This window comes from Oncorhynchus nerka, linkage group LG12, assembly GCF_034236695.1.
Source record: "Oncorhynchus nerka isolate Pitt River linkage group LG12, Oner_Uvic_2.0, whole genome shotgun sequence".
NCBI classification, from domain to species: Eukaryota; Metazoa; Chordata; class Actinopteri; order Salmoniformes; family Salmonidae; genus Oncorhynchus; species Oncorhynchus nerka.
In genome coordinates, this window is record NC_088407.1 from 90,139,246 (window position 1) to 90,283,424 (window position 144,179).

A 144,179-nucleotide genomic window follows, 5' to 3' on the forward strand; every position below is an offset into this window, starting at 1 on the left:
TTCATTATTTCTCTTCATATGACAAGGATTGAATAGGATTTGCCAGTAGATTGTCGACTTAATTCACGATGACGTCTAGCTAGCTAGCTAAGATTTTGAAAGTACGATGTTGACATGATCAGTCCAATCAAAGCTAGATATCTTGTGATTTGTAGATATAATGTGATGACTACCCTCAGAGATGTAACCATGACTACCCTCAGAGATGTAACAATGACTACCCTCAGAGATGTAACCATGACTACCCTCAGAGATGTAACCCTTACTACCCTCAGAGATGTAACCATGACTACCCTCAGAGATGTAACCATCACTACCCTCAGAGATGTAACCACCACTACCCTCAGAGATGTAACCCTTACTACCCTCAGAGATGTAACCCTTACTACTACCCTCAGAGATGTAACCATCACTACCCTCAGAGATGTAACCATCACTACCCTCAGAGATGTAACCATCACTACCCTCAGAGATGTAACCATCACTACCCTCAGAGATGTAACCATGACTACCCTCAGAGATGTAACCCTTACTACCCTCAGAGATGTAACCATCACTACCCTCAGAGATGTAACCATCACTACCCTCAGAGATGTAACCATCACTACCCTCAGAGATGTAACCAACACTTCCCTCAGAGATGTAACCATCACTACCCTCAGAGATGTAACCCTTACTACCCTCAGAGATGTAACCCTTACTACCCTCAGAGATGTAACCATCACTACCCTCAGAGATGTAACCAACACTTCCCTCAGAGATGTAACCATCACTACCCTCAGAGATGTAACCCTTACTACCCTCAGAGATGTAACCCTTACTACCCTCAGAGATGTAACCATTACTACCCTCAGAGATGTAACCAACACTTCCCTCAGAGATGTAACCCTTACTACCCTCAGAGATGTAACCATCACTACCCTCAGAGATGTAACCATCACTACCCTCAGAGATGTAACCATGACTACCCTCAGAGATGCAACCATGACTACCCTCAGAGATGTAACCATCACTACCCTCAGAGATGTAACCATCACTACCCTCAGAGATGTAACCATCACTACCCTCAGAGATGTAACCATGACTACCCTCAGAGATGTAACCATCACTACCGTCAGAGATGTAACCATGACTACCCTCAGAGATGTAACCAACACTACTCGCAGAGATGTAACCCTTACTACCCTCAGAGATGTAACCATGACTACCCTCAGAGATGTAACCATCACTACCCTCAGAGATGTAACCATCACTACCCTCAGAGATGTAACCATCACTACCCTCAGAGATGTAACCCTTACTACCCTCAGAGATGTAACCCTTACTACTACCCTCAGATATGTAACCATCACTACCCTCAGAGATGTAACCATCACTACCCTCAGAGATGTAACCATCACTACCCTCAGAGATGTAACCATCACTACCCTCAGAGATGTAACCATGACTACCCTCAGAGATGTAACCCTTACTACCCTCAGAGATGTAACCATCACTACCCTCAGAGATGTAACCATCACTACCCTCAGAGATGTAACCATCACTACCCTCAGAGATGTAACCATCACTACCCTCAGAGATGTAACCAACACTTCCCTCAGAGATGTAACCATCACTACCCTCAGAGATGTAACCCTTACTACCCTCAGAGATGTAACTCTTACTACCCTCAGAGACGTAACCATCACTACCCTCAGAGATGTAACCATCACTACCCTCAGAGATGTAACCAACACTTCCCTCAGAGATGTAACCATCACTACCCTCAGAGATGTAACCCTTACTACCCTCAGAGATGTAACCATCACTACCCTCAGAGATGTAACCATCACTACCCTCAGAGATGTAACCATGACTACCCTCGGAGATGCAACCATGACTACCCTCAGAGATGTAACCCTTACTACCCTCAGAGATGTAACCATCACTTCCCTCAGATATGTAACCATCACTACCCTCAGAGATGTAACCATTACTACCCTCAGAGATGTAACCCTTACTACCCTCAGAGATGTAACCCTTACTACCCTCAGAGATGTAACCCTTACTACCCTCAGAGATGTAACCATCACTACCCTCAGAGATGTAACCATCACTACCCTCAGAGATGTAACCATCACTACCCTCAGAGATGTAACCATCACTACCCTCAGAGATGTAACCCTTACTACCCTCAGAGATGTAACCATCACTACCCTCAGAGATATATACTGACACTGAGAGACCCTATCCTGTACCCTGTCTGTACCCTGTCTGTGCCCTGTGGTCTATGCCCTGTATAGTGTTCTGCTTTTGACCAGAGCCCCACAGGTCTTGGTTGGAGCCCCACTGGTCTTGGTTGGTCTTGGTTGGAGCCCCACAGGTCTTGGTTGGTCTTGGTTGGAGCCCCACAGGTCTTGGTTGGAGCCCCACAGGTCTTGGTTGGTCTTGGTTGGAGCCCCACGGGTCTTGGTTGGTCTTGGTTGGAGCCCCATGGGTCTTGGTTGGTCTTGGTTGGAGCCCCACAGGTCTTGGTTGGTCTTGGTTGGAGCCCCACGGGTCTTGGTTGGTGCCCCACGGGTCTTGGTTGGAGCCCCACGGGTCTTGGTTGGAGCCCCACAGGGTCTTGGTTGGAGCCCCACAGGTCATGGTTGGAGCCCCACGGGTCTTGGTTGGAGCCCCACGGGTCTTGGTTGGTGTTGGTTGGAGCCCCACGGGTCTTGGTTGGAGCCCCACGGGTCTTGGTTGGAGCCCCACGGGTCTTGGTTGGAGCCCCAAGGGTCTTGGTTGGTGTTGGTTGGGGCCCCACGGGTCTTGGTTGGAGCGCCATTGGTCTTGGTTGGAGCCTCACGGGTCTTGGTTGGAGCCCCACAGGTCTTGATTGGTATTGGTTGGAGCCCCACGGGTCTTGGTTGGAGCCTCACAGGTCGTGGTTGGAGCCCCACAGGTCTTGGTTGGTCTTGGTTGGAGCCCCACAGGTCTTGGTTGGAGCCCCACAGGTCTTGGTTGGTCTTGGTTGGAGGCTCACGGGTCTTAGTTGGATCCCCACAGGTCTTGGTTGGTCTTGGTTGGAGCCTCGCGGGTCTTGGTTGGTCTTGCTTGGAGCCCCACTGGTCTTGGTTGGAGCCCCACAGGTCTTGGTTGGTCTTGGTTGGAGCCCCACGGGTCTTGGTTGAAGCCCCACGGGTCTTGGTTGGTCTTGGTTGGAGCCCCACGGGTCTTGGTTGGAGCCCCACAGGGTCTTGGTTGGAGCCCCACAGGTCATGGTTGGAGCCCCACAGGTCTTGGTTGGAGCCCCACGGGTCTTGGTTGGTGTTGGTTGGAGCCCCACAGGTCTTGGTTGGAGCCCCACAGGTCTTGGTTGGAGCCCCAAGGGTCTTGGTTGGTGTTGGTTGGGGCCCCACGGGTCTTGGTTGGAGCGCCACTGGTCTTGGTTGGAGCCCCACAGGTCTTGATTGGTCTTGGTTGGAGCCCCACAGGTCTTGGTTGGTCTTGGTTGGAGCCTCGCGGGTCTTGGTTGGTCTTGCTTGGAGCCCCACTGGTCTTGGTTGGAGCCCCACAGGTCTTGGTTGGTCTTGGTTGGAGCCCCACGGGTCTTGGTTGAAGCCCCACGGGTCTTGGTTGGTCTTGGTTGGAGCCCCACGGGTCTTGGTTGGAGCCCCACAGGGTCTTGGTTGGAGCCCCACAGGTCATTGTTGGAGCCCCACAGGTCTTGGTTGGAGCCCCACAGGTCTTGGTTGGAGCCCCACAGGTCTTGGTTGGAGCCCCAAGGGTCTTGGTTGGTGTTGGTTGGGGCCCCACGGGTCTTGGTTGGAGCGCCACTGGTCTTGGTTGGAGCCCCACAGGTCTTGATTGGTATTGGTTGGAGCCCCACGGGTCTTGGTTGGAGCCCCACAGGTCTTGGTTGGAGCCCTACGGGTCTTGGTTGGTCTTGGTTGGAGCCCCACGGGTCTTGGTTGGAGCCCCACGGGTCTTGGTTGGTCTTGGTTGGAGCCTCACGGGTCTTGGTTGGTCTTGCTTGGAGCCCCACGGGTCTTGGTTGGAGCCCCACGGGTCTTGGTTGGAGCCCCACGGGTCTTGGTTGAAGCCCCACGGGTCTTGGTTGGAGCCCCACGGGTCTTGGTTGGAGCCCCACAGGTCTTGGTTGGAGCCCCACGGGTCTTGGTTGGAGCCCCACAGGTCTTGGTTGGAGCCCCACGGGTCTTGGTTGGTCTTGGTTGGAGCCCCATGGGCCCTGGTCAAAAGGTGTGCACTATATAGGGATTGGGTGCCATTTCGGACATACTTACTGATCCTCTACCCAATACCCAACAGCTAAACCCTCTCTATCACCTCTTTGAGAGATGTATACTGATCCCCTACAGTACCCAGTACATCCAGAAATTCCTAAACTAAAATAATACTGCGATATACTTTATCTTGGAAGTTTAACACTCCTACTCAGGTATGTGGATGAACAATGTTGTTTGTGAGATTCAATGTAAATAAGGAATTTGCAATAATAGTAAATGTAGATACATTTTAGATTTGTATTTCAGACTAGATTAGTAGTTCAGACTAGATTAGTAGTTCAGACAAGATTAGTAGTTCAGACTAGATTAGTAGTTCAGATTAGATTAGTCTATTTTAAACTAGATTAGTCTATTTCAGATTAGATTAGTCTATTTCAGACTAGATTAGTAGTTCAGATTAGATTAGTCTATTTCAGACTAGATTAGTAGTTTAGATTAGTCTATTTCAGATTAGATTAGTCTATTTTAAACTAGATTAGTCTATTTCAGATTAGATTAGTCTATTTCAGACTAGATTAGTATTTCAGATTAGATTTGTCTATTTCAGACTAGATTAGTATTTCAGATTAGATTAGTCTATTTCCGATTAGATTAGTCTATTTCAGATTAGATTAGTCTATTTCAGACTAGATTAGTCTATTTCCGATTAGATTAGTCTATTTCAGATTAGATTAGTCTATTTCAGACTAGATTAGTCTATTTCAGATTAGATTAGTCTATTTCAGACTAGATTAGTCTATTTCAGATTAGATTAGTCTATTTCAGACTAGATTAGTGTATTTTAGATTAGTCTATTTCAGACTAGATTAGTCTATTTCAGGTTAGATTAGTCTATTTCAGATTAGATTCATCTATTTCAGACTAGATTAGTCTATTTCAGATTAGATTAGTCTATTTCAGATTAGATTAGTCTATTTCAGACTAGATTAGTCTATTTCAGATTAGATTAGTCTATTTCAGACTAGATTAGTCTATTTCAGATTAGATTAGTCTATTTCAGACTAGATTAGTCTATTTCAGATTAGATTAGTCTATTTCAGACTAGATTAGTCTATTTTAGATTAGTCTATTTCAGACTAGATTAGTCTATTTCAGGTTAGATTAGTCTATTTCAGATTAGATTCATCTATTTCAGACTAGATTAGTCTATTTCAGATTAGATTGGTCTATTTCAGACTAGATTAGTCTATTTCAGATTAGATTAGTCTATTTCAGACTAGATGATTAGTCTATTTCAGACTAGATAAGTCTATTTCCGATTAGATTAGTCTATTTCAGACTAGATTAGTCTATTTCAGACTAGATTAGTCTATTTCAGATTAGATTAGTCTATTTCAGATTAGATTAGTCTATTTCAGACTAGATTAGTCTATTTCCGATTAGATTAGTCTATTTCAGATTAGATTAGTCTATTTCAGACTAGATTAGTCTATTTCAGATTAGATTAGTCTATTTCAGATTAGATTAGTCTATTTCAGACTAGATTAGTCTATTTCAGATTAGATTAGTCTATTTCAGACTAGATTAGTCTATTTCAGATTAGATTAGTCTATTTCAGACTAGATTAGTCTATTTCAGATTAGATCAGTCTATTTCAGATTAGATTAGTCTATTTCAGACTAGATTAGTCTATTTTAGATTAGTCTATTTCAGACTAGATTAGTCTATTTCAGGTTAGATTAGTCTATTTCAGATTAGATTCATCTATTTCAGACTAGATTAGTCTATTTCAGATTAGATTAGTCTATTTCAGATTAGATTAGTCTATTTCAGACTAGATTAGTCTATTTCAGATTAGATTAGTCTATTTCAGACTAGATTAGTCTATTTTAGATTAGTCTATTTCAGACTAGATTAGTCTATTTCAGGTTAGATTAGTCTATTTCAGATTAGATTCATCTATTTCAGACTAGATTAGTCTATTTCAGATTAGATTAGTCTATTTCAGATTAGATTAGTCTATTTCAGACTAGATTAGACAGATTAGATTAGTCTATTTCAGACTAGATTAGATTTTAGATTAGTCTATTTCAGACTAGATTAGTCTATTTCAGGTTAGATTAGTCTATTTCAGATTAGATTCATCTATTTCAGACTAGATTAGTCTATTTCAGATTAGATTAGTCTATTTCAGACTAGATGAGTCTATTTCAGACTAGATGATTAGTCTATTTCAGACTAGATTAGTCTATTTCGGATTAGATTAGTCTATTTCAGATTAGATTAGTCTATTTCAGACTAGATTAGTCTATTTCAGACTAGATTAGTCTATTTCAGACTAGATTAGTCTATTTTAGATTAGTCTATTTCAGACTAGATTAGTCTATTTCAGGTTAGATTCATCTATTTCAGATTAGATTAGTCTATTTCAGATTAGATTAGTCTATTTCAGACTAGATTAGTCTATTTCAGATTAGATTAGTCTATTTCAGACTAGATTAGTCTATTTCAGATTAGATTAGTCTATTTCCGAATAGATTAGTCTATTTCAGATTATATTAGTCTATTTCAGAATAAATTAGTCTATTTCAGACTAGAATATAATGCCAATGTTCTGGGTGAGGCTTTTAGTACCGTTACTGTGTCATTGGGTGAAGTGATATCCACTTTCCACAATGAGGCAGTAAGAACCTTACCTAAGAAGTTCCCTTTATATTTCACAAGGGTTTCAGTGTCCCAGCTCCACAAACTACACATGTTAACACACGGATTGAAGCAACAGTCCATTTTACCATTAGGAATTTGGCACTCCCTGTTACATGTGCGTTTTTCTCACAGGGGGCTCTCAATTTATCCCCATTTAACCCGCCGTTTTAATGTTGTAATACGGTAATTCAGTGAACACGTTGGCAAGTAAGTGAAAAAGTCACAAAGAACCCATTGAAACAGCCCCCCCTGTGCCACTAAATGTCGTAGAAACAGTCACCTCAATATTCGCCTTCCAACCGGCTCATGCCGAGGTGATCTTTGAACCGCTGGATCGCTTTCTAATCTCTGCAACTACTGATAGCATAGCCCTGCTAGGATTCATTCAGTGAACATCCCAGAACGAACGGAGTCGAATGTGCAACAGGACCTGTCTTTATCATTGCAGTCCTTATTATAATGACATGTAACGGAAAGTTAAAGGAAATAGCTTTGGATCGATGAACACTTTGCCTCGCTGAAAAGCGTTCCTTCCGTTTTTTCTGTAGGATTGTAAAGCATATTTATTTCAATGAAAACTCCATGCAGTATTTACACGTTTTCTCTTTAGAGCAAGCGACGCATCAAAACTTTCTCCAGCGCGACTCCAGGTTCAGTCCTCGCCAGATATAATGTATCACTTCGGATCTTTAGTGACGTGCGCGCTTCTTTTTATTTCATTATCGAATTGTGTACAAGTGGACAGTAAGAAAGGACAAGGCTTTCTTGAGGACATATTGCGGTTTTACGGTGAAAATGGCTCTATTTCAACAGCAAACCTCGAACACTTTCTGCTGCTAATATCAACCAGAAGACCAGCTTTTATTGTGGATGAGGAAAACCCACTTATCAATTCTGAGGTACAGTGCGCCATATATTTAAGGCCATTTAACAACTTTCCTCCCCAAACAGTGTTTCCCCCACCATGGATATTGTATTGATCTTCTTATTCACTACTATTCTGCTAGCAGTCCTGACGATGACGTCACTGTCATATGGTTAATGAGGAAACCGTGGAAATTAAAACCTTGCGTTCCAGAAAATGTCAAGGTGGATAACTCATTCAACGATATTACATTTTAATCCGTTTCTACGGTGCTTATAAGCAAATGCAAGAAGGTATCAATTTGGTTTTTTTAAGACCACTGTTGAAAAATACAATGTTCAGTAATTACTTACTCAGCACAATGTAATGCAATTAACGGTCTTATTTTTATGGAAGCCTATTGAGATATTAAGTCATAATAATGACAAAGTAAGTCATAATCATGAGATAGCACGTTTTTATTATGCAATAGTAACCCAGCTAGCTCATTTGATTCCTTGGAAGTTGTTGGAACGTACAATGTTTGGTTTCCCATTGGTTCTGGGAACGAAGCCATAAGTTTCTTGACCGGTAAAACTGAACTTTTTTTCCCCAATGTTCTGAGAACTGAAGCGAAAATGCCTTTCTGGAAACATTTATTGGTAGGTTACAGGGATGTTCTGAGAACGTTTTACTCTGGTTCTTTGAAAGTTCAGTTTTTCCTTGAAATTAAAATGATGAAAACTGAAATTATCTTAAAAAATTTCACCGAATGTTCCAATTAGATTTTTATTAACACTGCTAGCTTCTTTTGGGTAAACTTTTTTTAAAATAATTCCAAGCACAAATAGGACACTTGGAAATTCATTACCTTAGGCATTAATCATGCAAACACACATTTCTTTATTGTGACACGGCATCAGTGAGATTTGAACCTATAATCCTCTATTCTCTGTCAATGGAATGAATCCACTGGGCAACCAAGATGGAGCGAACATTTTAATCTATTCGAACCACTGAAACTAAAACTAAAAATAATCATTAAAAAACTATTTAGTCATCTAAAATAATTAACAAACCCGTTTGAAAAAATAAACAATCTTTGACTCTAAAATAAAAATATAAACATAATTAATTATGTTCAATTAGTTTCTCTCTAAATAGTGGGTGAAACATTTATCGGGTTTTCAAGCTTTTTTTCTAATGGGGTTTTCAAGTTTCAGAATCTGCGGGTCCCAATGAGATTGACTTTAATTTAAAGGTAGACTCAGCAAGTGTGACGTTGCAAGGAGCAGCACCACAGATATTGGTTGCATTCTACTGCTCGGACGTTGCATGCATCAACCAATGGTTGCGTGCCACATCATCGACTGTGCAGTCGGGTACCAGCTTGCAATAGCATGCTGATGCATGTCATAGTATGCATTCTGAGAACCCTGTGTTTCTTAGAGCTTGGTCAAAGCGTGGTTGTCCTATGGTTGTTCTGCATACAACCTTCCCACAACGTTCTGGGAATGGTGCAGGATAGATAGTTGCTTGGCTTTGGAGCATTCTCACCACATTTAAGGAACTTGGCAACAAAAAAAAATGTTATTTTCATGATATTTCATTACTTTAACAGAACGTTTCCTAAAAGTTACATTTAATTTAAAGTTTGGTAACGTTCTAGGAATGTTCTCCAACTGGTTTGACATTGGGAATGTTTTCAAATTTGAGAATGTTAAGAAACAACTTGATTCTGTAGGAATTTAAATACTTCCGCAGAACATTTCCTACAGGTTTCCTCGTTGGTTCTGTTTTAAGGTCATGTTCTCAGAACATTAAGAAAACGTTCCATTAAAAAAAAAAAACACATGAAAACATTTAGTAACGTTCAAAGAAGGTTCTAAGAATGTTATTTAAAAAAAAAAACTTATACGGAACATTCCTTTCTCAGCTTAAAAATAAAAATAAAATATTCTATCTTGTTAAGTGTGTTCAGGTGTATTGGCTAATTGGCAACACCTGATCTGAGTGCTTGTTTTCTTTGAAATGTGGTCTGTTTGAATGGACTAAAATAAAAACAGCTTTTTAATGAGTAAAAAAAACAAAAACATGTTTATGTTGTCTTTATGGGAAGGAGCCATCCAATCCAGTGCAACCTTACAAATAACGACACTATTATCAATGTGGAACCAGACACCCAGCTCAATTTACAGCCTTGTTACTACAAATATAAAAGGTAAGATGAGAAGATGTCTTCAAGGTATGTTATGGGTAATTTACGTGGTAATAAATGATACATGACCATGTATATGTCTATTCATTCATATTCAGATGTTTCTTAGGTATTACTTTGAAACAGCCTTCCAGGACTGTATTACCAGTAACAAAATAGTCCTTACTTGTACTTACCTTTGGGACTAAAATGTGTTACCATATAATTACATTTTGTGAGTATTTTCCTTGGTATTTCATATATATATTACATTGAAATAGTGGTGTGACTTGGTTTTATCTGGTACTAGTGGTTTGACTAGGTATTATCTGGTACTAGTGGTGTGACTAGATAGTGGTGTGACTAGGTATTATCTGGTACTAGTGGTGTGACTAGGTAGTGGTGTGACTAGGTAGTATCTGGTACTAGTGGTGTGACTAGGTATTATATGGTAGTAGTGGTGTGACTAGGTATTATATGGTAGTAGTGGTGTGACTAGGTATTATATGGTACTAGTGGTGTGACTAGGTAGTGGTGTGACTAGGTATTATCTGGTACTAGTGGTGTGACTAGCTAGTGGTGTGACTAGGTAGTGGTGTGACTAGGTATTATATGGTAGTGGTGTGACTAGGTATTATATGGTACTAGTGGTGTGACTAGGTAGTGGTGTGACTAGGTAGTATCTGGTACTAGTGGTGTGACTAGGTATTATATGGTAGTAGTGGTGTGACTAGGTATTATATGGTAGTAGTGGTGTGACTAGGTATTATATGGTACTAGTGGTGTGACTAGGTAGTGGTGTGACTAGGTAGTATCTGGTACTAGTGGTGTGACTAGGTATTATCTGGTACTAGTGGTGTGACTAGGTAGTATCTGGTACTAGTGGTGTGACTAGGTAGTGGTGTGACTAGGTATTATATGGTACTAGTGGTGTGACTAGGTAGTATCTGGTACTAGTGGTGTGACTAGGTAGTGGTGTGACTAGGTATTATCTGGTACTAGTGGTGTGACTAGGTAGTGGTGTGACTAGGTATTATCTGGTACTAGTGGTGTGACTAGGTAGTGGTGTGACTAGGTATTATATGGTACTAGTGGTGTGACTAGGTAGTGGTGTGACTAGGTATTATCTGGTACTAATGGTGTGACTAGGTATTATATGGTACTAGTGGTGTGACTAGGTAGTGGTGTGACTAGGTATTATCTGGTACTAGTGGTGTGACTAGGTAGTGGTGTGACTAGGTATTATCTGGTACTAGTGGTGTGACTAGGTAGTGGTGTGACTAGGTATTATATGGTACTAGTGGTGTGACTAGGTAGTGGTGTGACTAGGTATTATCTGGTACTAGTGGTGTGACTAGGTAGTGGTTTGACTAGGTATTATATGGTACTAGTGGTGTGACTAGGTAGTGGTGTGACTAGGTATTATCTGGTACTAGTGGTGTGACTAGGTAGTGGTGTGACTAGGTATTATCTGATACTAGTGGTGTGACTAGGTAGTGGTGTGACTAGGTAGTTATATGGTACTAGGTAGTATGACTTAGGTACATTTCATTACATTTCATTATAGTACTACGGGTATTATCTGGCAATTTCTTCTTAGCTAGCTACCTGGCCCCCAATGGTGGAACAAACTGACTAGGACAGCGGAGTCAATCACCACCTTCCGGAGACACCTACCTCTTTAAGGTACTAGGATAGTGGATGTGATCCTTCTCCCCCCCTAAAAGATTTAGATAGTGTAAAGTGTGACTAGGTATTTTAATCTGGATACTATGACTTAAATGTAAATGTGTGACTAGGTATTATCTGGTACTAGTGGTGTGACTAGGTATTATATGGTACTAGTGGTGTGACTAGGTAGTATCTGGTACTAGTGGTGTGACTAGGTAGTGGTGTGACTAGGTATTATATGGTACTAGTGGTGTGACTAGGTAGTGGTGTGACTAGGTATTACTAGGTAGTGGTGTGACTAGGTAGTGGTGTGACTAGTGGTGTGACTGGTACTAGTGGTGTGACTAGGTAGTGGTGTGACTAGGTATTATATGGTACTAGTGGTGTGACTAGGTAGTGGTGTGACTAGGTATTATCTAGGTACTAGTGTGTGTGACTAGGTAGTGGTGTGACTAGGTAGTGGTGTGACTAGGTATTATATGGTACTAGTGGTGTGACTAGGTAGTGGTGTGACTAGGTATTATATGGTACTAGTGGTGTGACTAGGTATTATCTGGTACTAGTGGTGTGACTAGGTAGTGGTGTGACTAGGTATTATCTGGTACTAGTGGTGTGACTAGGTATTATCTGGTACTAGTGGTGTGACTAGGTAGTGGTGTGACTAGGTATTATATGGTACTAGTGGTGTGACTAGGTAGTGGTGTGACTAGGTATTATATGGTACTAGTGGTGTGACTAGGTAGTGGTGTGACTAGGTAGTGGTGTGACTAGGTAGTGGTGTGACTAGGTAGTGGTGTGACTAGGTATTATATGGTACTAGTGGTGTGACTAGGTAGTGGTGTGACTAGGTAGTGGTGTGACTAGGTATTATATGGTACTAGTGGTGTGACTAGGTAGTGGTGTGACTAGGTATTATATGGTACTAGTGGTGTGACTAGGTAGTGGTGTGACTAGGTAGTGGTGTGACTAGGTATTATCTGGTACTAGTGGTGTGACTAGGTAGTGGTGTGACTAGGTATTATATGGTACTAGTGGTGTGACTAGGTATTATCTGGTACTAGTGGTGTGACTAGGTATTATATGGTACTAGTGGTGTGACTAGGTAGTGGTGTGACTAGGTATTATATGGTACTAGTGGTGTGACTAGGTAGTGGTGTGACTAGGTATTATCTGGTACTAGTGGTGTGACTAGGTAGTGGTGTGACTAGGTATTATCTGGTACTAGTGGTGTGACTATGTATTGGTGTGACTAGGTAGTGGTGTGACTAGGTATTATATGGTACTAGTGGTGTGACTAGGTAGTGGTGTGACTAGGTATTATATGGTACTAGTGGTGTGACTAGGTAGTGGTGTGACTAGGTAGTGGTGTGACTAGGTATTATATGTTACTAGTGGTGTGACTAGGTAGTGGTGTGACTAGGTATTATATGGTACTAGTGGTGTGACTAGGTAGTGGTGTGACTAGGTATTATATGTTACTAGTGGTGTGACTAGGTATTATCTGGTACTAGTGGTGTGACTAGGTAGTGGTGTGACTAGGTATTATCTGGTACTAGTGGTGTGACTAGGTAGTGGTGTGACTAGGTAGTGGTGTGACTAGGTAGTGGTGTGACTAGGTAGTGGTGTGACTAGGTAGTGGTGTGACTAGGTATTATATGTTACTAGTGGTGTGACTAGGTAGTGGTGTGACTAGGTAGTGGTGTGACTAGGTAGTGGTGTGACTAGGTAATATATGGTACTAGTGGTGTGACTAGGTAGTGGTGTGACTAGGTATTATATGGTACTAGTGGTGTGACTAGGTAGTGGTGTGACTAGGTATTATATGGTACTAGTGGTGTGACTAGGTAGTATCTGGTACTAGTGGTGTGACTAGGTAGTGGTGTGACTAGGTATTGTATGGTACTAGTGGTGTGACTAGGTAGTATCTGGTACTAGTGGTGTGACTAGGTATTATATGGTACTAGTGGTGTGACTAGGTAGTGGTGTGACTAGGTATTATATGGTACTAGTGGTGTGACTAGGTAGTATCTGGTACTAGTGGTGTGACTAGGTAGTGGTGTGACTAGGTATTATATGGTACTAGTGGTGTGACTAGGTAGTATCTGGTACTAGTGGTGTGACTAGGTAGTGGTGTGACTAGGTAGTATCTGGTACTAGTGGTGTGACTAGGTATTATATGGTACTAGTGGTGTGACTAGGTAGTGGTGTGACTAGTGGTTAGAGTGTAGAGGTGGCAGGTAGTCTAGTGGTTAGAGTGTAGAGGAGGCAGGTAGCCTCGTGGTTAGAGTTTAGGTGCGGTAGGTAGCTTAGTGGTTAGAGTGTTGGGCCTGTAACCAAAAGGTTTTAAATCGAATCCTCAAGCTGACAAGGTAAAAATCTGTCGTTCTTCCCCTGATCAAGGCAGTTAATCCACTGTTCCTAGGCTGTCAGAGTAAATAAGAATTTGTTCTTAAAACTTCTCTAGGATAGGGGGCAGCATTTGGAATTTTGGATGAAAAGCAAGCCCAAATTCAACTGCCTGCTACTCATTCCCAGAATATAAGATATGCAGGTTATTAGTAGATTTGGATAGAAAACACTGTGAAGTTTCTAAAACTGTTTAAATCATGTCTGTGAGTATAACAGAACTTATGTAGCAGGCGAAACTCCGAGGACAAACCATTCAGATTCTTTTTTTTTTAGGTCACCCTCTTTTCATCGAGATTTCATTGGGAATCCAGATTTCTAAGGGTCTTGCTTGCAGTTCCTACCGCTTCCACTGGATGTCACCAGTCTTTAGAAATTGGTTGAGGTTATTCCTTTGTGTAATGAAGAAGTACGGCCATCTTAAACGAGGGTCACTTTATGTGTTCTGTTAGATAGAGGCGCGTGACCAGAAAGCATGCTTGAGTTTGTTTTCTTCCTGTATTGAACACAGATCATCCCGTCTTCAATTGTATCGATTATTTACTTTCAAAAATACCTAAAGTTGTATTACAAAAGTAGTTTGAAATGTTTTGGCAAAGTTTACAGGTAACTTTTGAGATATTTTGTAGTCACGTTGAGCAAGTTGGAACCGGTGTTTTTCTGGATCAAACGCACCAAATAAATGGACATTTTGGATATATATCGACGGAATTAATCGAACAAAAGGACCATTTGTGATGTTTATGGGAGATATTGGAGTGCCAACAGAAGAAGCTCATCAAAGGTAAAGCATGATTTATATTTTAATTTCTGCGTTTTGTGTCACGGCTGCAGGGTTGAAATATGCTTTCTCTCTTTTGGTTTTAGAGGTGCTCTCCTCAGATAATAGTAATAATAATATAATCGCATCGTTTGTTTTCGCCGAAAAGCCTTTTTCGAAATCTGACATGTTGGCTGGATTCACAACACGTGTAGCTTTAATTTGGTATCTTATGTCATGAAAGTTTTGATTTTTATAGTAATTTATTTGAATTTGGAGCTCTGCATTTTCTCTGGCTTTTGGCCAAGTGGGACCCTACCGTCCCACATATTCCAGAGAGGTTTTAACTGAGTTGCCTAGTTAAATAAAGGTTAAATAAATAAAAAATGTGTCTCATCATTATGACTTACTATCTCATATCTCATCATTACTATCTCATATCTCATCATTATGACTTACTATCTCATATCTCAAACTTACTATCTCATATCTCATCATTATGACTTACTACCTCATATCTCATCATTATGACTTACTATCTCATATCTCATCATTATGACTTACTATCTCATATCTCATCATTATGACTTACTATCTCATATCTCAAACTTACTATCTCATATCTCAAACTTACTATCTCATCATTATGACTTACTATCTCATATCTCAAACTTACTATCTCATATCTCATCATTATGACTTACTATCTCATATCTCAAACTTACTATCTCATATCTCAAACTTACTATCTCATATCTCATCATTATGACTTACTATCTCGTATCTCAAACTTAGTCTCATATCTCAAATATGACTCACTATCTCATAATTCTAACTAACTTTCTTATTACTTGTAGTCAGATCTTGGGGGGGGTTGGTGGTGGGAATGGGGCGTCCATATATTTTGATCAGCCAGGAAAATAAATATATATAAATAAATATATATAAATATATGTATAATGTATATAAATAAATATAAATAAATATATATATAAATAAATATATATAAATAAATATATATAAATATAAATATAAATAAAAATATAAATAAAAATATAAATAAATATATATAAATAAATAAATATATAAATATATATATAAATATATATATAAATATGTATAAATAAATATATAAATATAAATAAATATATAAATAAATATATAAATATATATATAAATAAATATATAAATATATATATAAATAAATATATATAAATAAATATATATATATATAAATATATATATATAAATATATAAATAAATAAATATATATATAAATAAAAATATAAATAAAAATATAAATAAATATATATAAATAAATAAATATATAAATATATATATAAATATGTATAAATAAATATATATACATAAATAAATATATAAATAAATATATAAATATATATATAAATATGTATAAATAAATATATAAATGTATAAATAAATATATAAATAAATATATAAATATATATATAAATATGTATAAATAAATATATAAATGTATAAATATATATATAAATAAATATATAAATATATATATAAATAAATATATATAAATAAATATATATATAAATAAAAATAAAAATAAAAATATAAATAAATATATATAAATAAATAAATATATAAATATATATATAAATAAATATATAAATATATATATAAATAAATATATATATAAATAAAATATATAAATAAAAATATAAATAAATATAAATAAATAAATAAATATATAAATATATATATAAATAAATATATAAATATATATATAAATAAATATATATAAATAAATATATATACATATATATATATATATATATAAATATATAAATAAATAAATATATATATAAATAAAAATATAAATAAAAATATAAATAAATATATATAAATAAATAAATATATAAATATATATATAAATATGTATAAATAAATATATATACATAAATAAATATATAAATAAATATATAAATATATATATAAATATGTATAAATAAATATATATACATAAATAAATATATAAATATATTACATGAATATGTTGGATCGTATTAATGTCTTATTCAATCACCATCACTGCTGCATCTGGAATGATCCCTTATTGTTCCATTATATCACAGTTATAAACATAACACATGGCTAAATGGCAACACGCTGTGTTATATCCTAATGTTGACAGTAATGTGAACCCCTTCTCTCTGTCCCCTGCAGTGTCCCTCTGTGGGCCAGATCTTGTCCCACTACGAGTTGACTAACGCCAGTCAGCTGACAGTGGAGCATCTGGAGAGGATCTGTCCTGCTGTGTTGACTCAGGTGCTGCTGCCCTCCTGCCCATATAAAAACCCCACGGCCCTGCATCCTGTTACCTACCACGGTGAGTACCATATTAACCCACGGTACTGAAACCTGTTACCTACCACGGTGAGTACCATATTAACCCACGGCCCTGCATCCTGTTACCTACCATGGTGAGTACCATATTAACCCACGGCCCTGCATCCTGTTACCTACCACGGTGAGTACCATATTAACCCACGGTACTGAAACCTGTTACCTACCACGGTGAGTACCATATTAACCCACGGCCCTGCATCCTGTTACCTACCACGGTGAGTACCATATTAACCCACGGTACTGAAACCTGTTACCTACCACGGTGAGTACGGTACTGAAACCTGTTACCTACCACGGTGAGTACCATATTAACCCACGGCCCTGCATCCTGTTACCTACCACGGTGAGTACCATATTAACCCACGGTACTGAAACCTGTTACCTACCACGGTGAGTACCATATTAACCCTCGGTACTGAAACCTGTTACCTACCACGGTGAGTACCATATTAACCCACGGCCCTGCATCCTGTTACCTACCACGGTGAGTACCATATTAACCCACGGCCCTGCATCCTGTTACCTACCACGGTGAGTACCATATTAACCCACGGCCCTGCATCCTGTTACCTACCACGGTGAGTACCATATTAACCCACGGTACTGAAACCTGTTACCTACCACGGTGAGTACCATATTAACCCTTGGTACTGAAACCTGTTACCTACCACGGTGAGTACCATATTAACCCACGGTACTGAAACCTGTTACCTACCAACGCGTGGCCATTGCCGTGGTGAGAGAGAGAAGCAAATAGAAAATGTACCTGAATTAACGCTTGATGCCCCTGTGCTATACGAACCACGAGTTAAAGCTTGATACACCTGTTCTGGTCCATATGGACCTGAGACTCAGCTTTATAATCAACCTCATTGTTCTTGGGGACAGAGGGAGCATGAAGGAATGAGATGATTATCTGGGCTGTTGAGAACACACACACACACACACATACACACACACACACACGCTCACTGATAGCTAGCTGATGATAGCAGCAATGTTTCAGATGCACATTCCTGCAGGGAGCAATTCCTGTGTGTGATCAAAGAAAACCCAATGTGCCCTAATACTGTCATAAGATATCCTTACTACCCCAAAGTACCCTATAACCTAATACTGTCATAAGATATCCTTACTACCCCGAAGTACCCTACCTATAACCTAATACTGTCATAAGATATCCTTACTACCCCAAAGTACCCTACCTATAACCTAATACTGTCATAAGATATCCTTACTACCCCAAAGTACCCTATAACCTAATACTGTCATAAGATATCCTTACTACCCCAAAGTACCCTACCCATAACCTAATACTGTCATAAGATATCCTTATTACCCCAAAGTACCCTATAACCTAATACTGTCATAAGATATCCTTACTATCCCAAAGTACCCATAACCTAATACTGTCATAAGATATCCTTACTACCCCAAAGTACCCTATAACCTAATACTGTCATAAGATATCCTTACTATCCCAAAGTACCCTATAACCTAATACTGTCATAAGATATCCTTACTACCCCAAAGTACCCTATAACCTAATACTGTCATAAGATATCCTTACTACCCCGAAGTACCCCATAACCTAATACTGTCATAAGATATCCTTATTACCCCAAAGTACCCATAACCTAATACTGTCATAAGATATCCTTATTACCCCAAAGTACCCTATAACCTAATACTGTCATAAGATATCCTTACTACCCCGAAGTACCCCATAACCTAATACTGTCATAAGATATCCTTATTACCCCAAAGTACCCATAACCTAATACTGTCATAAGATATCCTTACTACCCCAAAGTACCCTATAACCTAATACTGTCATAAGATATCCTTACTACCCCAAAGTACCCTACCCATAACCTAATACTGTCATAAGATATCCTTACTACCCCAAAGTACCCTATAACCTAATACTGTCATAAGATATCCTTACTACCCCAAAGTACCCTATAACCTAATACTGTCATAAGATATCCTTACTACCCCAAAGTACCCTATAACCTAATACTGTCATAAGATATCCTTACTACCCCAAAGTACCCTATAACCTAATACTGTCATAAGATATCCTTACTACCCCAAAGTACCCTATAACCTAATACTGTTATAAGATATCCTTACTACCCCAAAGTACCCATAACCTAATACTGTCATAAGATATCCTTACTACCCCAAAGTACCCCATAACCTAATACTGTCATAAGATATCCTTATTACCCCAAAGTACCCATAACCTAATACTGTCATAAGATATCCTTACTACCCCAAAGTACCCTATAACCTAATACTGTTATAAGATATCCTTACTACCCCAAAGTACCCATAACCTAATACTGTCATAAGATATCCTTACTACCCCAAAGTACCCTATAACCTAATACTGTCATAAGATATCCTTACTACCCCAAAGTACCCTATAACCTAATACTGTCATAACATATCCTTACTACCCCAAAGTACCCTATAACCTAATACTGTCATAAGATATCCTTACTACCCCAAAGTACCCTATAACCTAATACTGTCATAAGATATCCTTACTACCCCAAAGTACCCTATAACCTAATACTGTTATAAGATATCCTTACTACCCCAAAGTACCCATAACCTAATACTGTCATAAGATATCCTTACTACCCCAAAGTACCCTATAACCTAATACTGTTATAAGATATCCTTACTATCCCAAAGTACCCTATAACCTAATACTGTCATAAGATATCCTTACTACCCCAAAGTACCCATAACCTAATACTGTTATAAGATATCCTTAAGCTTTCATCTAATACTGTCATAAGATATCTTAGGTACCCCAAAGTACCCATATAACCTAATACTGTCATAAGATGATCCTTACTACCCCAAAGTACCCTATTGATACTGTGATAAGTATTGATGCTGTGATGGGTATTGATGCCCAAAGTATTGATGCTGTGATAGTATTGATACTGTGATAAGATATCCTGATGCAAAGTGATGGTATAACCTAATACTGTTATAAGATGATCCTTACTCAAAGTATTAATGCTGTCATAAGATATTTATGCCCCAAAGTATTGATAACCTAATACTGTCATATTGATGCTTGACAGTATTGATGCCCAAAGTACCCTATAACCTAATACTGTTATAAGATATCCTTACTACCCCAAAGTACCCTATTGATACTAAGATATCCTTCTATCCCAAAGTACAGTATTGATACTGTCATAAGATATTGATGCTGTGATACCCTATATGGTATTGATGCTGTTATATTGATGCTTGATCAGTCTGCTGCTGTCTGATGGTATAGATGCTGTGATGGTATTGATGCTGTGATGGTATTGATGCTGTGATGGTATTGATGCTGTGATGGTATTGATGCTGTGATGGTATTGATGCTGTGATCAGTATTGATGCTGTGATGGTATTGATGCTGTGATCAGTATTGATGCTGTGATGGTATAGATGCTGTGATGGTATTGATGCTGTGATCAGTATTGATGCTGTGATGGTATTGATGCTGCGATCGGTATTGATGCTGTGATGGTATTGATGCTGTGATCAGTATTGATGTTGTGATGGGTATTGATGCTGTGATCAGTATTGATGCTGTGATGGTATTGATGCTGTGATGGTATTGATGCTGTGATCAGTATTGATGCTGTGATGGTATTGATGCTGTGATGGTATTGATGCTGTGATCGGTATTGATGCTGCGATCGGTATTGATGCTGTGATGGTATTGATGCTGTGATCAGTATTGATGCTGTGATGGTATTGATGCTGTGATGGTATTGATGCTGTGATCAGTATTGATGCTGTGATCAGTATTGATGCTGTGATCAGTATTGATGCTGTGATGGTATTGATGCTGTGATGGTATTGATGCTGTGATCAGTATTGATGCTGTGATCAGTATTGATGCTGTGATGGTATTGATGCTGTGATGGTATTGATGCTGTGATGGTATTGATGCTGTGATGGTATTGATGCTGTGATCAGTATTGATGCCGTGATGGTATTGATGCTGTGATGGTATTGATGCTGTGATCAGTATTGATGCTGTGATGGTATTGATGCTGTGATGGTATTGATGCTGTGATCAGTATTGATGCTGACGTGAACAGTTTTAAATGATTAGGACACTAGGCCTGTTTTAAATGATTAGGACACTAGGCCTGTTTTAAATGATTAGGACACTAGGCCTGTTTTAAATGATTAGGACACTAGGCCAGTTTTAAATGATTAGGACACTAGGCCTGTTTTAAATGATTAGGACACTAGGCCTGTTTTAAATGATTAGGACACTAGGCCTGTTTTAAATGATTAGGACACTAGGCCTGTTTTAAATTATTAGGACACTAGGCCTGTTTTAAATGATTAGGACACTAGGCCAGTTTTAAATGATTAGGACACTAGGCCTGTTTTAAATGATTAGGACACTAGGCCTGTTTTAAATGATTAGGACACTAGGCCTGTTTTAAATGATTAGGACACTAGGCCTGTTTTAAATGATTAGGACACTAGGCCAGTTTTAAATGATTAGGACACTAGGCCAGTTTTAAATGATTAGGACACTAGGCCTGTTTTAAATGATTAGGACACTAGGCCAGTTTTAAATGATTAGGACACTAGGCCTGTTTTAAATGATTAGGACACTAGGCCTGTTTTAAATGATTAGGACACTAGGCCTGTTTTAAATGATTAGGACACTAGGCCAGTTTTAAATGATTAGGACACTAGGCCAGTTTTAAATGATTAGGACACTAGGCCAGTTTTAAATGATTAGGACACTAGGCCTGTTTTAAATGATTAGGACACTAGGCCTGTTTTAAATGATTAGGACACTAGGCCTGTTTTAAATGATTAGGACACTAGGCCTGTTTTAAATGATTAGGACACTAGGCCTGTTTTAAATGATTAGGACACTAGGCCTGTTTTAAATGATTAGGACACTAGGCCTGTTTTAAATGATTAGGACATGTGAACTGTTTTAAATGATTAGGACACTAGGCCTGTTTTAAATGATTAGGACACTAGGCCTGTTTTAAATTATTAGGACACTAGGCCTGTTTTAAATTATTAGGACACTAGGCCAGTTTTAAATGATTAGGACACTAGCCCTGTTTTAAATGATTAGGACACTAGGCCTGTTTTAAATGATTAGGACACTAGGCCAGTTTTAAATGATTAGGACACTAGGCCTGTTTTAAATGATTAGGACACTAGGCCTGTTTTAAATGATTAGGACACTAGGCCTGTTTTAAATGATTAGGACACTAGGCCTGTTTTAAATGATTAGGACACTAGGCCAGTTTTAAATGATTAGGACACTAGGCCTGTTTTAAATGATTAGGACACTAGGCCTGTTTTAAATGATGAGAACACTAGGCCTATTTTAAATGATTAGGACATGTGAACAGTTTTAAATGATTAGGACACTAGGCCTGTTTTAAATGATTAGGACACCAGGCCTGTTTTAAATGATTAGGACACTAGGCCTGTTTTAAATGATTAGGACACTAGGCCTGTTTTAAATGATTAGGACACTAGGCCTGTTTTAAATGATTAGGACACTAGGCCTGTTTTAAATGATTAGGACACTAGGCCTGTTTTAAATGATTAGGACACTAGGCCTGTTTTAAATGATTAGGACACTAGGCCTGTTTTAAATGATTAGGACACTAGCCCTGTTTTAAATGATTAGGACACTAGGCCAGTTTTAAATGATTAGGACACTAGGCCTGTTTTAAATGATTAGGACACTAGGCCTGTTTTAAATGATTAGGACACTAGGCCTGTTTTAAATTATTAGGACACTAGGCCAGTTTTAAATGATTAGGACACTAGGCCTGTTTTAAATGATTAGGACACTAGGCCTGTTTTAAATGATTAGGACACTAGGCCTGTTTTAAATTATTAGGACACTAGGCCTGTTTTAAATGATTAGGACACTAGGCCTGTTTTAAATGATTAGGACACTAGGCCAGTTTTAAATGATTAGGACATGTGAACAGTTTTAAATTATTAGGACACTAGGCCTGTTTTAAATGATTAGGACACTAGGCCTGTTTTAAATGATTAGGACACTAGGCCTGTTTTAAATGATTAGGACACTAGGCCTGTTTTAAATGATTAGGACACTAGGCCAGTTTTAAATGATTAGGACACTAGGCCTGTTTTAAATGATTAGGACACTAGGCCAGTTTTAAATGATTAGGACACTAGGCCTGTTTTAAATGATTAGGACACTAGGCCTGTTTTAAATGATTAGGACACTAGGCCTGTTTTAAATGATTAGGACACTAGGCCTGTTTTAAATGATTAGGACACTAGGCCTGTTTTAAATGATTAGGACACTAGGCCTGTTTTAAATTATTAGGACACTAGGCCTGTTTTAAATGATTAGGACATGTGAACAGTTTTAAATGATTAGGACACTAGGCCTGTTTTAAATGATTAGGACATGTGAACAGTTTTAAATGATTAGGACACTAGGCCTGTTTTAAATGATTAGGACACTGGGCCTGTTTTAAATGATTAGGACACTAGGCCTGTTTTAAATGATTAGGACACTAGGCCTGTTTTAAATGATTAGGACACTAGGCCTGTTTTAAATGATTAGGACACTAGGCCAGTTTTAAATGATTAGGACATGTGAACAGTTTTAAATGATTAGGACACTAGGCCTGTTTTAAATGATTAGGACACTAGGCCTGTTTTAAATGATTAGGACACCAGGCCTGTTTTAAATGATTAGGACACTAGGCCTGTTTTAAATGATTAGGACACTAGGCCAGTTTTAAATGATTAGGACATGTGAACAGTTTTAAATGATTAGGACACTAGGCCTGTTTTAAATGATTAGGACACTAGGCCTGTTTTAAATGATTAGGACATGTGAACAGTTTTAAATGATTAGGACACTAGGCCTGTTTTAAATGATTAGGACACTAGGCCTGTTTTAAATGATTAGGACACTAGGCCTGTTTTAAATGATTAGGACACTAGGCCAGTTTTAAATGATTAGGACACTAGGCCTGTTTTAAATTATTAGGACACTAGGCCTGTTTTAAATGATTAGGACACTAGGCCTATTTTAAATGATTAGGACACTAGGCCTGTTTTAAATGATTAGGACACTAGGCCAGTTTTAAATGATTAGGACACTAGGCCTGTTTTAAATGATTAGGACACTAAGCCTGTTTTAAATGATTAGGACACTAGGCCTGTTTTAAATGATTAGGACACTAGGCCTGTTTTAAATGATTAGGACACTAGGCCTGTTTTAAATGATTAGGACACTAGGCCTGTTTTAAATGATTAGGACACTAGGCCTGTTTTAAATTATTAGGACACTAGGCCTGTTTTAAATGATTAGGACATGTGAACAGTTTTAAATGATTAGGACACTAGGCCTGTTTTAAATGATTAGGACATGTGAACAGTTTTAAATGATTAGGACACTAGGCCTGTTTTAAATGATTAGGACACTAGGCCTGTTTTAAATGATTAGGACACTAGGCCTGTTTTAAATGATTAGGACACTAGGCCAGTTTTAAATGATTAGGACATGTGAACAGTTTTAAATGATTAGGACACTAGGCCTGTTTTAAATGATTAGGACACTAGGCCTGTTTTAAATGATTAGGACACTAGGCCTGTTTTAAATGATTAGGACACTAGGCCAGTTTTAAATGATTAGGACATGTGAACAGTTTTAAATGATTAGGACACTAGGCCTGTTTTAAATGATTAGGACACTAGGCCTGTTTTAAATGATTAGGACACTAGGCCTGTTTTAAATGATTAGGACACTAGGCCTGTTTTAAATGATTAGGACACTAGGCCAGTTTTAAATGATTAGGACACTAGGCCTGTTTTAAATGATTAGGACACTAGGCCTGTTTTAAATGATTAGGACACTAGGCCTGTTTTAAATGATTAGGACACTAGGCCTGTTTTAAATGATTAGGACACTAGGCCTGTTTTAAATTATTAGGACACTAGGCCTGTTTTAAATGATTAGGACATGTGAACAGTTTTAAATGATTAGGACACTAGGCCTGTTTTAAATGATTAGGACACTAGGCCTGTTTTAAATGATTAGGACATGTGAACAGTTTTAAACGATTAGGACACTAGACCTGTTTTAAATGATTAGGACATGTGAACAGTTTTAAATGATTAGGACACTAGGCCTGTTTTAAATGATTAGGACACTAGGCCAGTTTTAAATGATTAGGACATGTGAACAGTTTTAAATGATTAGGACACTAGGCCTGTTTTAAATGATTAGGACACTAGGCCTGTTTTAAATGATTAGGACACTAGGCCTGTTTTAAATGATTAGGACACTAGGCCTGTTTTAAATGATTAGGACACTAGGCCAGTTTTAAATGATTAGGACACTAGGCCTGTTTTAAATGATTAGGACACTAGGCCTGTTTTAAATGATTAGGACACTAGGCCTGTTTTAAATGATTAGGACACTAGGCCTGTTTTAAATGATTAGGACACTAGGCCTGTTTTAAATTATTAGGACACTAGGCCTGTTTTAAATGATTAGGACATGTGAACAGTTTTAAATGATTAGGACACTAGGCCTGTTTTAAATGATTAGGACACTAGGCCTGTTTTAAATGATTAGGACATGTGAACAGTTTTAAACGATTAGGACACTAGACCTGTTTTAAATGATTAGGACATGTGAACAGTTTTAAATGATTAGGACACTAGGCCTGTTTTAAATGATTAGGACACTAGGACTGTTTTAAATGATTAGGACACTAGGCCTGTTTTAAATGATTAGGACACTAGGCCTGTTTTAAATGATTAGGACACTAGGCCTGTTTTAAATGATTAGGACACTAGGCCTGTTTTAAATGATTAGGACACTAGGCCTGTTTTAAATGATTAGGACACACTGTTTTAAATGATTAGGACACTAGGCCTGTTTTAAATGATTAGGACACTAGGCCTGTTTTAAATGATTAGGACACTAGGCCTGTTTTAAATGATTAGGACACTAGGCCTGTTTTAAATGATTAGGACACTAGGCCAGTTTTAAATGATTAGGACACTAGGCCTGTTTTAAATGATTAGGACACTAGGCCTGTTTTAAATGATTAGGACACTAGGCCTGTTTTAAATGATTAGGACACTAGGCCAGTTTTAAATGATTAGGACATGTGAACAGTTTTAAATGATTAGGACACTAGGCCTGTTTTAAATGATTAGGACACTAGGCCTGTTTTAAATGATTAGGACACTAGGCCTGTTTTAAATGATTAGGACACTAGGCCTGTTTTAAATGATTTAGGCCAGTTTTAAATGATTAGGACACTAGGCCTGTTTTAAATGATTAGGACACTAGGCCTGTTTTAAATGATTAGGACACTAGGCCTGTTTTAAATGATTAGGACACTAGGCCTGTTTTAAATGATTAGGACACTAGGCCTGTTTTAAATGATTAGGACACTAGGCCTGTTTTAAATGATTAGGACATGTGAACAGTTTTAAATGATTAGGACACTAGACCTGTTTTAAATGATTAGGACATGTGAACAGTTTTAAATGATTAGGACACTAGGCCTGTTTTAAATGATTAGGACACTAGGCCTGTTTTAAATGATTAGGACACTAGGCCTGTTTTAAATGATTAGGACACTAGGCCAGTTTTAAATGATTAGGACACTAGGCCTGTTTTAAATGATTAGGACACTAGGCCTGTTTTAAATGATTAGGACACTAGGCCTGTTTTAAATGATTAGGACACTAGGCCTGTTTTAAATGATTAGGACACTAGGCCAGTTTTAAATGATTAGGACACTAGGCCTGTTTTAAATGATTAGGACACTAAGCCTGTTTTAAATGATTAGGACACTAGGCCTGTTTTAAATGATTAGGACACTAGGCCTGTTTTAAATTTAGGCCTGTTTTAAATGATTAGGACACTAGGCCTGTTTTAAATGATTAGGACACTAGGCCTGTTTTAAATGATTAGGACACTAGAACAGTTTTAAATGATTAGGACACTAGGCCTGTTTTAAATGATTAGGACATGTGAACAGTTTTAAATGATTAGGACACTAGGCCTGTTTTAAATGATTAGGACACTAGGCCTGTTTTAAATGATTAGGACACTAGGCCTGTTTTAAATGATTAGGACACTAGGCCTGTTTTAAATGATTAGGACACTAGGCCTGTTTTAAATGATTAGGACACTAGGCCTGTTTTAAATGATTAGGACACTAGGCCTGTTTTAAATGATTAGGACACTAGGCCTGTTTTAAATGATTAGGACATGTGAACAGTTTTAAATGATTAGGACACTAGGCCTGTTTTAAATGATTAGGACACTAGGCCTGTTTTAAATGATTAGGACACTAGGCCTGTTTTAAATGATTAGGACACTAGGCCTGTTTTAAATGATTAGGACACTAGGCCTGTTTTAAATGATTAGGACACTAGGCCAGTTTTAAATGATTAGGACATGTGAACAGTTTTAAATGATTAGGACACTAGGCCTGTTTTAAATGATTAGGACACTAGGCCTGTTTTAAATGATTAGGACACTAGGCCTGTTTTAAATTATTAGGACACTAGGCCTGTTTTAAATGATTAGGACATGTGAACAGTTTTAAATGATTAGGACACTAGGCCTGTTTTAAATGATTAGGACATGTGAACAGTTTTAAATGATTAGGACACTAGGCCTGTTTTAAATGATTAGGACACTAGGCCTGTTTTAAATGATTAGGACACTAGGCCTGTTTTAAATGATTAGGACACTAGGCCAGTTTTAAATGATTAGGACACTAGGCCTGTTTTAAATGATTAGGACACTAGGCCTGTTTTAAATGATTAGGACACTAGGCCTGTTTTAAATGATTAGGACACTAGGCCTGTTTTAAATGATTAGGACACTAGGCCTGTTTTAAATGATTAGGACACTAGGCCTGTTTTAAATGATTAGGACACTAGGCCTGTTTTAAATGATTAGGACACTAGGCCTGTTTTAAATGATTAGGACACTAGGCCTGTTTTAAATGATTAGGACACTAGGCCTGTTTTAAATGATTAGGACACTAGGCCTGTTTTAAATGATTAGGACACTAGGCCTGTTTTAAATGATTAGGACACTAGGCCTGTTTTAAATGATTAGGACACTAGGCCAGTTTTAAATGATTAGGACACTAGGCCTGTTTTAAATGATTAGGACACTAGGCCAGTTTTAAATGATTAGGACATGTGAACAGTTTTAAATGATTAGGACACTAGGCCTGTTTTAAATGATTAGGACACTAGGCCTGTTTTAAATGATTAGGACACTAGGCCTGTTTTAAATGATTAGGACACTAGGCCTGTTTTAAATGATTAGGACACTAGGCCTGTTTTAAATGATTAGGACACTAGGCCAGTTTTAAATGATTAGGACATGTGAACAGTTTTAAATGATTAGGACACTAGGCCTGTTTTAAATGATTAGGACACTAGGCCTGTTTTAAATGATTAGGACACTAGGCCTGTTTTAAATGATTAGGACACTAGGCCAGTTTTAAATGATTAGGACACTAGGCCTGTTTTAAATGATTAGGACACTAGGCCAGTTTTAAATGATTAGGACACTAGGCCTGTTTTAAATGATTAGGACACTAGGCCTGTTTTAAATTATTAGGACACTAGGCCTGTTTTAAATGATTAGGACACTAGGCCTGTTTTAAATGATTAGGACACTAGGCCTGTTTTAAATGATTGGGACACTAGGCCTGTTTTAAATGATTAGGACACTAGGCCTGTTTTAAATGATTAGGACACTAGGAACAGTTTTAAATGATTAGGACACTAGGCCTGTTTTAAATGATTAGGACACTAGGCCTGTTTTAAATGATTAGGACACTAGGCCTGTTTTAAATGATTAGGACACTAGGCCTGTTTTAAATGATTAGGACACTAGGCCTGTTTTAAATGATTAGGACACTAGGCCTGTTTTAAATGATTAGGACACTAGGCCTGTTTTAAATGATTAGGACACTAGGCCTGTTTTAAATGATTAGGACACTAGTTTTAAATGATTAGGACACTAGGCCTGTTTTAAATGATTAGGACACTAGGCCTGTTTTAAATGATTAGGACATGTGAACAGTTTTAAATGATTAGGACACTAGGCCTGTTTTAAATGATTAGGACACTAGGACTGTTTTAAATGATTAGGACACTAGGCCTGTTTTAAATGATTAGGACACTAGGCCTGTTTTAAATGATTAGGACACTAGGCCTGTTTTAAATGATTAGGACACTAGGCCAGTTTTAAATGATTAGGACACTAGGCCTGTTTTAAATGATTAGGACACTAGGCCTGTTTTAAATGATTAGGACACTAGGCCTGTTTTAAATGATTAGGACACTAGGCCTGTTTTAAATGATTAGGACACTAGGCTTGTTTTAAATGATTAGGACACTAGGCCTGTTTTAAATGATTAGGACACTAAGCCTGTTTTAAATGATTAGGACACTAGGCCTGTTTTAAATGATTAGGACACTAGGCCTGTTTTAAATGATTAGGACATGTGAACAGTTTTAAACGATTAGGACACTAGCCTGTTTTAAATGATTAGGACATGTGAACAGTTTTAAATGATTAGGACACTAGGCCTGTTTTAAATGATTAGGACACTAGGCCTGTTTTAAATGATTAGGACACTAGGCCTGTTTTAAATGATTAGGACACTAGGCCTGTTTTAAATGATTAGGACACTAGGCCTGTTTTAAATGATTAGGACACTAGGCCAGTTTTAAATGATTAGGACACTAGGCCTGTTTTAAATGATTAGGACACTAGGCCTGTTTTAAATGATTAGGACACTAGGCCTGTTTTAAATGATTAGGACACTAGGCCTGTTTTAAATGATTAGGACACTAGGCCAGTTTTAAATGATTAGGACACTAGGCCTGTTTTAAATGATTAGGACACTAGGCCTGTTTTAAATGATTAGGACACTAGGCCTGTTTTAAATGATTAGGACACTAGGCCTGTTTTAAATGATTAGGACACTAGGCCTGTTTTAAATGATTAGGACACTAGGCCTGTTTTAAATGATTAGGACACTAGGCCTGTTTTAAATGATTGGGACACTAGGCCTGTTTTAAATGATTAGGACACTAGGCCTGTTTTAAATGATTAGGACATGTGAACAGTTTTAAATGATTAGGACACTAGGCCTGTTTTAAATGATTAGGACACTAGGCCTGTTTTAAATGATTAGGACACTAGGCCTGTTTTAAATGATTAGGACACTAGGCCTGTTTTAAATGATTAGGACACTAGGCCTGTTTTAAATGATTAGGACACTAGGCCTGTTTTAAATGATTAGGACACTAGGCCTGTTTTAAATTATTAGGACACTAGGCCTGTTTTAAATGATTAGGACATGTGAACAGTTTTAAATGATTAGGACACTAGGCCTGTTTTAAATGATTAGGACACTAGGCCTGTTTTAAATGATTAGGACATGTGAACAGTTTTAAACGATTAGGACACTAGGCCTGTTTTAAATGATTAGGACACTAGGACTGTTTTAAATGATTAGGACACTAGGCCTGTTTTAAATGATTAGGACACTAGGCCTGTTTTAAATGATTAGGACACTAGGCCTGTTTTAAATGATTAGGACACTAGGCCAGTTTTAAATGATTAGGACACTAGGCCTGTTTTAAATGATTAGGACACTAGGCCTGTTTTAAAATGAGGCCTGTTTTTAGGACACTAGGCCTGTTTTAAATGATTTTGAACAGTTTTAAATGATTAGGACACTAGGCCTGTTTTAAATGATTAGGACACTAGGCCTGTTTTAAATGATTAGGACACTAGGCCTGTTTTAAATGATTAGGACACTAGGCCTGTTTTAAATGATTAGGACACTAGGCCAGTTTTAAATGATTAGGACACTAGGCCTGTTTTAAATGATTAGGACACTAAGCCTGTTTTAAATGATTAGGACACTAGGCCTGTTTTAAATGATTAGGACACTAGGCCTGTTTTAAATGATTAGGACATGTGAACAGTTTTAAACGATTAGGACACTAGACCTGTTTTAAATGATTAGGACATGTGAACAGTTTTAAATGATTAGGACACTAGGCCTGTTTTAAATGATTAGGACACTAGGACTGTTTTAAATTATTAGGACACTAGGCCTGTTTTAAATGATTAGGACACTAGGCCTGTTTTAAATGATTAGGACACTAGGCCTGTTTTAAATGATTAGGACACTAGGCCAGTTTTAAATGATTAGGACACTAGGCCTGTTTTAAATTATTAGGACACTAGGCCTGTTTTAAATGATTAGGACACTAGGCCTATTTTAAATGATTAGGACACTAGGCCTGTTTTAAATGATTAGGACACTAGGCCAGTTTTAAATGATTAGGACACTAGGCCTGTTTTAAATGATTAGGACACTAAGCCTGTTTTAAATGATTAGGACACTAGGCCTGTTTTAAATGATTAGGACACTAGGCCTGTTTTAAATGATTAGGACACTAGGCCTGTTTTAAATGATTAGGACACTAGGCCTGTTTTAAATGATTAGGACACTAGGCCTGTTTTAAATTATTAGGACACTAGGCCTGTTTTAAATTATTAGGACATGTGAACAGTTTTAAATGATTAGGACACTAGGCCTGTTTTAAATTATTAGGACATGTGAACAGTTTTAAATGATTAGGACACTAGGCCTGTTTTAAATGATTAGGACACTAGGCCTGTTTTAAATGATTAGGACACTAGGCCTGTTTTAAATGATTAGGACACTAGGCCAGTTTTAAATGATTAGGACATTGAACAGTTTTAAATGATTAGGACACTAGGCCTGTTTTAAATGATTAGGACACTAGGCCTGTTTTAAATGATTAGGACACTAGGCCTGTTTTAAATGATTAGGACACTAGGCCAGTTTTAAATGATTAGGACATAGAACCAGTTTTAAATGATTTTAGGCCTGTTTTAAATGATTAGGACACTAGGCCTGTTTTAAATGATTAGGACACTAGGCCTGTTTTAAATGATTAGGACACTAGGCCTGTTTTAAATGATTAGGACACTAGGCCAGTTTTAAATGATTAGGACACTAGGCCTGTTTTAAATGATTAGGACACTAGGCCTGTTTTAAATGATTAGGACACTAGGCCTGTTTTAAATGATTAGGACACTAGGCCTGTTTTAAATGATTAGGACACTAGGCCTGTTTTAAATGATTAGGACATGTGAACAGTTTTAAATGATTAGGACACTAGGCCTGTTTTAAATGATTAGGACACTGAGGCCTGTTTTAAATGATTAGGACACTAGGCCTGTTTTAAATGATTAGGACACTAGGCCTGTTTTAAATGATTAGGACACTAGGCCTGTTTTAAATGATTAGGACACTAGGCCTGTTTTAAATGATTAGGACACTAGGCCTGTTTTAAATGATTAGGACACACTGTTTTAAATTATTAGGACACTAGGCCTGTTTTAAATGATTAGGACATGTGAACAGTTTTAAATGATTAGGACACTAGGCCTGTTTTAAATGATTAGGACACTAGGCCTGTTTTAAATGATTAGGACATGTGAACAGTTTTAAACGATTAGGACACTAGACCTGTTTTAAATGATTAGGACATGTGAACAGTTTTAAATGATTAGGACACTAGGCCTGTTTTAAATGATTAGGACACTAGGACTGTTTTAAATGATTAGGACACTAGGCCTGTTTTAAATGATTAGGACACTAGGCCTGTTTTAAATGATTAGGACACTAGGCCTGTTTTAAATGATTAGGACACTAGGCCAGTTTTAAATGATTAGGACACTAGGCCTGTTTTAAATGATTAGGACACTAGGCCTGTTTTAAATGATTAGGACACTAGGCCTGTTTTAAATGATTAGGACACTAGGCCTGTTTTAAATGATTAGGACACTAGGCCTGTTTTAAATGATTAGGACACTAGGCCTGTTTTAAATGATTAGGACACTAGGCCTGTTTTAAATGATTAGGACACTAGGCCTGTTTTAAATGATTAGGACATGTGAACAGTTTTAAACGATTAGGACACTAGACCTGTTTTAAATGATTAGGACATGTGAACAGTTTTAAATGATTAGGACACTAGGCCTGTTTTAAATGATTAGGACACTAGAACTGTTTTAAATGATTAGGACACTAGGCCTGTTTTAAATGATTAGGACACTAGGCCTGTTTTAAATGATTAGGACACTAGGCCTGTTTTAAATGATTAGGACACTAGGCCAGTTTTAAATGATTAGGACACTAGGCCTGTTTTAAATGATTAGGACACTAGGCCTGTTTTAAATGATTAGGACACTAGGCCTGTTTTAAATGATTAGGACACTAGGCCTGTTTTAAATGATTAGGACACTAGGCCTGTTTTAAATGATTAGGACACTAGGCCTGTTTTAAATGATTAGGACACTAAGCCTGTTTTAAATGATTAGGACACTAGGCCTGTTTTAAATTATTAGGACACTAGGCCTGTTTTAAATGATTAGGACACAGGCCTGTTTTAAATGATTAGGACACTAGGCCTGTTTTAAATGATTAGGACACTAGGCCTGTTTTAAATTATTAGGACACTAGGCCTGTTTTAAATGATTAGGACATGTGAACAGTTTTAAATGATTAGGACACTAGGCCTGTTTTAAATGATTAGGACATGTGAACAGTTTTAAATGATTAGGACACTAGGCCTGTTTTAAATGATTAGGACACTAGGCCTGTTTTAAATGATTAGGACACTAGGCCTGTTTTAAATGATTAGGACACTAGGCCTGTTTTAAATGATTAGGACATGTGAACAGTTTTAAATGATTAGGACACTAGGCCTGTTTTAAATGATTAGGACACTAGGCCTGTTTTAAATGATTAGGACACTAGGCCTGTTTTAAATGATTAGGACACTAGGCCAGTTTTAAATGATTAGGACATGTGACCAGTTTTAAATGATTAGGACACTAGGCCTGTTTTAAATGATTAGGACACTAGGCCTGTTTTAAATGATTAGGACACTAGGCCTGTTTTAAATGATTAGGACACTAGGCCTGTTTTAAATGATTAGGACACTAGGCCAGTTTTAAATGATTAGGACACTAGGCCTGTTTTAAATGATTAGGACACTAGGCCTGTTTTAAATGATTAGGACACTAGGCCTGTTTTAAATGATTAGGACACTAGGCCTGTTTTAAATTATTAGGACACTAGGCCTGTTTTAAATGATTAGGACATGTGAACAGTTTTAAATGATTAGGACACTAGGCCTGTTTTAAATGATTAGGACACTAGGCCTGTTTTAAATGATTAGGACACTAGGCCTGTTTTAAATGATTAGGACACTAGGCCTGTTTTAAATGATTAGGACACTAGGCCTGTTTTAAATGATTAGGACACTAGGCCTGTTTTAAATGATTAGGACACTAGGCCTGTTTTAAATGATTAGGACACTAGGCCTGTTTTAAATGATTAGGACACTAGGCCTGTTTTAAATGATTAGGACATGTGAACAGTTTTAAATGATTAGGACACTAGGCCTGTTTTAAATGATTAGGACACTAGGCCTGTTTTAAATGATTAGGACATGTGAACAGTTTTAAACGATTAGGACACTAGACCTGTTTTAAATGATTAGGACATGTGAACAGTTTTAAATGATTAGGACACTAGGCCTGTTTTAAATGATTAGGACACTAGGACTGTTTTAAATTATTAGGACACTAGGCCTGTTTTAAATGATTAGGACACTAGGCCTGTTTTAAATGATTAGGACACTAGGCCTGTTTTAAATGATTAGGACACTAGGCCTGTTTTAAATGATTAGGACACTAGGCCTGTTTTAAATGATTAGGACACTAGGCCTGTTTTAAATGATTAGGACACTAGGCCTGTTTTAAATGATTAGGACACTAGGCCTGTTTTAAATGATTAGGACACTAGGCCAGTTTTAAATGATTAGGACACTAGGCCTGTTTTAAATGATTAGGACACTAGGCCTGTTTTAAATGATTAGGACACTAGGCCTGTTTTAAATGATTAGGACACTAGGCCTGTTTTAAATGATTAGGACACTAGGCCTGTTTTAAATGATTAGGACACTAGGCCTGTTTTAAATGATTAGGACACTAGGCCTGTTTTAAATGATTAGGACACTAGGCCTGTTTTAAATGATTAGGACACTGTGAACAGTTTTAAATGATTAGGACACTAGGCCTGTTTTAAATGATTAGGACACTGGCCAGTTTTAAATGATTAGGACACTAGGCCTGTTTTAAATGATTAGGACACTAGGCCTGTTTTAAATGATTAGGACACTAGGCCTGTTTTAAATGATTAGGACACTAGGCCTGTTTTAAATGATTAGGACACTAGGCCTGTTTTAAATGATTAGGACACTAGGCCTGTTTTAAATGATTAGGACACTAGGCCTGTTTTAAATGATTAGGACACTAGGCCTGTTTTAAATGATTAGGACACTAGGCCAGTTTTAAATGATTAGGACACTAGGCCTGTTTTAAATGATTAGGACACTAGGCCTGTTTTAAATGATTAGGACACTAGGCCTGTTTTAAATGATTAGGACACTAGGCCTGTTTTAAATGATTAGGACACTAGGCCAGTTTTAAATGATTAGGACACTAGGCCTGTTTTAAATGATTAGGACACTAGGCCTGTTTTAAATGATTAGGACACTAGGCCTGTTTTAAATTATTAGGACACTAGGCCTGTTTTAAATGATTAGGACATGTGAACAGTTTTAAATGATTAGGACACTAGGCCTGTTTTAAATGATTAGGACACTAGGCCTGTTTTAAATGATTAGGACACTAGGCCTGTTTTAAATGATTAGGACACTAGGCCTGTTTTAAATGATTAGGACACTAGGCCTGTTTTAAATGATTAGGACACTAGGCCTGTTTTAAATGATTAGGACACTAGGCCAGTTTTAAATGATTAGGACATGTGAACAGTTTTAAATGATTAGGACACTAGGCCTGTTTTAAATGATTAGGACACTAGGCCTGTTTTAAATGATTAGGACACTAGGCCTGTTTTAAATGATTAGGACACTAGGCCTGTTTTAAATGATTAGGACACTAGGCCAGTTTTAAATGATTAGGACACTAGGCCTGTTTTAAATGATTAGGACACTAGGCCTGTTTTAAATGATTAGGACACTAGGCCTGTTTTAAATGATTAGGACACTAGGCCTGTTTTAAATGATTAGGACACTAGGCCAGTTTTAAATGATTAGGACACTAGGCCTGTTTTAAATGATTAGGACACTAGGCCTGTTTTAAATGATTAGGACACTAGGCCTGTTTTAAATGATTAGGACACTAGGCCTGTTTTAAATGATTAGGACACTAGGCCTGTTTTAAATGATTAGGACACTAGGCCTGTTTTAAATGATTAGGACACTAGGCCTGTTTTAAATGATTAGGACACTAGGCCTGTTTTAAATGATTAGGACACTAGGCTGTTTTAAATGATTAGGACTGAACAGTTTTAAATGATTAGGACACTAGGCCTGTTTTAAATGATTAGGACACTAGGCCTGTTTTAAATGATTAGGACACTAGGCCTGTTTTAAATGATTAGGACACTAGGCCTGTTTTAAATGATTAGGACATGTGAACAGTTTTAAATGATTAGGACACTAGGCCTGTTTTAAATGATTAGGACACTAGGCCTGTTTTAAATGATTAGGACACTAGGCCTGTTTTAAATGATTAGGACACTAGGCCTGTTTTAAATGATTAGGACACTAGGCCTGTTTTAAATGATTAGGACACTAGGCCTGTTTTAAATGATTAGGACACTAGGCCTGTTTTAAATGATTAGGACACTAGGCCTGTTTTAAATGATTAGGACACTAGGCCTGTTTTAAATGATTAGGACACTAGGCCTGTTTTAAATGATTAGGACACTAGGCCTGTTTTAAATGATTAGGACACTAGGCCTGTTTTAAATGATTAGGACACTAGGCCTGTTTTAAATGATTAGGACACTAGGCCTGTTTTAAATGATTAGGACACTAGGCCAGTTTTAAATGATTAGGACACTAGGCCTGTTTTAAATGATTAGGACACTAGGCCTGTTTTAAATGATTAGGACACTAGGCCTGTTTTAAATGATTAGACACTAGGCCTGTTTTAAATGATTAGACACTAGGCCTGTTTTAAATGATTAGGACACTAGGCCTGTTTTAAATGATTAGGACACTAGGCCTGTTTTAAATGATTAGGACACTAGGCCTGTTTTAAATGATTAGGACACTAGGCCTGTTTTAAATGATTAGGACACTAGGCCTGTTTTAAAATGATTAGGACATAGGAACAGTTTTAAATGATTAGGACACTAGGCCTGTTTTAAATGATTAGGCCAGTTTTAAATGATTAGGACACTAGGCCTGTTTTAAATGATTAGGACACTAGGCCATGTTTTAAATGATTAGGACATTAGCCAGTTTTAAATGATTAGGACACTAGGCCTGTTTTAAATGATTAGGACACTAGGCCTGTTTTAAATGATTAGGACACTAGGCCTGTTTTAAATGATTAGGACACTAGGCCTGTTTTAAATGATTAGGACACTAGGCCTGTTTTAAATGATTAGGACACTAGGCCTGTTTTAAATGATTAGGACACTAGGCCTGTTTTAAATGATTAGGACACTAGGCCTGTTTTAAATGATTAGGACACTAGGCCTGTTTTAAATGATTAGGACACTAGGCCTGTTTTAAATGATTAGGACACTAGGCCTGTTTTAAATGATTAGGACATAGGCCAGTTTTAAATGATTAGGACACTAGGCCTGTTTTAAATGATTAGGACATGTGAACAGTTTTAAATGATTAGGACACTAGGCCTGTTTTAAATGATTAGACACTAGGCCTGTTTTAAATGATTAGGACACTAGGCCTGTTTTAAATGATTAGGACACTAGGCCTGTTTTAAATGATTAGGACACTAGGCCTGTTTTAAATGATTAGGACACTAGGCCTGTTTTAAATGATTAGGACACTAGGCCTGTTTTAAATGATTAGGACACTAGGCCTGATTAGGACACTAGGCCAGTTTTAAATGATTAGGACACTAGGCCTGTTTTAAATGATTAGGACACTAGGCCTGTTTTAAATGATTAGGACACTAGGCCTGTTTTAAATGATTAGGACACTAGGCCTGTTTTAAATGATTAGGACAGTTTTAAATGATTAGGCCAGTTTTAAATGATTAGGACACTAGGCCTGTTTTAAATGATTAGGACACTAGGCCTGTTTTAAATGATTAGGACACTAGGCCTGTTTTAAATGATTAGGACACTAGGCCTGTTTTAAATGATTAGGACACTGTTTTAAATGATTAGGCACTGTTTTAAATGATTAGGACACTAGGCCAGTTTTAAATGATTAGGACACTAGGCCTGTTTTAAATGATTAGGACACTAGGCCTGTTTTAAATGATTAGGACACTAGGCCTGTTTTAAATGATTAGGACACTAGGCCTGTTTTAAATGATTAGGACACAGGCCTGTTTTAAATGATTAGGACACTAGGCCTGTTTTAAATGATTAGGACACTAGGCCTGTTTTAAATGAAATGATTAGGACACTAGGCCAGTTTTAAATGATTAGGACACTAGGCCTGTTTTAAATGAGTTTTAAATGATTAGGACACTAGGCCTGTTTTAAATGATTAGGACACTAGGCCTGTTTTAAATGACATTAGGCCTGTTTTAAATGACACTAGGCCAGTTTTAAATGATTATGATTAGGACACTGTTTTAAAGGCCAGTTTTAAATGATTAGGACACTAGGCCTGTTTTAAATGATTAGGACACTAGGCCTGTTTTAAATGATTAGGACACTAGGCCTGTTTTAAATGATTAGGACACTAGGCCAGTTTTAAATGATTAGGACACTAGGCCAGTTTTAAATGATTAGGACACTAGGCCTGTTTTAAATGATTAGGACACTAGGCCTGTTTTAAATGATTAGGACACTAGGCCTGTTTTAAATGATTAGGACACTAGGCCTGTTTTAAATGATTAGGACACTAGGCCTGTTTTAAATGATTAGGACACTAGGCCTGTTTTAAATGATTAGGACACTAGGCCTGTTTTAAATGATTAGGACACTAGGCCTGTTTTAAATGATTAGGACACTAGGCCTGTTTTAAATGATTAGGACACTAGGCCTGTTTTAAATGATTAGGACATGTGAACAGTTTTAAATGATTAGGACACTACATGATTAGGACCTGTTTTAAATGATTAGGACATGTGAACAGTTTTAAATGATTAGGACACTAGGCCTGTTTTAAATGATTAGGACACTAGGCCTGTTTTAAATGATTAGGACACTAGGCCTGTTTTAAATGATTAGGACACTAGGCCTGTTTTAAATGATTAGGACACTAGGCCTGTTTTAAATGATTAGGACACTAGGCCTGTTTTAAATGATTAGGACACTAGGCCTGTTTTAAATGATTAGGACACTAGGCCTGTTTTAAATGATTAGGACACTAGGCCTGTTTTAAATGATTAGGACACTAGGCCTGTTTTTGATTAAATGATTAGGACACTAGGCCTGTTTTAAATGATTAGGACACTAGGCCTGTTTTAAATGATTAGGACACTAGGCCTGTTTTAAATGATTAGGACACTAGGCCTGTTTTAAATGATTAGGACATGTGGCCAGTTTTAAATGATTTAGGCCTGTTTTAAATGATTAGGACACTAGGCCTGTTTTAAATGATTAGGACACTAGGCCTGTTTTAAATGATTAGGACACTAGGCCTGTTTTAAATGATTAGGACACTAGGCCTGTTTTAAATGATTAGGACACTAGGCCTGTTTTAAATGATTAGGACACTAGGCCTGTTTTAAATGATTAGGACACTAGGCCTGTTTTAAATGATTAGGACACTAGGCCTGTTTTAAATGATTAGGACACTAGGCCTGTTTTAAATAAATGATTAGGACACTAGGCCTGTTTTAAATGATTAGGACACTAGGCCTGTTTTAAATGATTAGGACACTAGGCCTGTTTTAAATGATTAGGACACTAGGCCAGTTTTAAATGATTAGGACACTAGGCCTGTTTTAAATGATTAGGACACTAGGCCTGTTTTAAATGATTAGGACACTAGGCCTGTTTTAAATGATTAGACACTAGGCCTGTTTTAAATGATTAGGACAGGCCTGTTTTAAATGGCCTGTTTTAAATGATTAGGACACTAGGCCTGTTTTAAATGATTAGGACTACTGTTTTAAATGATTAGGACACTAGGCCTGTTTTAAATGATTAGGACATGTGAACAGTTTTAAATGATTAGGACACTAGGCCTGTTTTAAATGATTAGGACATGTGAACAGTTTTAAATGATTAGGACACTAGGCCTGTTTTAAATGATTAGGACACTAGGCCTGTTTTAAATGATTAGGACACTAGGCCTGTTTTAAATGATTAGACACTAGGCCTGTTTTAAATGATTAGGACACTAGGAACAGTTTTAAATGATTAGGACACTAGGCCTGTTTTAAATGATTAGGACACTAGGCCTGTTTTAAATGATTAGGACACTAGGCCTGTTTTAAATGATTAGGACACTAGGCCTGTTTTAAATGATTAGGACACTAGGCCAGTTTTAAATGATTAGGACACTAGGCCTGTTTTAAATGATTAGGACACTAGGCCTGTTTTAAAATTGACATTAGAACAGACATGATTAGGACACTGTTTTAAATGATTAGGACACTAGGCCTGTTTTAAATGATTAGGACACTAGGCCTGTTTTAAATGATTAGACACTAGGCCTGTTTTAAATGATTAGGACACTAGGCCTGTTTTAAATGATTAGGACACTAGGCCTGTTTTAAATGATTAGGACACTAGGCCTGTTTTAAATGATTAGGACACTAGGCCTGTTTTAAATGATTAGGACATGTGAACAGTTTTAAATGATTAGGACACTAGGCCTGTTTTAAATGATTAGGACATGTGAACAGTTTTAAATGATTAGGACACTAGGCCTGTTTTAAATGATTAGGACATGTGAACAGTTTTAAATGATTAGGACACTAGGCCTGTTTTAAATGATTAGGACACTAGGCCTGTTTTAAATGATTAGGACACTAGGCCTGTTTTAAATGATTAGGACACTAGGCCTGTTTTAAATGATTAGGACACTAGGCCTGTTTTAAATGATTAGGACACTAGGCCTGTTTTAAATGATTAGGACACTAGGCCTGTTTTAAATGATTAGGACATGATTAGGCACTAGTTTTAAATGATTAGGACACTAGAACAGTTTTAAATGATTAGGACACTAGGCCTGTTTTAAATGATTAGGACACTAGGCAGTTTTAAATGATTAGGACACTAGGCCTGTTTTAAATGATTAGGACACTAGGCCTGTTTTAAATGATTAGGACACTAGGCCAGTTTTAAATGATTAGGACACTAGGCCTGTTTTAAATGATTAGGACACTAGGCCTGTTTTAAATGATTAGGACACTAGGCCTGTTTTAAATGATTAGGACACTAGGCCTGTTTTAAATGATTAGGACACTAGGCCTGTTTTAAATGATTAGGACACTAGGCCTGTTTTAAATGATTAGGACACTAGGCCTGTTTTAAATGATTAGGACACTAGGCCTGTTTTAAATGATTAGGACACTAGGCCTGTTTTAAATGATTAGGACACTAGGCCTGTTTTAAATGATTAGGACACTAGGCCTGTTTTAAATTTTAAATGATTAGGACACTAGGCCTGTTTTAAATGATTAGGACATGTGAACACTAGGCCTGTTTTAAATGATTAGGACACTAGGCCTGTTTTAAATGATTAGGACACTAGGCCTGTTTTAAATGATTAGGACACTAGGCCTGTTTTAAATGATTAGGACTGTTTTAAATGATTAGGACACTAGGCCTGTTTTAAATGATTAGGACACTAGGCCTGTTTTAAATGATTAGGACACTAGGCCTGTTTTAAATGATTAGGACACTAGGCCTGTTTTAAATGATTAGGACACTAGGCCTGTTTTAAATGATTAGGACATGTGAACAGTTTTAAATGATTAGGACACTAGGCCTGTTTTAAATGATTAGGACACTAGGCCTGTTTTAAATGATTAGGACACTAGGCCAGTTTTAAATGATTAGTTTTAAATGATTAGGACACTAGGCCTGTTTTAAAATGATTAACATGAGTTTTTAGGACACTAGGCCTGTTTTAAATGATTAGGACACTAGGCCTGTTTTAAAATGATTAGGACACTAGGCCAGTTTTAAATGATTAGGACATGTGAACAGTTTTAAATGATTAGGACACTAGGCCTGTTTTAAATGATTAGGACACTAGGCCTGTTTTAAATGATTAGGACACTAGGCCTGTTTTAAATGATTGTTTTAAATGATTAGGACACTAGGCCTGTTTTAAATGATTGACACTAGCCTGTTTTAAAATGGACACTAGGCCTGTTTTAAATGATTAGGACACTAGGCCTGTTTTAAATGATTAGGACACTAGGCCTGTTTTAAATGATTAGGACACTAGGCCTGTTTTAAATGATTAGGACACTAGGCCTGTTTTAAATGATTAGGACACTAGGCCTGTTTTAAATGATTAGGACACTAGGCCTGTTTTAAATGATTAGGACACAGTTTTAAATGATTAGGCCTAGGCCTGTTTTAAATGATTAGGACATGTGAACAGTTTTAAATTTAGGACACTAGGCCTGTTTTAAATGATTAGGACACTAGGCCTGTTTTAAAGTTTTAAAATGATTAGGACACTAGGCCTGTTTTAAATGATTAGGACACTAGGCCTGTTTTAAATGATTAGGACACTAGGCCTGTTTTAAATGATTAGGACACTAGGCCTGTTTTAAATGATTAGGACACTAGGCCAGTTTTAAATGATTAGGACATGTGAACAGTTTTAAATGATTAGGACACTAGGCCTGTTTTAAATGATTAGGACACTAGGCCTGTTTTAAATGATTAGGACACTAGGCCTGTTTTAAATGATTAGGACACTAGGCCTGTTTTAAAATGATTAGGACACTAGGCCTGTTTTAAATGATTAGGACACTAGGCCATGATTGACAAGGCCAGTTTTAAATGATTAGGACACTAGGCCTGTTTTAAATGATTAGGACACTAGGCCTGTTTTAAATGATTAGGACACTAGGCCTGTTTTAAATGATTAGGACAGGACAGTTTTAAATGATTAGACACTAGGCCAGTTTTAAATGATTAGGACACTAGGCCTGTTTTAAATGATTAGGACACTAGGCCTGTTTTAAATGATTAGGACACTAGGCCTGTTTTAAATGATTAGGACACTAGGCCAGTTTTAAATGATTAGGACACTAGGCCTGTTTTAAATGATTAGGACACTAGGCCTGTTTTAAATGATTAGGACACTAGGCCTGTTTTAAATGATTAGGACACTAGGCCTGTTTTTTTAAAGGCCTGTTTTGATTAGGACACTAGGCCTGTTTTAAATGATTAGGACACTAGGCCTGTTTTAAATGATTAGGACACTGTTTTAGGCCTGTTTTAAATGATTAGGACACTAGGCCTGTTTTAAAATGATTAGGACATGTGAACAGTTTTAAATGATTAGGACACTAGGCCTGTTTTAAATGATTAGGACACTAGGCCTGTTTTAAATGATTAGGACACTAGGCCAGTTTTAAATGATTAGGACATGTGAACAGTTTTAAATGATTAGGACACTAGGCCTGTTTTAAATGATTAGGACACTAGGCCTGTTTTAAATGATTAGGACACTAGGCCTGTTTTAAATGATTGGACATTAGGACACTAGGCCTGTTTTAAATGATTAGGACACTAGGCCTGTTTTAAATGATTAGGACACTAGGCCTGTTTTAAATGATTAGGACATGTGAACAGTTTTAAATGATTAGGACACTAGGCCTGTTTTAAATGATTAGGACACTAGGCCTGTTTTAAATGATTAGGACACTAGGCCTGTTTTAAATGATTAGGTTTTAAATGGACACTAGTTTTAAATGATTAGGACACTAGGCCTGTTTTAAATGATTAGGACACTAGGCCTGTTTTAAATGATTAGGACACTGAGGCCAGTTTTAAATGATTAGGACACTAGGCCTGTTTTAAATGATTAGGACATAGGACAGTTTTAAATGATTAGGACACTAGGCCTGTTTTAAATGATTAGGACACTAGGCCTGTTTTAAATGATTAGGACACTAGGCCTGTTTTAAATGATTAGGACACTAGGCCAGTTTTAAATGATTAGGACACTGAACAGTTTTAAATGATTGATAGGGACACTAGACACTAGCCTGTTTTAAATGATTAGGACACTAGGCCTGTTTTAAATGATTAGGACACTAGGCCTGTTTTAAATGATTAGGACACTAGGCCAGTTTTAAATGATTAGGACACTAGGCCTGTTTTAAATGATTAGGACACTAGGAACAGTTTTAAATGATTAGGACTGTTTTAAATGATTAGGACACTAGGCCTGTTTTAAATGATTAGGACACTAGGCCTGTTTTAAATGATTAGGACACTAGGCCTGTTTTAAATGATTAGGACACTAGGCCTGTTTTAAATGATTAGGACACTAGGCCAGTTTTAAATGATTAGGACACTAGGCCTGTTTTAAATGATTAGGACACTAGGCCAGTTTTAAATGATTAGGACACTAGGCCTGTTTTAAATGATTAGGACACTAGGCCTGTTTTAAATGATTAGGACACTAGGCCTGTTTTAAATGATTAGGGACACAGTTTTAAATGATTAGGCCAGTTTTAAATGATTAGGACACTAGGCCTGTTTTAAATGATTAGGACACTAGGCCTGTTTTAAATGATTAGGACACTAGGCCTGTTTTAAATGATTAGACACTAGGCCTGTTTTAAATGGACACTAGGCCTGTTTTAAATGATTAGGACACTAGGCCTGTTTTAAATGATTAGGACACTAGGCCTGTTTTAAATGATTAGGACACTAGGCCTGTTTTAAATGATTAGGACACTAGGCCTGTTTTAAATGATTAGGACACTAGGCCAGTTTTAAATGATTAGGACATGTGCCAGTTTTAAATGATTAGGACTGTTTTAAATAGGAACTGTTTTAAATGATTAGGACACTAGCCTGTTTTAAAATGATTAGGACACTAGGCCTGTTTTAAATGATTAGGACACTAGGCCTGTTTTAAATGATTAGGACACTAGGCCTGTTTTAAATGATTAGGACACTAGGCCTGTTTTAAATGATTAGGACACTAGGCCTGTTTTAAATGATTAGGACACTAGGCCTGTTTTAAATGATTAGGACACACAGTTTTAAATGATTAGGCACTAGGCCTGTTTTAAATGATTAGGACACTAGGCCTGTTTTAAATGATTAGGACACTAGGCCTGTTTTAAATGATTAGGACATGTGGCCAGTTTTAAATGATTAGGACACTAGGCCTGTTTTAAATGATTAGGACACTAGAACAGTTTTAAATGATTAGGACACTAGGCCTGTTTTAAATGATTAGGACACTAGGAACTGTTTTAAATGATTAGGACACTAGGCCTGTTTTAAATGATTAGGACACTAGGCCTGTTTTAAATGATTAGGACACTAGGCCTGTTTTAAATGATTAGGACACTAGGCCTGTTTTAAATGATTAGGACACTAGGCCTGTTTTAAATGATTAGGACACTAGGCCAGTTTTAAAATGATTAGGACACTAGGCCTGTTTTAAATGATTAGGAACTAGGCCTGTTTTAAATGATTAGGACACTAGGCCTGTTTTAAATGATTAGGACACTAGGCCTGTTTTAAATGATTAGGACACTAGGCCAGTTTTAAATGATTAGGACACTAGGCCTGTTTTAAATGATTAGGACACTAGGCCTGTTTTAAATGATTAGGACACTAGGCCTGTTTTAAATGATTAGGACACTAGGCCTGTTTTAAATGATTAGGACACTAGGCCAGTTTTAAATGATTAGGACATAGAACTGTTTTAAATGATTAGGACACTAGGCCTGTTTTAAATGATTAGGACTGTTTAAAATGATTAGGACACTAGTTTTAAATGATTAGGACACTAGGCCTGTTTTTGATTAGGACACTAGGAGTTTTAAATGATTAGGACACTAGGCCTGTTTTAAATGATTAGGACACTAGGCCTGTTTTAAATGATTAGGACACTAGGCCTGTTTTAAATGATTAGGACACTAGGCCTGTTTTAAATGATTAGGACACTAGGCCTGTTTTAAATGATTAGGACATGTGAACAGTTTTAAATGATTAGGACACTGTTTTAAATGATTAGGACACTAGGCCTGTTTTAAATGATTAGGACATGTGAACAGTTTTAAATGATTAGGACACTAGGCCTGTTTTAAATGATTAGGACACTAGGCCTGTTTTAAATGATTAGGACACTAGGCCTGTTTTAAATGATTAGGACACTAGGCCTGTTTTAAATGATTAGGACACTAGGCCTGTTTTAAATGATTAGGACACTAGGCCTGTTTTAAATGATTAGGACACTAGGCCAGTTTTAAATGATTAGGACACTAGGCCTGTTTTATTAGGACACTAGGCCAGTTTTAAATGATTAGGACACTAGGCCTGTTTTAAATGATTAGGACACTGTTTTAAATGATTAGGACACTAGGCCTGTTTTAAATGATTAGGACACTAGGCCTGTTTTAAATGATTAGGACACTAGGCCTGTTTTAAATGATTAGGACACTAGGCCTGTTTTAAATGATTAGGACACTAGGCCTGTTTTAAATGATTAGGACACTAGGCCTGTTTTAAATGATTAGGACACTAGGCCTGTTTTAAATGATTAGGACACTAGGCCTGTTTTAAATGATTAGGACACTAGGCCTGTTTTAAATGATTAGGACACTAGGCCTGTTTTAAATGATTAGGACACTAGGCCTGTTTTAAATGATTAGGACATGTGAACAGTTTTAAATGATTAGGACACTAGGCCTGTTTTAAATGATTAGGACATGTGAACAGTTTTAAATGATTAGGACACTAGGCCTGTTTTAAATGATTAGGACACTAGCCTTTTAAATGAGGCCTGTTTTAAATGATTAGGACACTAGGCCTGTTTTAAATGATTAGGACACTAGGCCTGTTTTAAATGATTAGGACACTAGGCCTGTTTTAAATGATTAGGACACTAGGCCTGTTTTAAATGATTAGGACACTAGGCCTGTTTTAAATGATTAGGACACTAGGCCTGTTTTAAATGATTAGGACACTAGGCCTGTTTTAAATGATTAGGACACTAGGCCTGTTTTAAATGATTAGGACACTAGGCCTGTTTTAAATGATTAGGACACTAGGCCTGTTTTAAATGGCCTGTTTTAAATGATTAGGACATGTGAACAGTTTTAAATGATTAGGACACTAGGCCTGTTTTAAATGATTAGGACACTAGGCCTGTTTTAAATGATTAGGACACTAGGCCTGTTTTAAATGATTAGGACACTAGGCCAGTTTTAAATGATTAGGACATGTGAACAGTTTTAAATGATTAGGACACTAGGCCTGTTTTAAATGATTAGGACACTAGGCCTGTTTTAAATGATTAGGACACTAGGCCTGTTTTAAATGATTAGGACACTAGGCCTGTTTTAAATGATTAGGACACTAGGCCAGTTTTAAATGATTAGGACACTAGGCCTGTTTTAAATGATTAGGACACTAGGCCTGTTTTAAATGATTAGGACACTAGGCCTGTTTTAAATGATTAGGACACTAGGCCTGTTTTAAATGATTAGGACACTAGGCCTGTTTTAAATGATTAGGACATGTGAACAGTTTTAAATGATTAGGACACTAGGCCTGTTTTAAATGATTAGGACACTAGGCCTGTTTTAAATGATTAGGACATGTGAACAGTTTTAAACGATTAGGACACTAGACCTGTTTTAAATGATTAGGACATGTGAACAGTTTTAAATGATTAGGACACTAGGCCTGTTTTAAATGATTAGGACACTAGGCCTGTTTTAAATGATTAGGACACTAGGCCTGTTTTAAATGATTAGGACACTAGGCCTGTTTTAAATGATTAGGACACTAGGCCAGTTTTAAATGATTAGGACACTAGGCCTGTTTTAAATGATTAGGACACTAGGCCTGTTTTAAATGATTAGGACACTAGGCCTGTTTTAAATGATTAGGACACTAGGCCTGTTTTAAATGATTAGGACACTAGGAACAGTTTTAAATGATTAGGACACTAGGCCTGTTTTAAATGATTAGGACACTAGGCCTGTTTTAAATGATTAGGACACTAGGCCTGTTTTAAATGATTAGGACACTAGGCCAGTTTTAAATGATTAGGACACTAGGCCAGTTTTAAATGATTAGGACACTAGGCCAGTTTTAAATGATTAGGACACTAGGCCTGTTTTAAATGATTAGGACACTAGGCCTGTTTTAAATGATTAGGACACTAAGCCTGTTTTAAATGATTAGGACACTAGGCCTGTTTTAAATTATTAGGACACTAGGCCTGTTTTAAATGATTAGGACACTAGGCCTGTTTTAAATGATTAGGACACTAGGCCTGTTTTAAATGATTAGGACACTAGGCCTGTTTTAAATGATTAGGACACTAGGCCTGTTTTAAATTATTAGGACACTAGGCCTGTTTTAAATGATTAGGACATGTGAACAGTTTTAAATGATTAGGACACTAGGCCTGTTTTAAATGATTAGGACATGTGAACAGTTTTAAATGATTAGGACATGTGAACAGTTTTAAACGATTAGGACACTAGACCTGTTTTAAATGATTAGGACATGTGAACAGTTTTAAATGATTAGGACACTAGGCCTGTTTTAAATGATTAGGACACTAGGCCTGTTTTAAATGATTAGGACACTAGGCCTGTTTTAAATGATTAGGACACTAGGCCTGTTTTAAATGATTAGGACACTAGGCCTGTTTTAAATGATTAGGACATGTGAACAGTTTTAAATGATTAGGACATGTGAACAGTTTTAAATGATTAGGACACTAGGACTGTTTTAAATGATTAGGACACTAGGCCTGTTTTAAATTATTAGGACACTAGGCCTGTTTTAAATGATTAGGACACTAGGCCTGTTTTAAATGATTAGGACACTAGGCCAGTTTTAAATGATTAGGACACTAGGCCTGTTTTAAATGATTAGGACACTAGGCCTGTTTTAAATGATTAGGACACTAGGCCTATTTTAAATGATTAGGACACTAGGCCTGTTTTAAATGATTAGGACACTAGGCCAGTTTTAAATGATTAGGACACTAGGCCAGTTTTAAATGATTAGGACACTAGGCCTGTTTTAAATGATTAGGACACTAGGCCTGTTTTAAATGATTAGGACACTAGGCCTGTTTTAAATGATTAGGACACTAGGCCTGTTTTAAATTATTAGGACACTAGGCCTGTTTTAAATGATTAGGACACTAGGCCTGTTTTAAATGATTAGGACACTAGGCCTGTTTTAAATGATTAGGACACTAGGCCTGTTTTAAATGATTAGGACACTAGGCCTGTTTTAAATGATTAGGACACTAGGCCTGTTTTAAATGATTAGGACATGTGAACAGTTTTAAATGATTAGGACACTAGGCCTGTTTTAAATGATTAGGACATGTGAACAGTTTTAAATGATTAGGACACTAGGCCTGTTTTAAATGATTAGGACACTAGGCCTGTTTTAAATGATTAGGACACTAGGCCTGTTTTAAATTATTAGGACACTAGGCCTGTTTTAAATGATTAGGACACTAGGCCTGTTTTAAATGATTAGGACACTAGGCCTGTTTTAAATGATTAGGACACTAGGCCTGTTTTAAATGATTAGGACACTAGGCCTGTTTTAAATGATTAGGACACTAGGCCTGTTTTAAATGATTAGGACACTAGGCCTGTTTTAAATGATTAGGACACTAGAACAGTTTTAAATGATTAGGACACTAGGCCTGTTTTAAATGATTAGGACACTAGGCCTGTTTTAAATGATTAGGACACTAGGCCTGTTTTAAATGATTAGGACACTAGGCCAGTTTTAAATGATTAGGACATGTGAACAGTTTTAAATGATTAGGACACTAGGCCTGTTTTAAATGATTAGGACACTAGGCCTGTTTTAAATGATTAGGACACTAGGCCTGTTTTAAATGATTAGGACACTAGGCCTGTTTTAAATGATTAGGACACTAGGCCTGTTTTAAATGATTAGGACACTAGGCCTGTTTTAAATGATTAGGACACTAGGCCTGTTTTAAATGATTAGGACACTAGGCCTGTTTTAAATTATTAGGACAGGACTGTTTTAAATGATTAGGACACTAGGCCTGTTTTAAATGATTAGGACACTAGGCCTGTTTTAAATGATTAGGACACTAGGCCTGTTTTAAATGATTAGGACACTAGGCCTGTTTTAAATGATTAGGACACTAGGCCAGTTTTAAATGATTAGGACATGTGAACAGTTTTAAATGATTAGGACACTAGGCCTGTTTTAAATGATTAGGACACTAGGCCTGTTTTAAATGATTAGGACACTAGGCCTGTTTTAAATGATTAGGACACTAGGCCAGTTTTTTTACATGTGAACAGTTTTAAATGATTAGGACACTAGGCCTGTTTTAAATGATTAGGACACTAGGCCTGTTTTAAATGATTAGGACACTAGGCCTGTTTTAAATGATTAGGACACTAGGCCAGTTTTAAATGATTAGGACACTAGGCCTGTTTTAAATGATTAGGACACTAGGCCTGTTTTAAATGATTAGGACACTAGGCCTGTTTTAAATGATTAGGACACTAGGCCTGTTTTAAATGATTAGGACATGTGAACAGTTTTAAATGATTAGGACACTAGGCCTGTTTTAAATGATTAGGACATGTGAACAGTTTTAAATGATTAGGACACTAGACCTGTTTTAAATGATTAGGACATGTGAACAGTTTTAAATGATTAGGACACTAGGCCTGTTTTAAATGATTAGGACACTAGGACTGTTTTAAATGATTAGGACACTAGGCCTGTTTTAAATGATTAGGACACTAGGCCTGTTTTAAATGATTAGGACACTAGGCCTGTTTTAAATGATTAGGACACTAGGCCTGTTTTAAATGATTAGGACACTAGGCCTGTTTTAAATGATTAGGACACTAGGCCAGTTTTAAATGATTATTAGGACACTAGGCCTGTTTTAAATGATTAGGACACTAGGCCTGTTTTAAATGATTAGGACACTAGGCCTGTTTTAAATGATTAGGACACTAGGCCAGTTTTAAATGATTAGGACATGTGAACAGTTTTAAATGATTAGGACACTAGGCCTGTTTTAAATGATTAGGACACTAGGCCTGTTTTAAATGATTAGGACACTAGGCCTGTTTTAAATGATTAGGACACTAGGCCTGTTTTAAATGATTAGGACACTAGGCCTGTTTTAAATGATTAGGACACTAGGCCTGTTTTAAATGATTAGGACACTAGGCCTGTTTTAAATGATTAGGACACTAGGCCTGTTTTAAATGATTAGGACACTAGGCCTGTTTTAAATGATTAGGACAGGCCTGTTTTAAATGATTAGGACACTAGGCCTGTTTTAAATGATTAGGACATGTGAACAGTTTTAAATGATTAGGACACTAGGCCTGTTTTAAATGATTAGGACACTAGGCCTGTTTTAAATGATTAGGACATGTGAACAGTTTTAAACGATTAGGACACTAGACCTGTTTTAAATGATTAGGACATGTGAACAGTTTTAAATGATTAGGACACTAGGACTGTTTTAAATGATTAGGACACTAGGCCTGTTTTAAATTATTAGGACACTAGGCCTGTTTTAAATGATTAGGACACTAGGCCTGTTTTAAATGATTAGGACACTAGGCCTGTTTTAAATGATTAGGACACAGTTTTAAATGATTAGGCCAGTTTTAAATGATTAGGACACTAGGCCTGTTTTAAATGATTAGGACACTAGGCCTGTTTTAAATGATTAGGACACTAGGCCTGTTTTAAATGATTAGGACACTAGGCCTGTTTTAAATGATTAGGACACTAGGCCAGTTTTAAATGATTAGGACACTAGGCCTGTTTTAAATGATTAGGACACTAGGCCTGTTTTAAATGATTAGGACATGTGAACAGTTTTAAATGATTAGGACACTAGGCCTGTTTTAAATGATTAGGACATGTGAACAGTTTTAAATGATTAGGACACTAGGACTGTTTTAAATGATTAGGACACTAGGCCTGTTTTAAATGATTAGGACACTAAGCCTGTTTTAAATGATTAGGACACTAGGCCTGTTTTAAATTATTAGGACACTAGGCCTGTTTTAAATTATTAGGACACTAGGCCTGTTTTAAATGATTAGGACACTAGGCCTGTTTTAAATGATTAGGACACTAGGCCTGTTTTAAATGATTAGGACACTAGGCCTGTTTTAAATGATTAGGACATGAACAGTTTTTAAAGGACACTAGGCCTGTTTTAAATGATTAGGACACTGAGGCCAGTTTTAAATGATTAGGACACTAGGCCTGTTTTAAATGATTAGGACATGGAACTGTTTTAAATGATTAGGACACTAGGCCTGTTTTAAATGATTAGGACACTAGGCCTGTTTTAAATGATTAGGACACTAGGCCTGTTTTAAATGATTAGGACACTAGGCCTGTTTTAAATGATTAGGACACTAGGCCAGTTTTAAATGATTAGGACACTAGGCCTGTTTTAAATGATTAGGACACTAGGCCTGTTTTAAATGATTAGGACACTAGGCCTGTTTTAAATGATTAGGAGGCCTGTTTTAAATGATTAGGACACAGGCCTGTTTTAAATGATTAGGACACTAGGCCTGTTTTAAATGATTAGGACACTAGGCCAGTTTTAAATGATTAGGACATGTGAACAGTTTTAAATGATTAGGACACTAGGCCTGTTTTAAATGATTAGGACACTAGGCCTGTTTTAAATGATTAGGACACTAGGCCTGTTTTAAATGATTAGGACACTAGGCCAGTTTTAAATGATTAGGACACTAGGCCTGTTTTAAATGATTAGGACACTAGGCATGTTTTAAATGATTAGGACACTAGGCCTGTTTTAAATGATTAGGACAAGTTTTAAATGATTAGGACACTAGGCCAGTTTTAAATGATTAGGACACTAGGCCTGTTTTAAATGATTAGGACACTAGGCCTGTTTTAAATGATTAGGACACTAGGCCTGTTTTAAATGATTAGGACACTAGGCCTGTTTTAAATGATTAGGACACTAGGCCAGTTTTAAATGATTAGGACACTAGGCCTGTTTTAAATGATTAGGACACTAGGCCTGTTTTAAATGATTAGGACACAGTTTTAGATTAGGACACACCTGTTTTAAATGATTAGGACATGTGGCCAGTTTTAAATGATTAGGACACTAGGCCTGTTTTAAATGATTAGGACACTAGGCCTGTTTTAAATGATTAGGACACTAGGCCTGTTTTAAATGATTAGGACACTAGGCCTGTTTTAAATGATTAGGACACTAGGCCTGTTTTAAATGATTAGGACACTAGGCCTGTTTTAAATGATTAGGACACTAGGCCTGTTTTAAATGATTAGGACACTAGGCCTGTTTTAAATGATTAGGACACTAGGCCTGTTTTAAATGATTAGGACACTAGGCCTGTTTTAAATGATTAGGACATGTGAACAGTTTTAAATGATTAGGACACTAGGCCTGTTTTAAATGATTAGGACACTAGGCCAGTTTTAAATGATTAGGACATGTGAACAGTTTTAAATGATTAGGACACTAGGCCTGTTTTAAATGATTAGGACATGTGAACAGTTTTAAATGATTAGGACACTAGGCCTGTTTTAAATGATTAGGACACTAGGCCTGTTTTAAATGATTAGGACACTAGGCCTGTTTTAAATGATTAGGACACTAGGCCTGTTTTAAATGATTAGGACACTAGGCCTGTTTTAAATGATTAGGACACTAGGCCAGTTTTAAATGATTAGGACACTAGGCCAGTTTTAAATGATTAGGACACTAGGCCTGTTTTAAATGATTAGGACACTAGGCCTGTTTTAAATTATTAGGACACTAGGCCAGTTTTAAATGATTAGGACACTAGGCCTGTTTTAAATGATTAGGACACTAGGCCAGTTTTAAATGATTAGGACACTAGGCCTGTTTTAAATGATTAGGACACTAGGCCTGTTTTTAAATGATTAGGACACTAGGCCAGTTTTAAATGATTAGGACACTAGGCCTGTTTTAAATGATTAGGACATGTGAACAGTTTTAAATGATTAGGACACTAGGCCTGTTTTAAATGATTAGGACACTAGGCCTGTTTTAAATGATTAGGACACTAGGCCTGTTTTAAATGATTAGGACACTAGGCCTGTTTTAAATGATTAGGACACTAGGCCTGTTTTAAATGATTAGGACACTAGGCCTGTTTTAAATGATTAGGACACTAGGCCTGTTTTAAATGATTAGGACACTAGGCCTGTTTTAAATGATTAGGACACTAGGCCTGTTTTAAATGATTAGGACACTAGGCCTGTTTTAAATGATTAGGACATGTGAACAGTTTTAAATGATTAGGACACTAGGCCTGTTTTAAATGATTAGGACACGAGGCCAGTTTTAAATGATTAGGACACTAGGCCTGTTTTAAATGATTAGGACATGTGAACAGTTTTTAAATGATTAGGACACTAGGCCTGTTTTAAATGATTAGGACACTAGGCCTGTTTTAAATGATTAGGACACTAGGCCTGTTTTAAATGATTAGGACACTAGGCCTGTTTTAAATTATTAGGACACTAGGCCAGTTTTAAATGATTAGGACACTAGGCCTGTTTTAAATGATTAGGACACTAGGCCTGTTTTAAATGATTAGGACACTAGGCCTGTTTTAAATGATTAGGACACTAGGCCTGTTTTAAATGATTAGGACACTAGGCCTGTTTTAAATGATTAGGACACTAGGCCTGTTTTAAATGATTAGGACACTAGGCCAGTTTTAAATGATTAGGACATGTGAACAGTTTTAAATGATTAGGACACTAGGCCTGTTTTAAATGATTAGGACACTAGGCCTGTTTTAAATGATTAGGACACTAGGCCTGTTTTAAATGATTAGGACACTAGGCCAGTTTTAAATGATTAGGACATGTAGGCCAGTTTTAAATGATTAGGACACTAGGCCTGTTTTAAATGATTAGGACACTAGGCCTGTTTTAAATGATTAGGACACTAGGCCTGTTTTAAATGATTAGGACACTAGGCCTGTTTTAAATGATTAGGACACTAGGCCTGTTTTAAATGATTAGGACACTAGGCCTGTTTTAAATGATTAGGACACTAGGCCTGTTTTAAATGATTAGGACACTAGGCCTGTTTTAAATGATTAGGACACTAGGCCTGTTTTAAATGATTAGGACATGAACAGTTTTAAATATTAGGACACTAGGCCTGTTTTAAATGATTAGGACACTAGGCCTGTTTTAAATGATTTTGAACAGTTTTAAACGATTAGGACACTAGACCTGTTTTAAATGATTAGGACATGTGAACAGTTTTAAATGATTAGGACACTAGGCCTGTTTTAAATGATTAGGACACTAGGCCTGTTTTAAATGATTAGGACACTAGGCCTGTTTTAAATGATTAGGACACTAGGCCTGTTTTAAATGATTAGGACACTAGGCCTGTTTTAAATGATTAGGACACTAGGCCTGTTTTAAATGATTAGGACACTAGGCCTGTTTTAAATGATTAGGACACTAGGCCAGTTTTAAATGATTAGGACACTAGGCCAGTTTTAAATGATTAGGACACTAGGCCTGTTTTAAATGATTAGGACACTAGGCCTGTTTTAAATGATTAGGACACTAGGCCTGTTTTAAATGATTAGGACACTAGGCCAGTTTTAAATGATTAGGACATGTGAACAGTTTTAAATGATTAGGACACTAGGCCTGTTTTAAATGATTAGGACACTAGGCCTGTTTTAAATGATTAGGACACTAGGCCTGTTTTAAATGATTAGGACACTAGGCCTGTTTTAAATGATTAGGACACTAGGCCTGTTTTAAATGATTAGGACACTAGGCCTGTTTTAAATGATTAGGACACTAGGCCTGTTTTAAATGATTAGGACACTAGGCCTGTTTTAAATGATTAGGACACTAGGCCTGTTTTAAATGATTAGGACACTAGGCCTGTTTTAAATGATTAGGACATGTGAACAGTTTTAAATGATTAGGACACTAGGCCTGTTTTAAATGATTAGGACACTAGGCCTGTTTTAAATGATTAGGACATGTGAACAGTTTTAAATGATTAGGACACTAGGCCTGTTTTAAATGATTAGGACATGTGAACAGTTTTAAATGATTAGGACACTAGGCCTGTTTTAAATGATTAGGACACTAGGCCTGTTTTAAATGATTAGGACACTAGGCCTGTTTTAAATGATTAGGACACTAGGCCTGTTTTAAATGATTAGGACACTAGGCCAGTTTTAAATGATTAGGACATGATTGAACAGTTTTAAATGATTAGGACACTAGGCCTGTTTTAAATGATTAGGACACTAGGCCTGTTTTAAATGATTAGGACACTAGGCCTGTTTTAAATGATTAGGACACTAGGAACAGTTTTAAATGATTAGGACACTAGGCCTGTTTTAAATGATTAGGACAGGCCTGTTTTAAATGATTAGACACTAGGCCTGTTTTAAATGATTAGGACACTAGGCCTGTTTTAAATGATTAGGACACTAGGCCAGTTTTAAATGATTAGGACACTAGGCCTGTTTTAAATGATTAGGACACTAGGCCTGTTTTAAATGATTAGGACACTAGGCCTGTTTTAAATGATTAGGACACTAGGCCTGTTTTAAATGATTAGGACATGTGAACAGTTTTAAATGATTAGGACACTAGGCCTGTTTTAAATGATTAGGACACTAGGCCTGTTTTAAATGATTAGGACTAGGCCTGTTTTAAATGATTAGGACACTAGGCCTGTTTTAAATGATTAGGACACTAGGCCTGTTTTAAATGATTAGGACATGTGAACAGTTTTAAATGATTAGGACACTAGGCCTGTTTTAAATGATTAGGACACTAGGCCTGTTTTAAATGATTAGGACACTAGGGTTTTAAATGATTAGGACACTAGGCCTGTTTTAAATGATTAGGACACTAGGCCAGTTTTAAATGATTAGGACACTAGGCCTGTTTTAAATGATTAGGACACTAGGCCTGTTTTAAATGATTAGGACACTAGGCCAGTTTTAAATGATTAGGACACTAGGAACAGTTTTAAATGATTAGGACACTAGGCCTGTTTTAAATGATTAGGACACTAGGCCTGTTTTAAATTATTAGGACACTAGGCCTGTTTTAAATGATTAGGACACTAGGCCTGTTTTAAATGATTAGGAGGCCAGTTTTAAATGATTAGGACACTAGTTTTAAATGATTAGGACACTAGGCCAGTTTTAAATTATTAGGACACTAGGCCAGTTTTAAATGATTAGGACACTAGGCCAGTTTTAAATTATTAGGACACTAGGCCAGTTTTAAATGATTAGGACACTAGGCCAGTTTTAAATGATTAGGACACTAGGCCTGTTTTGATTAGGACACTAGGCCAGTTTTAAATGATTAGGACACTAGGCCAGTTTTAAATGATTAGGACACTAGGCCTGTTTTAAATGATTAGGACACTAGGCCTGTTTTAAATGATTAGGACACTAGGCCAGTTTTAAATGATTAGGACACTAGGCCTGTTTTAAATGATTAGGACACTAGGCCTGTTTTAAATGATTAGGACACTAGGCCAGTTTTAAATGATTAGGACACTAGGCCAGTTTTAAATGATTAGGACACTAGGCCTGTTTTAAATGATTAGGACACTAGGCCAGTTTTAAATGATTAGGACACTAGGCCTGTTTTAAATGATTAGGACACTAGGCCTGTTTTAAATGATTAGGACACTAGGCCTGTTTTAAATGATTAGGACACTAGGCCTGTTTTAAATGATTAGGACACTAGGCCAGTTTTAAATGATTAGGACACTAGGCCTGTTTTAAATGATTAGGACACTAGGCCTGTTTTAAATGATTAGGACACTAGGCCTGTTTTAAATGATTAGGACACTAGGCCAGTTTTAAATGATTAGGACATGTGAACAGTTTTTTAGGACACTAGGCCTGTTTTAAATGATTAGGACACTAGGCCTGTTTTAAATGATTAGGACACTAGGCCTGTTTTAAATGATTAGGACACTAGGCCTGTTTTAAATGATTAGGACACTAGGCCAGTTTTAAATGATTAGGACACTAGGCCTGTTTTAAATGATTAGGACACAGGCCTGTTTTAAATAGGCCTGTTTTAAATTATTAGGACACTAGGCCAGTTTTAAATGATTAGGACACTAGGCCAGTTTTAAATTATTTTAAACAGTTTTAAATGATTAGGACACTAGGCCTGTTTTAAATGATTAGGACACTAGGCCTGTTTTAAATGATTAGGACAGTTTTAAATGATTAGGACACTAGGCCTGTTTTAAATGATTAGGACACTAGGCCAGTTTTAAATGATTAGGACATAGGCCAGTTTTAAATGATTAGGACACTAGCCTGTTTTAAATGATTAGGACATGTGAACAGTTTTAAATGATTAGGACACTAGGTTTTAAATGATTAGGACACTAGGCCTGTTTTAAATGATTAGGACACTAGGCCAGTTTTAAATGATTAGGACACTAGGCCAGTTTTAAATGATTAGGACACTAGGCCTGTTTTAAATGATTAGGACACTAGGCCTGTTTTAAAATTAGGAGGCCTGTTTTAAATGATTAGGACACTAGGCCTGTTTTAAATGATTAGGACACTAGGCCTGTTTTAAATGATTAGGACACTAGGCCTGTTTTAAATGATTAGGACACTAGGCCTGTTTTAAATTATTAGGACACTAGGCCTGTTTTAAATGATTAGGACACTAGGCCAGTTTTAAATGATTAGGACATGTGAACAGTTTTAAATGATTAGGACACTAGGCCTGTTTTAAATGATTAGGACACTAGGCCAGTTTTAAATGATTAGGACATGTGAACAGTTTTAAATGATTAGGACACTAGGCCTGTTTTAAATGATTAGGACACTAGGCCTGTTTTAAATGATTAGGACACTAGGCCTGTTTTAAATGATTAGGACACTAGGCCTGTTTTAAATGATTAGGACACTAGGCCAGTTTTAAATGATTAGGACACTAGGCCTTTTTTAAATGATTAGGACACTAGGCCTGTTTTAAATGATTAGGACACTAGGCCAGTTTTAAATTATTAGGACACTAGGCCAGTTTTAAATGATTAGGACACTAGGCCAGTTTTAAATTATTAGGACATGTAAACAGTTTTAAATGATTAGGACACTAGGCCAGTTTTAAATTATTAGGACACTAGGCCTGTTTTAAATGATTAGGACACTAGGCCAATTTTAAATGATTAGGACACTAGGCCTGTTTTAAATGATTAGGACACTAGGCCAGTTTTAAATGATTAGGACACTAGGCCAGTTTTAAATGATTAGGACACTAGGCCAGTTTTAAATGATTAGGACACTAGGCCAGTTTTAAATGATTAGGACACTAGGCCTGTTTTAAATGATTAGGACACTAGGCCTGTTTTAAATGATTAGGACACTAGGCCAGTTTTAAATGATTAGGACACTAGGCCTGTTTTAAATGATTAGGACACTAGGCCTGTTTTAAATGATTAGGACACTAGGCCTGTTTTAAATGATTAGGACACTAGGCCTGTTTTAAATGATTAGGACACTAGGCCTGTTTTAAATGATTAGGACACTAGGCCTGTTTTAAATGATTAGGACACTAGGCCTGTTTTAAATGATTAGGACACTAGGCCTGTTTTAAATGATTAGGACACTAGGCCTGTTTTAAATGATTAGGACACTAGGCCTGTTTTAAATGATTAGGACACTAGGCCTGTTTTAAATGATTAGGACACTAGGCCAGTTTTAAATGATTAGGACATGTGAACAGTTTTAAATGATTAGGACACTAGGCCTGTTTTAAATGATTAGGACACTAGGCCTGTTTTAAATGATTAGGACACTAGGCCAGTTTTAAATGATTAGGACATGTGAACAGTTTTAAATGATTAGGACACTAGGCCTGTTTTAAATGATTAGGACACTAGGCCTGTTTTAAATGATTAGGACACTAGGCCTGTTTTAAATGATTAGGACACTAGGCCAGTTTTAAATGATTAGGACACTAGGCCTGTTTTAAATGATTAGGACACTAGGCCTGTTTTAAATGATTAGGACACTAGGCCTGTTTTAAATTATTAGGACACTAGGCCTGTTTTAAATGATTAGGACATGTGAACAGTTTTAAATTATTAGGACACTAGGCCTGTTTTAAATTATTAGGACACTAGGCCTGTTTTAAATGATTAGGACATGTGAACAGTTTTAAACGATTAGGACACTAGACCTGTTTTAAATGATTAGGACATGTGAACAGTTTTAAATGATTAGGACACTAGACCTGTTTTAAATGATTAGGACACTAGGACTGTTTTAAATGATTAGGACACTAGGCCTGTTTTAAATGATTAGGACACTAGGCCTGTTTTAAATGATTAGGACACTAGGCCTGTTTTAAATGGACACTAGGCCTGTTTTAAATGATTAGGACACTAGGCCTGTTTTAAATGATTAGGACACTAGGCCTGTTTTAAATGATTAGGACACTAGGCCTGTTTTAAATGATTAGGACACTAGGCCTGTTTTAAATTATTAGAACACTAGGCCTGTTTTAAATGATTAGGACATGTGAACAGTTTTAAATGATTAGGACACTAGGCCTGTTTTAAATGATTAGGACATGTGAACAGTTTTAAATGATTAGGACACTAGGCCTGTTTTAAATGATTAGGACACTAGGCCTGTTTTAAATGATTAGGACACTAGGCCTGTTTTAAATGATTAGGACACTAGGCCTGTTTTAAATGATTAGGACACTAGGCCTGTTTTAAATGATTAGGACACTAGGCCAGTTTTAAATGATTAGGACATGTAAACAGTTTTAAATGATTAGGACACTAGGCCAGTTTTAAATTATTAGGACATGTGAACAGTTTTAATCAAGGTTCCAGAGGTGGATCTGATCTGGGCCAGCAGCAGGTTTTAATCAGGGTTCCAGAGGTGGATCTGATCTGGGCCAGCAGCAGGTTTTAATCAGGGTTCCAGAGGTGGATCTGATCTGGGCCAGCAGCAGGTTTTAATCAGGGTTCCAGAGGTGGATCTGATCTGGGCCAGCAGCAGGTTTTAATCAGGGTTTCAGAGGTGGATCTGATCTGGGCCAGCACCAGCAGCCTCTTATTCACCGCTGAAGTGAGTTTGGAAAAAACGGAAAATATGCAAAAAGTTTTCACATGCAAATCAATTAGGCTTTACAAAAAATGACGTGGTCATCATTGTGGTAGAATGTTTATTTTGATTGGTGATTTTTTTTTAATGCATATTATCAAAAGTCCCATCAGGATTATTAGGGAAATCATTATTCATGAAAACGTTTTAAACAAATGAAGTTATTAATCTGACTATCCACAATAATCTTATTATTCTGTGCATGTAACCGTGCTCAATATGCATCTCTTTCTCTTGTCCTGTCCAGTGTGGGGTTATGGCTTCCTGTCTGTCACCATTATTAACCTGGCCTCTCTCCTGGGCCTGGCACTCATCCCCTTCACCAAGAAGCCGTACTTTCCCAAGGTGCTCACCTACTTCATCGGCCTGGCCATCGGCACGCTCTTCTCCAACGCTGTCCTTCAGTTAATACCAGAGGTAGGATCTCTCTAATGCTGTTAATACCAGAGGTAGGATCTCTCTAATGCTGTTAATACCAGAGGTAGGATCTCTCTAATGCTGTTAATACCAGAGGTAGGATCTCTCTAATGCTGTCCTGCAGTTAATACCAGAGGTAGGATCTCTCTAATTCTGTTAATACCAGAGGTAGGATCTCTCTAATGCTGTCCTGCAGTTAATACCAGAGGTAGGATCTCTCTAATTCTGTTTACATTTACATTTAACATTTAAGTCATTTAGCAGACGCTCTTATCCAGAGCGACTTACAAATTGGTGCATTCACCTTATGACATCCAGTGGAACAGTAGTGCATCTAAATCTTTTAAGGGGGGTTGAGAGGGATTACTTTATCCTATCCTAGGTATTCCTTAAAGAGGTGGGGTTTCAGGTGTCTCCGGAAGGTGGTGATTGACTCCGCTGTCCTGGCGTCGTGAGGGAGTTTGTTCCACCATTGGGGGGCCAGAGCAGCGAACAGTTTTGACTGGGCTGAGCGGGAACTGTACTTCCTCAGTGGTAGGGAGGCGAGCAGGCCAGAGGTGGATGAACGCAGTGCCCTTGTTTGGGTGTAGGGCCTGATCAGAGCCTGGAGGTACTGAGGTGCCGTTCCCCTCACAGCTCCGTAGGCAAGCACCATGGTCTTGTAGCGGATGCGAGCTTCAACTGGAAGCCAGTGGAGAGAGCGGAGGAGCGGGGTGACGTGAGAGAACTTGGGAAGGTTGAACACCAGACGGGCTGCGGCGTTCTGGATGAGTTGTAGGGGTTTAATGGCACAGGCAGGGAGTCCAGCCAACAGCGAGTTGCAGTAATCCAGACGGGAGATGACAAGTGCCTGGATTAGGACCTGCGCCGCTTCCTGTGTGAGGCAGGGTCGTACTCTGCGGATGTTGTAGAGCATGAACCTACAGGAACGGGCCACCGCCTTGATGTTAGTTGAGAACGACAGGGTGTTGTCCAGGATCACGCCAAGGTTCTTAGCGCTCTGGGAGGAGGACACAATGGAGTTGTCAACCGTGATGGCGAGATCATGGAACGGGCAGTCCTTCCCCGGGAGGAAGAGCAGCTCCGTCTTGCCGAGGTTCAGCTTGAGGTGGTGATCCGTCATCCACACTGATATGTCTGCCAGACATGCAGAGATTCGATTTGCCACCTGGTCATCAGAAGGGGGAAAGGAGAAGATTAATTGTGTGTCGTCTGCATAGCAATGATAGGAGAGACCATGTGAGGTCATGACAGAGCCAAGTGACTTGGTGTATAGCGAGAATAGGAGAGGGCCTAGAACAGAGCCCTGGGGGACACCAGTGGTGAGAGCACGTGGTGTGGAGACGGATTCTCGCCACGCCACCTGGTAGGAGCGACCTGTCAGGTAGGACGCAATCCAAGCGTGGGCCGCGCCGGAGATGCCCAACTCGGAGAGGGTGGAGAGGAGGATCTGATGGTTCACAGTATCGAAGGCAGCCGATAGGTCTAGAAGGATGAGAGCAGAGGAGAGAGAGTTAGCTTTAGCAGTGCGGAGCGCCTCCGTGATACAGAGAAGAGCAGTCTCAGTTGAATGACTAGTCTTGAAACCTGACTGATATGGATCAAGAAGGTCATTCTGAGAGAGATAGCGGGAGAGCTGGCCAAGGACGGCACGTTCAAGAGTTTTGGAGAGAAAAGAAAGAAGGGATACTGGTCTGTAGTTGTTGACATCGGAGGGATCGAGTGTAGGTTTTTTCAGAAGGGGTGCAACTCTCGCTCTCTTGAAGACGGAAGGGACGTAGCCAGCGGTCAGGGATGAGTTGATGAGCGAGGTGAGGTAAGGGAGAAGGTCTCCGGAAATGGTCTGGAGAAGAGAGGAGGGGATAGGGTCAAGCGGGCAGGTTGTTGGGCGGCCGGCCGTCACAAGACGCGAGATTTCATCTGAGAGAGAGGGGAGAAAGAGGTCAGAGCACAGGGTAGGGCAGTGTGAGCAGAACCAGCGGTGTCGTTTGACTTAGCAAACGAGGATCGGATGTCGTCGACCTTCTTTTCAAAATGGTTGACGAAGTCATCTGCAGAGAGGGAGGAGGGGGAGGAGGATTCAGGAGGGAGGAGAAGGTGGCAAAGAGCTTCCTAGGGTTAGAGGCAGATGCTTGGAATTTAGAGTGGTAGAAAGTGGCTTTAGCAGCAGAGAGAGAAGAGGAAAATGTAGAGAGGAGGGAGTGAAAGGATGCCAGGTCCGCAGGGAGGCGAGTTTTCCTCCATTTCCGCTCGGCTGCCCGGAGCCCTGTTCTGTGAGCTCGCAATGAGTCGTCGAGCCACGGAGCGGGAGGGGAGGACCGAGCCGGCCTGGAGGATAGGGGACATAGAGAGTCAAAGGATGCAGAAAGGGAGGAGAGGAGGGTTGAGGAGGCAGAATCAGGAGATAGGTTGGAGAAGGTTTGAGCAGAGGGAAGAGATGATAGGATGGAAGGGGAGAGAGTAGCGGGGGAGAGAGAGCCATATATATATGGATACGACCTTCTCAGCTCTGCAGATTTTGCTGTGAAGAGACAAGAGTCGTTAGATCATTTGTTTTGGTATTGTATGTAGCTCGTTTTTGGTCACAGGTCCAGGAATGGCTGAAGAATTACAACATTTACCTGGAGCTATCTCTGGGTGATCACTCTGGGTGATCTGAAAAGTCAATCTTATCAGTAATATAATAATTATTTTAGCAAAACATTTTTTTTTAAATCTTTCATTTACAATCTGTAGAAACTTTGAGAATAGAAAGGTTCAGAACTTGTGAAACAACACAGTTAAAACATAGTAGAAATCCAATGTGGATGGTATTGTGTGTGTCTTTTATGTGTGTGTGTATGGGAATGTGTATATATTTGTATGTACAGTGGGGCAAAAAAGTATTTAGTCAGCCACCAATTGTGCAAGTTCTCCCACTTAAAAAGATGAGAGAGGCCTGTAATTTTCATCATAGGTACACTTCAACTATGACAGACAAAATTAGAAAAAAAAATCCAGAAAATCACATTGTAGGATTTTTAATGAATTTATTTGCAAATTATGGTGGAAAATAAGTATAATCTCTGCAGCACTTCACCAATCAGGCCTTTATGGTAGAGTGGCCAGACGGAAGCCACTCCTCAGTATAAGGCACATTACAGCCCGTTTGGAGTTTTCCAAAAGGCGCCTAAAGGACTCTCAGACCTTGAGAAACAAGATTCTCTGGTTTGATGAAACCAAGATGGAACTCTTTGGCCTGAATGCCAAGCGTGACGTCTTGAGGAAGCCAGGCACCATCCGTACGGTGAAGCATGGTGGTGGCAGCATCACGCTGTGGGGATGTTTTTTCAGCGGCAGGGACTGGGAGACTAGTCAGGATCGAGAGAAAGATGAACGGAGCAAAGTAGAGATCCTTGATGAAAACTAATATTCTAATTCTAATATTAAGGGACAGAAGTACAGTAGGAGCCAAAATGTCCTTTCAGTCGGTGCTACCCTAGAAAAGAATACATTATAAATGTTTCATAATAGTTGATCTTTGAGCTTTTTCATCAAAGGTGTTATTAATAAGTGTCACCGGCGTTGATTGAATCTGGAGACTGAGTCTTCGTGGTCAAATGGAGGGAGAAGAGATGGCCATGGTTTCAAAATGTATTAAATAATGGATCTATTTGACTGTTTTAATCTTTCAACTCTATTCATGCTTAATTTACTGTGTTACTGCTCCCTAGGGTTGTAAATTACTGCTCCCTAGGGTTGTAAATTACTGCTACCTAGGGTTGTAAAATCACTGCTACCTAGGGTTGTACAATCACTGCTACCTAGGGTTGTAAAATCACTGCTACCTAGGGTTGTAAAATCACTGCTACCTAGGGTTGTAAAATTACTGCTACCTAGGGTTGTAAAATCACTGCTACCTAGGGTTGTAAAATTACTGCTACCTAGGGTTGTAAAATCACTGCTACCTAGGGTTGTAAAATGACTGCTACCTAGGGTTGTACAATTACTGCTACCTAGGGTTGTACAATTACTGCTCCCTAGGGTTGTACAATTACTGCTACCTAGGGTTGTACAATTACTGCTACCTAGGGTTGTACAATTACTGCTACCTAGGGTTGTAAAATGACTGCTACCTAGGGTTGTAAATTACTGCTACCTAGGGTTGTAAATTACTGCTACCTAGGGTTGTAAATTACTGCTACCTAGGGTTGTAAAATCACTGCTACCTAGGGTTGTAAAATCACTGCTACCTAGGGTTGTAAAATTACTGCTACCTAGGGTTGTAAATTACTGCTACCTAGGGTTGTAAAATTACTGCTACCTAGGGTTGTAATATTACTGCTACCTAGGGTTGTAATATTACTGCTCCCTAGGGTTGTAAAATGACTGTAACTTTCCCCACATTCCCTGGATTTCCCCTCATAATTCCAGGAATCTTCCACCCAGGAATGATTGGTACCCTACTGTTACCACATGCATGTTTTTCCAACAGGCCCTGGGATTTGATCCCAGAGCGGATGACTACATTCTCAAAGCCGTTGGAATATTTGGTGGATTTTACCTGCTGTTCTTCACAGAGAAAGTACTGAAGATGTCACTAAGAACAGAGCATGAGGTATTGTCTGATTTAAACCATTTATATATATATACACTGTACCTGTAACTTTGCATTAATCAGAGACGTAGCAATGTTACTTTCTCTAGGGTGTGTATTTCCTGTCTGTTTTTTGAGAGCCTTATGATTGATTGATTGAATTAATTGATTGTGACAAGGTTCTGTGCCTACTACACTGTGTCGATTTTCCTGTCTGTACATCTCTGGTCGTCTAGCCAGTGTCATTTCCTGTCTGTACATCTCTGGTCGTCTAGCCAGCGTCATTTCCTGTCTGTACATCTCTGGTCATCTAGCCAGCATCATTTCCTGTCTGTACATCTCTTGTCATCTAGCCAGCGTCATTTCCTGTCTGTACATCTCTGGTCGTCTAGCCAGCGTCTGTGTGTTCCGTCTCTGTATGTTTACCATAGGGCCCTGGTCAGAGCTCGTACAGGGAGTACTGTAGGGTACCCTTTGAGACATACCCATGCTCTCATTTTTTAACCACAAAACTATGTATAAAAAATTATGTCTTTGCAGCATGGCCACAGCTGTTCTGTGCCTGTACTGTGTCGATTTGACCAGGCTTCGTTTATTGTCTCTCTGTACATCTATCATCTTTGTCCTGTCTCTAGTATGTTTAATATCTTTGTCCTGACTCTGTATGTTTAACATCTTTGTCCTGTCTCTAGTATGTTTAATATCTTTGTCCTGTCTCTAGTATGTTTAATATCTTTGTCCTGTCTCTAGTATGTTTAATATCTTTGTCCTGTCTCTGTATGTTTAATATCTTTGTCCTGTCTCTGTATGTTTAATATCTTTGTCCTGTCTCTGTATGTTTAATATCTTTGTCCTGTCTCTAGTATGTTTAATATCTTTGTCCTGTCTCTGTATGTTTAATATCTTTGTCCTGTCTCTAGTATGTTTAATATCTTTGTCCTGTCTCTAGTATGTTTAATATCTTTGTCCTGTCTCTAGTATGTTTAATATCTTTGTCCTGTCTCTGTATGTTTAATATCTTTGTCCTGTCTCTGTATGTTTAATATCTTTGTCCTGTCTCTGTATGTTTAATATCTTTGTCCTGTCTCTAGTATGTTTAATATCTTTGTCCTGTCTCTAGTATGTTTAATATCTTTGTCCTGTCTCTAGTATGTTTAATATCTTTGTCCTGACTCTGTATGTTTAACATCTTTGTCCTGTCTCTAGTATGTTTAATATCTTTGTCCTGACTCTGTATGTTTATCATCTTTGTCCTGTCTCTGTATGTTTAATATCTTTGTCCTGTCTCTAGTATGTTTAATATCTTTGTCCTGTCTCTAGTATGTTTAATATCTTTGTCCTGACTCTGTATGTTTAACATCTTTGTCCTGTCTCTAGTATGTTTAATATCTTTGTCCTGACTCTGTATGTTTATCATCTTTGTCCTGTCTCTAGTATGTTTAATATCTTTGTCCTGTCTCTAGTATGTTTAATATCTTTGTCCTGTCTCTGTATGTTTAATATCTTTGTCCTGTCTCTAGTATGTTTAATATCTTTGTCCTGTCTCTGTATGTTTAATATCTTTGTCCTGTCTCTGTATGTTTAATATCTTTGTCCTGTCTCTAGTATGTTTAATATCTTTGTCCTGTCTCTAGTATGTTTAATATCTTTGTCCTGTCTCTAGTATATTTAATATCTTTGTCCTGTCTCTAGTATGTTTAATATCTTTGTCCTGTCTCTAGTATGTTTAATATCTTTGTCCTGTCTCTGTATGTTTAATATCTTTGTCCTGTCTCTAGTATGTTTAATATCTTTGTCCTGTCTCTAGTATGTTTAATATCTTTGTCCTGTCTCTAGTATGTTTAATATCTTTGTCCTGACTCTGTATGTTTAACATCTTTGTCCTGTCTCTAGTATGTTTAATATCTTTGTCCTGACTCTGTATGTTTATCATCTTTGTCCTGTCTCTGTATGTTTAACACCTTTGTCCTGTCTCTGTATGTTTATCACCTTTGTCCTGTCTCTGTATGTTTATCATCTTTGTCCTGTCTCTGTATGTTTATCACCTTTGTCCTGTCTCTGTATGTTTATCATCTTTGTCCTGTCTCTGTATGTTTATCATCTTTGTCCTGTCTCTGTATGTTTATCACCTTTGTCCTGTCTCTGTATGTTTATCATCTTTGTCCTGTCTCTGTATGTTTATCACCTTTGTCCTGTCTCTGTATGTTTATCACCTTTGTCCTGTCTCTGTATGTTTATCATCTTTGTCCTGTCTCTGTATGTTTAACATCTTTGTCCTCTCACCCAGAAGCCAGGATATGCATAGAATTGGTACCATTGGATAGAAAACACTTTGCAGTTTGTAGAAATTTTAAAATAAAGTATGACACAATTGATATGGTGGGAGACAATCCAAAGAAAAACCAACCCAATTTGTATTGTTTGAGATCCCAGGCTCTTACAATGGAAAGCTATGGGTCCTATGCAATTCCAGCTCCCAGATTGCAATTCCTATGGCTTCCACTAGATGTCAACAGTCTTTGTTCAAGGTTCCAGGCTTGTTTTTTCCAAAATGAGGAAGATTTTTGAGTTTGGTACAGGGAGTCACAGTTGGAAATCAGTCTATGGGCGCGCGACGAAGGAGACTTGCACTTGCTAATTTCACTTTTCTATAGAACATACTTCTTTCCGTATGAAATATTATAGTTTATTTACATTTTAGGGTACCTGAGGATTGGTTAGAAACGTAGTTTGACTTGTTTTAACAAAGTTTAGCGGTAGCTTTTTGGACTCCTTTGTCTGCATGTTGAACTCAAATCAATGGTGCCAACTAAACTGACTTGTTGGGATATAAAGAAGGATTTTATCTAACAAAACGACCATGCATGTTGTAGCTGGGACCCTTTGGATTACAAATCAGAGGAAGATTTTCAAAAAAGTAAGTGATTTATTTCATCGCTATTTGTGATTTTATGAAGCCTGTGTTGGTTGAAAAATATGTTGATGTGGGGCGCCGTCCTCAATCAATCACATGGCATACTTTCGCTGTAAAGCCTACTGTAAATCGGACAGTGCAGTTAGATTAACAAGACTTTAAGGTTCTAACCGATATAAGACACTTGTATGTACAGAGATCTTTAATAATATCCGTAATTTTTGCGATTATTTACTTGAATTGCGCGCCCTCCAATTTCACTGGAAATTGTCGCCCGGTGTCCCGCTGACGGGATGCCTAGCTCATCTTTGTCCTGTCTCTCCAGCAGTAACCTTAAGGCTGCGTCCCAAATTACACCCTATTCCAAATGTAGTACACTTCGTTTGACCGCAGCCAATAGGAACAGGGTGCGCCATCTGGAATACACAAATGCTCTCTTTTTTAACCTTTGCTCTCTTCTTTAACCTTTGTCCTTTTAATCTCCTTTGTCCTGCCCCTGCAGCATGGCCACAGTCACTTCTCTCCTCCAGGTCAACTGAGGCAGAACTCTCTCCAGAATGGAGATGTGTCTGAGAAGAAAGAGTCTATCACCATGACGACGTGTACCATCAGCAGCATCAGTACAGACAACACCAGCCCAGACCCTCCAGTGTCATCCACGGAACCACCACCTCAGGTACCAGCTCTGACGTTTCCTATAGGTACTGACATCAGGTCAGCTTCCCCTAATCCTAACCTAAACTACAAAGAATACAAAACTGACCCCAGATAGGGGCAACTTCATCCTACACCGGCTACCAAGCAGTGTTCTGTTCACTAGACAGAAAACAGGAGAAAACATTTTGAAAGGGAGGAAGTACTTCCGTGAATTTGTCGAACAAGAACTAATTTATTTAGTGTCCGTAAAAATGTTTGCTACTTTGGGCTCTGAACACGACCAAGGTGTGAGTCACAAAGTGCTCAACTGACCTTGAACAGTCATAGCTGTCTATGGCTATCTGTAGCCTGTCTGTAGCCTGTCTGTAGCCTGTCTGAGGCCATCTGTAGCCTGTCTGTGGCTGTCTGTAGCCCGTCTGTAGCCCATCTGTAGCCTGTCTGTAGCCTGTCTGTAGCCTGTCTGTAGCTTGTCTGTAGCCTGTCTGTAGCCTGTCTGTAGGGGGGTTATAGAGGGGTTAAGACAGAGGGGTTATACTCACAGTAGTAACACAGTAGTAACACAGTAGTAACACCGTAGTAACACAGTAGTAACACCGTAGTAACACAGTAGTAACACAGTAGTAACACCGTAGTAACACAGTGGTAACACAGTAGTAACACAGTAGTAACACAGTAGTAACACCGTAGTAACACCGTAGTAACACCGTAGTAACACAGTAGTAACATAACAGAAAATATGACAAACACATAAATGGCCTGCAACAGGGATCACCAGTGTATTGATATCAAACCACCCGCGGGACACACTGGGGCCTGTTGGAGCATCCTGACCTAGAACGACATTTACAGCAGCGCTGAGTATTAAGCTTAGTTATTTATTGAGCTGTTATCTGTGACGTTATTGACTGGGGAAATCATGTTAATTATTAATGTATAACCATTAGTTCTCTGGCTCAAGTGGAAGAGTCTGGCCTTGTTACACACCACAGATACTGAACAATAGGGACGAGGCATGCAGCCTCTGTCACACAGGGCATAGGGTACCATTTGGCATGCTGCCTCTGTCACACAGGGCATAGGGTACCATTTGGCATGCAGCCTCTGTCACACAGGGCACCATTTGGCATGCAGCCTCTGTCACACAGGGAATAGGGTACCATTTGGCAAGCAGCCTCTGTCACACAGGGCATAGGGTACCATTTGGCATGCAGCCTCTGTCACACAGGGCTAAGGGAAATGGGACTCTGTTCATAGTCTCCTGTGTGACAGAGGCTGCATGCCAAATGGGAAACCTATTCCCTTTTTGGAGTATGGACTCTGGTCAAATGTCGTTCACTCCAGGGAATAGGGTACCATTTGGCATGCTGCCTCTGTCACACAGGAGACTATGAACAGAGTCCCATTTCCCATAAGCCCTGTGTGACAGCGTCAGTGGGACTGATCACAGGCCTGCGTATCCTAGACTCTTGATAAAAGCAAGAATTGTCTCGCTTGTACACAAAGACGGCTTGTTCTGGCCTGGGCCAATAAGGAGTTGGTTTGTCACAGCAGTAGAGAAGCTACCGACCGACCATCGTGTTGTTTACATACTGCATCAGATTGTTGTTGTTGTTTACATACTGCATCAGATTGTTGTTGTTGTTTACATACTGCATCAGATTGTTGTTGTTGTTTACATACTGCATCAGATTGTTGTTGTTGTTTACATACCGCATCAGATTGTTGTTGTTGTTTACATACTGCATCAGATTGTTGTTGTTGTTTACATACTGCATCAGATTGTTGTTGTTGTTTACATACTGCATCAGATTGTTGTCTACATACTGCATCAGATTGTTGTTGTTGTTTACATACTGCATCAGATTGTTGTTGTTGTTTACATACTGCATCAGATTGTTGTTTACATACTGCATCAGATTGTTGTTTACATACTGCATCAGATTGTTGTTTACATACTGCATCAGATTGTTGTTGTTGTTTACATACTGCATCAGATTGTTGTTTACATACTGCATCAGATTGTTGTCTACATACTGCATCAGATTGTTGTCTACATACTGCATCAGATTGTTGTTTACATACTGCATCAGATTGTTGTTTACATACTGCATCAGATGGTTGTTTACATACTGCATCAGATTGTTGTCTACATACTGCATCAGACTGCATCAGATTGTTGTTTACATACTGCATCAGACTGTTGTTTACATACTGCATCAGACTGTTGTCTACATACTGCATCAGATTGTTGTTTACATACTGCATCAGATTGTTGTTTACATACTGCATCAGATTGTTGTCTACATACTGCATCAGATTGTTGTTTACATACTGCATCAGATTGTTGTTTACATACTGCATCAGATTGTTGTCTACATACTGCATCAGATTGTTGTCTACATACTGCATCAGATTGTTGTTTACATACTGCATCAGACTGCATCAGACTGTTGTTTACATTCTGCATCAGATTGTTGTCTACATACTGCATCAGATTGTTGTTTACATACTGCATCAGATTGTTGTTTACATACTGCATCAGATTGTTGTTTACATACTGCATCAGATTGTTGTTTACATACTGCATCAGATTGTTGTCTACATACTGCATCAGATTGTTGTTTACATACTGCATCAGACTGCATCAGATTGTTGTTTACATACTGCATCAGATTGTTGTTTACATACTGCATCAGATTGTTGTTTACATACTGCATCAGATTGTTGTCTACATACTGCATCAGATTGTTGTTGTTGTTTACATACTGCATCAGATTGTTGTTTACATACTGCATCAGATTGTTGTTTACATACTGCATCAGATTGTTGTCTACATACTGCATCAGATTGTTGTCTACATACTGCATCAGATTGTTGTTTACATACTGCATCAGATTGTTGTTTACATACTGCATCAGACTGCATCAGATTGTTGTTTACATACTGCATCAGATTGTTGTTTACATACTGCATCAGATTGTTGTTTACATACTGCATCAGATTGTTGTTTACATACTGCATCAGATTGTTGTTTACATACTGCATCAGACTGTTGTCTACATACTGCATCAGATTGTTGTTTACATACTGCATCAGATTGTTGTCTACATACTGCATCAGATTGTTGTTTACATACTGCATCAGATTGTTGTCTACATACTGCATCAGACTGCATCAGATTGTTGTTTACATACTGCATCAGATTGTTGTTTACATACTGCATCAGATTGTTGTTTACATACTGCATCAGATTGTTGTCTACATACTGCATCAGATTGTTGTTTACATACTGCATCAGATTGTTGTCTACATACTGCATCAGATTGTTGTCTACATACTGCATCAGATTGTTGTTTACATACTGCATCAGATTGTTGTTTACATACTGCATCAGATTGTTGTTTACATACTGCATCAGATTGTTGTCTACATACTGCATCAGACTGCATCAGATTGTTGTCTACATACTGCATCAGATTGTTGTTTACATACTGCATCAGATTGTTGTTTACATACTGCATCAGACTGCATCAGATTGTTGTTTACATACTGCATCAGATTGTTGTTTACATACTGCATCAGATTGTTGTTTACATACTGCATCAGATTGTTGTTTACATACTGCATCAGACTGCATCAGATTGTTGTTTACATACTGCATCAGATTGTTGTTTACATACTGCATCAGATTGTTGTCTACATACTGCATCAGGCTGTTGTCTACATACTGCATCAGATTGTTGTTTACATACTGCATCAGATTGTTGTTTACATACTGCATCAGATTGTTGTTTACATACTGCATCAGATTGTTGTTTACATACTGCATCAGATTGTTGTTTACATACTGCATCAGATTGTTGTTTACATACTGCATCAGATTGTTGTTTACATACTGCATCAGATTGTTGTTTACATACTGCATCAGATTGTTGTTGTTGTTTACATACTGCATCAGATTGTTGTTTACATACTGCATCAGATTGTTGTTTACATACTGCATCAGATTGTTGTTTACATACTGCATCAGATTGTTGTTTACATACTGCATCAGATTGTTGTTTACATACTGCATCAGATTGTTGTTTACATACTGCATCAGACTGCATCAGATTGTTGTTTACATACTGCATCAGATTGTTGTTTACATACTATCATACTGCATCAGATTGTTGTTTACATACTGCATCAGATTGTTGTTTACATACTGCATCAGATTGTTGTTTACATACTGCATCAGATTGTTGTTTACATACTGCATCAGATTGTTGTTTACATACTGCATCAGATTGTTGTTTACATACTGCATCAGATTGTTGTTTACATACTGCATCAGATTGTTGTTTACATACTGCATCAGATTGTTGTTTACATACTGCATCAGATTGTTGTTTACATACTGCATCAGATTGTTGTTTACATACTGCATCAGATTGTTGTTTACATACTGCATCAGATTGTTGTTTACATACTGCATCAGACTGCATCAGATTGTTGTTTACATACTGCATCAGATTGTTGTTTACATACTGCATCAGATTGTTGTTTACATACTGCATCAGATTGTTGTTTACATACTGCATCAGATTGTTGTTTACATACTGCATCAGATTGTTGTTTACATACTGCATCAGATTGTTGTTTACATACTGCATCAGATTGTTGTTTACATACTGCATCAGACTTGTTGTTGTTTACATACTGCATCAGATTGTTGTTTACATACTGCATCAGATTGTTGTTTACATACTGCATCAGATTGTTGTTTACATACTGCATCAGATTGTTGTTTACATACTGCATCAGATTGTTGTTTACATACTGCATCAGATTGTTGTTTACATACTGCATCAGATTGTTGTTGTTGTCTACATACTGCATCAGATTGTTGTTTACATACTGCATCAGATTGTTGTTTACATACTGCATCAGATTGTTGTTTACATACTGCATCAGATTGTTGTTTACATACTGCATCAGATTGTTGTTTACATACTGCATCAGACTGTTGTCTACATACTGCATCAGATTGTTGTCTACATACTGCATCAGACTGCATCAGACTGTTGTTTACATACTGCATCAGACTGTTGTTTACATACTGCATCAGGCTGTTGTCTACATACTGCATCAGATTGTTGTCTACATACTGCATCAGATTGTTGTTTACATACTGCATCAGATTGTTGTTTACATACTGCATCAGACTGCATCAGATTGTTGTTTACATACTGCATCAGATTGTTGTACTGCATCAGATTGTTGTTTACATACTGCATCAGATTGTTGTCTACATACTGCATCAGACTGCATCAGATTGTTGTCTACATACTGCATCAGATTGTTGTTTACATACTGCATCAGATTGTTGTCTACATACTGCATCAGACTGCATCAGATTGTTGTTTACATACTGCATCAGATTGTTGTTTACATACTGCATCAGATTGTTGTTTACATACTGCATCAGATTGTTGTCTACATACTGCATCAGACTGCATCAGATTGTTGTTTACATACTGCATCAGATTGTTGTTTACATACTGCATCAGATTGTTGTTTACATACTGCATCAGACTGCATCAGATTGTTGTTTACATACTGCATCAGATTGTTGTTTACATACTGCATCAGATTGTTGTTTACATACTGCATCAGATTGTTGTTTACATACTGCATCAGATTGTTGTCTACATACTGCATCAGATTGTTGTCTACATACTGCATCAGATTGTTGTTTACATACTGCATCAGATTGTTGTTGTTGTTTACATACTGCATCAGATTGTTGTTTACATACTGCATCAGATTGTTGTTTACATACTGCATCAGATTGTTGTTTACATACTGCATCAGATTGTTGTCTACATACTGCATCAGATTGTTGTTTACATACTGCATCAGATTGTTGTTTACATACTGCATCAGATTGTTGTTTACATACTGCATCAGATTGTTGTCTACATACTGCATCAGATTGTTGTTTACATACTGCATCAGATTGTTGTTTACATACTGCATCAGATTGTTGTTTACATACTGCATCAGATTGTTGTTGTTGTTTACATACTGCATCAGATTGTTGTTTACATACTGCATCAGACTGCATCAGATTGTTGTTTACATACTGCATCAGATTGTTGTTTACATACTGCATCAGACTGCATCAGATTGTTGTTTACATACTGCATCAGATTGTTGTCTACATACTGCATCAGGCTGTTGTTTACATACTGCATCAGATGGTTGTTTACATACTGCATCAGATTGTTGTCTACATACTGCATCAGATTGTTGTTTACATACTGCATCAGATTGTTGTTTACATACTGCATCAGATTGTTGTTTACATACTGCATCAGATTGTTGTTTACATACTGCATCAGATTGTTGTTTACATACTGCATCAGATTGTTGTTTACATACTGCATCAGATTGTTGTTTACATACTGCATCAGATTGTTGTTTACATACTGCATCAGACTGCATCAGATTGTTGTTTACATACTGCATCAGATTGTTGTTTACATACTGCATCAGATTGTTGTTTACATACTGCATCAGATTGTTGTTTACATACTGCATCAGATTGTTGTTTACATACTGCATCAGACTGCATCAGATTGTTGTCTACATACTGCATCAGATTGTTGTTTACATACTGCATCAGATTGTTGTTTACATACTGCATCAGATTGTTGTTTACATACTGCATCAGATTGTTGTTTACATACTGCATCAGATTGTTGTTTACATACTGCATCAGACTGCATCAGATTGTTGTTTACATACTGCATCAGATTGTTGTCTACATACTGCATCAGATTGTTGTCTACATACTGCATCAGATTGTTGTTGTTGTTTACATACTGCATCAGATTGTTGTCTACATACTGCATCAGATTGTTGTTTACATACTGCATCAGATTGTTGTTGTTGTTTACATACTGCATCAGATTGTTGTTTACATACTGCATCAGATTGTTGTTTACATACTGCATCAGATTGTTGTTGTTGTTTACATACTGCATCAGATTGTTGTTTACATACTGCATCAGATTGTTGTTTACATACTGCATCAGATTGTTGTTTACATACTGCATCAGATTGTTGTTTACATACTGCATCAGATTGTTGTCTACATACTGCATCAGATTGTTGTCTACATACTGCATCAGATTGTTGTTTACATACTGCATCAGATTGCATCAGTTGTTGTTTACATACTGCATCAGATTGTTGTTTACATACTGCATCAGATTGTTGTCTACATACTGCATCAGATTGTTGTCTACATACTGCATCAGATTGTTGTTTACATACTGCATCAGATTGTTGTTTACATACTGCATCAGATTGTTGTTTACATACTGCATCAGATTGTTGTTACATACTGCATCAGATTGTTGTCTACATACTGCATCAGATTGTTGTTTACATACTGCATCAGATTGTTGTTTACATACTGCATCAGATTGTTGTTTACATACTGCATCAGATTGTTGTTTACATACTGCATCAGATTGTTGTTTACATACTGCATCAGATTGTTGTCTACATACTGCATCAGATTGTTGTCTACATACTGCATCAGATTGTTGTTTACATACTGCATCAGATTGTTGTTGTTGTTTACATACTGCATCAGATTGTTGTTTACATACTGCATCAGATTGTTGTCTACATACTGCATCAGATTGTTGTTTACATACTGCATCAGATTGTTGTTTACATACTGCATCAGATTGTTGTTTACATACTGCATCAGATTGTTGTTGTTGTTTACATACTGCATCAGACTGCATCAGATTGTTGTTTACATACTGCATCAGACTGCATCAGATTGTTGTTTACATACTGCATCAGATTGTTGTTTACATACTGCATCAGATTGTTGTCTACATACTGCATCAGATTGTTGTTTACATACTGCATCAGATTGTTGTTTACATACTGCATCAGATTGTTGTCTACATACTGCATCAGATTGTTGTTTACATACTGCATCAGATTGTTGTTTACATACTGCATCAGATTGTTGTTTACATACTGCATCAGATTGTTGTTTACATACTGCATCAGATTGTTGTTTACATACTGCATCAGATTGTTGTTTACATACTGCATCAGATTGTTGTTTACATACTGCATCAGACTGCATCAGATTGTTGTTTACATACTGCATCAGATTGTTGTTTACATACTGCATCAGATTGTTGTTTACATACTGCATCAGATTGATTGTTGTTTACATACTGCATCAGATTGTTGTTTACATACTGCATCAGATTGTTGTTTACATACTGCATCAGATTGTTGTTGTCATACATACTGCATCAGATTGTTGTTTACATACTGCATCAGATTGTTGTTTACATACTGCATCAGATTGTTGTTTACATACTGCATCAGATTGTTGTTTACATACTGCATCAGATTGTTGTTTACATACTGCATCAGATTGTTGTTTACATACTGCATCAGATTGTTGTCTACATACTGCATCAGATTGTTGTTTACATACTGCATCAGATTGTTGTTTACATACTGCATCAGATTGTTGTTTACATACTGCATCAGATTGTTGTTTACATACTGCATCAGATTGTTGTTTACATACTGCATCAGATTGTTGTCTACATACTGCATCAGATTGTTGTCTACATACTGCATCAGACTGCATCAGATTGTTGTTTACATACTGCATCAGATTGTTGTTTACATACTGCATCAGATTGTTGTTTACATACTGCATCAGATTGTTGTCTACATACTGCATCAGATTGTTGTTTACATACTGCATCAGATTGTTGTTTACATACTGCATCAGACTGCATCAGATTGTTGTTTACATACTGCATCAGATTGTTGTACTGCATCAGATTGTTGTTTACATACTGCATCAGATTGTTGTCTACATACTGCATCAGACTGCATCAGATTGTTGTCTACATACTGCATCAGATTGTTGTTTACATACTGCATCAGATTGTTGTCTACATACTGCATCAGACTGCATCAGATTGTTGTTTACATACTGCATCAGATTGTTGTTTACATACTGCATCAGATTGTTGTTTACATACTGCATCAGATTGTTGTCTACATACTGCATCAGACTGCATCAGATTGTTGTTTACATACTGCATCAGATTGTTGTTTACATACTGCATCAGATTGTTGTCTACATACTGCATCAGACTGCATCAGATTGTTGTTTACATACTGCATCAGATTGTTGTTTACATACTGCATCAGATTGTTGTTTACATACTGCATCAGATTGTTGTTTACATACTGCATCAGATTGTTGTCTACATACTGCATCAGATTGTTGTCTACATACTGCATCAGATTGTTGTTTACATACTGCATCAGATTGTTGTTGTTGTTTACATACTGCATCAGATTGTTGTTTACATACTGCATCAGATTGTTGTTTACATACTGCATCAGATTGTTGTTTACATACTGCATCAGATTGTTGTCTACATACTGCATCAGATTGTTGTTTACATACTGCATCAGATTGTTGTTTACATACTGCATCAGATTGTTGTTTACATACTGCATCAGATTGTTGTCTACATACTGCATCAGATTGTTGTTTACATACTGCATCAGATTGTTGTTTACATACTGCATCAGATTGTTGTTTACATACTGCATCAGATTGTTGTTTACATACTGCATCAGATTGTTGTTGTTGTTTACATACTGCATCAGACTGCATCAGATTGTTGTTTACATACTGCATCAGATTGTTGTTTACATACTGCATCAGACTGCATCAGATTGTTGTTTACATACTGCATCAGATTGTTGTTTACATACTGCATCAGATTGTTGTCTACATACTGCATCAGGCTGTTGTTTACATACTGCATCAGATTGTTGTCTACATACTGCATCAGATTGTTGTTTACATACTGCATCAGATTGTTGTTTACATACTGCATCAGATTGTTGTTTACATACTGCATCAGATTGTTGTTTACATACTGCATCAGATTGTTGTTTACATACTGCATCAGATTGTTGTTTACATACTGCATCAGATTGTTGTTTACATACTGCATCAGATTGTTGTTTACATACATCAGACTGCATCAGATTGTTGTTTACATACTGCATCAGATTGTTGTTTACATACTGCATCAGATTGTTGTTTACATACTGCATCAGATTGTTGTTTACATACTGCATCAGATTGTTGTTTACATACTGCATCAGACTGCATCAGATTGTTGTCTACATACTGCATCAGATTGTTGTTTACATACTGCATCAGATTGTTGTTTACATACTGCATCAGATTGTTGTTTACATACTGCATCAGATTGTTGTTTACATACTGCATCAGATTGTTGTTTACATACTGCATACTGCATCAGATTGTTGTTTACATACTGCATCAGATTGTTGTCTACATACTGCATCAGATTGTTGTCTACATACTGCATCAGATTGTTGTTGTTGTTTACATACTGCATCAGATTGTTGTCTACATACTGCATCAGATTGTTGTTTACATACTGCATCAGATTGTTGTTTACATACTGCATCAGATTGTTGTTGTTGTTTACATACTGCATCAGATTGTTGTTTACATACTGCATCAGATTGTTGTTTACATACTGCATCAGATTGTTGTCTACATACTGCATCAGATTGTTGTTTACATACTGCATCAGATTGTTGTTTACATACTGCATCAGATTGTTGTTGTTGTTTACATACTGCATCAGATTGTTGTTTACATACTGCATCAGATTGTTGTTTACATACTGCATCAGATTGTTGTCTACATACTGCATCAGATTGTTGTTTACATACTGCATCAGATTGTTGTTTACATACTGCATCAGATTGTTGTTTACATACTGCATCAGATTGTTGTTTACATACTGCATCAGATTGTTGTTTTACTGCATCAGACTGCATCAGATTGTTGTTTACATACTGCATCAGATTGTTGTTTACATACTGCATCAGACTGCATCAGATTGTTGTTTACATACTGCATCAGATTGTGTTTACATACTGCATCAGATTGTTGTTTACATACTGCATCAGATTGTTGTTTACATACTGCATCAGATTGTTGTTTACATACTGCATCAGATTGTTGTTTACATACTGCATCAGATTGTTGTTTACATACTGCATCAGATTGTTGTTTACATACTGCATCAGATTGTTGTTTACATACTGCATCAGATTGTTGTTTACATACTGCATCAGATTGTTGTCTACATACTGCATCAGATTGTTGTTTACATACTGCATCAGATTGTTGTTTACATACTGCATCAGATTGTTGTTTACATACTGCATCAGATTGTTGTTTACATACTGCATCAGATTGTTGTTTACATACTGCATCAGATTGTTGTTTACATACTGCATCAGATTGTTGTTTACATACTGCATCAGATTGTTGTTTACATACTGCATCAGATTGTTGTTTACATACTGCATCAGACTGCATGATTGTTGTTTACATACTGCATCAGATTGTTGTTTACATACTGCATCAGATTGTTGTTTACATACTGCATCAGATTGTTGTTTACATACTGCATCAGATTGTTGTCTACATACTGCATCAGATTGTTGTTTACATACTGCATCAGATTGTTGTTTACATACTGCATCAGATTGTTGTTTACATACTGCATCAGATTGTTGTTTACATACTGCATCAGATTGTTGTTTACATACTGCATCAGATTGTTGTCTACATACTGCATCAGATTGTTGTTTACATACTGCATCAGATTGTTGTTTACATACTGCATCAGATTGTTGTTTACATACTGCATCAGATTGTTGTCTACATACTGCATCAGACTGCATCAGATTGTTGTTTACATACTGCATCAGATTGTTGTTTACATACTGCATCAGATTGTTGTCTACATACTGCATCAGATTGTTGTTTACATACTGCATCAGATTGTTGTTTACATACTGCATCAGATTGTTGTTTACATACTGCATCAGATTGCATTGATTGTTGTTTACATACTGCATCAGATTGTTGTTTACATACTGCATCAGATTGTTGTTTACATACTGCATCAGATTGTTGTCTACATACTGCATCAGACTGCATCAGATTGTTGTTTACATACTGCATCAGATTGTTGTTTACATACTGCATCAGATTGTTGTTGTTGTCTACATACTGCATCAGATTGTTGTTGTTGTTTACATACTGCATCAGATTGTTGTTTACATACTGCATCAGATTGTTGTCTACATACTGCATCAGATTGTTGTTCTACATACTGCATCAGATTGTTGTTGTTGTCTACATACTGCATCAGATTGTTGTTGTTGTCTACATACTGCATCAGATTGTTGTTTACATACTGCATCAGATTGTTGTCTACATACTGCATCAGATTGTTGTCTACATACTGCATCAGATTGTTGTTTACATACTGCATCAGATTGTTGTTGTTGTTTACATACTGCATCAGATTGTTGTTTACATACTGCATCAGATTGTTGTCTACATACTGCATCAGATTGTTGTTTACATACTGCATCAGATTGTTGTTTACATACTGCATCAGATTGTTGTTTACATACTGCATCAGATTGTTGTTGTTGTTTACATACTGCATCAGATTGTTGTTTACATACTGCATCAGACTGCATCAGATTGTTGTTTACATACTGCATCAGATTGTTGTTTACATACTGCATCAGACTGCATCAGATTGTTGTTTACATACTGCATCAGATTGTTGTTTACATACTGCATCAGACTGCATCAGATTGTTGTTTACATACTGCATCAGACTGCATCAGATTGTTGTTTACATACTGCATCAGATTGTTGTTTACATACTGCATCAGATTGTTGTCTACATACTGCATCAGATTGTTGTTTACATACTGCATCAGATTGTTGTTTACATACTGCATCAGATTGTTGTTTACATACTGCATCAGATTGTTGTTTACATACTGCATCAGATTGTTGTTTACATACTGCATCAGATTGTTGTTTACATACTGCATCAGATTGTTGTTTACATACTGCATCAGATTGTTGTTTACATACTGCATCAGATTGTTGTTTACATACTGCATCAGATTGTTGTTTACATACTGCATCAGATTGTTGTTTACATACTGCATCAGATTGTTGTTTACATACTGCATCAGATTGTTGTTTACATACTGCATCAGATTGTTGTTTACATACTGCATCAGATTGTTGTTTACATACTGCATCAGATTGTTGTTTACATACTGCATCAGATTGTTGTTTACATACTGCATCAGACTGCATCAGATTGTTGTTTACATACTGCATCAGATTGTTGTTTACATACTGCATCAGATTGTTGTTTACATACTGCATCAGATTGTTGTTTACATACTGCATCAGATTGTTGTTTACATACTGCATCAGATTGTTGTTTACATACTGCATCAGACTGCATCAGATTGTTGTTTACATACTGCATCAGATTGTTGTACTGCATCAGATTGTTGTTTACATACTGCATCAGATTGTTGTCTACATTGCATCAGACTGCATCAGATTGTTGTCTACATACTGCATCAGATTGTTGTTTACATACTGCATCAGATTGTTGTTACATACTGCATCAGACTGCATCAGATTGTTGTTTACATACTGCATCAGATTGTTGTTTACATACTGCATCAGATTGTTGTTTACATACTGCATCAGATTGTTGTTACATACTGCATCAGACTGCATCAGATTGTTGTCTACATACTGCATCAGACTGTTGTCTACATACTGCATCAGATTGTTGTTTACATACTGCATCAGATTGTTGTTTACATACTGCATCAGATTGTTGTTTACATACTGCATCAGATTGTTGTTTACATACTGCATCAGATTGTTGTTTACATACTGCATCAGATTGTTGTCTACATACTGCATCAGATTGTTGTCTACATACTGCATCAGATTGTTGTTTACATACTGCATCAGATTGTTGTTGTTGTTTACATACTGCATCAGATTGTTGTTTACATACTGCATCAGATTGTTGTCTACATACTGCATCAGATTGTTGTTTACATACTGCATCAGATTGTTGTTACATACTGCATCAGATTGTTGTTTACATACTGCATCAGATTGTTGTTTACATACTGCATCAGATTGTTGTTTACATACTGCATCAGATTGTTGTTTACATACTGCATCAGATTGTTGTTTACATACTGCATCAGATTGTTGTTTACATACTGCATCAGATTGTTGTTTACATACTGCATCAGATTGTTGTTTACATACTGCATCAGATTGTTGTTTACATACTGCATCAGACTGCATCAGATTGTTGTTTACATACTGCATCAGATTGTTGTTTACATACTGCATCAGACTGCATCTGTTGTTTACATACTGCATCAGATTGTTGTCTACATACTGCATCAGATTGTTGTTTACATACTGCATCAGATTGTTGTTTACATACTGCATCAGATTGTTGTCTACATACTGCATCAGATTGTTGTTTACATACTGCATCAGATTGTTGTTTACATACTGCATCAGATTGTTGTTTACATACTGCATCAGATTGTTGTTTACATACTGCATCAGATTGTTGTTTACATACTGCATCAGATTGTTGTTTACATACTGCATCAGATTGTTGTTTACATACTGCATCAGACTGCATCAGATTGTTGTTTACATACTGCATCAGATTGTTGTTTACATACTGCATCAGATTGTTGTTTACATACTGCATCAGATTGTTGTTTACATACTGCATCAGATTGTTGTTTACATACTGCATCAGACTGCATCAGATTGTTGTTTACATACTGCATCAGATTGTTGTTTACATACTGCATCAGATTGTTGTTTACATACTGCATCAGATTGTTGTTTACATACTGCATCAGATTGTTGTTTACATACTGCATCAGATTGTTGTTTACATACTGCATCAGACTGCATCAGATTGTTGTTTACATACTGCATCAGATTGTTGTCTACATACTGCATCAGATTGTTGTCTACATACTGCATCAGATTGTTGTTTACATACTGCATCAGATTGTTGTCTACATACTGCATCAGATTGTTGTTTACATACTGCATCAGATTGTTGTTTACATACTGCATCAGATTGTTGTTGTTGTTTACATACTGCATCAGATTGTTGTTTACATACTGCATCAGATTGTTGTTTACATACTGCATCAGATTGTTGTTTACATACTGCATCAGATTGTTGTTTACATACTGCATCAGATTGTTGTTTACATACTGCATCAGATTGTTGTTTACATACTGCATCAGATTGTTGTTTACATACTGCATCAGATTGTTGTTTCATACTGCATACTGCATCAGATTGTTGTTTACATACTGCATCAGATTGTTGTTTACATACTGCATCAGATTGTTGTTTACATACTGCATCAGATTGTTGTTTACATACTGCATCAGATTGTTGTTACATACTGCATCAGATTGTTGTTTACATACTGCATCAGATTGTTGTTTACATACTGCATCAGATTGTTGTTTACATACTGCATCAGATTGTTGTTTACATACTGCATCAGATTGTTGTTTACATACTGCATCAGATTGTTGTTTTACTGCATCAGACTGCATCAGATTGTTGTTTACATACTGCATCAGATTGTTGTTTACATACTGCATCATTGTTGTTTACTGCATCAGATTGTTGTTTACATACTGCATCAGACTGCATCAGATTGTTGTTTACATACTGCATCAGATTGTTGTTTACATACTGCATCAGATTGTTGTTTACATACTGCATCAGATTGTTGTTTACATACTCAGACTGCATCAGATTGTTGTTTACATACTGCATCAGATTGTTGTTTACATACTGCATCAGATTGTTGTTTACATACTGCATCAGATTGTTGTTTACATACTGCATCAGATTGTTGTTTACATACTGCATCAGATTGTTGTTTACATACTGCATCAGATTGTTGTTTACATACTGCATCAGATTGTTGTCTACATACTGCATCAGATTGTTGTTTACATACTGCATCAGATTGTTGTTTACATACTGCATCAGACTGCATCAGATTGTTGTTTACATACTGCATCAGATTGTTGTCTACATACTGCATCAGACTGCATCAGATTGTTGTTTACATACTGCATCAGATTGTTGTTTACATACTGCATCAGATTGTTGTCTACATACTGCATCAGATTGTTGTTTACATACTGCATCAGATTGTTGTTTACATACTGCATCAGATTGTTGTCTACATACTGCATCAGATTGTTGTCTACATACTGCATCAGATTGTTGTTTACATACTGCATCAGATTGTTGTCTACATACTGCATCAGATTGTTGTTTACATACTGCATCAGATTGTTGTTTACATACTGCATCAGATTGTTGTTTACATACTGCATCAGATTGTTGTCTACATACTGCATCAGACTGCATGTTGTTGTTTACATACTGCATCAGATTGTTGTTTACATACTGCATCAGATTGTTGTTTACATACTGCATCAGATTGTTGTTTACATACTGCATCAGATTGTTGTTTACATACTGCATCAGATTGTTGTTTACATACTGCATCAGACTGCATCAGATTGTTGTTTTACTGCATACTGCATCAGATTGTTGTTTACATACTGCATCAGATTGTTGTTTACATACTGCATCAGATTGTTGTTTACATACTGCATCAGACTGCATCAGATTGTTGTTTACATACTGCATCAGATTGTTGTTTACATACTGCATCAGATTGTTGTTGTTTCTACATACTGCATCAGATTGTTGTTTACATACTGCATCAGATTGTTGTTTACATACTGCATCAGATTGTTGTTTACATACTGCATCAGATTGTTGTTTACATACTGCATCAGATTGTTGTTTACATACTGCATCAGATTGTTGTTGTTGTCTACATACTGCATCAGATTGTTGTTTACATACTGCATCAGATTGTTGTTTACATACTGCATCAGATTGTTGTTTACATACTGCATCAGATTGTTGTTTACATACTGCATCAGATTGTTGTTTACATACTGCATCAGATTGTTGTTTACATACTGCATCAGATTGTTGTTTACATACTGCATCAGATTGTTGTTTACATACTGCATACTGCATCAGATTGTTGTTTACATACTGCATCAGATTGTTGTTTACATACTGCATCAGACTGCATCAGATTGTTGTTTACATACTGCATCAGATTGTTGTTTACATACTGCATCAGACTGCATCAGATTGTTGTTTACATACTGCATCAGATTGTTGTTTACATACTGCATCAGACTGCATCAGATTGTTGTTTACATACTGCATCAGATTGTTGTTTACATACTGCATCAGACTGCATCAGATTGTTGTTTACATACTGCATCAGACTGCATCAGATTGTTGTTTACATACTGCATCAGATTGTTGTCTACATACTGCATCAGATTGTTGTTTACATACTGCATCAGATTGTTGTTTACATACTGCATCAGACTGTTGTCTACATACTGCATCAGATTGTTGTTTACATACTGCATCAGATTGTTGTTTACATACTGCATCAGATTGTTGTTTACATACTGCATCAGATTGTTGTTTACATACTGCATCAGATTGTTGTTTACATACTGCATCAGATTGTTGTTTACATACTGCATCAGATTGTTGTTTACATACTGCATCAGATTGTTGTCTACATACTGCATCAGATTGTTGTTGTTGTTTACATACTGCATCAGATTGTTGTTTACATACTGCATCAGATTGTTGTTTACATACTGCATCAGATTGTTGTCTACATACTGCATCAGATTGTTGTTGTTGTTTACATACTGCATCAGATTGTTGTCTACATACTGCATCAGATTGTTGTTGTTTACATACTGCATCAGATTGTTGTTGTTTACATACTGCATCAGATTGTTGTCTACATACTGCATCAGATTGTTGTTTACATACTGCATCAGATTGTTGTTTACATACTGCATCAGATTGTTGTTTACATACTGCATCAGATTGTTGTTTACATACTGCATCAGATTGTTGTTTACATACTGCATCAGATTGTTGTTGTGTTTCTTTCCTTTTCAGATTGAAGTGAAAAAAACAAACATAGTTCTGTTACATAGTAAACGTTTTATATAGTAAATATGTTGGATTAATTAGGATATGACATATTATATAGTAAATATGTTGTATTAATTAGGATATGACATATTGTAAATATATGTTGTATTAATTACGATATGACATATTATATAGTAAATATGTTATATTAATTAGGATATGACATATTATATAGTAAATATGTTATATTATCTAGACTATGATAGTACTCTCATGTACAATCCAGTTCTACTCCCCTTTACTCTGCCTCCTTCCTCTGTGACTTCCTGTCCCAGCAGGAAGTCCATGTCAATAATGTGATGTGCCACTGGCTGCGGGGTCAGCGCGTCGCTAACATAAAGACGGTGGCCTGGATGGTCACATTGAGTGACGCTCTGCACAACTTCATCGACGGCCTGGCGATCGGAGCCTCTTTTACCGTGTCTGTCGTCGCTGGTTTCAGTACCTCCATCGCCATCGTCTGTGAGGAGTTCCCCCACGAGCTAGGTGAGAGATCAATCAATCAATATGTATCTAGAATTGCCTTCGTTTTATTTTATAAGCAGTTGTCATTAAGTGATTGTACAGTAACAACAGTAAGCGACTTTGGCTGAACTAAACCGACCTTCATCGGAAAAAAACGAGATTCATTTTTTTAAAATCACTTGGCTATTTTTTGTTGTTGTTAATAAACATAACTAAAAGTTGTGCTGGTTCCTCGATGTGTCTACTGTGTTCCTGAACCTGTCGCTGTCTCTCCGGCCCTTCCTGCAGGGGACTTTGTGATTTTGCTGAATGCTGGGATGAGTATCCCCCAGGCCGTCTTCTTCAACCTGCTGTCAGCCATGTCCTGCTACATCGGCCTGGCCTTCGGCATCCTGCTGGGGAGCAACTTCGCCCCCAACGCCATCTTCGCCATCGCGGGGGGAATGTTCCTCTACATAGCACTGGCAGACATGGTGAGTAGAATGTTCCTCTACATAGTACTGGCAGACATGGTGAGTAGAATGTTCCTCTACATAGTACTGGCAGACATGGTGAGTAGAATGTTCCTCTACATAGAACTGGCAGACATGGTGAGTAGAATGTTCCTGGTAGATATGGTGAGTGACATGGGAGAATCTCAATTGCATTTCCTTGAATCCTTGCATTTCTCGCAGAGGGGGGGTCTTGAGGTGAGGAGAGAGGATGCTAGGAATCAAGGAAATGCAATTGAGATTCTCCCATGATGCTTCCTCCACCCTCAATGCCACCTGATCTGCTTCAACTCCCAGATGACAACGCTTCTCCTTTAGATCCACAACTGACTGACTAACTTTTCTGAATTTACTTTAGTTTTTAACTTGTATGTGCTGTTTGGTCTGCCGTTCATCAACCTTCAGCTGCCAAGCAGGGCGTACATGTAGTAGAGAATCAGGACCTAACTTTTCAATAGCTCAGTAGTATATCTACTGAGTTTAGTATGAAGGTTCTTCTCTGGTCTTGCAGGGAGAGCAGATGGGTCATTATATTTTTTAAGGACCCAACCACTGAATGACCCAGTGGACAGTCAGTTTCTCATCATATCATACTGTACGTGTTATCACAGCTGCAGAGCTGCTTCTACCCCCCCCCCCCCCCCAGGAGGGAGGAAAGGACTGAGGGAGGGAGGGAGGAAGGGAGACTGAGGGAGGGAGGGAGGGAGGGAAGGAAGGACTGAGGGAGGAAGGGAGGGACTGAGGGAGGGAGAGATTGAGAGAGGGAGGGAGAGAGGGAGGGAGCACAGCTTTATTGACTGTATAACAGTGTGACCTGATGATAGCTGCTGTCACGTCCTGACCATAGAAAGCTTTTATTTTCTATGGTAGAGTAGGTCAGGGTGTGACTGGGGGCTTGTTCTAGTTTATATTTTCTATGTGGGGTTCTAGGTTCATTTTCTATGTTGGTGATTTATATGATTGCCAATTAGAGGCAGCTGGCTATCGTTGTCTCTAATTGGGGATCATACTTAAGTAGCATTTTTCCCACCTGTGGGTTATGGGATATTGTTTATGTTTAGTTGCATTCAAATATGTGGAACTGTACGTACTCTGCGCCTTGGTACGACCATCATTATTACGAACATCGTGACGGCTACAATGGAGAGATAGAGAGAGGGAGGACGGTAGAACGAGGGAGAGAGCGGGAGTGAAAGAGAGAGGGAGAGCGACTGAAATTATTCTGATGTCTTGGGAAGAAACAGAATGCGATATTTAACTGTTGGTTTAAAACCGGTTGGTTCTGATTTCAGTTCCCGGAGATGAACGCCATCATGAATGAACAGGACGGGTCGACGGTGACCAATGTTATCTTCTTCCTGATCCAGAACGCCGGGCTGCTCACCGGGTTCGCTATCATCCTGCTCATCACCATGTTCGTTGGTGAGATCAACCTGGGTTAGAGCCGATGCTGTAGCTATAGAAACACTAGATGATTGACAGGGGGGGCTGTTTTGAAGCCACTGCGCCACCATCTTTAAAAAAAAAAAATGAAATACCGTAGACTTAATTTAATTCCTATGGAGGACTGCTCCTTCTGAGGAGTACCAATATGGTGGACGGTGGCTTCAGAGCCTGTCATTGACCAATATATAGCATCGGGCAATCTAGTGTTTATACACATCATTGGGTAGAGCTGGGTGAGAGGGAAGAGAAGAACAAGGGAGGGAGAGAAAAACGAGAATGAGAGGAACAATGAGAGAAATATATCATTTCAAAGAACAAAACGTGACTGAACAGAGCTGCTTTCATTCCGCTCTGATCTCACATCGGCCCACGTCTTGTCTTACACTAATTGTTTACTGGGAAACGGAATACTTGTCCTTTTTGTTTAGTTTTTTCTTCTGACTATCATTATATTTAAATAGAGGGAACAATCACGTAACTAGTGTAAATGAAATAAAGAAACAATGTATTTAAAACAAACGTTTTCAATAAATTATTTTTTCAGTCTTTACAATGTTCTTGTGAACTTGTCTTGCTTTTACTTGAACTGATTGACTGGATCTGTTGTCTCCACCAATGATTTATATATACACTAGATGATTGATAGGGGGCGCTGTTGAAGCCACCGTGCCTCCATATTGGAACTCCCCCACCATTGATTTATATATACACTAGATGACTGATAGGGGGGCGCTGTTGAATCACCGTGCCTCCATCTTGGAACTCCCCCACCATTGATTTATATATACACTAGATGACTGATAGGGGGGCGCTGTTGAAGCCACCGTGCCTCCATCTTGGAACTCCCCCACCATTGATTTATATATACACTAGATGACTGATAGGGGGGCGCTGTTGAATCACCGTGCCTCCATCTTGGAACTCCCCCACCATTGATTTATATATACACTAGATGACTGATAGGGGGGCGCTGTTGAAGCCACCGTGCCTCCATCTTGGAACTCCCCCACCATTGATTTATATATATACACTAGATGACTGATAGGGGGGCGCTGTTGAAGCCACCGTGCCTCCATCTTGGAACTCCCCCACCATTGATTTATATATACACTAGATGACTGATAGGGGGGCGCTGTTGAAGCCACCGTGCCTCCATCTTGGAACTCCCCCACCATTGATTTATATATACACTAGATGACTGATAGGGGGGCGCTGTTGAATCACCGTGCCTCCATCTTGGAACTCCCCCACCATTGATTTATATATACACTAGATGACTGATAGGGGGGCGCTGTTGAAGCCACCGTGCCTCCATCTTGGAACTCCCCCACCATTGATTTATATATACACTAGATGACTGATAGGGGGGCGCTGTTGAAGCCACCGTGCCTCCATCTTGGAACTCCCCACCATTGATTTATATATACACTAGATGACTGATAGGGGGGCGCTGTTGAATCACCGTGCCTCCATCTTGGAACTCCCCCACCATTGATTTATATATACACTAGATGACTGATAGGGGGGGGGCGCTGTTGAAGCCACCGTGCCTCCATCTTGGAACTCACCCACCATTGATTTATATATACACTAGATGACTGATAGGGGGCGCTGTTGAATCACCGTGCCTCCATCTTGGAACTCCCCCACCATTGATTTATATATACACTAGATGACTGATAGGGGGCGCTGTTGAATCACCGTGCCTCCATCTTGGAACTCCCCCACTGATTTATATATACACTAGATGACTGATAGGGGGGCGCTGTTGAAGCCACCGTGCCTCCATCTTGGAATTCCCCCACCATTGATTTATATATACACTAGATGACTGATAGGGGGGCGCTGTTGAAGCCTCCGTGCCTCCATCTTGGAACTCCCCCACCATTGATTTATATATACACTAGATGACTGATAGGGGGGGCGCTGTTGAAGCCACCGTGCCTCCATCTTGGAACTCCCCCACCATTGATTTATATATACACTAGATGACTGATAGGGGGGGCGCTGTTGAAGCCACCGTGCCTCCATCTTGGAACTCCCCCACCATTGATTTATATATACACTAGATGACTGATAGGGGGGGCGCTGTTGAAGCCACCGTGCCGCCATCTTGGAACTCCCCCACCATAGTAACAAGTATTTAGGAATCTATAGAAATCCATTTATGAATGTCTACATTCTGCTTTGCCACATTTCTTCTATTACAGACACCTTCATTCATACTTTAAAATTATATTATGTGAGCTAAACATAACAAATAAAATAAAACATTTTCTTTCAAGTAATAATAATAACAATGTCACAACAAATACCTAATACACATAAATCTAAGTAATGGAATTAAGAATATATCAATATATGGACGAGTAATGTCAGAGCGGCATTGACTAAGATACAATAGTATAGTATAGAATACAGTATATACATATGAGATGAGTAATGCATAGACTAAGATACAGTAGAATGGAATAAATTATATACATATGAGATGAGTAATGCATAGACTAAGATACAATAGAATAGAATACAGTATATACATATGAGATGAGTAATGCATAGACTAAGATACAGTAGAATAGAATACAGTATCTACATATGAGATGAGTAATGCATAGACTAAGACACAGTAGAATAGTATAGAATACAGTAGATACATATGAGATGAGTAATGCATTGACTAAGATACAGTAGAATGGAATACATTATATACATATGAGATGAGTAATGCATTGACTAAGATACAATAGAATAGAATACAGTATATACATATGAGATGAGTAATGCATTGACTAAGATACAATAGAATAGAATACAGTATATACATATGAGATGAGTAATGCATTGACTAAGATACAATAGAATAGAATACAGTATATACATATGAGATGAGTAATGCATTGACTAAGATACAATAGAATAGAATACAGTATATACATATGAGATGAGTAATGCATAGACTAAGATACAGTAGAATAGAATACAGTATATATACATATGAGATGAGTAATGCATAGACTAAGATACAGTAGAATAGAATACAGTATATATACATATGAGATGAGTAATGCATAGACTAAGATACAGTAGAATAGAATACAGTATCTACATATGAGATGAGTAATACATAGACTAAGATACAGTAGAATAGTATAGAATACAGTATATACATATGAGATGAGTAATGCATTGACTAAGATACAATAGAATAGAATACAGTATATACATATGAGATGAGTAATGCATAGACTAAGATACAGTAGAATAGAATACAGTATATACATATGAGATGAGTAATGCATAGACTAAGATACAGTAGAATAGAATACAGTATCTACATATGAGATGAGTAATACATAGACTAAGATACAGTAGAATAGTATAGAATACAGTATATACATATGAGATGAGTAATGCATAGACTAAGATACAGTAGAATAGAATACAGTATATACATATGAGATGAGTAATGCATAGACTAAGATACAGTAGAATAGAATACAGTATATACATATGAGATGAGTAATGCATAGACTAAGACACAGTAGAATAGTATAGAATACAGTAGATACATATGAGATGAGTAATGCATTGACTAAGATACAGTAGAATAGTATAGAATACAGTATATACATATGAGATGAGTAATGCATAGACTAAGATACAGTAGAATAGTATAGAATACAGTATATACATATGAGATGAGTAATGCATAGACTAAGATACAGTAGAATAGTATAGAATACAGTATATACATATGAGATGAGTAATGCATAGACTAAGATACTGTAGAATAGAATACAGTATCTACATATGAGATGAGTAATGCATAGACTAAGATACAGTAGAATAGTATAGAATACAGTATATACATATGAGATGAGTAATGCATTGACTAAGATGCAATAGTATAGAATACAGTATATACATATGAGATGAGTAATGCATAGACTAAGATACAGTAGAATAGTATAGAATACAGTATATACATATGAGATGAGTAATGCATAGACTAAGATACTGTAGAATAGAATACAGTATCTACATATGAGATGAGTAATGCATAGACTAAGATACAGTAGAATAGTATAGAATACAGTATCTACATATGAGATGAGTAATGCATAGACTAAGATACATTAGAATAGTATAGAATACAGTATATACATATGAGATGAGTAATGCATAGACTAAGATACAGTAGTATAGAATACAGTATATACATATGAGATGAGTAATGCATAGACTAAGATACATTAGAATAGTATAGAATACAGTATATACATATGAGATGAGTAATGCATAGACTAAGATACAGTAGTATAGAATACAGTATATACATATGAGATGAGTAATGCATAGACTAAGATACATTAGAATAGTATAGAATACAGTATATACATATGAGATGAGTAATGCATAGACTAAGATACAGTAGAATAGTATAGAATACAGTATCTACATATGAGATGAGTAATGCATAGACTAAGATACAGTAGAATAGTATAGAATACAGTATATACATATGAGATGAGTAATGCATAGACTAAGATACTGTAGAATAGAATACAGTATCTACATATGAGATGAGTAATGCATAGACTAAGATACAGTAGAATAGTATAGAATACAGTATATACATATGAGATGAGTAATGCATTGACTAAGATGCAATAGTATAGAATACAGTATATACATATGAGATGAGTAATGCATAGACTAAGATACAGTAGAATAGTATAGAATACAGTATATACATATGAGATGAGTAATGCATAGACTAAGATACTGTAGAATAGAATACAGTATCTACATATGAGATGAGTAATGCATAGACTAAGATACAGTAGAATAGTATAGAATACAGTATCTACATATGAGATGAGTAATGCATAGACTAAGATACAGTAGAATAGTATAGAATACAGTATATACATATGAGATGAGTAATGCATAGACTAAGATACAGTAGAATAGTATAGAATACAGTATATACATATGAGATGAGTAATGTAGGGTATGTAAACATTATTAAAGTGACATTATTAAAAGTGACTAGTGTTCCATTCCTTAAAGTGGCCAGTGATTCCTAGTCTGTCTATAGGCTGCAGCCCCAAACATTAATTACATCCAATTTTTCCATTATCAAAGTGGCTGGAGTTGAGTCAGTATGTTGGCAGCAGCCACTCAATGTTAGTGGTGGCTGTTTAACAGTCTGATGGCCTTGAGATAGAAGCTGTTTTTCAGTCTCTCAGTCCCAGCTTTGATGCACCTGTACTGACCTTGCCTTCTGGATGATATTGGGGTGAACAGGCAGTGGCTCGGGTGGTTGTTGTCCTTGATGATCTTTTTGGCCTTCCAGTGACATCGGGTGGTGTAGGTGTCCTGGAGGGCAGGTAGTTTGCCCCCGGTGATGCGTTGTGCAGACCTCACTACCCTCTGGAGAGCCCTGCGGTTGTGGGCGGAGCAGTTGCTGTACCAGGCGGTGATACAGCCCGACAGAATGCTCTCAATTGTGCATCTGTAGAAGTTTGTAAGGGTTTTAGGTGACAAACCAAATTTATTCAGCCTCCTAAGGTTGAAGGGGCACTGTGGCGCCTTCACCACGCTGTGTGGGTGGACAATTTTAGTTTGTCAGTGATATGTACACCGAGGCTAAATTTAGTAATGAATAAATTGAGAGAAAAAAATCAATAAATTGACAATTCTGTATACTGGGATTTGTAGTTTTAAACCATGATTTTGTAGTCTTCCATGATGTCTACTTTGACGCTAATTAGCATTTTCAAAATCTGACAGTAAATAGAGCCGAATATATTGATAAGTGTCACCTTGTCCTAGAGAGAGTTTTACATGGTTAAGAAAGATGTCTCGCCAGGGTAAGCCTACACGAAACACTGCCCTTATTTTAAGTGTTTTCCTATGGGGGAAACAATGAAGGGTGGGAAAAAAACGATTGGAACCATTTCCCTGTTTGACTGCTAGGTTTTATGGGTATTATGACTCATACTGTGGGGCTCTATGGCCAATACATAGTGTAGCATCAGCAGTTCAAGGTTTACATACAATAAGGGTACTAAACTCATTCCAAGGAGGGCCTCGTGTTTGCAGGTTTTTCCTTTCGAATCAAATTGTATCGGTCAATTAAGCCCTAGACAACCAGATGAGGGGAGGTCTTTACTAATTAGTTACTTTAATTCATCAATCAAGTACAAGGGAGGAGCGAAAACCTGCAGACACTTGGTCCTCCGTGGAATGAGTTTGACAGGTGATATTTATTGAACAAAAATATTAACTCAACATGCAACAATTTCAATAATTTTACTGAGTTACAGTTCATATAAGGAAATCTGTTAATTGAAATAATTTCATTAGGCCCTAATCTATGGATTTCCCATGACTGGGCAGAGGTGCAGCCTGGGAGGGCAGGCCCAGCCAATCAGAATGAGTTTTCCCCCACAAAAGGGCTTTATTACAGACAGAAATACTCCTCAGTTTCATCAGCTGTCCGGGTGGCTGGTCTCAGACGATCCAGCAGGTGAAGAAGCTGGGTGTGGAGGTCCTGGGTTGACGTGGTTACACCTGGCCTGTGGTTGTGAGGCCGGTTGGACATAGTGCCAAATTCTCTAAAACGACGTGGGAGGTGGCTTATGGTAGAGAAATGAACATTAAATTCTCTGTCAACAGCTCTTGTGGACATTCCTGCAGTCAGCACGGCAATTGCACACTCCCTGGAAACTTGAGACATCTGTGACATTGTGTTGTTTGACAAAACTGCACCTTTTTAGTAGCCTTTTAAGGGTCCCCAGCACAAGGTGCACCTATGTAATGATCATGCCGTTTAATCAGCTTCTTGATATGCCACACCGTGGTCAGGTGGACGGATTATCTCGGTAAAGGAGAAATGCTCAATAACAGGGATGTAAAACCAATTTGTGCACAACATTTTAGAGGAATAAACATTTTGTGCGAATGGAACATTTCTAGGATCTTATATTTCAGCTCATGAACCCACGGGACCAACACTTTACCTGTTGAGTTCATATTTATGTTCAGTGTACACACACACACACACACACACACACACACACACACACACACACACACACACACACACACACACATCAAGTACACACACACACACATCAAGTACACACACACACACACACACACACATCAAGTACACACACACACACACACACACACACACACACGCACATCAAGTACACACACACACACACACACACACACACACACACACACACACACACATAATCTCTTTGCTGTAGAAAAATGATTCAATAATGTGTGAGCCAGGCTATTTAACGCTTAGGACAGGAGAAGTACTCCAGATATAACAGACTGACCCTAGCTAGGCCATTTAACATACGCTTAGGACAGGAGAAGTACTCCAGATATAACAGACTGACCCTAGCTAGGCCATTTAACATACGCTTAGGACAGGAGAAGTACTCCAGATATAACAGACTGACCCTAGCTAGGCCATTTAACATACGCTTAGGACAGGAGAAGTACTCCAGATATAACAGACTGACCCTAGCTAGGCCATTTAACATACGCTTAGGACAGGAGAAGTACTCCAGATATAACAGACTGACCCTAGCTAGGCCATTTAACATACGCTTAGGACAGGAGAAGTACTCCAGATATAACAGACTGACCCTAGCTAGGCCATTTAACATACGCTTAGGACAGGAGAAGTACTCCAGATATAACAGACTGACCCTAGCTAGGCCATTTAACATACGCTTAGGACAGGAGAAGTACTCCAGATATAACAGACTGACCCTAGCTAGGCCATTTAACATACGCTTAGGACAGGAGAAGTACTCCAGATATAACAGACTGACCCTAGCTAGGCCATTTAACATACGCTTAACAGGAAGGATATAACACCATACAGTAGAGAGGCTATATACAGTAGAGAGGCTATATACAGTAGAGAGGCTATATACAGTAGAGAGGCTATATACAGTAGAGAGGATATATACAGTAGAGAGGCTATATACAGTAGAGAGGCTATATACAGTAGAGAGGCTATATACGGTAGAGAGGCTATATACAGTAGAGAGGCTATATACAGTAGAGGCTATATACAGTAGAGAGGTTATATACAGTAGAGAGGCTATATACAGTAGAGAGGTTATATACGGTAGAGGGGCTGTATACAGTAGAGGGGCTATATACAGTAGAGAGGCTATATACAGTAGAGAGGCTATATACAGTAGAGAGGCTATATACAGTAGAGAGGTTATATACAGTAGAGGCTATATACAGTAGAGGCTATATACAGTAGAGAGGCTCTATACAGTAGAGAGGCTATATACAGTAGAGAGGTTATATACAGTAGAGAGGCTATATACAGTAGAGAGGCTATATACAGTAGAGAGGTTATATACAGTAGAGAGGCTATATACAGTAGAGAGGCTATATACAGTAGAGAGGCTATAACAGTAGAGAGGTTATATACAGTAGAGAGGCTATATACAGTAGAGAGGTTATATACAGTAGAGAGGCTATATACAGTAGAGAGGCTGTATACGGTAGAGAGGCTATATACAGTAGAGAGGCTATATACAGTAGAGGCTATATACAGTAGAGAGGCTATATACAGTAGAGGCTATATACAGTAGAGGCTATATACAGTAGAGAGGCTATATACAGTAGAGGCTATATACAGTAGAGGCTATATACAGTAGAGAGGCTATATACAGTAGAGGCTTTATACAGTAGAGAGGTTATATACAGTAGAGAGGCTTTATACAGTAGAGAGGCTTTATACAGTAGCAAGGCTATATACAGACACCGGTTAGTCAGGCTGATTGAGGTAGTATGTACATGTAGATATGGTTAAAGTGACTATGCATATATGATGAACAGAGAGTAGCAGAAGCGTAAAAAGAGGGGTTTGCGGGACACAATGCAGACATTCTAGTGCTGGTCCCGAAACCACAACCCTTGCAAGCGTTGCAAGCCTCAATGCTATACCATCTGAGCCACACGGAATCCTATGAATTTAGCATAGCAAGATAATATTTCACTTGTTTAGCTGCCCCCTTGAATGAAGAGTAGGAATGGAGCGAATGAATGAATTGATGTTCCTGTCAGCCAATGGGAAACAAGACATACCCTAAACCCCTCCTATGTCAGTGAATGCGGACGTCAGAACTACAATCAACAGAACTGATAATTGTTCGTCTCCAACAGGATTTATATTTCTCAGAGACGTATCAAAATCAGGTGGGGGTTTTTTTCTTTTACAAATCATTTCCATTACAGCTGAAAGATGAATCATACACGTTTTTTGATGGAATGCAAATATATATGATCTGACTATCGGCCTAGTTAAATAATGGTTAACTTGCTATCTAGCTAGGTAACCATTCGGAGTAAATAGCTAGATTTAGTTTTCCAGTAGAGTTACGTGCTATTTGCTAATCGATAGAAACGACTAACTAATATAGCTAGGTATCAAATAGCTAGGGAAGATCAGGTTTGATATTCGTATTAATTGGATTACTGAAATATAGGGCATTGACACTGTGGTCAGTTGTCTGGGACCCGACATTGAATTGCACTGAACTCTTGTCAGGCAGAGATGAGCGTTTGAATAAGGACAGTTTTCTCTATAAGCCAAAATGTTGAATACAATTATATATTTTAACGTACTTGACCAGTTTTCCGTACGGTTGGTCCTTTTTTGGCGGTAGGAATGTGAGACAATATATCCACAGGAAAGTATAATTGCAACAGTTTTCACAGCGCTGGTGCATCGTTCAGATGTATTTCACATTAGCTCGTGCCGAAGATGAAAACACAGCAGCTCGGTAAGTAACGTTATGCGTGCACGTGTTTACACGGTTGTGTACATGCTTCAGGTAGAAATCTGAATGTTCTTCCAGCGCTTTAAAAAAAATTGGACATAATTATATATTCCTGTGGATATATTGTCTCACATTTCTACTGCCAAAAGGACCAACCACATGGACAACCGGTAAAGAAAGTTAAAATATAATTTTATTAAAAAATCTGGCGGCCTGTAGAGGTCATGAGAGGAAACTTTCCTGATCAAGTATTTCTACTTGCACATCTATCACTCCAGTGTTAATCTGCTAAATTATAAATATTTCGCCACTATTGACCTCTTTTATTGCCTTACCTCCTTACTTCTTTTTCACACACTGTATATATATTTCTCTATTGTGTTATTGACTGTATGTTTGTTTCACTCCATGTGTAACTCTGTGTTGTTGTTTGTGTCGCACTGCTTTGCTTTATCTTGGCCAGGTCGCAGTTGTAAATGAGATCTTGTATATATATTATATATTCTACACCTTCACAATAAATCCATGATTTATTTTAGACAGGTCTAAAGAAACATGATATGACGAAAATGCAGTCTATTTCAGAAGAACATACTCTGACTTGTCCTTATGTTAGGGTTCTGATCTGGCTGTGCCATATGGCTGTGGGCTACACTAGTTCATTATGTTAGGGTCCTGATCTGGCTGTGCCATATGGCTGTGGGCTACACTAGTTCATTATGTTAGGTCCTGATCTGGCTGTGCCATATGGCTGTGGGCTACACTAGTTCATTATGTTAGGGTCCTGATCTGGCTGTGCCATATGGCTGTGGGCTACACTAGTTCATTATGTTAGGGTCCTGATCTGGCTGTGCCATATGGCTGTGGGCTACACTAGTTCATTTAACAGACAAGATCTGCTTAGAATTCCGTGGCATTATTTTATATTATTTTATGGTACGAAGAATAGAATTGAACAACGTTGTAACACGCACATACTGCTACTCTGTGTTGATAGGTCAACAAAGAAACAGGTCTTCCTAGATGCTTAATTTAGAGTCGTTAATGTAACTTTAGTTGTTCTACAAACATTGGCCTGTATGTTTTGATGTTTAATACATTGTAAGGCTGGATGATGAGACTCTAATGATGATTTTTGGAAAAAAAGTCGCTTGAAATGCATTAGCTCTGCATTGTTTTTTTGTTGTTGTGAGAAGCACTTGATAATGCCTCGGATTTCCCTGCGGGATCCCGTTTGTGTGACCCTAAAATATCCATACCTTTGGCAGCCCTTCTCCCTGAGTGCTGCCGGCTCCGAAGAACCTCTCGTCTCAATCACACACGGCTCTCCATCACGTGATCGGGTCTCACAGGCTACAAGTGAAGACGGACACATCGGGGCCGCAACTGTGCCCATCCTCATCCAATTCCCAGGTGCCCATCCTCATCCAATTCAACTGTGCCCATCCTCTTCCAATTCAACTGTGCCCATCCTCATCCAATTCAACTGTGCCCATCCTCATCCAATTCCCAGGTGCCCATCCTCATCCAATTCCCATGTGCCCATCCTCATCCAATTCCCAGGTGCCCATCCTCATCCAATTCAACTGTGCCCATCCTCATCCAATTCAACTGTGCCCATCCTCATCCAATTCCCAGGTGCCCATCCTCATCCAATTCCCAGGTGCCCATCCTCATCCAATTCCTAGGTGCCCATCCTCATCCAATTCAACTGTGCCCATCCTCATCCAATTCAACTGTGCCCATCCTCATCCAATTCCCAGGTGCCCATCCTCATCCAATTCCCAGGTGCCCATCCTCATCCAATTCAACTGTGCCCATCCTCATCCAATTCCGAGGTGCATATTGAAGCTATTGGAAGAACTGTCCACATTTACTTTTCGTCAGCCAACAAGATGAGTAGACCTAATGAACAGCGAAAGCATTAGCCTATCTTGTCAATCTCCTTTCCCCATAGTACGTATTCTGTGCGAGGAAAAATATATTCCAAACATAGTCTGGGACAGTTGTGAGATGCGATAGATCCCAAATTAATACAACCACTAGCATCAAAATCTTTTTTTTTTAACGCAATGTGGCTAACGCAACAGATCAGAATGTTTAGCTTAAAATGCTGATGAACTATTAGACTGTTTCTTCACGTTATGTAAAGATAAACAATGTGCTTAATATTTGCATAATATTAGGAAAGTTGAGAAATAAATATAGTAGATCTAGCCTATAGAAAGCCGATGGGATCCTCCTCTTTTTAATAGAGGCCATCACTCTGTTTTCTCACTTCACTCTGTTTTCTTCACTCTGTTTTCTCTCTATTGCATAGCTTATAGAAATGTTGCGCAACATGGGCTCTCATGAACTGTTTGATTAGATTTTCCATTACATTTGCTTTGATGTCAGAGTGATTTCTAGGGACAATAGAGTGATGAGAATGAGGCAGGTAGCAAGTTTGGTAGGCTACTAATGACCATCAACAGCATCAGAGCTTGGAGAAGCCTAATTACCGTGACTAAACGGTGACGTGGAATTTGACTGGCGTCATGACTCGTGACCGCCGGTGTGGCGCTAATACGGTCACCGCAACAGCCCTAGGCGAGACCATGGAGATCCTATTAAATTACTAGAGGGGCTAGCTATTGTCATAAACCCTCAAAGTTCCAGAATGGGTTGAAAACGGCTGCCTAATCTAGCTTCAGATTTTTACACCAAATAATGTGATTTTAACCAAAGATTTTTGGTATCCATTACTGGGAGTTACAGGATTGGTACTGTTTGTCATAGGCCAAGATGGACTCTTAAAGAGTCTAACCTTAACTTTTCTCCTTAATGGAAAATTCCACCCAAAAACTATATTTAGGTATTTGTTTCATTAGACCACTATTAGATCATTGTAGTCCCAGAATGCTTTGCTTGTCAGCAATCAAGTTTTCAACATATGTAACGTAACTTTCAAAATTAAAAAATCATCACCGTAATGATGTATTTTGCACCTTTTTATGTTATTTTCAGAGGTAGACTGGCTCCGGCAGCAAAAACAGACAAATGCTCCAGGTAGACTGGCTCTGGCAGCAAAAACAGCCAGATGCTCCAGGTAGACTGGCTCTGGCAGCAAAAACAGCCAGACGCTCCAGGTAGACTGGCTCCGGCAGCAAAAACAGCCAGATGCTCCAGGTAGACTGGCTCTGGCAGCAAAAACAGCCAGGTGCTCCAGGTAGACTGGCTCTGGCAGCAAAAACAGCCAGATGCTCCAGGTAGACTGGCTTTGGCAGCAAAAACAGCCAGACACTCCAGGTAGACTGGCTCTGGCAGCAAAAACAGCCAGATGCTCCAGGTAGACTGGCTCTGGCAGCAAAAACAGCCAGACGCTCCAGGTAGACTGGCTCTGGCAGCCAGATGCTCCAACTGGCTTTGGCAAAAAAAACAGCCAGACGCTCCAGGTAGAAGCAAAACACAGCCAGACGCTCCAGGTAGACTGGCTCTGGCAGCAAAAACAGCCAGACGCTCCAGGTAGACTGGCTCTGGCAGCAAAAACAGCCAGGTAGACTGGCTCCAGGTAGACTAGACAGGTAGACTGGCTCTGGCAGCAAAAACAGCCAGGACGCTCCAGGTAGACTGGCTCTGGCAGCAAAAACAGCCAGGTGCTCCAGGTAGACTGGCTCTGGCAGCAAAAACAGCCAGACGGTCCAGGTAGACTGGCTCTGGCAGCAAAAACAGCCAGGTGCTCCAGGTAGACTGGCTCTGGCAGCAAAAACAGCCAGACGCTCCAGGTAGACTGGCTCTGGCAGCAAAAACAGCCAGACGCTCCAGGTAGACTGGCTCTGGCAGCAAAAACAGCCAGACGCTCCAGGTAGACTGGCTCTGGCAGCAAAAACAGCCAGACGCTCCAGGTAGACTGGCTCTGGCAGCAAAAACAGCCAGACGCTCCAGGTAGACTGGCTCCGGCAGCAAAAACAGCCAGACGCTCCATCTAAACTTGAACCGATTCTCAATTGCGATACGGCTCTAGAAACAAAGCCCTTTACTTTCATATCACATCGAAATAAACTCACAATTGCAAAATACACACTGTGTTAACCCGGCTTTATCGCAGTTGCAGCCGAGAGTATTTTTCAGTGGCGACACGATTTTGGTGGTCATTTTCTAATACACACAGTTGTTCGGAGCATGCGAGATAGAAGAACCGCCTGTTCTAATTATACCTGTCTGTCTTCCATAAACACGCGCTATAACATGGAGATATATGGCCTTATGGGAACACCAACCCTACAGAGGTCACGTTAATGCAGGATTTGTTCATGCAGGATTCGTTCATGCAGGATTCGTTAATGCAGGATTCGTTAATGCAGGATTCGTTAATGCAGGATTCGTTCATGCAGGATTCGTTGCTGCAGGATTTGTTGCTGCAGGATTCATTCATGCAGGATTCGTTGCTGCAGGATTTGTTCAAGCAGGATTCGTTGCTGCAGGATTTGTTCATGCAGGATTCATTGCTGCAGGATTCGTTCACGCAGGATTCGTTGCTGCAGGATTCGTTCATGCAGGATTCGTTGCTGCAGGATTCGTTAATGCAGGATTCGTTAATGCAGGATTTGTTCATGCAGGATTCGTTGCTGCAGGATTCGTTAATGCAGGATTCGTTAATGCAGGATTTGTTCATGCAGGATTCGTTCATGCAGGATTCTTAGATAAAACATAGAAAAAGCCCTTGCTGCAGATCTAAATACACATTGTATAATAATAATATAATGATAATAATATATATAATAATATATATATATAATAATATATATAATAATATATATATAATAATATATATAATAATATATATAATAATATATATATATAATAATATATATAATAATATATATAATAATAATATATATAATAATATATATAATAATATATATAATAATATAATAATAATATATATAATAATATATATAATAATATATATATATAATAATATATATAATAATATATATAATAATAATATATATAATAATATATATATATAATAATGTATATAATAATATATATATATAATAATATATATAATAATATATATAATAATATATATAATAATATATATAATAATAATATATATAATAATAATATATATAATAATATATATAATAATATATATATATAATAATATATATAATATATATATAATAATATATATAATAATATATATATATAATAATATATAATAATAATATATATAATAATATATATATAATAATAATATATATAATAATATATATAATAATATATATAATAATATATATATATATATAATAATGTGTTATTGTATATTATAAATATATTCTGCCCAGCTTCAGTCAGGGTTCGCTCCAAATCATGAATGGAAAATAAGTAATTTCCTGCCTTAGTTGCACTTTTTCAGCTTCTGTTGCACTTTTCCACTGGGATGAATATATATTGTATCTCTTCATTGGGTCACCTACTTTTCTCCTCCCCCAGTAGAAAGTTAACATTCAAGATGAACTTTTAAGCAAAACATTAAGAAATGTAGTTGGCTACATTCTGTCAATGATAAACGTTGTAAATACGATGGCCATTCTCAGAGCACATCGTTATGGCCACTGCTCTATCACTCAGTACACTTGTTATGGTTCCATCAGTCATTCACATTGTTCAGAGGTAAACGACCTGGCAGATGAAAATAAACACGATACTTTGTCCTATTCAATGATCAACGAAATGGGTTAATAAATAGCCTGGCTGGCTACTACTGCCTGCGTTCACTACAGACACATTCAGATGAACTCACTGTTCAACCATATATATTTTTTTTTTTTTTTAATTTTACCTTTATTTAACTAGGCAAGTCAGTTAAGAACAAATTCTTATTTTCAATGACGGCCTAGGAACAGTGGGTTAACTGCCTGTTCAGGGGCAGAACGACAGATTTGTACCTTGTCAGCTCGGGGGTTTGAACTCGCAACCTTCCGGTTACTAGTCCAACGCTCTAACCACTAGGCTACGCTGCCGCCCCAGCGTTCACTTTAGAGAGGAGCAAAGCTTCTACAACATTTATACAATCAAAATAAACTATCTACATGTCATTTTGTTTTTCTAATGATCTGTTGCTTGGTAAACATGCCTGGGAGAGAATTAAATAATATCAACGGAAGCATCATGGGCTTGGATCACGACATATGCCGCCGCATTCATGTGCTAGTCAGAACTAGGAAACTCTGAAATGTTTGCCTTGCTAACTGGTTGAAGTTTCCTAGTTCCCGACTAGCACTTGAACCCGGCAATAACGACAGACGTCATCAGCAATGGAATAATAAGGACAGGTAAAGTAGGCCGACTTCACAACGCCAAGTAGGAAGACTAAAACGACCCTATGGCCTCGGCCAAGTAGGAAGACTAAAACAACCCTATGGCCTCGGCCAAGTAGGAAGACTAAAACAACCCTATGGCCTCAGCCAAGTAGACAGACTAAAACGATCCCATGGCCTCAGCCAAGTAGGCAGACTAAAATGACCCCATGGCCTCAGCCAAGTAGGCAGACTAAAACGACCCCATGGCCTCGGCCAAGTAGGCAGACTACAACGACCCTTTGGCCTCGGCCAAGTAGGCAGACTAAAACAACCCTATGGCCTCGGTCAAGTAGGCAGACTAAAACAACCCTATGGCCTCGGCCAAGTAGGAAGACTAAAACAACCCTATGGCCTCAGCCAAGTAGACAGACTAAAACGATCCCATGGCCTCAGCCAAGTAGACAGACTAAAATGACCCCATGGCCTCAGCCAAGTAGGCAGACTAAAACGACCCCATGGCCTCAGCAAAGCAGAGACTAAAACGACCCCATGGCCTCAGCCAAGTAGGCAGACTAAAACGACCCTATGGCATCAGCCAAGTAGGCAGACTAAAACGACCCTATGGCCTCAGCCAAGTAGGCAGACTAAAACGACCCTATGGCCTCAGCAAAGCAGAGACTAAAACGACCCTATGGCCTCAGCAAAGCAGAGACTAAAACGACCCCATGGCCTCAGCAAAGCAGAGACTAAAACGACCCCATGGCCTCAGCCAAGTAGGCAGACTAAAACGACCCTATGGCATCAGCCAAGTAGGCAGACTAAAACGACCCTATGGCATCAGCCAAGTAGGCAAACTAAAACGACCCTATGGCCTCAGCCAAGGAATTGAGCAAGTTGAGGTGAATAAACTGCTCGCAGTAACCCTGGATTGTGAACTGTCATGGTCAAAACATATTGATACAACAGTAGCTAAGATGGGGAGAAGTCTGTCCATAATAAAGCGCTGCTCTGCCTTCTAAACAACACTATCAACAAGGCAGGTCCTACAGGCCCTCGTTTCTACCTTCTTAACAGCACTATCAACAAGGCAGGTCCTACAGGCCCTCGTTTCTACCTTCTTAAAAACACTATCAACAAGGCAGGTCCTACAGGCCCTAGTTTCTACCTTCTTAAAAACACTATCAACAAGGCAGGTCCTACAGGCCCTCGTTTCTACCTTCTTAACAGCACTATCAACAAGGCAGGTCCTACAGGCCCTAGTTTCTACCTTCTTAACAGCACTATCAACAAGGCAGGTCCTACAGGCCCTCGTTTCTACCTTCTTAACAACACTATCAACAAGGCAGGTCCTACAGGCCCTAGTTTCTACATTCTTAACAGCACTATCAACAAGGCAGGTCCTACAGGCCCTAGTTTCTACCTTCTTAACAGCACTTTCAACAAGGCAGGTTCTACAGGCCCTAGTTTCTACCTTCTTAACAGCACTATCAACAAGGCAGGTCCTACAGGCCCTAGTTTCTACCTTCTTAACAGCACTATCAACAAGGCAGGTCCTACAGGCCCTAGTTTCTACCTTCTTAACAGCACTATCAACAAGGCAGATCCTACAGGCCCTAGTTTCTACCTTCTTAACAGCACTATCAACAAGGCAGGTCCTACAGGCCCTAGTTTCTACCTTCTTAACAGCACTATCAACAAGGAAGGTCCTACAAGCCCTAGTTTCTACCTTCTTAACAACACTATCAACAAGGCAGATCCTACAGGCCCTGGTTTTGTCACACCTGGACAACTGTTCAGTCGTGTGGTCAGGTGCCACAAAATAATTACTTATTCTATTGTAATGATTTTCAAATTGTATAAACTGGCTTAATTTTGCTAGACCCCAGGAAGGTAGCTGCTGCCTTGGTAGGAACTAATGGGGATCCATAATAAATCCCAGGAAGAGTAGCTGCTGCCTTGGCAGGAACTAATGGGGATCCATAATAAACCCCAGGAAGAGTAGCTGCTGCCTTGGCAGGAACTAATGGGGATCCATAATAAACCCCAGGAAGAGTAGCTGCTGCCTTGGCAGGAACTAATGGGGATCCATAATAAACCCCAGGAAGAGTAGCTGCTGCCTTGGCAGGAACTAATGGGGATCCATAATAAACCCCAGGAAGAGTAGCTGCTGCCTTGGCAGGAAATGTATTCATAATAAATACAAAGTACAGAGTAGACTCAAGTTTATGACTATGTCTGTTGGACTGAATGGTAGGTTGTACTGAGTAGACTGTCAGCTCTCACTGTGTCCTCTCTATTAAAGGACAGAGCAGTGCCACCCACCAGTGCCATGGCTGGCATCACTATCCGAAGATTTGAGGAAGATGACAAGGAGACCGTGAAGGAGATCTTCACCATGGGGATGAGCGAGCACGTCCCTTCCTCCTTCATGCACCTCCTCAAACAGCCCCTGACCCAGATGATCCTGATGGTCACGTTCTGCGCCCTGCTGGCCAGCTCCAAGTCCGTCCTGCTGCCTGTAGTAGGGGTCACTCTCCTCCTGGCCGGGGCCAAGCAGCTGGTGGGCTACCTCTTCAACAGCTACATCGACACCTCCCTGAGGAAGGACCTCGGCCACATCCAGGAGACCTACCTGGAGAACAAGGACTCGTGTTTCTGGGTGGCTGAGAGCGACGGCCGGGTGGTGGCAACGGTGGCCTGCCTGCCCGCGGAGAGGGAACCAGGCTGCATGGAGCTGAAGAGGTTGTCTGTACGTCGTACACACCGGGGGATGGGCATCGCCAAGGCCCTCAGCAGGACAGTGGCAGACTTCAGCAGGGAGAGGGGCTTCCCTGCGGTCGTCCTCTACACGTCTGTAGTGCAGACTGATGCACAGAGGCTGTATGAGAACGTGGGCTACACACGGGTCAGAGAGTTCGTCATCCCTGAGCCCATCGCCAAAATCACCAACTTTACCCTGATAGAGTACAGACTGGACTTACTGCAGGGGGGGAAATAGGAGGACTGGGCTTACTGCAGAGGGGGAATAGGAGGACTTACTGCAGAGGGGAAATAGGAAGAGGACTAGACTTACTGCAGGGGAGGAAATAGGAGGACTGGGCTTACTGCAGGGGAGGAAATAGGAGGACTGGGCTTACTGCAGGGGAGGAAATAGGAGGACTGGGCTTACTGCAGGGGAGGGAATGGGAGGACTGGACTTACTGCAGGGGAGGAAATAGGAGGACTGGACTTACTGCAGGGGAGGAAATAGGAGGACTGGACTTACTGCAGGGGAGGAAATAGGAGGACTGGGCTTACTGCAGGGGAGGAAATAGGAGGACTTACTGTAGGGGGGAAATAGGAGGACTGGACTTACTGCAGGGGAGGAAATAGGAGGACTTACTGTAGGGGGGGAAATAGGAAGAGGACAGAACTTACTGCAGGGGGGAAAGGAATGTTATAATATCTGTACATTATAGAAACACCTGTATTTACAAAAGTACAATGATTCATGTTTTACTTTAGCTTGAGATTAAGAATCAGTGATAGAGACATTTATAAGTGCATGAAGAGGTACAAAAGATGCCCGTTTTGTTGAAATTCTACTTTCAGTTCCTGTTGATACCATGCCCAGTCTTACTTCTGCCAGCAATAAGGGGAAGAAGGATTGGGAGACGAACTGCCAATAACACAAAAAGCTCAACGGAGACAGAGACATCTTTGTAATCAGGTTAAAGGACATCATCCTGGGCGGGGTGAACGTCAGTAGGGGATAAAAAGGGAAGACGCCATTTTGAAAACTGAGTGTGTTTACTCCGGAGTTGCAAATCCTTATTAAACAAACTAACCTCTGATCAAAGAAGTTTTCTGTGGTCTCGTGTATGAACTGAGATCCCTTACAGGGGTAAACGGGGTGAGGACTGGACTTACTGCAGGGAGGACTGGGCTTACTGCAGGGGAGGAAATAGGAGGACTGGACTTACTGCAGGGGAGGAAATAGGAGGACTGGACTTACTGCAGGGAGGACTGGGACTGGACTTACTGCAGGGAGGACTGGACTTACTGCAGGGAGGACTGGGCTTACTGCAGGGGAGGAAATAGGAGGACTGGACTTACTGCAGGGAGGACTGGACTTACTGCAGGGGAGGAAATAGGAGGACTGGGCTTACTGCAGGGAGGACTGGACTTACTGCAGGGGAGGAAATACGAGGACTGGGCTTACTGCAGGGAGGACTGGACTTACTGCAGGGGAGGAAATAGGAGGACTGGGCTTACTGCAGGGAGGACTGGGCTTACTGCAGGGAGGACTGGACTTACTGCAGGGAGGACTGGACTTACTGCAGGGAGGACTGGACTTACTGCAGGGAGGACTGGACTTACTGCAGGGAGGACTGGACTTACTGCAGGGGAGGAAATAGAAGGACTGGGCTTACTGCAGGGAGGACTGGACTTACTGCAGGGGAGGAAATAGGAGGACTGGACTTACTGCAGGGGAGGAAATAGGAGGACTGGGCTTACTGCAGGGAGGACTGGACTTACTGCAGGGAGGACTGGACTTACTGCAGGGAGGACTGGACTTACTGCAGGGAGGACTTACTGCAGGGGAGGAAATAGGAGGACTGGGCTTACTGCAGGGAGGACTGGACTTACTGCAGGGAGGACTGGACTTACTGCAGGGAGGACTGGACTTACTGCAGGGAGGACTGGACTTACTGCAGGGGAGGAAATAGGAGGACTGGGCTTACTGCAGGGAGGACTGGACTTACTGCAGGGAGGACTGGACTTACTGCAGGGGAGGAAATACGAGGACTGGGCTTACTGCAGGGAGGACTGGACTTACTGCAGGGGAGAAAATAGGAGGACTGGGCTTACTGCAGGGAGGACTGGACTTACTGCAGGGGAGGAAATAGGAGGACTGGACTTACTGCAGGGAGGACTGGACTTACTGCAGGGAGGACTGGACTTACTGCAGGGAGGACTGGACTTACTGCAGGGGAGGAAATAGGAGGACTGGACTTACTGCAGGGAGGACTGGACTTACTGCAGGGAGGACTGGACTTACTGCAGGGGAGGAAATAGGAGGACTGGGCTTACTGCAGGGAGGACTGGACTTACTGCAGGGAGGACTGGACTTACTGCAGGGGAGGAAATAGGAGGACTGGGCTTACTGCAGGGAGGACTGGACTTACTGCAGGGGAGGAAATACGAGGACTGGGCTTACTGCAGGGAGGAAATAGGAGGACTGGGCTTACTGCAGGGAGGACTGGGCTTACTGCAGGGAGGACTGGACTTACTGCAGGGAGGACTGGACTTACTGCAGGGAGGACTGGACTTACTGCAGGGGAGGAAATACGAGGACTGGGCTTACTGCAGGGAGGACTGGACTTACTGCAGGGGAGGAAATAGGAGGACTGGGCTTACTGCAGGGAGGACTGGACTTACTGCAGGGGAGGAAATATGAGGACTGGGCTTACTGCAGGGAGGACTGGACTTACTGCAGGGAGGACTGGACTTACTGCAGGGAGGACTGGACTTACTGCAGGGAGTACTGGACTTACTGCAGGGAGGACTGGACTTACTGCAGGGAGGACTGGGCTTACTGCAGGGAGGACTGGGCTTACTGCAGGGAGGGAAATAGGAGGACTGGGCTTACTGCAGGGAGGACTGGACTTACTGCAGGGAGGACTGGACTTACTGCAGGGAGTACTGGACTTACTGCAGGGAGGACTGGACTTACTGCAGGGAGGACTGGACTTACTGCAGGGGAGGAAATAGGAGGACTGGGCTTACTGCAGGGAGGACTGGACTTACTGCAGGGGAGGAAATAGGAGGACTGGGCTTACTGCAGGGAGGACTGGACTTACTGCAGGGAGGGAAATAGGAGGACAGGACTTACTGCAGTACATTTACATTACATTTAAGTCATTTAGCAGACGCTCTTATCCAGAGCGACTTACAAATTGCAGTGAGGACTGGACTTACTGCAGAGGGGGAAATAGGACTGGTCTTACTGCAGGGAGGACTGAAAGGACAACAGGACACAGACACACGCTGGACATTCAGTGTATTCTGAAAGTATTCAGACCCCTTTCCCTTTTTCCACATTTTGTTACGTATAATTATAATATAACTGTTGTTATGTATAACAGCCTTTTTCTAAAATGGATGAGATAAAAACGAAACCTCATCCATCTCCACACAATACTCCATAATGGCTAAAGCCAAAACAGGTTTTTAGAATGTTTTGGTAAATAAAAAAAGTGTGGAAAAGGTCTGAATTACTTTCCAAGTGCTCTGTAGTTCTAGTTAATTCCATCTGCTGTACTGGACATGTGCAGAAACAGGATAGGGGTCCATCTGCTGTACTGGACAGGTGCAGAAACAGGATAGGGGTCCATCTGCTGTACTGGACAGGTGCAGAAACAGGATAGGGGTCCATCTGCTGTACTGGGCAGGTGCAGAAACAGGATAGGGGTCCATCTGCTGTACTGGGCAGGTGCAGAAACAGGATAGGGGTCCATCTGCTGTACTGGACAGGTGCAGAAACAGGATAGGGGTCCATCTGCTGTACTGGACAGGTGCAGAAACAGGATAGGGGTCCTTCTGCTGTACTGGACAGGTGCAGAAACAGGATAGGGGTCCATCTGCTGTACTGGACATGTGCAGAAGCAGGATAGGGGTCCATCTGCTGTACTGGACAGGTGCAGAAACAGGATAGGGGTCCATCTGCTGTACTGGACAGGTGCAGAAACAGGACAGGGGTCCATCTGCTGTACTGGACAGGTGCAGAAACAGGACAGGTTTCATTCCCGCCTGTATGACTGTGTGGACTTTGCCATGGTTGATCTACAGTTGTTGAATAATATTTATGGTCATGAACCTCCTCAGTACCAGTGCTAGGCAGCACTGAGTGCAAATGGGACTAAATTACTGATATAATGGACATTTTAACAGTTGTTTAATTTAGTAAATTAATGTGTGTAATTTTGTGCATACTGAACATTCGTTTTGACTTTTAATGTGTCAATTAAAAGGGGGTGAATCATTCGTTCTGGTTCTTTTTGTTTTTCTCCTGATTTGATTGGATAAACAGGAGGATTATGGGTCAATTCAAATCTGGACCTCAAAACCAGTCCTACCGCTGATCTTCCATGTGTCCCCTCTAATCAGGACACGTTCAGGTCTGAGACGCCCATGAGGGAGCTGGCCAGACAGACCAGAGAAACAGGGAGGGAGCTGGCCAGACAGACCAGAGAAACAGGGAGGGAGCTGGCCAGACAGACCAGAGAAACAGGGAGGGAGCTGGCCAGACAGACCAGAGAAACAGGGAGGGAGCTGGCCAGACAGACCAGAGAAACAGGGAGGGAGCTGGCCAGACAGACAGACCAGAGAAACCAGAGGAGGGAGCTGGCCAGACAGACCAGAGAAACAGGGAGGGAGCTGGCCAGATAGGCCAGAGAAACAGGGAGGGAGCTGGCCAGACAGACCAGAGAAACAGGGAGGGAGCTGGCCAGATAGACCAGAGAAACAGGGAGGGAGCTGGCCAGATAGACCAGAGAAACAGGGAGGGAGCTGGCCAGATAGACCAGAGAAACAGGGAGGGAGCTGACAGACCAGAAAAACAGGGAGGGAGCTGGCCAGATAGACCAGAGAAACAGGGAGGGAGCTGGCAGACCAGAAAAACGGAGGGAGCTGGCCAGATAGACCAGAGAAACAGGGAGGGAGCTGGCCAGATAGACCAGAGAAACAGGGAGGGAGCTGGCCAGACAGACCAGAGAAACAGGGAGGGAGCTGGCCAGATAGACCAGAGAAACAGGGAGGGAGCTGGCCAGATAGACCAGAGAAACAGGGAGGAGCTGGCCAGATAGACCAGAAAACAGGGAGGGAGCTGGCCAGACAGACCAGAGAAACAGGGAGGGAGCTGGCCAGACAGACCAGAGAAACAGGGAGGGAGCTGGCCAGACAGACCAGAGAAACAGGGAGGGAGCTGGCCAGATAGACCAGAGAAACAGGGAGGGAGCTGGCCAGATAGACCAGAGAAACAGGGAGGGAGCTGGCCAGATAGACCAGAGAAACAGGGAGGGAGCTGGCCAGATAGACCAGAGAAACAGGGAGGGAGCTGGCCAGATGGACCAGAGAAACAGGGAGGGAGCTGACAGACCAGAAAACAGGGAGGAGCTGGCCAGATAGACCAGAGAAACAGGGAGGGAGCTGGCCAGATAGACCAGAGAAACAGGGAGGGAGCTGGCAGACCAGAAAAACAGGGAGGGAGCTGGCCAGATAGACCAGAGAAACAGGGAGGGAGCTGGCCAGATAGACCAGAGAAACAGGGAGGGAGCTGGCCAGACAGACCAGAGAAACAGGGAGGGAGCTGGCCAGATAGACCAGAGAAACAGGGAGGGAGCTGGCCAGATAGACCAGAGAAACAGGGAGGGAGCTGGCCAGATAGACCAGAGAAACAGGGAGGGAGCTGGCCAGATAGACCAGAGAAACAGGGAGGGAGCTGGCCAGATGGACCAGAGAAACAGGGAGGGAGCTGACAGACCAGAAAAACAGGGAGGGAGCTGGCCAGATAGACCAGAGAAACAGGGAGGGAGCTGGCCAGATAGACCAGAGAAACAGGGAGGGAGCTGGCCAGACAGACCAGAGAAACAGGGAGGGAGCTGGCCAGATAGACCAGAGAAACAGGGAGGGAGCTGGCCAGATAGACCAGAGAAACAGGGAGGGAGCTGGCCAGACAGACCAGAGAAACAGGGAGGGAGCTGGCCAGATAGACCAGAGAAACAGGGAGGGAGCTGGCCAGATAGACCAGAGAAACAGGGAGGGAGCTGGCCAGATAGACCAGAGAAACAGGGAGGGAGCTGGCCAGATAGACCAGAGAAACAGGGAGGGAGCTGACAGACCAGAGAAACAGGGAGGGAGCTGGCCAGATAGACCAGAGAAACAGGGAGGGAGCTGGCCAGATAGACCAGAGAAACAGGGAGGGAGCTGGCCAGATAGACCAGAGAAACAGGGAGGGAGCTGGCCAGATGGACCAGAGAAACAGGGAGGGAGCTGACAGACCAGAAAAACAGGGAGGGAGCTGGCCAGATAGACCAGAGAAACAGGGAGGGAGCTGGCCAGATAGACCAGAGAAACAGGGAGGGAGCTGGCAGACCAGAAAAACAGGGAGGGAGCTGGCCAGATAGACCAGAGAAACAGGGAGGGAGCTGGCCAGATAGACCAGAGAAACAGGGAGGGAGCTGGCCAGACAGACCAGAGAAACAGGGAGGGAGCTGGCCAGATAGACCAGAGAAACAGGGAGGGAGCTGGTCAGATAGACCAGAGAAACAGGGAGGGAGCTGGCCAGATAGACCAGAGAAACAGGGAGGGAGCTGGCCAGATAGACCAGAGAAACAGGGAGGGAGCTGGCCAGATAGACCAGAGAAACAGGGAGGGAGCTGGCCAGATAGACCAGAGAAACAGAGAGGGAGCTGGCCAGATAGACCAGAGAAACAGGGAGGGAGCTGGCCAGATAGACCAGAGAAACAGGGAGGAGCTGGCCAGATAGACCAGAGAAACAGGGAGGAGCTGGCCAGATAGACCAGAGAAACAGGGAGGAGCTGGCCAGATAGACCAGAGAAACAGGGAGGGAGCTGGCCAGATAGACCAGAGAAACAGGGAGGGAGCTGGCCAGATAGACCAGAGAAACAGGGAGGGAGCTGGCCAGATAGACCAGAGAAACAGGGAGGGAGCTGGCCAGATAGACCAGAGAAACAGGGAGGGAGCTGGCCAGATAGACCAGAGAAACAGGGAGGGAGCTGGCCAGATAGACCAGAAAAACAGGGAGGACCAAGGCACTCTTCATATATTTAAAATGACTTTTATTGTTAAAAGGGAGGGAGGACCACGACCAAGGAGGACCAAGGCACTCTTCATATATTTACAATGACTTTTATTGTTAAAAGGGAGGGAGGACCACGACCAAGGAGGACCAAGGCACTCTTCATATATTTAAAATGACTTTTATTGTTAAAAGGGAGGGGAGGACAAGGCACTTCCAAGGAGGACCAAGGCACTCTTCATATATTTAAAATGACTTTTATTGTTAAAAGGGAGGGAGGACCACGACCAGGGAGGACCAAGGCACTCTTCATATATTTAAAATGACTTTTATTGTTAAAAGGGAGGGAGGACCACGACCAAGGAGGACCAAGGCACTCTTCATATATTTACAATGACTTTTATTGTTAAAAGGGAGGGAGGACCACGACCAAGGAGGACCAAGGCACTCTTCATATATTTAAAATGACTTTTATTGTTAAAAGGGAGGGAGGACCACGACCAAGGAGGACCAAGGCACTCTTCATATATTTAAAATGACTTTTATTGTTAAAAGGGAGGGAGGACCACGACCAAGGAGGACCAAGGCACTCTTCATATATTTAAAATGACTTTTATTGTTATTGTTTATTGTTTGTTCAATGGAACAAATATTATTTATTTTTAAAATTCAGACGCGCTTCAGCATAGGCCTTCGTCTTGGAGTACCTTCTATCTATAAAGATCTACTATTTTGTACCCTAGGAAAGCTTCCCTTCTGTTTTCTACAAGAAAACTAGCAGTACTTTAGATTTCAATACCCCCCTACTGTCTGCCTATGATTCAATACCCCCCTACTGTCTGCCTATGATTCAATACCCCCCTACTGTCTGCCTGTGATTCAATACCCCCCTACTGTCTGCCTGTGATTCAATACCCCCCTACTGTCTGCCTGTGATTCAATACCCCCCTACTGTCTGCCTGTGATTCAATACCCCCTACTGTCTGCCTGTGACATTCCTTACCCCCTACTGTCTGCCTGTGATTCAATACCCCTACTGTCTGCCTGTGATTCAATACCCCCTACTGTCTGCCTATGATTCAACACCCCCTACTGTCTGCCTGTTATTCAATACCCCCTACTGTCTGCCTGTTATTCAATACCCCCCTACTGTCTGCCTGTTATTCAATACCCCCTACTGTCTGCCTGTTATTCAATACCCCCTACTGTCTGCCTGTGATTCAATACCCCCTACTGTCTGCCTGTTATTCAATACCCCCTACTGTCTGCCTATGATTCAATACCCCCCTACTGTCTGCCTGTGATTTAATGCCCCCTACTGTCTGCCTGTGATTCAATACCCCCTACTGTCTGCCTGTGATTCAATACCCCCTACTGTCTGCCTGTGATTCAATACCCCCTACTGTCTGCCTGTGATTCAATACCCCCTACTGTCTGCCTGTGACATTCCTATGATTTACCCCCTACGGTCTGCCTATGATTCAATACCCCCTACTGTCTGCCTATGATTCAATACCCCCTACTGTCTGCCTGTGATTCAATACCCCCTATTGTCTGCCTGTGATTCAATACCCCCTACTGTCTGCCTGGGATTCACCCCCTACTGTCTGCCTGTGATTCAATACCCCCCTACTGTCTGCCTATGATTCAATACCCCCTACTGTCTGCCTGTGATTCAATACCCCCTACTGTCTGCCTATGATTCAATACCCCCTACTGTCTGCCTATGATTCAATACCCCCTACTGTCTGCCTATGATTCAATACCCCCCCTACTGTCTGCCTATGATTCAATACCCCCTACTGTCTGCCTGTGATTCAATACCCCCCTACTGTCTGCCTGTGATTCAATACCCCCTACTGTCTGCCTGTGATTCAATACCCCCTACTGTCTGCCTATGATTCCATACCCCCTACTGTCTGCCTGATTCAACATTCTGCCTTACCCCCTACTGTCTGCCTGTTATTCAATACCCCCTACTGTCTGCCTGTGATTCAATACCCCCTACTGTCTGCCTATGATTCAATACCCCCTACTGTCTGCCTGTTATTCAATACCCCCTACTGTCTGCCTATGATTCAATACCCCCTACTGTCTGCCTGTGATTCAATACCCCCTACTGTCTGCCTATGATTCAATACCCCCCTACTGTCTGCCTGTGATTCAATACCCCCTACTGTCTGCCTATGATTCAATACCCCCTACTGTCTGCCTATGATTCTACTGTCTGCCTGTGATTCAATACCCCCCCCTACTGTCTGCCTATGATTCAATACCCCCTACTGTCTGCCTATGATTCAATACCCCCTACTGTCTGCCTGTGATTCAATACCCCTACTGTCTGCCTGTGATTCAATACCCCCTACTGTCTGCCTGGGATTCAATACCCCCTACTGTCTGCCTATGATTCAATACCCCCTGTCTACTGATTCTGCCTATGATTCAATACCCCCCTACTGTCTGCCTGTGACATTCCTTATTCCCCCTACTGTCTGCCTGTGATTCAATACCCCCTACTGTCTGCCTATGATTCAATACCCCCTACTGTTTGCCTGTGATTCAATACCCCCTACTGTCTGATTCTACCCCCTACTGTCTGCCTATGATTCAATACCCCCTACTGTCTGCCTATGATTCAATACCCCCTACTGTCTGCCTGTGATTCTATACCCCCTACTGTCTGCCTGTGATTCAATACCCCCTACTGTCTGCCTGTGACATTCCTTACCCCCTACTGTCTGCCTGTGATTCAATACCCCCTACTGTCTGCCTGTGACATTCCTTACCCCCTACTGTCTGCCTGTGATTCAATACCCCCTACTGTCTGCCTGTGATTCAATACCCCCTACTGTCTGCCTGATTGACATTCCTTATTCCCCCTACTGTCTGCCTGTGACATTGCCTGTGATTTACCCCCTACTGTCTGCCTGTGATTCAATACCCCCTACTGTCTGCCTGTGACATTGCCCAATACCCCCTACTGTCTGCCTGTGATTCAATACCCCCTACTGTCTGCCTGTGACATTCTGCCTTACCCCCTACTGTCTGCCTGTGATTCAATACCCCCTACTGTCTGCCTGTGATTCAATACCCCCTACTGTCTGCCTGTGACATTCCTTGCCCCCTACTGTCTGCCTGTGACATTCCTGTGATTTACCCCCTACTGTCTGCCTATGATTCAATACCCCCTACTGTCTGCCTGTGATTCAATACCCCCTACTGTCTGCCTGTGATTCAATACCCCCTACTGTCTGCCTATGATTCAATACCCCCTACTGTCTGCCTGTGATTCAATACCCCCTACTGTCTGCCTGTGATTCAATACCCCCTACTGTCTGCCTGTGATTCTATACCCCCTACTGTCTGCCTGTGATTCAATACCCCCTACTGTCTGCCTATGATTCAATACCCCCTACTGTCTGCCTATGATTCAATACCCCCTACTGTCTGCCTATGATTCAATGCCCCCCTACTGTCTGCCTGTGATTCAATACCCCCTACTGTCTGCCTGGGATTCAATACTGTCTGCCCCCCTACTGTCTGCCTGTGACATTCCTTACCCCCCTACTGTCTGCCTGTGATTCAATACCCCTACTGTCTGCCTGTGATTCAATACCCCCTACTGTCTGCCTGTGATTCAATATGCCTGTGATTCAATACCCCCTACTGTCTGCCTATGATTCAATACCCCTACTGTCTGCCTGTGATTCAATACCCCCCTACTGTCTGCCTGTGATTCAATACCCCCTACTGTCTGCCTGTGATTCAATACCCCCTACTGTCTGCCTATGATTCAATACCCCCTACTGTCTGCCTGTGACATTCCTTACCCCCTACTGTCTGCCTGTGATTCAATACCCCCTACTGTCTGCCTGTGATTCAATACCCCCTACTGTCTGCCTATGATTCAATACCCCCTACTGTCTGCCTGTGATTCAATACCCCTACTGTCTGCCTGTGACATTCCTTATTCCCCCTACTGTCTGCCTGTGACATTCCTTACCCCCTACTGTCTGCCTGTGATTCAATACCCCCTACTGTCTGCCTGTGATTCAATACCCCCTACTGTCTGCCTATGATTCAATACCCCCTACTGTCTGCCTGATTGACATTCCTGTGATTTACCCCCTACTGTCTGCCTGTGATTCAATACCCCTACTGTCTGCCTATGATTCAATACCCCTACTGTCTGCCTATGATTCAATACCCCCTACTGTCTGCCTATGATTCCATACCCCCTACTGTCTGCCTATGATTCCATACCCCCTACTGTCTGCCTGTGATTCAATACCCCCTACTATCTGCCTCTGATTCAATACCCCCCTACTGTCTGCCTGTGACATTCCTATGATTACCCCCTACTGTCTGCCTGTGACATTCCTTACCCCCTACGGTCTGCCTGTGACATTCCTTACCCCCTACTGTCTGCCTGTGATTCAATACCCCCTACTGTCTGCCTGTGACATTCCTTACCCCCTACTGTCTGCCTGTGATTCAATACCCCTACTGTCTGCCTGTGACATTCCTTACCCCCTACTGTCTGCCTGTGACATTCCTTGTCTGCCCCCCTACGGTCTGCCTGTGACATTTCTTACCCCCTACTGTCTGCCTGTGACATTCCTTATTCCCCCCTACTGTCTGCCTGTGATTCAACATTCCTGTGATTACCCCCTACTGTCTGCCTGTGATTCAATACCCCCTACTGTCTGCCTGTGACATTCCTTACCCCCTACTGTCTGCCTGTGACATTCCTTACCCCCTACTGTCTGCCTGTGATTCAATACCCCCTACTGTCTGCCTGTGACATTCCCTGTGATTTACCCCCTACTGTCTGCCTGTGACATTCCTTACCCCCTACTGTCTGCCTGTGACATTCCTTACCCCCCTACTGTCTGCCTGTGACATTCCTTACCCCCCTACGGTCTGCCTGTGACATTCAATACCCCCCTACTGTCTGCCTGTGACATTCCTTATCTTAAATGTGTTATTCGTTTATCTCCAGTCTGTTTCTCTAGTGAGCAGGTCTTCTCTTCACAGGGATCAGATGAGATGGACGGCTATCGGTTCTGTATATACCGAGATGAAGACTACTCCGTGGTCAGGGAGGTCCACAGGGTTCGTTGAGATGAAGACTACTCCGTGGTCAGGGAGGTCCACAGGGTTCGTTGAGATGAAGACTACTCCGTGGTCAGGGAGGTCCACAGGGTTCGTTGAGGTGAAGACTACTCCGTGGTCAGGGAGGTCCACAGGGTTCGTTGAGATGAAGACTACTCCGTGGTTAGGGAGGTCCACAGGGTTCGTTGAGGTGAAGACTACTCCGTGGTCAGGGAGGTCCACAGGGTTCGTTGAGGTGAAGACTACTCCGTGGTCAGGGAGGTCCACAGGGTTCGTTGAGATGAAGACTACTCCGTGGTCAGGGAGGTCCACAGGGTTCGTTGAGCAACTGGATGCTGAGGCTCTCAGACAGACCTGGGTACAGCTCACCCTGCTCTGTACCGACCAGGCCCTATCTGTTTCTGTCATGGAGGCAGACCTGGGTACAGCTCACCCTGCTCTGTGCCGACCAGGCCCTATCTGTTTCTGTCATGGAGGCAGACCTGGGTACAGCTCACCCTGCTCTGTGCCGTCCTGGGTACAGCTCACCCTGCTCTGTGCCGACCTGGGTACAGCTCACCCTGCTCTGTGCCGACCAGACCCTATCTGTTTCTGTCATGGAGGCAGACCTGGGTACAGCTCACCCTGCTCTGTGCCGACCAGGCCCTATCTGTTTCTGTCATGGAGGCAGACCTGGGTACAGCTCACCCTGCTCTGTGCCGACCTGGGTACAGCTCACTCACCCTGCTCTGTGCTGACCAGGCCCTATCTGTTACTGTCATGGAGGCAGACCTGGGTACAGCTCACCCTGCTTTGTGCCGACCTGGGTACAGCTCACCCTGCTCTGTGCCGACCTGGGTACAGCTCACCCTGCTCTGTGCCGACCTGGGTACAGCTCACCCTGCTCTGTGCCGACCTGGGTACAGCTCACCCTGCTCTGTGCCGACCTGGGTACAGCTCACCCTGCTCTGTGCCGACCTGGGTACAGCTCGCTCACCCTGCTCTGTGCCGACCTGGGTACAGCTCACTCACCCTGCTCTGTGCCGACCAGACCCTATCTGTTTCTGTCATGGAGGCAGACCTGGGTACAGCTCACCCTGCTCTGTGCCGACCAGGCCGCGGGCGTGACGGTACCTGTTCAGCTAGGTCCTCCTGGATAGTAACACCTCCTACATGCTGGAGGGACAGGTGGCACATTCCTAAATGGTATTCAATTAGAAAATATTCAGACCCCTTGACTTTTTCCACATTTTGTTACGTTACAGCCTTATTCAAAAAAAAAAAAAAAAGGTTTTAATTCATCAATCTACACACAATACCCCATAATGACATCACAATACCCCATAATGACATCACAATACCCCATAATGACATCACAATACCCCATAATGACATCACAATACCCCATAATGACAAAGCAAAAACAGGTTTTTATACATTTCAGCAAATGTATTAGAAAAAATTTAATAAACAATATCACATTTACATAAGTATTCAGAGACCCTTTACTCAGTACTTTGTTGAAGCACATTTGGCAGCGATTACAGCCTCAAGTCTTCTTGGGTTTGACGCTACAAGCTTGGCACACCTGTATTTGGGGAGTTTCTCCCATTCTTCTCTGCAGATCCTCTCAAGCTCTGTCAGGTTGGATGGGGAGAGTTGCTATTTTCAGGTCTCTCCGGAGATGTTCGATCTGGTTCAAGTCTGGGCTCTGGCTGGACAACTCAAGGACATTTAGAGACTTGTCCCGAAGCCACTCCTGCGTTGTCTTGGGTGTGTGCTTAGGGTCCTTGTCCTGTTGGAAGGTGAACCTTCGCCCCCAGTCTGAGATCCTGAGCGCTCTGGAGCAGGTTTTCATCAAGGATCTCTGTACTTTGCTCCGTTCATCTATCCCTCGATCCTGACTAGTCTCCCAGTCCCTGCCGCTGAAAAACATCCCCACAGCATGATGTTGCCACCACCACCAAGATTCCTCCAGATGTGACAGTTGGCATTCAGGCCAAAGAGTTCAAGAGTTCTTGGTTTCATCAGACCAGAGAATCTTGTTTCTCATGGTATGATAATCTTTTATTTTGATACCTTTTTTATCCCAGCCTCTGTCCCCGCAGGAGGCTTTTTGCCTTTTGGTAGGCCGTCATTGTAAATAAGAATTTGTTGTTAACTGACTTTCCTAGTTAAATAAAGATTCAATAAATACAAAATAAAATACAGAGGTGCCCTTTTGGTAAACTCTCTGTACTTTGCTCCGTTCATCTTTGCCTCGATCCTGACTAGTCTCCCAGTCCCTTCCACTGAAAAACATCCCCACAGCATGATGCTGCCACCACCAGGCTTCACCGTAGGGATAGTGCCAGGTTTCCTCCAGATGTGACGCTCGGCATTCAGGCCAAAGAGTTCAATCTTGGTTTCATCAGACCAGAGAATCATGTTTCTCAATGTCTTAGAGTCTTTAGGTGCCTTTTGGTAAACTCCAAGCGGGCTGTCATGTGCCTTTTACTGAGGAGTGGCTTCCGTCTGGCCACTCTACCATAAAGGCCTGATTAGTGGAGTGCTGCAGAGATGTTTGTCCTTCTGGAATGTTCTCCCATCTCCACAGAGGAACTCTAGAGCTCTGTCAGAATGACCATCGGGTTGTTGGTCACCTGCCTGACCAAGGCCGTTCTCCCCTGACTATTCAGTTTGGCTGGGCTGGCCAGCTCTGGGAAGAGTCTTGGTGGTTCCAAACTTCTTCCATTTAAGAATGATGGAGGCCACTGTGTTCTTGGGGACCTTCAATGATGCATAAATGATTTGGTACCCTTCCCCAGATCTGTGCCTCGACACAATCCTGTCTCGGAGCTCTACGGACAATTCCTTTGACTTCATGGCTTGGTTTTTGCTCTGACATTCACTGTCAACTGTGGGACCTTCTATAGACAGGTGTGTGCCTTTCCAAATCATGTCCAATCAATTGAATTTACCACAGGTGGACTCCAAGTTGTAGAAACATCTCAAGGATGATCAATGGACCTCTAGTCTCATAGCAATGGGTCTGAATATTTATGTAAATAAGGTATTTCTGTTTTTAAAAGTTTTTTTAAATACATTTGCAAAAAACAAACATCTAAACCTGTTTTCGCTTTGTCATGATGGTATGGAACGCGGTTTGGGTCTTTGCGTGTCAAAAAAGAAAAGTAAAATAACACAATTTGAAGTGTTAAAATTAAGCTTGTTGACCAATCAGGATCTAAATGACTGCACGTCAGATAATAATTTAACGCGTTCATACATTTGTTTAAACTTAGTGTAATCAATGTGTAATAATTATGACTCGTATTTCATACGTCACAACGATTCATGATATGTTTGCTATGACGCTGGAAAGTGTACGTCTCCCATACCTGCCCTTCCCCAATCTCTGTTACGACAGTGCTGGACAAAAAAAAAAATCTGCTAGCTGATGGATGCAAACAATGTTCTAACCCAAAAACATAGCTAACGACAAGTCTGTTTCAGTAGCTACAGCTATCTAGCTGGGTGTCATCATCTAAAATAACCCCTAATTTACAAGACAGTTCTTATTTAATTAATGGAGGTCGGACCTATCTATGTGAAGCTAGCCACCATAAGGCTTAGCCGCAATAGTGGAATTTGCGTCTATCCTTCAAAATAAAGGTATGTAATTGACAGAGATGCAAATGAATAGTAATATTATAATTAATGTAATAATAATTTAATAGATCATGCTAAACGAGATTGACATGTTGTATGAAATCAACAAACGACAATAATTTGTTTATTTCACAAATGTGTTGAAATCACACTGGATGTATTAGACTTTAGAATTGCATTGTGGGGCATCCTTATTTCACTGTACAGCCTTAACCTATGGATTGTGAATCAATGACATGGGGTATCAGTCTACTCAGTGACACCCAGAGAACATTAGCATCGTAGCTCTTATTACGGGACTCTGAAACAACTGTGAATTGAGCCACATTTATTGTACGAGTCAAACCTAAACAAAAACAATACTGTGTGGATGTTTTGGAGTCTAACAACTCTGAGGAGGACATTGGGGAAAAAGTGTTTGGGTACTGAGTAGACTGTTACCCCATTTCATTGATCCCCAATAATTAGGTAAAGCTGTACAGTGTAATATGAATGTCAATACACACAATAGGCTGACTGGGGAGGTGATTTCACACAGTCACTGAGCCACAACGCTAATATTTGCGTAAACTCTCCCCAGTTGTGTTCTGTCTCCTAGTAGACTGATAAACCTTTTGTATTGCTCAACATTCCAACCTTGTTTAACATTATCTAGTCTAAATATGGCACGATTCCACCAAGTGTAACCTTCTGAGTCACTTTCAAAGCGGGACTTTTATTTTGAAAGGGAACCGTAAATTCCACTATTGCTGTTAACCGGGTCAGGTCCAGTCTCACTAGACAGAGGAAGCAGAGCTGGCTGCTTATAACTTTCGCTTTGGGTAATAGGGTTAAGTAGCTGGCTAGCTAGTTATTTACACGAACTAAAGTAACATTTTAATAGACGAACAACAAGTGGCTACCTAGATAATACTTACTCACAAGGATTCCTAAATCATTACTAAGAATAATAAAAATGACTGCAGTCATTGTTCAGGCTGGTTGTATTGGTGCTAACTAGGTACCAAGGTAAAGATATTTAGCTACCCCAGAAGTTGCTAAAAACATCTGTATTAAAGACATTGTTCGTTTGATCCTGAACTTATTTCAAATGCTCACAGAAACGTTTTCCCCATTCGGTGGAACAAATCATGTATTTATTACCAACGCAGTATTGTAAACGCATCTTTGTGGCGGTTGTATGCTCACGTGACCCTCAACTAACCTGTACCCCCGCACACTGACTCGGTACCCCCTGTATATAGCCTCGTTATTGTTATTTTATTGAGTTACTTTAGATTTTTTTTTTTAACTTAATTTAGTAAATATTTTCTTAACTCATCTTGAACTGCACAGTTGGTTAAGGGCTCGTAGTAAGTAAGCATTTTGCACAGTTGGTTAAGGGCTCGTAGTAAGTAAGCATTTTGCACAGTTGGTTAAGGGCTCGTAGTAAGTAAGCATTTTGCACAGTAAGCTCTACTACACCTGTTGTATTCAGCATTTCACTGTCAGGTCTACTACACCTGTTGTATTCAGCATTTTCACAGTTGGTTACTACACCTGTTGTATTCAGCATTTCACTGTGAGTTGGTTATTCAGCATTTCACTGTGAGGTCTACTACACCTGTTGTATTCAGCATTTTCACAGTCTGGTTACACCTGTAGTATTCAGCATTTCACTGTTGGTTACACCTGTTGTATTCAGCATTTCACTGTAAGGTCTACTACATTTATTCACAGTTCACTTAAGGTCTACTACACCTGTTGTATTCAGCATTTCACTGTGAGGTCTACTACACCTGTTGTATTCAGCATTTCACTGTGAGGTCTACTACACCTGTTGTATTCAGCATTTCACTGTAAGGTCTACTACACCTGTTGTATTCAGCATTTCACTGTCAGGTCTACTACACCTGTTGTATTCAGCATTTCACTGTAAGGTCTACTACACCTGTTGTATTCAGCATTTCACGGTAAGCTCTACTACACATGTTGTATGTAATAAAGTGTGTTTTGATGCTTGTTTGCAGACTTTTTGTACAGATCTGACAGTGCTTCTGATTAGTAGTAGAATTTGCACGTGCAAATTCAGCACACACAACATTCTATAATAGAATTGTGTTATTTTGACGTGTCAAATTAAAATCTTATTTATCGCGTGAAAATAGTGTTATTTGATGTGTATCTTTATTGACAGGTAAAGACCCAAACGCGTCCATATTATGGGGTATTGTGTGTGGATTGAAGATTTTTATTTATTTATTAAACCATTTCAGAATAACACCCAAGTAACAAAATGTGGGGAAAGTGAAGGGGTCTGAATACTTTCCGAATGCACTGTATGTACATACTGTAACGACCCTGGGTTTATAAGCGCGGAAATCGACGCTGCCGCACGAGCATGCTTTTGCGGCACAAGTCGATAGCGCGCCGGACCTCGAAGGTCGAGGGTTCGAGACCTGCTCCCTGCTGTTTCTTTACAATACCATGGAAACATTACTATTTTTAATAGTGTGCTATGCCATTCGCTTACCTTTAATAGAAAAAAAATAAAAGATGATAAAATGTATTTATGTTGGTGTTTCTGTCTCGCTGTTGAGTCACTTGGCAAACTTCTCTCAGAAGTTGCCACATAGCTTAAGCCCACCATAGAAGCAGCACCCACGTTAAAACAGATGAGTGATCTGTTACCGGTATGGCACTACACACGGTTCAATACATGGCTAAATAGATAGTGGACATACAGACTAGTGCTCATACTGGTGTCTGTGCCTTCCTGTCACAGAAGCAGTGGTCACATCCTAAGACACAGGGGATATCAAAGGATCCTAGGTCAACTAGACATAGGAGTTACTAGAGGAGGTCAACTAGACATAGGAGGTTACAAGAGGTAGAGGATCCTAGGGACAGGAGGTACAAGAGGTAAGGATCCTAGGTCAACTAGACATAGGAGGTTACAAGAGGTAGAGGATCCTAGGTCAACTAGACGTAGGAGGTTACAAGAGGTAGAGGATCCTAGGTCAACTAGACGTAGGAGGTTACAAGAGGTAGAGGATCCTACATCGACTAGGTTAGATCCAGACTTGGGTGCAAAGTCACTCCCTCCTTCAGCCTTCGTCTCTCCTGCAAGATGCTCCTGCCAGATGCTCCTGCTGCTCCTGCAAGATGCTCCTGCAAGAGCTCCTGCAAGCTGCTCCTGCCAGATGCTCCTGCAAGATGCTCAAGCTGCTCCCAGATGCTCCTGCAAGCTCCTGCTAGCTGCTCCTGCAAGCTGCTCCTGCTAGCTGCTCCTGCAAGCTGCTCCTGCCAGATGCTCCTGCCAGATGCTCCTGCCAGATGCTCCTGCAAGCTGCTCCTGCAAGATGCTCCTGCAAGATGCTCCTGCAAGATGCTCCTGCTAGATGCTCCTGCAAGCTGCTCCTGCAAGCTGCTCCTGCTAGATGCTCCTGCAAGCTGCTCCTGCCAGATGCTCCTGCAAGCTGCTCCTGCCAGATGCTCCTGCAAGCTGCTCCTGCAAGCTGCTCCTGCAAGCTGCTCCTGCCAGATGCTCCTGCTAGCTGCTCCTGCAAGCTGCTCCTGCCAGATGCTCCTGCCAGATGCTCCTGCAAGCTGCTCCTGCCAGATGCTCCTGCCAGATCCTGCAAGCTGCTCCTAGATGCCAGAGCTGCTCCTGCCAGCTGCTCCTGCAAGCTGCTCCTGCAAGCTGCTCCTGCTAGCTGCTCCTGCAAGCTGCTCCTGCCAGATGCTCCTGCCAGATGCTCCTGCAAGCTGCTCCTGCAAGCTGCTCCTGCAAGCTGCTCCTGCCAGATGCTCCTGCTAGATGCTCCTGCAAGCTGCTCTCTCTCTAGTGCTCTCTGATCGGAGCAGTGTAAAGGTTGAGGTGTTGAATGAAGCCTGTTACATCCTGTGTGTTTGCTGCCCCCTACCTCGTCCAACTGTCCAACTGCACATTTTTTTGTTCCCTCTTATCTGGACAATAAAGTTGCGTTGTGTTGTCCTGGCTGGCTGTGAGGTGGCAGCTTGCTACTGGTCTGGCCATGTGTCTGTCTGCATTGTTTTTGTGAGAGGATATGAGAGTACACCCCCCCACCTCCATCCTCTCTGCCCTCTCCTCCTCCTCCTCCTCATTAGAATAGAGGTGCAGAATCACTGCAGTGATTCATTCTGCCTGTATCCCAAATGGCAACCTATTCCCTAATATTGTGCACTTCTTTTGAACAGGACTATACAGGAAATAGGATGTCATTTTAAATAGATGTAATCTTAAATATTCCTCTATCAGTCCTGTCCTAGTTCTGCTGCTCTCAACCCCGGCAGGCTGTATCAGGCTAACTAACTTAGAAAACAGTAGCACTAGCTCTTTATATTAATCCCTGTGTTCTGTGCCAGGGAGCAGCACTGTTTACACAGACAGAGGCCCTTGCTTCAGCATTTGCTTCCTTTACAAAAACCCATGAATAGAGATTGAATGTAGAATAAAAAAAGCCTGTATCCTGCAGTTATCTGACAAAGACCACTAATCTATCTAGCAGGTGTACAGTGGGTCTGTTATCTGTGTCTATCTAGTAGGTGTACAGTGGGTCTGTTAGCTGTGTCTATCTAGTAGGTGTATAGTGGGTCTGTTAGCTGTGTCTATCTAGTAGGTGCACAGTGGGGTCTGTTAGCTGTGTCTATCTAGTAGGTGTATAGTGGGTCTGTTAGCTGTGTCTATCTAGTAGGTGTACAGTGGGTCTGTTAGCTGTGTCTATCTAGTAGGTGTACAGTGGGGTCTGTTAGCTGTGTCTATCTAGTAGGTGTACAGTGGGTCTGTTAGCTGTGTCTATCTAGTAGGTGTACAGTGGGTCTGTTAGCTGTGTCTATCTAGTAGGTGTACAGTGGGGTCTGTTAGCTGTGTCTATCTAGTAGGTGTACAGTGGGGTCTATTAGCTGTGTCTATCTAGTAGGTGTACAGTGGGTCTGTTAGCTGTGTCTATCTAGCAGGTGTACAGTGGGTCTGTTAGCTGTGTCTATCTAGTAGGTGTACAGTGGGTCTGTTAGCTGTGTCTATCTAGCAGGTGTACAGTTGGTCTGTTAAACAGTGGTTGCATTCCAAACAGCACCCTATTCCCTCAGGACTCTGGTCCAAAGTAGTGCACTCTATTCTCTATGGGCTCTGGTCCAAAGTAGTTCACCCTATTCCCTCTGGGCTCTGGTCCAAAGTAGTGCACTCTATTCTCTATGGGCTCTGGTCCAAAGTAGTTCACCCTATTCCCTCAGGAGTCTGGTCCAAAGTAGTGCACTCTATTCTCTATGGGCTCTGGTCCAAAGTAGTTCACCCTATTCCCTCTGGGCTCTGGTCCAAAGTAGTGCACTCTGTACAGGGTGGGCCCTGTACACACAACAGCAGACCCACTGATGCATTCCAAACACCATCCTATTACCCATTTAGAGTGCACTACTTTGGACCAGAGCCCAGAGGGAAAAGAGTGTACTACTTTGGACTAGAGCCCAGAGGGAAAAGAGTGTACTACTTTGGACCAGAGCCCAGAGGGAAAAGAGTGCACTACTTTGGACCAGAGCCCAGAGGGAAAAGAGTGTACTACTTTGGACCAGAGCACAGAGGGAAAAGAGTGCACTACTTTGGACCAGAGCACAGAGGGAAAAGAGTGTACTACTTTGGACCAGAGCACAGAGGGAAAAGAGTGTACTACTTTGGACCAGAGCCCAGAGGGAAAAGAGTGTACTACTTTGGACCAGAGCACAGAGGGAAAAGAGTGTACTACTTTGGACCAGAGCACAGAGGGAAAAGAGTGTACTACTTTGGACCAGAGCACAGAGGGAAAAGAGTGTACTACTTTGGACCAGAGCCCAGAGGGAATAGGGTGGACTAGCCAGGAGGGGACAGGCTGGCTGGGGCAACTTCGCCTGGATCTTTGTGTTGACTCCCACAACGACAAGGACAAGCAGGGTTTCATTTCATAGATCCTCATCATACCAGAATGTGCTAAAAATGGCAGCCATTTTGGGAAATTAGTTCTATGAAATTCTATGGAACTGAAGTGAAGTGAATGGATAGCCTCCTGGTTTACAGAGAGAGGCCCAGGCTTTAGAGTTGAGGGTTGAGGCCTGTCCAGCCTCCTGGTTTACAGAGAGAGGCCCAGGCTTTAGAGTTGAGGGTTGAGGCCTGTCCAGCCTCCTGGTTTACAGAGAGAGGCCCAGGCTTTAGAGTTGAGGGTTGAGGCCTGTCCAGCCTCCTGGTTTACAGAGAGGGTTGAGTCCAGCCCAGGCTTTAGAGTTGAGGTTGGCCTGTCCAGCCTCCTGGTTTACAGCCTGAGGCCTGTCCAGCCTCCTGGTTTACAGAGAGAGGCCCAGGCTTTAGGAGTTGAGGGTTGAGGCCTGTCCAGCCTCCTGGTTTACAGAGAGGCCCAGGCTTTAGAGTTTTGAGAGTCCAGCCTCCTGGTTTGCCCAGGCTTTAGGTTGAGAGGCCTGTCCAGCCTCCTGGTTTACAGAGAGAGGCCCAGGCTTTAGAGTTGAGGTTGAGGCCTGTCCAGCCTCCTGGTTTACAGAGAGAGGCCCAGGCTTTAGAGTTGAGGGTTGAGGCCTGTCCAGCCTCCTGGTTTACAGAGAGGCCCAGGCTTTAGAGTTGAGGGTTGAGGCCTGTCCAGCCTCCTGGTTTACAGAGAGAGGCCCAGGCTTTAGAGTTGAGGGTTGAGGCCTGTCCAGCCTCCTGGTTTACAGAGAGAGGCCCAGGCTTTAGAGTTGAGGGTTGAGGCCTGTCCAGCCTCCTGGTTTACAGAGAGGCCCAGGCTTTAGAGTTGAGGGTTGAGGCCTGTCCAGCCTCCTGGTTTACAGAGAGAGGCCCAGGCTTTAGAGTTGAGGGTTGAGGCCTGTCCAGCCTCCTGGTTTACAGAGAGAGGCCCAGGCTTTAGAGTTGAGGGTTGAGGCCTGTCCAGCCTCCTGGTTTACAGAGAGAGGCCCAGGCTTTAGAGTTGAGGGTTGAGGCCTGTCCAGCCTCCTGGTTTACAGAGAGAGGCCCAGGCTTTAGAGTTGAGGGTTGAGGGTCTTTCCTTTAGAGCAGTGTTGTTGTTTTTTAAAGGTGTAGTAAGTTACTGGGATGTGACTATTATGGCACATGATACACATTTTTCATTCAGTGTACGAGTGAACGATCCATAGTACTTGTTGTTCACATGCTAACTGTTTACGTTTTTTGGGGGAGTGTGAAACGAGTGTTCTGTCTCTCCGTCTTGTCTCTCCGAACAGCCCCAAAAAAACGGGGCCTTTGCTACGGAAACGGGAAGGTGGGGACAGACAGAGATGATCTAGTTTTATAAAATTACGTTTGCATCAAATACTTTACTCCTTGAAAGTTGTGTACTCATTATACACTATATATACACACAAGTATGTGGACACCCCTTCAAATGAGTGGATTCGGCTATTCCGGCCACACCGGTTGCTGACAGGTGTATAAATTTGAGCACACAGCCATGCAATCTCCATAGACAAACATTCTCAGTAGAAGGGACTTACTAAAGAATGGCCCTTACTGAAGAGCTCAGTGACTTTCAACGTGGCACGGTCATGGAATGCCACCTTTCCAAAAAGTCAGTGTGTCAAATGTAAGTGCTGTTATTGTGAAGTGGAAACGTCTAGGGGCAACAACGGCTCAGTGGTAGGCCACACAAGCTCACAGAACAGGGCCGCTGAGTGCTGAAGTGCGAAGCGTGTAAAAATCACCTGTCCTCAGTTGCAGCACTCACTACCGAGTTACAAACTGCCTCTGGAAGCAACTTCAGCACAATAACTGTTCATCGGGAGCTTTATGAAATGGGTTTCCATGGCTGAGCAGCCGCACACAAGCCTGAGATCACCATGCGCAATGCCAAGCGTCGGCTGGAGTGGTGTAAAGCTCGCCGCCATTGGACTCTGGAGCAGTGGAAACACGTTCTCTGGAGTGATGAATCACGCATCACCAACTGGCAGTCCGACGGACGAATCTGGTTTGGCGGACGCCAGGAGAACGCTACGTGCCCCAATGCATAGTGCTAACTGTAAAGTTTGGTGGAGGCGGAATAATGGTCTGGGTCTGTTTTTCATGGTTTTGGGCCCCTTAGTTCCAGTGAAGGGAAACCTTAATGCTACAGCATACAATGACATTCTAGATGATTCTGTGCTCCCAACTTTGTCGCACCAGTTTAGGGAAGGCCCTTTCCTGTTTCAGCATGACGATACCCCCGTGGACAAAGTGAGGTCATCACAGAAATATGTCGCCATTGGTGTGAAAGAACTTGACTGGCCTGCACAGATCCCTGACCTCAACCCTATCGAAAACCTTTGGGATGAATTGGAACACGACTGCAAGCCAGGCCTAATCGCCCAACATCAGTGCCCGACCTCATGCTCTTGTGGCTGAATGCCTACCTGGTTAAATAAAGGTGAAATAAAAAAGTAAAAAGAATGGAAGTCCCTGCAGAATGTTCCAAAATCTAGTGGAAAGCTTTCCCAGGAGAGTGGAGGCTGTTATAGCATCAATGTTCCAACATCTAGTGGAAAGCCTTCCCAGAAGAGTGGAGGCTGTTATAGCAGCAATGTTCCAACATCTAGTGGAAAGCCTTCCCAGAAGAGTGGAGGCTGTTATAGCAGCAATGTTCCAACATCTAGTGGAAAGCCTTCCCAGAAGAGTGGAGGCTGTTATAGCAGCAATGTTCCAACATCTAGTGGAAAGCCTTCCCAGAAGAGTGGAGGCTGTTATAGCAGCAATGTTCCAACATCTAGTGGAAAGCCTTCCCAGGAGAGTGGAGGCTGTTATAGCAGCAATGTTCCAACATCTAGTGGAAAGCCTTCCCAGAAGAGTGGAGGCTGTTATAGCAGCAATGTTCCAACATCTAGTGGAAAGCCTTCCCAGAAGAGTGGAGGCTGTTATAGCAGTAATGTTCCAACATCTAGTGGAAAGCCTTCCCAGAAGAGTGGAGGCTGTTATAGCAGCAATGTTCCAACATCTAGTGGAAAACCTTCCCAGAGGAGTGGAGGCTGTTATAGCAGCAATGTACCAACATCTAGTGGAAAGCCTTCCCAGAAGAGTGGAGGCTGTTATAGCAGCAATGTTCCAACATCTAGTGGAAAAAGCCTTCCCAGAAGAGTGGAGGCTGTTATAGCAGCAAAGGGCGAGGACCAACTCCATATTAATGCCCATGATTTTGGAATTAGATGTTGGACAAGCAGGTGTCCACATACTTTTGGTCACGTAGTGTTCATCACATATGTGAAAAACGATGACTGTCGATAATGAACAGCTGCAGTATGTCTCGATTCTACCCCGTATTATTCTGTTATATATACGCGTATAAAATAATATAAAGACACATGGAATTATTTTAATTTGATGATTGACACGACTGAAAAGTAGGCGGATATTTTCGTATCTAAAATGGTACGTGAAATGTTGCTTCAGTATACTTTTCTCGAGTTGTGAATTTTGTCGCACAAGGGACACATGGATGGGCTTGCGCCTGGTGAAAACCGTATAGCCTATTGGGCAATATATTCCACAACGCTAACCAAATACACCAGCGACGACACCATTTGGGAGATAAAAGGTTGTGAGTGTTTCTGATCGACAATGCCGTCTTCAGAGCACAGCATTTACTGATTGGTTTCTTTAGAAATGCACTGAAAGAGAGACGAGCAGATAATGATCAATAATCAATGATCAATAACCATGATTGATAATCAATGGTCAATAATCATGGTCAATAATCAATGGTCAATAATCAATGGTCAATAATCAATGGTCAATAATCATGGTCAATAATCATGTCAATAATCATGATTGATAATCAATTATCATGGTCAATAATCAATTATGAATAACCATGATTGATAATCAATTATCATGATCAATAATCAATGATGAATCATGATTGATAATAATCAATAATCATGACATGTCATGATGACTCCTTGCTGTCCCCAGTAATCAGTTTGGTTCTCAATTATTACCATGCTGGTCATTTATGAACATTTGAACATCTTCACGTTCTGTTATAATCATGATCAATAATCAGGATGCCCCAGGATGATGATGACTCCTTGCTGTCCCCAGTCCACCTGATTGCTCCAGTTTCAATCAATTATCATGGATCAATAATGTTCTGTTATAATCTCTACCCGGCACAGCCAGAAGAGGATGAATAAGGTTTCTTCCTAGGTTTTGGCCTTTCTGATTGCTTTTACACCTAATCAATGATCTATATAAATAATCAATGATAAATAATCATGATTGATAATCAATGGTCAATAATCATGGTCAATAATCAATGGTCAATAATCAATAGTTAATAATCATGGTCAATAATCAATGGTCAATAATCATGGTCAATAATCAATAGTCAATAATCAATGGTCAATAATCAATAGTCAATAATCAATAATATGGTCAATAATCATGGTCAATAATCATGATCAATAATCAATGATCAATAACCATGATTGATAATCAATTATCATGATCAATAATCAATGATGAATAACCATGATTGATAATCAATGATCAATATTCATGGTCAATAATCAATGGTGAATAATCATGATCAAAAATCAATGATGAATAACCATGATTGATAATCAATGGTCAATAATCATGGTCAATAATCAATGGTCAATAATCATGGTCAATAATCATGGTCAATAATCAATGGTCAATTATCACATCAATCGTCAATTATCATGGTCAATAATCAATCGTCAATAATCAATGGTGAATAATCATGATCAATAATCAATGATCAATGACAAAGTTGTTGTGAAGATGGATGTTGCGCGTTTGACACAAATCGTCTGTACTAGTTGTTTCAGGCTCTGGGCTTGTCCCCGTCTTGAATACTGTCTGGTAATATGGTCAAGTGCAGCAAAGAAAGGCCTTGAAAAGCTGCAGCTCAGAACAGAGCATTATGCCTCGCCCTTTAACTGCACCTACAGAACTAACATCAACAACATGGATACCAGTCTTTCCTGGTTGAGGAGAGATTAACTGCCTCTCTTCTAATTTCCATGAGAAATATTACTGTGATGAAAATTCCATATAGTCTGTATAATCAAATAACATTCAGCTCAGACACCAATACATACCCCACAAGACATAGCACCAGGGATCTCTTCAGACACTAATACATACCCCACAAGACATAGCACCAGGGATCTCTTCAGACACCAATACATACCCCACAAGACATAGCACCAGGGATCTCTTCAGACACCAATACATACCCCACAAGACATAGCACCAGGGATCTCTTCAGACACCAATACATACCCCACAAGACATAGCACCAGGGATCTCTTCAGACACCAATACATACCCCACAAGACATAGCACCAGGGATCTCTTCAGACACCAATACATACCCCACAAGACATAGCACCAGGGATCTCTTCAGACACTTAATACATACCCCACAAGACATAGCACCAGGGATCTCTTCAGACACCAATACATACCCCACAAGACATAGCACCAGGGATCTCTTCAGACACTAATACATACCCCACAAGACATAGCACCAGGGATCTCTTCAGACACCAATACATACCCCACAAGACATAGCACCAGGGATCTCTTCAGACACTAATACATACCCCACAAGACATAGCACCAGGGATCTCTTCAGACACCAATACACCAAGACATAGCACCATCAGACCCCACAAGACATAGCACCAGGGGTCTCTTCAGACACCAATACATACCCCACTAGACATGCCACCAGGGGTCTCTTCAGACACCAATACATACCCCACTAGACATGCCACCAGGGGTCTCTTCAGACACCAATACATACCCCACTAGACATGCCACCAGGGGTCTCTACAGACACCAATACATACCCCACAAGACATGTCAACAGGGGTCTCTTCAGACACCAAGACATACCCCACAAGACATAGCACCAGGGATCTCTTCAGGCACCAATACATACCCCACAAGACATAGTACCAGGGATCTCTTCAGACACTAATACATACCCCCACAAGACATGCCACCAGGGATCTCTTCAGACACCCAGACATACCCCACTAGACATGCCACCAGGGGTCTCTTCACAGTCCCCAAGTCCAAAACAAATTCACGGCAACATGCGGTATTATACAGAGCCGTGATCGCATGGACCTCCCTTCCATCTCCTATTACTCAAGCAAACAGCAAAATGACTCTTAAAGAAATCAATTAAACATCACATGGAACTGCTGAGACTGAGAGGGGACACAAATACACACACTCTTGCGAGCGAGCGCGTGCGCACACACACACACACACACACTCTAGCGCACATTGTTTTTCCTAGCCACTGTGCTTCTACACGTGCATTGCTTGCTGTTTGGGGTTTTAGGCTGGGTTTCTGTACAGCACTTTGAGATATCAGCTGATGTAAGAAGGGCTTTATAAATACATTTGATTTGATTTTGTAATGAATTGCAATTGCAGACAGAGATTCACATACAGATTTACCACAGTAGTCTATAGTAAAGATCTGTGTGGTGAAACAGGAGACAACACTCTTTCTACTAGTTGGTGTGGACAACCTACCGTCAATCATACCTTAACATTCTTGCACTGGATTAGATACAAAGTATCTAAGATGAGAAAAAACATGTCTAGACGTTGGTTTCTCAATCTACTATCTCGTCCTTGAGGCTGCGTGACTATCAGCAGTTGCAGACAATTCTCAGCCTGAGAAATAAAGCAGTACATCTCTATTTACCCAGGACTTTTCCATCATTGCACATTGCAAGCATAGAAAGGTTATCACATATACACAGTAATCATGGCATTGGTGTAACCCCAACACCCGACCCCCCCTCAGGTCAATGTAACACAGTAGACATAGAAGATGTTTCATTCAGTTCTGTCTGCTGTGCTCTGTGTGTTACTCTGCTCTGTCAGCAGCCAGATCAGTTCTGTCTCCACCCAGATCAGTTCTGTCTCCACCCAGATCAGTTCTGTCAGCAGCCAGATCAGTTCTGTCTCCACCCAGGTCAGTTCTGTCTCCACCCAGATCAGTTCTGTCTCCAACCAGATCAGTTCTGTCTCCACCCAGATCAGTTCTGTCAGCAGCCAGATCAGTTCTGTCTCCACCCAGGTCAGTTCTGTCTCCACCCAGATCAGTTCTGTCTCCACCCAGATCAGTTCTGTCAGCAGCCAGGTCAGTTCTGTCTCCACCCAGATCAGTTCTGCCTCCACCCAGATCAGTTCTGCCTCCACCCAGATCAGTTCTGTCTCCACCCAGATCAGTTCTGTCAGCAGCCAGATCAGTTCAGTTTCCACCCAGATCAGTTCTGTCAGCAGTCAGATCAGTTCTGTTTCCACCCAGATCAGTTCTGTCAGCAGTCAGATCAGTTCTGTCTCCACCCAGATCAGTTCTGTCTCCACCCAGATCAGTTCTGTCTCCACCCAGATCAGTTCTGTCTCCACCCAGAACAGTTCTGTCTCCACCCAGATCAGTTCTGTCTCCACCCAGATCAGTTCTGTCTCCACCCAGATCAGTTCTGTCAGCAGCCAGATCAGTTCTGTCTCCACCCAGTTCAGTTCTGTCAGCAGTCAGATCAGTTCTGTCTCCACCCAGATCAGTTCTGTCTCCACCCAGATCAGTTCTGTCAGCAGCCAGATCAGTTCTGTCTCCACCCAGATCACTTCTGTCTCCACCCAGAACAGTTCTGTCTCCACCCAGATCACTTCTGTCTCCACCCAGATGTGTTCTGTCTCCACCCAGAACAGTTCTGTCTCCACCCAGATGTGTTCTGTCTCCACCCAGATGTGTTCTGTCTCCACCCAGATGTGTTCTGTCTCCACCCAGATGTGTTCTGTCTCCACCCAGATCAGTTCTGTCTCCACCCAGAACAGTTCTGTCAGCACCCAGATCACTTCTGTCTCCACCCAGATGTGTTCTGGGTGGAGGAAGAGTGCAGAAGAGGAGTGCTGATTTAGGATCAGCTCACGGACCTGTCCATTATAATCTAAAAGGCTGAACTGATCCTAAATCAGCGCCCCTACTCAGAGACACTACGAATACGGTGCCCAGAGCTGCAGACTCTTTTAAGAGTTAATGAATGTGGCAGCATGGTTTATTCATTAGCTCGATGGTGAGATGCTGCTATGATTAATTGATTAATCCCGCTTTTTGTTTGTCCTGGCCATGTTATCTGCTGTGTGTCTACTGATATAACAGTTCTGCAAGTGTGACCTGTAGGTGGCTCTGAGAGGGGCTCAATAGGCTCTACTGTTGTTGAAGGAAAAACAAAGCTACTGGGAACCTGTGAGAGGGGCTCAATAGACTCTACCGTTGTTGAAGGTCAAATTAAACAGGTTTGTCCTCTAGCTCTTCCCCGTACTGTGGAATGCAGCTCTGTGTTGTTGGAGTATTTGCCTCTCCTATATGTCTGATGGATCAGCTTTGAAAAGGCTTTGTTTGTGTCATGGATGATAAACCCGGCTGCCTTTAAGACCCAGTAGCTCCCTGGGCCTAGCAATCCACCCTCCCTGCCTGCCTCCTGCAGTGAACAAGCTAGAGCATACACTAGCGCAGTGCTACCTCTCTCTGCTCTCAGCTGATGCACAGCACAGACAGCAGACCAACCCTGTCTGCAGTTTCTCTTTCTCTGCTCTGTTTTTCCTTCTCTCTCCATTCATCCTCCTCTCCTCCAGGGCCCGGCGTCTAATCTGAAGTCTGCAGTCGGAGGCTGTTTCCTGTCAATGCAGAGCGCCGTCCGTCTGTGAGCCCAGACAGCGAGCCAGGATATACATCTCTCTCTCCCTCCTCTCTCCTGACCAGACAGGGAGGAAATCAGCAGGACCAACAAGGAGTAGGGAAGTTGTCCCTGGGCTGTGGCTGTGTGGACTAGAGGGGGTCGAGGCCTATAGAAGAGTGGAGACCTAGAGGATTATCGAGAGAGAGACTCTCTAGAAGCATCACTGAACCCCCCCCCCTCCACACCGGCAATACCTCCCCCCCACACCGACGACGTCACCTTCTCCTCCTCATTGTTATAAGAGCAACCAGGCCAGCGTGGAGCCTGGCAAAGACTGGAGAATCAGCATGGCGTCTCAGACTACTAGGAGGAATGTATACACCCGGGTGAGTGTCTGGTAGGGGGCTGCCTATATAGAGGAGTGGGTTAGTGTCTGGTAGGGGGCTGCCTGTATAGAGGAGTGGGTTAGTGTCTGGTAGGGGGCTGCCTGTATAGAGGAGTGGGTTAGTGTCTGGTAGGGGGCTGCCTGTATAGAGGAGTGGGTTAGTGTCTGGTAGGGGGCTGCCTGTATAGAGGAGTGGGTTAGTGTCTGGTAGGGGGCTGCCTATATAGAGGAGTGGGTTAGTGTCTGGTAGGGGCTGCCTGTATAGAGGAGTGGGTTAGTGTCTGGTAGGGGCTGCCTGTATAGAGGAGTGGGTTAGTGTCTGGTAGGGGCTGCCTATATAGAGGAGTGGGTTAGTGTCTGGTAGGGGGCTGCCTGTATAGAGGAGTGGGTTAGTGTCTGGTAGGGGGCTGCCTGTATAGAGGAGTGGGTTAGTGTCTGGTAGGGGGCTGCCTGTATAGAGGAGTGGGTTAGTGTCTGGTAGGGGCTGCCTGTATAGAGGAGTGGGTTAGTGTCTGGTAGGGGGCTGCCTGTATAGAGGAGTGGGTTAGTGTCTGGTAGGGGGCTGCCTATATAGAGGAGTGGGTTAGTGTCTGGTAGGGGGCTGCCTGTATAGAGGAGTGGGTTAGTGTCTGGTAGGGGGCTGCCTATATAGAGGAGTGGGTTAGTGTCTGGTAGGGGGCTGCCTGTATAGAGGAGTGGGTTAGTGTCTGGTAGGGGGCTGCCTATATAGAGGAGTGGGTTAGTGTCTGGTAGGGGGCTGCCTGTATAGAGGAGTGGGTTAGTGTCTGGTAGGGGGCTGCCTGTATAGAGGAGTGGGTTAGTGTCTGGTAGGGGCTGCCTATATAGAGGAGTGGGTTAGTGTCTGGTAGGGGGCTGCCTGTATAGAGGAGTGGGTTAGTGTCTGGTAGGGGGCTGCCTGTATAGAGGAGTGGGTTAGTGTCTGGTAGGGGGCTGCCTATATAGAGGAGTGGGTTAGTGTCTGGTAGGGGGCTGCCTGTATAGAGGAGTGGGTTAGTGTCTGGTAGGGGGCTGCCTGTATAGAGGAGTGGGTTAGTGTCTGGTAGGGGGCTGCCTGTATAGAGGAGTGGGTTAGTGTCTGGTAGGGGGCTGCCTATATAGAGGAGTGGGTTAGTGTCTGGTAGGGGGCTGCCTGTATAGAGGAGTGGGTTAGTGTCTGGTAGGGGGCTGCCTGTGTAGAGGAGTGGGTTAGTGTCTGGTAGGGGGCTGCCTATATAGAGGAGTGGGTTAGTGTCTGGTAGGGGGCTGCATGTATAGAGGAGTGGGTTAGTGTCTGGTAGGGGGCTGCCTATATAGAGGAGTGGGTTAGTGTCTGGTAGGGGCTGCCTATATAGAGGAGTGGGTTAGTGTCTGGTAGTGTCTGGGGGCTGCCTGTATAGAGGAGTGGGTTAGTGTCTGGTAGGGGGCTGCCTGTATAGAGGAGTGGGTTAGTGTCTGGTAGGGGCTGCCTATATAGAGGAGTGGGTTAGTGTCTGGTAGGGGGCTGCCTGTGTAGAGGAGTGGGTTAGTGTCTGGTAGGGGGCTGCCTGTCTGTGTCTGAGGTCAGCGTTGTTTCAGATGCTTTGTCTCCTTCGTTTACCTGTGTTCTGGTGAATGGGTGTGTTGACTGTTAGCCCACCTACAGTCAGTGAGTGTGTTGACTGTTAGCCTACCTACAGTCAATGAGTGTTGACTGTTAGCCTACCTACAGTCAATGGGTGTTGACTGTTAGCCTACCTACAGTCAATGGGTGTTGACTGTTAGCCTACCTACAGTCAATGGGTGTTGACTGTTAGCCTACCTACAGTCAATGGGTGTTGACTGTTAGCCTACCTACAGTCAATGGGTGTTGACTGTTAGCCTACCTACAGTCAATGTGTGTGTTGACTGTTAGCCTACCTACAGTCAATGGGTGTTGACTGTTAGCCTACCTACAGTCAATGAGTGTTGACTGTTAGTCTACCTACAGTCAATGAGTGTGTTGACTGTTAGCCCACCTACAGTCAGTGAGTGTGTTGACTGTTAGCCTACCTACAGTCAGTGAGTGTGTTGACTGTTAGCCTACCTACAGTCAATGAGTGTTGACTGTTAGCCTACCTACAGTCAATGGGTGTTGACTGTTAGCCTACCTACAGTCAATGAGTGTTGACTGTTAGCCTACCTACAGTCAATGAGTGTTGACTGTTAGCCTACCTACAGTCAATGAGTGTTGACTGTTAGCCTACCTACAGTCAATGAGTGTTGACTGTTAGCCTACCTACAGTCAATGGGTGTTGACTGTTAGCCTACCTACAGTCAATGGGTGTGTTGACTGTTAGCCTACCTACAGTCAGTGTGTGTGTTGACTGTTAGCCTACCTACAGTCAGTGTGTGTGTTGACTGTTAGCCTACCTACAGTCAATGGGTGTGTTGACTGTTAGCCTACCTACAGTCAATGACTGTTGACTGTTAGCCTACCTACAGTCAATGGGTGTGTTGACTGTTAGCCTACCTACAGTCAATGGGTGTTGACTGTTAGCCTACCTACAGTCAATGGGTGTTGACTGTTAGCCTACCTACAGTCAATGGGTGTTGACTGTTAGCCTACCTACAGTCAATGGGTGTGTTGACTGTTAGCCTACCTACAGTCAATGGGTGTTGACTGTTAGCCTACCTACAGTCAATGGGTGTGTTGACTGTTAGCCTACCTACAGTCAATGAGTGTGTTGACTGTTAGCCTACCTACAGTCAGTGAGTGTGTTGACTGTTAGCCTACCTACAGTCAATGAGTGTGTTGACTGTTAGCCTACCTACAGTCAATGGGTGTTGACTGTTAGCCTACCTACAGTCAATGGGTGTGTTGACTGTTAGCCTACCTACAGTCAATGAGTGTGTTGACTGTTAGCCTACCTACAGTCAATGGGTGTGTTGACTGTTAGCCTACCTACAGTCAATGAGTGTGTTGACTGTTAGCCTACCTACAGTCAATGGGTGTTGACTGTTAGCCTACCTACAGTCAATGAGTGTGTTGACTGTTAGCCTACCTACAGTCAATGGGTGTGTTGACTGTTAGCCTACCTACAGTCAATGGGTGTGTTGACTGTTAGCCTACCTACAGTCAATGAGTGTGTTGACTGTTAGCCTACCTACAGTCAATGGGTGTTGACTGTTAGCCTACCTACAGTCAATGAGTGTGTTGACTGTTAGCCTACCTACAGTCAATGGGTGTTGACTGTTAGCCTACCTACAGTCAATGAGTGTGTTGACTGTTAGCCTACCTACAGTCAATGAGTGTGTTGACTGTTAGCCTACCTACAGTCAATGGGTGTTGACTGTTAGCCTACCTACTTACTCTATGTACAGTTTCCGGTGTTGTTTATGTGCAGTCTGGATGAGAGGAGTGTTAGACTAGACTACATGTTGTCTGTGTACAGTACTGTTACCTTCCTCCTGTCTGTGCTGTGGGGTCTGGGTTTTTCAAGAGATCTGTGTTTGTGTATGGGCCGGAGAGGTGTAGGGGTGTATGAGGTATGTCTTAG

General features: G+C 40.5%; 2 protein-coding genes across 10 annotated transcripts; both read left to right on the top strand.

Annotated features, from left to right (window-relative positions):
* The first annotated feature begins 7,196 nt into the window (after positions 1-7,196).
* On the top strand, positions 7,197-91,451 carry slc39a8 (solute carrier family 39 member 8). Of its 2 annotated transcripts, none has more exons than XM_065025956.1 (8): positions 7,197-7,816; positions 16,998-17,160; positions 62,018-62,187; positions 66,662-66,784; positions 70,180-70,353; positions 88,768-88,978; positions 89,246-89,430; positions 90,741-91,451. In XM_065025956.1, the coding sequence occupies exons 1-8, from the start codon at positions 7,589-7,591 to the stop codon at positions 90,888-90,890; spliced, it is 1,404 nt and encodes a 467-aa protein (XP_064882028.1). In that variant the 5' UTR covers positions 7,197-7,588; the 3' UTR covers positions 90,891-91,451. The 2 variants fall into 2 exon arrangements, with proteins under 2 accessions (XP_064882028.1, XP_064882029.1); XM_065025957.1 differs by having other exon boundaries at positions 7,199-7,816; positions 88,771-88,978.
* An 8,599-nt stretch (positions 91,452-100,050) lies between these two features.
* On the top strand, positions 100,051-111,033 carry LOC135574384 (N-acetyltransferase 8-like). Of its 8 annotated transcripts, none has more exons than XM_065025960.1 (3): positions 100,070-100,155; positions 102,008-102,152; positions 109,332-111,033. In XM_065025960.1, the coding sequence occupies exon 3, from the start codon at positions 109,359-109,361 to the stop codon at positions 110,025-110,027; it is 669 nt and encodes a 222-aa protein (XP_064882032.1). In that variant the 5' UTR covers positions 100,070-100,155; positions 102,008-102,152; positions 109,332-109,358; the 3' UTR covers positions 110,028-111,033. The 8 variants fall into 8 exon arrangements, with proteins under 8 accessions (XP_064882031.1, XP_064882032.1, XP_064882036.1 ...); XM_065025961.1 differs by lacking the exon at positions 100,070-100,155 and adding an exon at positions 100,235-100,742; XM_065025962.1 differs by lacking the exon at positions 100,070-100,155 and adding an exon at positions 100,799-100,909.
* Positions 111,034-144,179: the final 33,146 nt, after the last annotated feature.

Excerpts from the sequence above, each read along its gene's own strand:
- slc39a8 (XM_065025956.1), top strand. The coding sequence starts at position 7,589 with ATGTATCACTTCGGATCTTTAGTGACGTGCGCGCTTCTTTTTATTTCA. Across the intron at positions 17,161-62,017 it reads GCATCCTGTTACCTACCACG|TGTGGGGTTATGGCTTCCTG; the intron begins GTGAGTACCATA and ends TGTCCTGTCCAG. Across the intron at positions 70,354-88,767 it reads CCACGGAACCACCACCTCAG|CAGGAAGTCCATGTCAATAA; the intron begins GTACCAGCTCTG and ends TTCCTGTCCCAG.
- LOC135574384 (XM_065025958.1), top strand. The coding sequence starts at position 102,276 with ATGTGCCCATCCTCATCCAATTCCCAGGTGCCCATCCTCATCCAATTC. Across the intron at positions 102,528-109,331 it reads CATCCTCATCCAATTCCCAG|GACAGAGCAGTGCCACCCAC; the intron begins GTGCCCATCCTC and ends TCTCTATTAAAG.